Source organism: Elephas maximus, chromosome X (genome assembly GCF_024166365.1).
Source record: "Elephas maximus indicus isolate mEleMax1 chromosome X, mEleMax1 primary haplotype, whole genome shotgun sequence".
Classification (NCBI taxonomy): Eukaryota; Metazoa; Chordata; class Mammalia; order Proboscidea; family Elephantidae; genus Elephas; species Elephas maximus.
This window is the reverse complement of record NC_064846.1, coordinates 98246717-98390895: the sequence shown is the minus strand read 5'-3', so window position 1 is coordinate 98390895 and position 144179 is coordinate 98246717. Positions and strand designations below refer to the sequence as shown.

Here is a 144179-nt window from a genome sequence, read left to right as displayed (position 1 = left end):
CATTAATTACATTTACAATGTTGTACAACCATCACCACTATCTATTTCCAAAAATTTTTCATCATCCCAAACAGAAACTCTGTACCCATTACACAATAGCTCCTCTTTCCTCTTTCCACTTAGCTCCCGGTAACCTCTAACTTTTTGTCTTTGTGAATTTACCTAGCCTAGATATTTCATATAAGTATTTGTCCTTCTGTGTCTCACTTATTTCATTTAGCATAGTGTCTTCAAGGTTCATGCATGTCATAGCATATATCAGAACTTTATTTCTCTTTATGGCTGAATAATTCCATTGTGTGTGTGTGTGTGTGTGTGTGTGCATGTGTATATACATATATGTATATCACATTTTGTTTATCCATTCATCTATTGATGTGCACTTGGTTTATTTCAACCTTTTGGCTATTGTGAGTAATGTATATAACTTCTTTGGAGGCGTGTCTATTCAAGTCATTGGCCCATTTTAAAATTTGGTTGTTTATCTTTTTGTTGTTGAGTTGTATGAGTTCTTTATATATTATACATACTAGTACTTTGCTGCATATGTGCTTTGCAAATGTTTTGTCCCGGTCTGTAGCTTGTCTTTTCATTCTTTCAACAATATCTTTCACAGAGCAAGTTTTTAATTGTGTTGAGGTATAATTTCTTATTTTTTTTTCATTTATGAATCGTGTTTCTGATGCCAAGTCTAAGAGATCTTTGCCTAATCTTAGGTCATAGTTTCTTCTGAAATTTTTATAGCTTTATGTTTTACGTTTAGATCCATCATCAATTTTTAGTTAAATTTTTTATAAGGAGTGAGGTTTAGGTTGAGGTCCTTTTTTTTGTCATATATATGGATGTCCAATTGTTCCAAAGCCATTTATTTTTAAGTTGGGAAAGGAAGTTTTTTTCCCTTTTTAAAAAATAATTTGTTGTTGTTGAGAATATATGCAGCAATATATACATCAATTCAAGTTTCTACATGTACAATTCAGTAACATTGATTGCGTTCTTCAAGTTGTGCAACTATTCTCACCCTCCTTTTCTGTGCTGTTCCTCCTCCATTAACATAAACTTACTGCCCCTTAGGTTTCCTAAGTAATCTTTTGAGTTGCTGTTGCCAATCTGATCCCATATAGATAGATCTTGAAAGAGCACAATGCTCAAGGCTGACATTCTTGTTAAACTATTGTTTGGTTTTAAGAAGACTTCAGGGGGTATTTTTGGCTTAAGATTTAAAGATTATCTCAGGGCAATAGTTTCAGGAGTTCACCCCACCTTCATGGCTCCAGAGTGTCTGGATTCCATGAGAGTTTGAAATTCTATTCTCCATTTTCCTCCTTTTGATCAGGATTTTGCTGTAGAACCTTTGGTCAAATTGTTCAGTAATAGTAATCAGGCACCATCCAGTTCTTCTGGCCTCATGGCAAAGGAAGCAGTTGTTCTTTTGTTTTTACATATATTGAGATGATTCTATTTTGCTTTTAATCTCTTAATATATGATTATACAGAGTGATATTCGTTTGTCATAGCCTCAAAGGCGAATTTTTTTTTTTATGTGCAAGTTTGAAAACAACACTGAAGAGTAAAACAATGATGCTTTGGTCTATAAAACTGGCAAAAATTTAAAGTCAACCATGTCCGGTACAGATGAGTGTATGGGATAATAGCAGAACTTCAAACCAGTTTGTTCCAGTTTGATCCCCTGCTGAGAATTTACATTTCTAACAATTTCCCCGGAAGTTATACATAAAAATCACCTGGGGATCTTGTTAAAATGTACGTTCTGATTCAGTATATCTGGGGTGGAAATGCAAATCCTCGGCAGGTAACTTGTTAAGAATTCAAATTCTCAGACCTGGATAGTAGGTGCTCTCACGTATATGTTGGTTTGATTATAAATTGATCCAACCTTTTTCAATGGCAGTTTGGTAATGTCTATAAAAAACACTCTAACAACCTGCGATATGCAGATGGTACAACCTTACTTGCTGAAAACGAAGAGGACTTGAAGCACTTAATGATGAAGATCAAAGACTACAGCCTTCAGTAAATTACACCTCAATATAAAGAAAAAAAAGTCCTCACAACTGGACCAATAAGCAACATCATGATAAATGTAGAAAAGATTGAAGTTGTCAAGTATTTCATTTTACTTGGATCAACAATCAATGCCCATGGAAGCAGCAGTCAAGAAATGAAATGACACATTGCATTGAGCAAATCTGCTGCAAAAGACCTCTTTCAAGCGTTCAAAAGCAAAGATGTCACCTTGAAGACTAAGATGCACCTGAGCCAAGCCACGGTGTTTTCAGTCGCCTCGTATGCATGTGGAAGCTGGGCAATGAATAAGGAAGACCAAAGAAGAATTGATGCCTTTGAATTAAGGTGTTGGCGAAGGATATTGAATATACCATGGACTGCCAAAAGAGCAGATAAATCTGTCTTGGAAGAAGTACAGCCAGATGTTCATTAGAAGTGACGTACTCTCACTTTGGACATGTTATTAGGAGGGAGTAGTGCCCAGAGAAGGACATCATGCTTGGTAAAGTAAAGGGTCAGCAAAAAAGAGGAAGACCCTCAAGAGACGGATTAACACAGTGGGTACAACAGCGGGCTCAAGCATAGCAATGATCATGGGGATGGTGAAGGACTGGGCAGTGTTTCGGTCTGTTGTACATAGGGTTGCTATGAGCTGGAACTGACTCAACAGCACCTAACAACAACAACAATAAACAATTTAAATGTGTGTTTCCTTAGTAGTTACAGTTTTATGAGTCTGTGATATAGAAATACACACATATACTTGGGATATGTGTACATGTATGTTACTGCAAAATATTGAGACCTACCTAAATTTATATGAACAGCATTCAGTTAAATAAATTATTATGATTCATAGTGGAATACTTTGTAGGTATTAATAATAAGAAAGATATATATGTTCTGATATGGAATGTTGTTTAATATATTATTTTTCAGTGAAAAAGGCAAGGGATAGAAAGGTGAATAAATTATGCCATCTTTTGTGTTTATGAAAAAGGTATGTATGTGTGTTTGTATTTGCAGAAAATAGCTCTGAAAGTATACACAAGAAATAGTTAAATGGGGTTACCTGTTGTTATGGATTGAATTGTGTCCCCCCAAAATGTGTATCAACTTGGCTAGGCCATGATTACCATTATTGTGTGATCTGATATGGTTATCCTATGTGTTATAAATCCTAACCTTATGATGTTAATGAGACAGAATTAGAGGCAGTTATGTTAAAGAGGCAGGACTTAATCTACAGGATTAGGTTGTATCTTGAGTCAGTCTCTTTTGAGATATAAAAGAGAGAAGCAAACAGAGAAGAGAGGGACCTCACAGCACCAAGAAAGAAGCCCCAGGAGCAGAGCGTATCCTTTGGGCCTGAGAACCCTGCACTGAGAAGCTTCTAGACCAGGCGAAGATTGATGACAAGGACTTTCCCCCAGAGCTGACAGAGAGAGAAAGCCGTCCCCTGGAGCTGGTGCCCTGAATTCAGACATCTTGCCCCCTAAAGTGTGCGGGAATAGATTTCTGTTTATTAAAGTCATCTACTTGTAGTATTTCTGTTATTGCAGCACTAGGTAACTAAGACACCTGCGTTAAGGGAAACTAGAGAATTATGGATGGGGCAGGAAGGGGACTTATTTTTTACTGTTTTCTCTTTCCTGCACATTGAATTTTTCCATACGCATGCATTTTGGATTTTATAAAATCTGTTATTATAGTTGAACTAGATCAATAGTCTTTTAATGCAAAAATATTTCTTACATTACTAGGTTAAATTCTATTTGGTCATCTTGCTGCATATGATTTAGTAATATAGGGCAACTGCATTTCATGAGAGGCACCCTTCCCTAAAAACCTCAAATAATTCAAAATGGATATAATTCACAGCCAATTTTTCCACAGGAATAAATGTAAAGTAGGGGGCATATGTTCTTGGGGTGCATAAATATGTAAGTGTTATAACTTTTTTTTTTTCTTTAGAGATTCTTTTTAGTTTTTTTAACATTATCTTTACAGGGTCCCTAGATAGTGCCAATGGTTTGGCTCGACTGCAAACCTAAAGGTTGGCGATTTGGCGTCATCCAGCAGCATTGAGGACGGAAAGCCCTGGCCCTCCACTTCCGTTAAGGTTACAGCCAAGAAAACCTGGGGAGCAGTTGTGCTCTGTAACACGTGGGGTCACCATGAGTTGAAATTTACTCGATGGCGACTAGCAGCGGCATTGTCCTCCCTGTCTTAAGGAGCCCTTTCCCCAGGTCAGCAGCGTCCGCTAGGGCGTGACGGTAGTCTTCGGGCTGTATTCACGGAGGCCAGTGACATCTAATGTTCAAGCCAAAGTTCGGGCTGCAGGAAGCGCTGTTTAGTGCTAGCCCCGCCCCTAATGAAAGGCTGGGTGGGCGTCTTTATAGGATGTTTAAAATGGTTTAAAGCATAATTGTAGGAAATTTTATAAGACCATGATCACCAAAATCACTTGTAAAAGTTCAAATACAGGTAAACAACGCAGTTCTCTGAATATTGAAGAAGAATCGTGCGTATAGCCACTAACCAGTTAATGTGGTGCTGCCATGGTGACAGAGATAAACGGTTCGCCCCCGCATCGGTGTGGCCCACTGGTTCTGAATTGTGGTGTTGGCGAAGAATATTCAATATACGCATGGACTGCCAAATATCCCACGGACTGCCAAAAGAATGAACAAACCTGCCCTGGAAGAAGTACAACCGGAATGCTCCTTAGAAGCAAGGATGGTGAGACTGCGTCTCACATACTTTGGACATGTTATCAGGAGAGACCTGTCCCTGGAAGACATCGTGCTTGGTAAAGGAGAGGGTCAGCAAAAAAGAGGAAGACCCTCGATGAGACGAATGGACACAGTGGCTGCAACAATGGGCTCAAGCATAACAACAGTTGTGAGGATGGCACAAAACCAGGCAGTGTTTCACTCTGTTGTACATAGGCTGGCTATGAAGCACAAGCAACTCCAGGGCACCTAACAACAAGTGGTTTTGAAATTATGATTTCTGACTAAATTTTTCAATGTGGGTGATTTGTGTTTTATGCATAAAAGAGACTTTAACATAAAAAGTGTTTATTTTACTATTTAAAAATCACACAATTCAAATTTTCATAAAATGTAACTTAACTATATATATGTATTAACAGGAAATGGATTGCCAGGCCTTTTCTTTCCCCTTTGGACACAACTGAATTTGGTCTATTAGGTTTACAATTTTTTTTTTTTTTAGATGTTAATCCTTTTCAGGGTTAACTAGCAAGTATAGAATGAAGACACTTACCTTTTTCTATGTTCAGCAACATTTCAATTCAAGTACAATCTAGGACTGGTGGCTTTGGATGTGAGGAAGGGTGAAGGAGAAACATAGAGTTTTTATTACCTTTGCAATTTCTTTTTCCTTTTTTTATTGTGCTTTAAGTGACAGTTTACAGCTAAAGTTAATTTCTCATACAAAAATTTATACACTATATTGTTTTGTGACATTAGTTGCAATACTTTTGAAATTTCTTAAATGATGTTGATAGGTTCAGATTTTCTATATTTTCTTGGATCATTTTGGTAATTTACATCTCCCTATAACTCATCTGTTTTATTCAGACTTTTTAAATTTACTGGTATTAAATTAATCATACTTTTACCTTATGTTACGGATTGAATTGTGTCCCCTCAAAACGTGTGTTGACTTGGCTAGGCCATGATTCCCAGTATTGTGTGATTGTCTACCATTTTGTCATCTGTGTAATTTTCCTACCTCTAAAAAAATTTTTTTTTAATTCTTTTTTTATGATGTTAATTAGACAGGATTAGAGGCAGTTATGTTAATGACACAATACTCAATCTTCAAGATTAGATGTTATCTTGAGTCAATCTCTTTTAAGATATAAAGGAGAGAAGGGAAGAGAGAGGACAGGGAGCTCCTACCACCAAGAATGAAGAACTGGGAGGGAAGCGCATCCTTTATACACTGGGTCTCTGTGCTGAGAAACTCCTAGACCAGGGGAAGATTGATGACAAGGACATTCCCCCAGAACCCACAGGGAGAGAAAGCATTTCCCTGGAGCTGGCACCCTAAATTTGGACTTTTAGCCTCCTAGACCATGAGGCAATGAATTTCTGTTTGTTAAAGCTATCCACTGTGGTATTTCTGTTATAGCAGCACTAGATAACTAAGACACCTTATAATAATAATAAAAAAAATCCCTGTATCTGTAGTTATACATTCCTGTATGCAATGTTATTCATTTGTGTTGCTCCTCCTGCCTCAGTGGTTTAAGGTGCCAGGTGTTTGTTTTATTGTTTGGGGGATTTTCCGCCAAATGACCAACTCTTGATTTTAATTATAAAATCTATTTTTCCCTATTTCTATCAATTTCTGCTTTCATTCATTCATTCAACAAATTTTATTTGATTTTATTGTGCTTATTACCTTTTCTCTTGCTTTTCTAGTTGACTTTCATTTATTTTCAGTCTTTCATGCATGTTTTCTAATGCATTTAGGGTAGCAAAATTTATATGAAGGGTTCTTATTGTCATTCATTTTTAAATAGCTTGTAATTTTAATTTCGATTCCTTTAATTCAGGCATTATGAAGAAGAATGATTTAAATTTACAAATGGTTAGATAAGGGAAGGGGGTATCCTTTCTTTTTAAAATCTCTATGTTTATTGCATTGTGGACAAAGAATGTGGCTGGTATTCTTTTACTCCTTGCTACTGTTTACTTAATATTTTCTTTGTAAACCAATACATGATCAATTTTTTAAGTGTTCTTTGGCCTTTGAGAAGAATGTGTAATTTATTTTGGGGTACACAGTTCTACAAAAATGACTAAGTCAAACTGGTTATTTGTAGCATTCAAATTTTCTGTATCCTAATTTATATCAATAAATGCACACATACAAAAAGAAGAAAGAGCCAAAATCAGAGAACTGTCCCTACAACTTGAACAAATAGAAAGTGAGCAACAAAAGAATCCATCAGGCACCAGAAGAAAACAAATAATAAAAATTAGAGCTGAACTAAATGAATTAGAGAACAGAAAAACAATTGAAAGAATTAACAAAGCCAAAAGCTGGTTCTTTGAAAAAAAATAACAAAATTGATAAACCATTGGCCAGACTGACTAAGGAAATACAGGAAAGGAAACAAATAACCCGAATAAGAAACGAGAAGGGCCATATCACAACAGACCCAACTGAAATTAAAAAAATCATATCAGATTATTACGAAAAATTGTACTCTAACAAATTTGCAAACCTAGAAGAAATGGATGAATTCCCAGAAAAACACTACCTACCTAAACTAACACAATCAGAAGTAGAACAACTAAATAGACCCATAACAAAAAAAGAGATTCAAAAGGTAATAAAAAAACTCCCAACAAAAAAAAGCCCTGGCCCGGGCGGCTTTACTGGAGGGTTTTACCAAACTTTCAGAGAAGAGTTAACACCACTACTACTAAAGGTATTTCAAAGCATAGAAAATGACGCAATACTACCTAACTCATTCTATGAAGCCACCATATCCCTGATTCCAAAACCAGGTAAAGACATCACAAAAAAAGAAAATTACAGACCTATATCCCTCATGAACATAGATGCAAAAATCCTCAACAAAATTCTAGCCAATAGAATTCAACAACATATCAAAGAAATAATCCACCACGACCGAGTGGGATTTATACTAGGCATGCAAGGCTGGTTTAATATTAGAAAAAGCATTCATGTAATCCACCATATAAATAAAACAAAAGACAAAAACCACATGATCTTATCAATTGATGCAGAAAAGGCATTTGACAAAGCCCAACACTCATTTATGATAAAAACTCTCAGCAAAGTAGGAATTGAAGGAAAGTTCCTCAACATAATAGAGGGCATCTATACAAAGCCAACAGCCAACATCACTCTAAATGGAGAGAGCCTGAAAGCATTTCCCTTGAGAACAGGAACCAGACAAGGATGCCCTTTATCACTGCTCTTATTCAACATTCTGCTAGAGGTCCTAGCCAGAGCAGTTAGGCTAGACAAAGAAATAAAGGGCATCCGGATTGGCAAGGAGGAAGTAAAATTATCTCTATTTGCAGATGACATGATCTTATACGCAGAAAACCCTAAGGAATCCTCCAGAAAACTACTGAAACTAATAGAAGAGTTTGGCAGAGTCTCAGGTTATAAGATAAACATACAAAAATCACTTGGATTCCTCTACATCAAGAAAAAGAACATTGAAGAGGAAATCACCAAATCAATACCATTCACAGTAGCCCCCAAGAAGATAAAATACTTAGGAATAAATCTTACCAAAGATGGGAAAGACCTATACAAAGAAAACTACAAAGTACTACTGCAAGAAACTAAAAAGGACCTACTTAAGTGGAAAAACATACCTTGCTCATGGATAGGAAGACTTAACATAGTAAAAATGTCTATTCTACCAAAAGCCATCTATACATACAATGCACTTCCGATCCAAATTCCAATGACATTTTTTAAAGTGATGGAGAAACAAATCACCCACTTCATATGGAAGGGAAAGAAGCCTCGGATAAGTAAAGCATTACTGAAAAAGAGGAACAAAGTGGGAGGCCTCACTCTACCTGATTTTAGAACATGTTATACAGCCACAGTAGTCAAAACAGACTGGTATTGGTTCAACAACAGACACATAGACCAATGGAACAGAACTGAGAACCCAGATATAAATCCATCCACATATGAGCAGCTGATATTTGACAAAGGCCCAGTGTCAGTTAATTGGGGAAAAGATAGTCTTTTTAACAAATGGTGCTGGCATAACTGGATATCCATTTGCAAAAAAAAAGAAACAGGACCCATACCTCACACCATGCACAAAAACGAACTCCAAGTGGATCAAAGACCTAAACATAAAGACTAAAACGATAAAGATCATGGAAGAAAAAATAGGGACAACGTTAGGAGCCCTAATACAAGGCATAAACAGAATACAAAACATTACCAAAACTGACGAAGAGAAACCAGATAACTGGGAGGTCCTAAAAATCAAACACCTATGCTCATCTAAAGACTTCACCAAAAGAGTAAAAAGACCACCTACAGACTGGGAAAGAATTTTCAGCTATGACATCTCCAACCAGTGCCTGATCTCTAAAATCTATATGATTCTGTTAAAACTCAACCACAAAAAGACAAACAACCCAATCAAGAAGTGGGCAAAGTATATGAACACGCACTTCACTAAAGATATTCAGGCAGCTAACAGATACATGAGAAAATGCTCTCGATCATTAGCCATTAGAGAAATGCAAATTAAAACTACGATGAGATTCCATCTGACTCCAACAAGGCTGGCATTAATCCAAAAAACACAAAATAATAAATGTTGGAGAGGCTGTGGAGAGATTGGAACTCTTATACACTGCTGGTGGGAATGTAAAATGGTACAACCACTTTGGAAATCTATCTGGCGTTTTCTTAAAAAGTCAGAAATAGAACTACCATACAACCCAGAAATCCCACTCCTCGGAATATGCCCTAGAGAAATAAGAGCCTTCACACGAACAGGTATATGCACACCCATGTTTATTGCAGGACTGTTTACAATAGCAAAAAGATGGAAGCAACCAAGGTGTCCATTAATGGAAGAATGGTTAAATAAATTGTGGTATATTCACACAATGGAATACTACGCATCGATAAAGAACAGTGAGGAATCTGTGAAACATTTCATAACATGGAGGAACCTGGAAGGCATTATGCTGAGTGAAATTAGTCAGAGGCAAAAGGACAAATATTGTATAAGACCACTATTATAAGATCTTGAGAAATACTATAAACTGAGAAGAACTCATACTTTTGTGGTTATGCGGCGGGGGGGAGGGAGGGAGGGTGGGAGAAGGTTATTTACTGATTAGTTAGTAGATAAGAACTACTTTAGGTGAAGGGAAGGACAATACTCAATACACGGAAGGTCAGCTCAACTGGACTGGACCAAAAGCAGTTTCTGGGATAAACTGAATATTTCAAAGGTCAGCGGAGCAAGGGCCGGGGTTTGGGGACTATGGCTTAAGGGGACTTCTAAGTCAATTGGCAAAATAATTCTGTTATGAAAACATTCTGCATCCCACTTTGAAATGTGGCGTCTGGGGTCTTAAATGCTAACAAGCGGCCATCTAAGATGCATCAATTAGTCTCAACCCACCTGGATCAAAGGAGAATGAAGAACACCAAGGTCACACGATAACTATGAGCCCAAGAGACAGAAAGGGCCACATGAACCAGAGACTTACATCATCCTGAGACCAGAAGAACTAGATGGTGCCCGGCCACAACTGATGACTGCCCTGACAGGGAGCACAACAGAGAACCCCTGAGGGAGCAGGAGAACAGTGGGATGCAGACCCCAAATTCTCAGAAAAAGACCAGACTTAATGGTCTGACTGAGACTAGAGGAATCCCGGCGGTCATGGTCCCCAAACCTTCTGTTGGCCCAGGACAGGAACCATTCCCGAGGACAACTCATCAGAAATGGAAGGGACTGGACAATGGGTTGGAGAGAGATGCTGACGAAGAGTGAGCTACTTGTATGAGGTGGACACTTGAGACTGTGTTGGCATCTCCTGTCTGGAGGGGAGATAGGAGGGTAGAGAGGGTTAGAAACTGGCAAAATTGTCACGAAAGGAGTGACTGGAAGGAGGGAGCTGGCTTACTCATTAGGGGGAGAGTAAGTGGGAGTATGGAGTATGGAGTAAGGTGTATATAAGCTTATATGTGACAGACTGACTTGATTTGTAAACGTTCACTTCAAGCTCAATAAAAATTATTAAAAAAATTTTTTCTGTATCCTTACCTGATTTGAGTCTTCAGGTCTTTCAGCCTGAGAATGGTTAGTCTCCTAGCGCAATTTTGTCTTTGTTATATTCTAATAATTTTTGCTTTATATAGTACACTACGTGTTCCATATGAAAAGGCTAATGACAGGTATATCATCCTTCTGGGTTAATGGTACCCTTTGCCAATTAAAAAAAAAAAAAAGGTACCCTTCTTGTACCATTTAACATTTTTTGCCTAGATTCCTATTTTAATTTGATGTTAATATTGCCATTCCTGCTTTTTTTTTTTTTTAAGACACATATAACTGCTGTGTCTTTACCTATCACGTCACTTTCAACATTTCTGTGTCATTTTGCTTTAGGCTGGCCTTGTGTAAACAATATGTAACTGGATTTTTAAAAAATTTAGTGTTTAGAGTCTTTTTCTTTTCTTTTTTTTATTGTACTTTAGATGAAGGTTTACAGAACAAACTAGCTTCTCATTAAACAGTTAGTACACATATCGTTTTATGACATTGGTTAACAACCCTACTACATGTTAACACCCCTCCTTCTCAAACTTGGGTTCCCTATTACCAGCTTTCCTGTTCCCTCCTGCCTTCTAGTCCTTGCCCCTGGGCTGGTGTGCTCCTTCAGTCTCGTTTTATTTTATGAGCCTGTCCAATCTTTGGCTGAAAGTTGAACCTCAGGAGTGACTGCATTACTGAGCTGAAAGGGTGTCTGGGGCCCATATTCTCAGGTTTCCCAAGCCTCTGTCAGGCCAGCAAGTTTGGTCTTTCTTTCTGAGTTAGAATTTTGTTCCATTTTTTCTCCAGCTCTGTCTGGGACCCTCTGTTGTGATCCCTGTCAGAGCAGTTGGTAGTGGTAGCCGCGCACCATCTAGGTGTGCTGGACTCAGTCTGGTGGAGGCTGTGGTAGATGCAGTCCATTAGTCCTTTGGACTAATCTTTCCCTTGTGTCTTTAGTTTTCTTCATTCTTCCTTGCTCCCGAAGGGATGAAACCAGTGGAATATCCTAGATGGCTGCTCACAGGCTTTTAAGACCCCAGATGCTACTCACCAAAGTAGAATATAGAACATATTCTTTATAAACTCTGTTATGCCAATTGAGCTAGATGTTCCCTGAGACCATGGTCCCCACAGCCCTCAGCCCAGCAATTCAGTTCCCCAGGGAGTTTGGATGTGTCTATGGAGCTTCCATGACCTTGCCTTGTACAAGTTGTGCTGGCTTCCCCGTATCGTGTACTGTCTTGCCCTTCACCAAAGTTACCACTTGTCTATTGTCTATTTAGTGTTTTTCCATCCACACCCCTGCCTTCCCTTGTAACCATCAAAGATTGTTTCTTTTTGTGTTTAAACCTTTTCATGAGTTTTACAGTAGTCTCATACAATGTTTGTCCTTTTGTGACTGACTTATTTCACTCAGCATAATGCCCTCCAGATTCATCCATGCTATGAGATTCTTCATAGATTCATCGTTGTTCTTTATGGTTGTGTAATACTCCATTGTGTGTATGCACCACAGTTTGTTTATCCATTCCTCTGTTGATGGGCATCTGGGTTGTTTCCATCTTTTTGCTGTTGTGAACAATGCTGCAGTGAATATGGGTGTGCATATGTCTATTAGTGTGATGACTCTTATTTCTCTAGGATATATTCCTAGGAGTGGGATTGCTGGGTCATATGGTGTTTCTATTTCTAGCTTTCTAAGGAAGCATCGTATTGTTTTCCAATATGGTTGTATCATTTTGCATTTCCACCAGAAGTGCATAAGAGTTCCGATCTCCCAGAAACCTCTCCTACATTTGTTATTTCCTGTTTTTTGATTCCCACCAGTAATGCTGGGGTGAGATGGTATCTCATTGTGGTTTTGATTTGTATTTCTCTAATGGCTTTTTTTTTTTTTAATGGCTAGTGATCGGGAGCATTTCCTCATGTGTCTGTTGGCCGCTTGAATGTCCTTTTTGGTGAAGTGTTCATATTCATTTCTTTTGCCCATTTTTAATTGGATTATTTGTCTTTTTGTTGTACAGGTATTGCGTTTTCTTGTAGATTTTAGAGATTAGACCTTTGATTTGTCATAGCCAAATTTTTTTTTTCCCAGTCTGTAGGTTCTCTTTTTACTCTTTTGGTGAAGTATTTTTTTTTAATATTTTTTTATTAACTTTTATTGAGCTTCAAGTGAACGTTTACAAATCAAGTCAGTCTGTCACATATAAGTTTACATACATCTTACTCCATACTCCCACTTGCTCTCCCCCTAATGAGTCAGCCCTTCCAGTCTCTCCTTTCCTGACAATTTTGCCAGCTTCCCACTCTCTCTATCCTCCCATCACCCCTCCAGACAGGAGATGCCAACACAATCTCAACTGTCCACCTGGTATAATTAGCTCACTCTTCATCAGCATCTCTCTCCCACCCACTGTCCAGTCCCTTTCATGTCTGATGAGTTGTCTTCGGGAGTGGTTCCTGTCCTGGGCCAACAGAAGGTCTGGGGACCATGGCCGCCGGGATCCCTCTTGTCTCAGTCAGACCATTAAGTCTGGTCTTTTTATGAGAATTTGGGGTCTGCATCCCACTGTTCTCCTGCTCCCTCAGGGGTTCTCTGTTGTGCTCCCTGTCAGGGCAGTCATCGATTGTGGCCGGGCACCAACTAGTTCTTCTGGTCTCAGGATTGGTGAAGTCTTTTGATGAGCATAAGTATTTAATTTTTAGACGATCCCAGTTATCTAGCTTATTTTCTAGAGTTTGTGTGTTGCTGGTTGTGGTTTGTATCCTGTTAATGCCATGTATTAGGGCCGCTAGTGTTGATCTTCTTTTTCTTCTAAGAACTTCATAGTTTTGGGCTTTATATTTAGGTCTTTGATCCATTTTGAGTTAGTTTTTATATTTGGTGTGAGGTATGGGTCCTGTTTCATTTTTTTGCAGATGGACATCCAATTTTGCCAGCACTATTTGTTAAAAAGACTGTCTTCCCCATTTGATGGACGTTGGGCCCTTGTCAAAGATCAGGTGACCATAAAGGTGGATGTATTTATATCTTGGTTCTCAATTCTGTTCCACTGGTCAGTGTATCTGTCGTTGTACCAGTACCAGGCTATTTTGACTACCGTAGCTGTATAGTAGGTTCTGAAGTCATGTAGTGCAAGTCCTCCTACTTTATTTTTCTTCTTCAACAGTGCTTTTCTTATCCGGGGCTTCTTCCCTTTCCATATAAAGTTAATGATAAGTTTTTTCCATTTCTTTAAAGAATGTTGTTGGCATTTGGATAGGGATTTCATTGTATTTGTAAATTGCTTTGGGTAGAGTTGTCATTTTCACAATGTTGAGTCTACCTATGAGCATGGTATGTTTTTCCATTTATGTAGATTTCTTTTGGTTTCTCACAGTAGTGTTTTGTAGTTTTCTTTGTATAGGTCCTTTACATCCCTGTTTAGTTTTATTCTGAGGTATTTTCTTTTTTAGGGGCTATTATAAATGGTTTTTTTTTTTTTTTTATTATAAATGGTATTGTTTTCCTGATTTCCTTTTCATTGGTCTCTTTATTGGTATATAGGAATCCAACTGATTTTTGTATGTTTATCTTGTATCCTGCTAATCTGCTGAATCTTTCTATTAGTTCCAGTAGTTTTCTCATGGAGTCTTTTGGGTGTTCTATGTATAGTATTCATAGCAATCCTATAGGACAGAGTAGAACTGCCCCATAGAGTTTCCAAGGAGTGCCTGGCAGATTTGAACTGCTGACCCTTTGGTTAGCAGCTGTAGCACTTAACCACTATGCCACCAGGGTTTCCTATGAGTCGGAATCGACTCGATGGCACTGTGTTTGGTTTTGGTTTATGTCTAGTACCATCTGCAAATAGGGACAGTTTAACTTCTTCCTTACAAATTTGGATGCCCTTTTTTCTTTTTCTTGCCTTATTGCTCTAGCTAGAACTTCCAGCACAATGTTAAATAGGAGTGCTGGTAAAGGGATCCTTGTCTTGTTCCTGTTCTCAAGGGGAATGTTTTCAGCCTCTCTCAGTTAAGAATGATGTTGGCCATTGGCTTTGCATAGATGTTCTTTATTATGTTGAGGAATTTCCCTTCTATACCCATTTTATTGAGAGTTTTTATCAGAAATGGGTGTTGGACTTTGTCGAATGCCTTTTCTGCATCTATTGAGATGATCCTGTGATTCTTTTCTTTCCTTTTATTTATGTGGTGGATTACGTCGATTGATTTTCTAATGTTGAAACATCCTTGCATACCTTGTATGAATCCTACTTGGTTGTGGTGCATTATTTTTTTGATATGATGCTGAATTCTACTGGCTAGAATTTTGTTGAGAATTTTTGCATCTATGTTCAGGAGAGATATTGGTCTGTAATTTTCTTTTTTTGTGGTATCTTTGCCTGGCTTTGGCATCAGGGTTATGCTGTCTTCATAGAATGGATTCAGTAGACTCTTATTAAATGGAGGAATTCTCATTTATTGTGATCACTAATATCTTAGGTTTTATTCTGCTATCTTATTTCACGTTTTCTATGTATGGAACTTTCTTGTTTCTTTTATTTTTACCTTCTGACTTCTTTTGACTGATCAAATTGTCATTGTTCGTTTTTCCCGTCTAGTTCTAGATCTTATTTCTAGTCAACTAGTAGTTAACCTTATTTTTTTAAGACATGAATTTAAACTTATACTTTTTGTGTATATAACAATAATTTTTCAATGTCTGTAATCATTGTATTTCCCAGATAAGACTTTTACTTGCTTTTACTTTTCCTGTCTTGTTCTCATGCACATCCATTGTTTTTGTAATATTATTTGAAAATTTGCTTCTAGACTTATTAAAATTCTTGGATTCATTATACCTCTTTCATTTTACAAATTCTTTCTTAAGTGTACAAAAGTCACAGCCACATTATCAGAAAACACCTATTTAATTTAAAAATAGTTTTTTATTTAGCCCCCCTTTTGCCCTTTATTTATTTATTTGACATTTAAACCATTTAAATTTCACTGTGGTGAAAAGATATACACCAAAACATTCACCAGTACAAAAACTTCCACATTTACAATTTAATAACATTGATCACATTTTTCATGTTGTTCCACCATTATCTCTATCCTTTTCCAATTTTCATAAATGCCCTTTTTTATATTGAGGAATTTCCTCCCATTCCTATCTTATTGAGTGTTTTTATCATGAGCGTGTGTTGAATTTTGTCAAGTGCCTTTTTTGCATCAATTGAGATGATCACGTAGCTCTTTTTCTTTATTCTATTAATGTTGTATATTATGTTGGTTGATTTTCTAATGTTGAACCACCCTTGCATTGCTGGGATAAATCCCACTTGATCATGACTATAATCCCTTTAATATGTTTTTTAATTCAATTTGCTAGTATTTTGTTAAGTACTTTTGCATGTATGTTCATTAGGGATATTTGTTTGTAGTTTTCTTTTGGTGTCTTTGTCTGGCTTTGGTATCAGGGTAATGCTGGCTTTGTAGAATGAGTTAGGACGTGTTCTTTCCTCTTCTATGTTTTGGGAAGAGTTTAAGAAGGATGGAAATTGCGTCTTTAAATGTTTGGTAGAATTCTCCTGTGTAGCCATCTGGTCCAGGATTCTTTTTGTTCAGAGGTTTTTGAGTACTGATTCAATCTCTTCACTCGTTGGTCTGTTGAGAATTTCTATTTCTTCTTGAGTCAATTCTGGTAGTTTATGTGTTTTTAGGATTTTTCCATTTCCTGGAAGTTATATAATTTGTTGGTGTACAATTGTTCATATTATTCTCATATGATCTTTTTTATTTCTGTAAGGTTGGCAGTAATGCCCCTACTTTTATCTGATTTTAGTTATTTGCATCTTCTTTTTTTGCTCAATCTTGTGAATGTTTTGTCAATTTTATTGATCTTTTCAAAGAAGCAAATTCTGGTTTCATTGATTCTACTGTTTTTCTATTCTCTGTTTCATTTGTTTCTGCTGATCTTTGTTATTTCCTTCTTCTGGTACTTTTGGGGTTAGTTTTCTTTTCTTTTTGTAGTTCCTCAAGTTGTAAAGTTTGGTTATTGATTTGAGATCTTCTTTCTTAATGTTGGTGTTTACTGCTATAAATTTCCCTCTGGGCACTACCTTCACTGCACCCCATAAGTTTTGGTCTGCTGTGCTTTCATTTTCATTCAGCTCTAATTTTTAAAAAATTTTTCTCTTGCTTTCTTCCTTGCCCCATTGGTTGTTTAATAGTGTGTGATTTAATTTACATATATTTGTGACATTTCCAGTTTTCCTTTTGTTACTGAATTCTAGTTTCATTCCATTGTGGTTGGAGAAGATACTCGTATGATTTCAGTCTTTTAAAATTTATTGAGATTTATTTTGTGACCTTAACATATGGTCTATCCTGGGAAATGATTCATGTATACTAGAGAAGAATATGTATTCTGCTGTTATGCATTGGAATGTTCTATATATGTCTGTTAGGTTTAGTTGGTTTATAGTGTTATTCAAATCCTCTACTAACTTATTTATTTTTACTTACTGAATATTTGTATGGTTTCCAAAATTTCAAAAGGCATAAGAGTACATACAATAGAAAGTCTCCCTTCACTCTTGTCCCCAAACGACTCAGTTCTCCTCCTAAGAAATAACTCATATTATCGGTTTCTTGTGTATCTTATCAGAGATATTCTATGCATATACAAGCAAATATTTCCATAAAATCTTCCTTTGCGTGTTTTTCTTATACAAATGCTAAGCATACCATTCACATTGTTACGAACCTTACTTTTGTCTCAATAATATATCTTGGAGATGGTTTTAACCTATGCATTTTTAAACCTTTTATTATGGAAATTATAAAACATATACAAAAGTAGAGATAACAGAGTAATGAACCCCTTGTACCTATCACCCAGTTAAATAATCATCAACACCCTGCTATTCTTGTTTTATCTATTTCTCCCACTTAGTATTATTATTTTGTTGGAGTATTTCAAAGCAAACCCCAGATATCATATTATTTCACTTATAAATATTGTTTGTGTCTTTAAAAAGATACTTAAAAAATACAATCACGATACCATTATCACACCCAATAAAATTTATAATTTCTTAATATCACATAATACCCAGATAACTAATTCACATCATTGATTCAACTATCACCTTTGCTGATGACTCTAAAATCTTTATCTCCAGCCTAGGCCTCTCACCCAAACTCTAGTTCTCTAACTGCCTGCAAAACACTTCTGCATGAAATTCCCATCATAAACTTAGAGTGAAAAATGTCTAAAATTGAACTTACTATCTTTTTCCCGAGAACAACTCTCTTAACTTCCTCATTTCTTATTATGGCAACTTAAGTCTCCCTGTTCTTAAGCTTGAAATCCTAGTTATTTCTAAAATGTAGTTCTCTTTTATTCCCTTTATCCAGTTAGCTACCAAGTTCTGTTGATTCTTCCTTTGGGGTTTCTCTAACTTTAGTCTCTTCTCCATCCAATCTTATTCCCTGAAACCTAATCATAGACTCTCATAGGTAACATAGCAACCATTTAACATTATGCTGGAAGTCTCAACCAATGCAATGAAATGAGAAATCAAAATAAAATGTATAAATATTGGCAAGGGAAAGGCAAAACTATCATTATTTGCAGTTTGTGTGGAAATCCAAGAGAATCAACTTACAAATAATTAAACAAAAAAGAGATGTTTAATATGCAAGATGGCCATTTATAAAATATAATAATCAAAAGCAATAACTTTCTTAAATATAAGCAATAACTGAAAAGAATATATTTTAGAAAAGAAATTCCACTTAAAACAGTAACAAAAGTTACAAATATATAAAAATATAGGCAAAAAATTCCTTATACAAGACAGTACCAAAAAAAAAAGCATTAATTATAAAAGAAAAATTTGATTGAACCTCATCAAAACTAAAAATTTCTGCTATTTTGTGTAAGAAAATGAAAGGCAAGCCACAGACTGGAAGAAAATGTTCACAATACATATATCTGACAACAGACTTGTATCCAGAACATATAAAGAACTTTTACAACTCAAAATAAGAAAACAATCTAATAACAAAATGGTCAAAAGATTTCAACAGACACTTCACAAAGGAAGATATTCTGATAGCCAATAAGCAAATGAAAATTTTCTCAACATCATTAGTTATCAGGGAAATACAAATAAAAACCAAAGTGAAATACCACTACACACCCATTGGAATTTCTAAAATTAAAAAGACTGACAATAATAAATTATTGTGAAGATGTGGAACCACTGAAACTTTAATACATTAAAGTGTACAGTGATACAACCACTTTGGAGTTTCTTATAAAGTTTAATATACAAGGTTGCACATACACCTATCCAATGACCCAACAATTCCACTCCTAGGTATTTACTGAAGAGAAATTAAAACATAATGTCCACAAGACTTCAACACAAATATGCATAGCAGCTTTGTCCATAATGGCCAAAAAGTGGAAACAAATTGTTATATATCCTTGCAATGGAATATTGTGTGTCATCGAGTCAATGGTGACTATACTGACCTGTATGACACAGTAGAACTGCCTCATAGGGTTTCCTAGGCTGTAATCTTTATGGGAGCAGATTGCCAGGTCTTTTCTCCCATAGAGCCGCTGATGGATTTGAACCACCAATCTTTTAGTTAGCAGCCAAGCACTTAACCATTGCACCACCAACCCCCAAACCAAAACCGTTGCCATCAAGTTGATTCCAACTCACAGCAACCCTGTAGGACAGAGTAGAGCTGCCGCGTAGGGTTTCCAAGGGGCAGCTGGTGGATTTGAACTGCTGACCTTTTGGTTAGCAGCCTGAGCACTTAGCCACTGTGCCACCAGCGCTCCTTAATGGAATATTATAAGCTCTAAAAATGAATGAACTACTGATATGCACAACAACATAAATGAATTTCAGAAACATGTTGAGCAAAAGATGTAGACAGAAAAGAGTATATGCTGTATGATTTCATTTATATGAAATTCTAGAAAGGCTTAGCTAATATTCAGTGACAGAAAGCAGGTCAGTGGTCATCTGGGATTAGGGGAGAAACGGATTGATTGCAAAGAGGCACGAGGGAACTGTCTTAGTTATCTAGTGCTACTACAACAGAAATATCAAAAGTGGATGGCTTTAACAAGCAGATTTACTCTCTCATAGTCTAGGATGCTAGAAGTCCAAATTCAGGGCACCAGCTCCAGGTGAAGGCTTTCTTTCTTGGTTCTGGGGAAGGTCCCTGTCATCAATCTTCCCCGGATCTGAGAGCATTTCAGTGCAGGGACCCCAGGTCCTAAGGAAGTGATTCACTCCTGGCTCTGCTTTCTTGGTAGTGGGAGGTCCCCCGTCTCTCTGCTTGATCCTACCTTTTATATCTCAGAAGATATTGACTCAAGATACAACCTAATCTTGTAGATCGAGTCCTGCCTCATTAACATCATACCCAAACACAAAAGACCACGTGTTATATGGTCTCTCTCTCTCTCTCATACCCAGAAAAAACCCAGTGCCATCGAGTCGATTCCGACTCATAGCGACCCTATAGGACAGAGTAGAACTGCCCCACACAGTTTCCAAGGAGCGCCTGGCAGAGATATATATATATATTTATTTATTTATTTATTTATGCTTCACTGGTATTGCTTCCTTAGAGAACCCAACCTAAGACAAACAGATAGGAAAATAGAAAACAATTAGCCAGATGATAGACTCGAACTTAACCATATCAACAATCACATTAATGTAAATGGTATAAATACCTCAAACAAAGGGCAGAGATTATCAGATTGAATGAAAAAGCAAGACCCAACCATATGCTGCCTACAGGAAACGTTCTTTAAATATAAAGACACAAATTGGTTAAAAGTAAAAGGATGTAAGATGAAATTCCATGCTAAAACTAGCCAAAAGAATGCTGGAGTGACTATATCAATATCAGGCAAAATATATATCAGAGCAAAGATACCAGGGATACAGAGGTAATTTCATAATGCTAAAGGGGTCAACCAATGAAGAGGACATAACAATCCTAAATGTTTATACACCTAGTAAAAGAGCTTCAAATTAAATGAAGTAAAAACTGATAAAACAGCAAGAAATATACAAATCAACAATTCTAGTCAGAGATTTCCATACCCCTGTCTTAATAGAACAAGTAGGCATAAAATCAGCAAGGATATGGAAGATGTGAACAATGTGAACAACACTATCAGTCAAATTGAGCTGGTTGACATTTATAGAACACTACCCAATAACAGCAAAATACACATTCCTTTCAAGTGCACATGCAGTGTTTTCCAAAACCAAACCAGTTGCCATTGAGTTGATTCTGACTCATGGCATTTCCACATGTATCAGAGTAGAATTGTGCTCCATAGGGTTTTTAATTGCTGATTTTTTGGAAGTGGATCACCAGGCATTTCTTCCTTGGCACTTCTGGGTGGATTTGAACCTTCGATTACCAAGGTAGACAATACTCTGTGCCACAAAGCAAGTCTTGATAAATTCAAAAGGAGTCAAGCCTTACAAAATATTTTCTCTGAAAAAAAAAATACATATGTTCTCTGCGCACAATGGAATTAAATTAGAAACCAGTAACAGAAAGATTTCTGGAAATTGTCCCAAATATTTGGAAACTAATCTACTACTAACTAACTGATGAGTCAAAGAAGAAATCAAAACGGAAGTTAAAAAATACTTTTGCTTGAATGAAAATGAACATACAAATATCATATTTTATGAGATGCTGCTAAAGCAGTATTTTGGGGTAATTCAAAGCACTAAATTCTTATATTAGAACAGAAGGGTCTCATATCAATGCAATGACCTATATTTAGTTTCACTTCAGTAAACAAAAAAAGAAAGAAAATAAAACTCAAAGTAAGTGTAAAAACATCCCAACGTTACTGGCACAAATAAAAAAAACCAGAAAATAACAAATGTTGGAGAGGCTGTGGGAAGATTGGGACTCTTATGCACTGTTGGTGGGTATGCAAAATGGTTCAACTACTTTGGAGAACGATATGGTGCTTCCTTAAAAAGCTAGAAATAGAAATACCATATGATCCAGCAATTCCACTCCTAGGAATATGTCCTAGAGAAAAAAGAGTTGTCACACAAATAGACATATGCACACCCATATTCATTGCAGCATTATTCACAGTATCAGAAAGATGGAAACACCCTAGGTGCCCGTCAACAGATGAATGGATAAACAAACTATGGTACAGACACACAATGGAATACTACACAACAATAAAGGACAATGATGAATCTGCAAAACATCTCACAACAGGGATGAATCTGGAGGGCATTATGCTGAGTGAAATAAGTCAATCACAAAAGGACAAATACTGTATGAGACCGTTATTATAAAAACTCATGAAAAGGTTGACACACAGAAAGAAACAATCTTTGATGGTTGCAAGGTGGGGGAAGGGTGAGGAGGAAAAAATACTACCTAGACAATAGATAAGTGCTAACTGTGGTGAAGGGTAAGACAGTTCACAATACTGGCGAACTCAATACAACCTGACCAAGGCAAGGTCATGGAAGCTCCATAGACATATCCAAACTCCCTGAGGGACTGAATTAATGGGCTGAGGGCTGGAGACCACGGTCTCGGGGGACATCTAGCTCAATTGGCATAACATAGTTTATAAAGAAAATGTTTTACATCCTACTTTGGTGAGTAGACTCTGGGGTCTTAAAAGCTTGGGAGTGACCATCAAAGATACTCCACTGGTCCCACCCTGTCTGGAGCAAGGGAGAATGAAGAAAACCAAAGACATAAGGGAAAGATTAGTCCAAAAGACTAATGGACCACAACTACCACAGCCTCTACCAGACTGAGTCCAGCACATCTAGATGGTGCCTGGCTACCACCACTGACTGCTCTGACAGAGATCACAATAGAGGGTCCCAGTCAGAGCTGGAGAAAAATGTAGAACAAAATTGAAACTCACAAAAAAAGACCGGACTTGCTGGTCTGGCAGACACAGGAAAAATCCTGAGAGTATGGCCCCTGGACACCCTTTTAACTCAGTACTGAACTCACTCCTGAGGTTCACCCTTCAGCCAAAGATCAGACAGGCCCATAAAACAAACAATAATACACGTAGCTAGCTCAACCACGTATTCAAGGCTAAGTTGGCACACAAGCCCAGGGGCAAGAAAGGGAAGGGAGGAGAGGACAGGAAATCTGGACAAATGGAAATGGGAACCCAAGGCTGAGAATGCGAGAGTGTTGACATGTCATGGGGTTGGCAACAAATGTCACAAAACAATATGTGTATTAACTGATTATTGAGAAACTAATTTGCTCTATAAATATTCATTAAAGCGCAATAATAATAACAAAAAACCTCAAAGTATAAAAACAAATAATAAAAAACAAACTGGAAATCAGTGAAATGGAAACAGGAAAACAATAGAGAAAATCAATGAAACCAAAGTTTGTTCTTTGAGAAGATCAACACAATTGACTCTAGCCATTCTGATTAGGAAAAAAGAGAAAACACACAAATTACAAATATTAGGGAAGAGAGAAGTGACATCATTACAGATTCTGCATATATTAAAGGGATAATTAGGAAATATGAAAAACTTCATGTCAATAAATTTGACAACTTAGATGAAATGGACAAATGCCTTGAAATACCCAAACTACAAAAGCTCACCTGAGAAGAAACAGGTAATGTGATTACCCCATCTCTATTAATGAAATAGAATTTATAATTAAAAACATACCCACAAAGGAAACTTCTGGCCTAGATGGCTTCACTGGTGAACTCTACCTAACATTTATTTAAGGAGGAAATATTGCCACTTCTACACTAACTCTCCCCCGCAAATTGAAGTGGAGGGAATACTTTCCAACTTATTCTGTGAATCCAGCATTGCACTCATAACCAAAACCAGATTGCCACCCTTTCTGTTAAATTTCCAAGTACAGATAATCTCTCCTGACTACGAGTTAGGAAGTGTTCATGTGGCTTCCTTAACTCACAAGTGGAGTATCCTTTGTTCATCTCGAACCAAAGAAGTCAGTTTTAAATGTGAAAAGCTTCTCCGATTTAGTAGGTAGCTAAGTTGCAGAGAGTAGTAAATAAGAAGGGGGGCCTTCTGTGGACCTGCTGATTGTTTAGGTTTCAGAAATTTACAGAGAGTGAATTCAAGTGAATGTAGACTCAAACTTGTGGGGAAGGGTAGGACTTAGAGGAGACTATGTTAGAAACAGTAATACTTTGCACTGCGTTCTCACCTTGACTGTTGTTGGGTCTTTTATATTGTGTTCAGCCTCAGAGAAGATTGACTACCATGCAGTGTACATACAGAGAAGGATGCTTTGTCAGATGAGATTGGAACACTTACAAGAAACTGTAATTCCAGGGTTACAAGTGAATGACTGAAGTGGAAAGGGAAGGAGGAAGCCTTCTGGGGTCTCTGTAGCTCCAGGCATCTCCCAAATTCCAGTTCTATGTTGCTGCTGTTAGGTGCTGTTGAGTCGGTTCTGACTCATAGCGACCCTATGTACAACAGAATGAAACACTGCCTGGTCTTGCGCCAACCTCACAATCCTTGCTATGCTTGAGTGCATTATTGTAGCCACTGTGTCAATCCATCTCGTTGAGGGCATTCCTCTTTTTTGCTGACCCTCTTCTTTACCAAGCATAATGTCCTTCTCCCGGGACTGATCCCTCCTGATAACATGTCCAAAGTATGTGAGACGTAGTCTTGCCATCCTTGCTTCTCAGGAGCATTCTGGCTGTACTTCTTCCAAGATGATTTTTTTTTGTTCTTTTGGCAGTCCATGGTATATTCAATATCCTTTGCCAACACCACAATTCCAAGGCATCAATTCTTCGATCTTCCTTATTAATTGTCCAACTTTGACATGCACATGAGGCAATTGAAAACACCATGGCTTGGGTCAGGTGCACCATAGTCGTCAAGGTGACATCTTTGTTTTTGAACACTTTGAAGAGGTCATATGCAGCCGATTTGCCCAATGCAACGGATCTTTTGATTTCTTGGCTGCTGCTTCCATGGGTGTTGATTGTGGATCCAAGGAAAATGAAATCCTTGACAACCTCAATCTTTTCTCCATTTATCATAATGTTGCTTCTTGGTCCGGTTGTGAGGATTTTTGTATTCTTTATGTTGAGATGTAATCCACACTTAAAGCTGTAGTCTTTGATCTTCATCAGTAAGTGCTTCAAGCCCTCTTCAGTTTCAGCAAGCAAGGCTGGGTCATCTGCAAATCGCAGGTTGTTAATGAGCCTCCCCTCCAATCCCGATGCCACAGTCTTCTTCATATAGTCCGGCTTCTTGGATTAATGCTCAGCATACAGATTGAATAAGTGTGATGAAAGGATACAACCCTGACATACACCTTTGCTGACTTGAAACCATGCAGTACCCCCTAGTTCTGTTCAATGACTGCCTCTTGCTTGGTCTTTGCACAGGTTCCTCATGAGCACAAAGAAGTGTTCTGGAATTCTTATTCCTTGCAATGTTATCCAAATTTGTTATGATCCACACAGTCAAATACCTTTGCATAGTCAATAAAACACAAGTAAACATTTTTCTGGTATTCTCTGCTTCCAGCCATAATCCATCTGACATCAGCAATGGTATTCCTGGTTCCACATCCTCTTCTGAATCCTGCTCAAATTTCTGGTAGTTCCTGTTGCAACTGCTTTTGAATGATCTTCAGAAAAATTTTATTTGTGTGTGATATTAATGATATTGTTTGATAATTTCCACATTTGGTTGGATCACCTTTCTTTGGAACAGGCATAGATATGGATCTCTTCCAGTTGATTGGCCAGGTAGCTGTCTTCCAAATTTCTTGGCATAGATGAGTGAGCACCTCCAGTGCTGCATCTATTTGTTGAAACATCTCAATTGGTATTCCATCAATTCCTGGAGCTTTGTTTTTCACTAATGCTTTCAGTGAAGCTTGGACCTCTTGCTTCCGTATCGTCGGTTCCTGATCATATGCTACTTCCTGAAATGGTTGAACATCCACCAATTCTTTTTGGTATAGTGACTCTATGTGTTCCTTCTATCTTCTTCTGACGTTTCCTGCATCATTTAGTATTTTTCCCGTAGAATTCTTCAGTATTGCAACTCGAGGCTTGAATTTTTTCTTCAGTTCTTTCAGCTTCAGAAATGCTGAGCTTGCTCTTCCCTTTAGGTTTTCTAACTCCAGGTCTTTGCACATGTCATTATAATACTTTGTCGTCTCAAGCCAGCCTTTGAAATCTTCTGTTCAGCCCTTTTACTTCATCATTTCTTTCGTTTGCTTTAGCTAATTGATGTTCAAGAGCAACTTTAACTTTCTTCTCACATCCATTTTGGTCTTTTCTTTCCTGTCTTTTTAATGACCTTTTACTTTCTTCATGTATGATATCCTTGATGTCATTCCACAACTTGTCTAGTCTTCAGTCATTAGTGCTAAATGAGTCAGATCTGTTCTTGAGATGGCCTCTAAATTCAGGTGGGATATACTCAAGGTCATACTTTGGCTCTTGTGGACTTGTTCTAATTTTCTTCAGCTTCAACTTGAACTTGCATATGAGCAATTGATGGTCTGTTCCACAGTCAGCCCCTGGCCTTGTTCTGACTGATGATATTGAGCTTTTCCATCATCTCTTTCCACAGATGGAGTCAATTTGATTCCTGTATATTCCATCTGGTGAGATCCACATGTATAGTTGCCGTTTACGTTGTTGAAAAAGGTATTTGCAATGAAGAAGTTGCTGGTCTTGCAAAGTTCTATCATGCAATCTCCAGCATTGTTTCTATCACCACAGCCACATGGGGGTCCAGTTGCTATAATATCTACTTCACAGCGTCTATTGCGAGGTTTAAATAAGATAAACAAATAACGAAATGAACAAACAAAAAAACCCAAAACAGAAAAGAAAAACCAAACCCTTTGCTGTCGAGTAGATTCTGACTCAGAGCAACCCTATAGGACAGAGTAGAACTGCACCATAGGGTTTCCAAGGCTGTAATCTTTATGGAAGCAGACTGCCATATCTTTCTATCAAGTAGCGGCTGGTGGGTTTGAATCACCTACTTTTTGATTAGCAGCTGAGCTCTTAAGCACTGCACCACGAGGGTTCCTTTAGATAGGATAAGGTACGTGAAAGCACATAGCACAATACCTATAATAGGCTGTCAATATTTAGTTTCTCTTTGCTTCCCTCTGAGCCACTGTGATGGTTAATGTTTTCTGCCAACTTGGCTAGGCTGTGATTCTCAGTGTTTGGCAGACACTGTGTAATCACCTCCCATTTTGTGGTCTGATATGAGCAGCCAGTTAGTTGGAAGAAGAGTTTCCTTGGGGGTGTGGCTTGCATGCATGATATAAACAGATGTTCTGGTAAAGCTCTCTATCCTGCGTTCGGCTTGTCAACCTCTGACCTCCAGTTCTTGGGACTTGAGAAGCCTTCAGCCTGCTGCCTGACCTGCATATTTTGGATTCACCAGCTCCCACAATGCCCTGAGCCAGCAGCTTGGTGCCTGGCCTACAGATTTTGGATTCACCAGTTCCTACAATCCCCTGAACCAGCAGCCTGCTGCCTGACCTGCAGATTTGGGGTTCGTCAGCCCCACCAGCCATGTGAGTCAGGAGAAACCTCCCAGCCTGCCGACTGACCCACGGATTTGGGACTTGCCAGCCTCCACAATTGTGTGAGCCATTTCCTTGAAATAAATCTCTCTCTGTATTTATATATATATTCTTCACTGGTTTTTCTCCTCTGAGAATCCAGCCTAAGACAGTTGGTACCAAGAAGGGGGGGGGGGTGTTGCTATAACAAATACCTAAAATATGGAAGTGGTTTTGGAATTGGGTAATGGGTAGAGGCTGGAAGAGTTTTTTTTAATAGTAAAAGCCTAGATTGCCTTGAAGAGACAGTTGATAGAATTATAGCTGTTGAAGGCAATTCTGGTGAGGGCTCAGAAGGAAGTGAGGAGAGTCATAGAGAAAGTCTCTACCGTCTTAGAGAATACATATGGCACCGTCAATAGAATGCTGCTAGAAATGTGTATGTTAAATATGCTTCTGGTGAGGCTTTAAAAGGAGATCAGACATGGATTACCCAATAAGCAAGGTACAGACAGGCTTACCTGTGTTTACTTACTATTCTGTAGTGCAAAATTTCACAAGTGCACTACAGTTGTGCAGTATAGATTATTAAGTAAATAAGTAAGCACAAGTAAGCCCATGTGTACCTTGATTATTGTAAGCCTGTGTGTACCTTGCTTACTGGTTAATCCACCCCTGGGAATAATGAACATGTGATTAAACAATGGAGAAAGGGCAATGCTTTTTATGCAATGGCACAGAACTTGTCTGAATTATGTTCAAATGTTTGGTAGAAAGTAGAACTTGTAAGTGAAGAATCTAGGTATTTGGCAGAGGGGATTTCTAAGCAAGATCTTGAAGGGGCTGTGTGATTTCTCTTTGTTCCTTGTACTAAATTGTGAGAGGAAAGGTGGACTTAAAAATAAATGGTGCAAAACCAAAACAAAACGGAAAGATTTGGAATATTCTGTTGTATAATCTAAGGACACATGTTCTAGAATTTTCACCAAGGGCATAGCTACACAACCTTTCGTTAAAGAGATTAAGCCTGTGACTGATGCATCTAACCAACTACCACAGCAGAAAGCCCATCGGCTTAGGCTGAAGAGTACAGAAATAGGACAAAAGGAAGGAAAGCTCTTTGCCTCTTGGAATTCTACAGGCAGGAAACAGGCCAAAGGAGCTACATCTCTTGTCCTCCAAGAAAAGAAAAAGACCATCTGTAGAGCAGCTCATAGATCAGCAGAACTATTGAAAGGAGCTTGGGAAGTGGGTCTGCCACTGTTTCAAAGGGTGGAGACAAAGAGTCAGATCTCCACCAACTCTGTTCTGGAGTGTGGGCCTGCCACGCCCAGTGGCCAAAAGGATAGGACCTCCACCCAAAGTAGAGGGGTGGAGCTGCCATGCCCAAGGCGCAGGAGAACAGGAGACTGCCAGGGCTGAGGAAGTGGGGTCACTACTCAGATGGACTAGGAGAATGGAACCACCCGAAGTGGAGAGAGCTGATTTGCTGTCTCAGTGGGCCTTGGAAGGTGGGGCTGAAGCTCAGGGCTGAGGGACTTCCACCCAGAATTCAGAGGGCGTGGCCAATGCCCAGAGTCTGGAGGGTGGAGTCATTGCCCGGATTGTTCAGGAGAACAGAGGATTGTTTTCAAACCTTGGGAACCAATGTAATTTGTTCTGCTGAGTTTTGGACTTGCTTGGTACCTGTTATCCTTTCTTTCCCTCCAATTTCTCGCATTTGTAATAGAAATGTCTACCTTGTGCCTGTTCCACCATTGTACTTTGGAAGCAAATAACTTGTATTCTGAATTTCACAGGTTCACCAATAAAGAAGAATTTTGACCCAGGATGGAATATGTCTTAAGTTTCACCCAGATTTGATTTAGATGATTCGGAAGATGAAATTTTGGACTTCAAGTTGATTTAAGACTTTTGGGATGATGCGATGGGGTTAATGTGTTTTGCATTTGGGAAGGACATGAATTTTGGGGGGCCAAAGTGTGGAATGTTATGGATTGAATTGTGTTCCCCAAATGTATGTGTTGTAAATCCTAACCCTTGTAGAGGTTATAATCCTATTTGGGCATGGGTTTTCTTTGTTATACTAACGAGGCAGTGTTAGTGTAGGGTGTGTCTTAAATCAATCTCTTTTGAGATGTAAAAGAGTTTAAACAAACAAGCAAAAGAAGCAGAGATGGGGAAGATAGATGCCACACCATATGAAGATCACCAAGGAGCAAGGACCTTCCCCCAGAGCTGACAGAGAGAGAAAGCCTTCCCCTAGAGCCAACGCCTTGAATTCAGACTTCTAGCCTCCTAAACTGTAAGAAAATAAATTCCTGTTTGTTAAAGCTACCCACTTGTGGTATTTCTATTATAGCAGCACTAGATAACTACGATGGAAATCCTGGTGCTGCAGTGGTTAAGAGGTACGGCTGCTAACCAAAAGTTTGGCAGTTCAAATCCACCAGGTGCTCCTTGGAAACTCTATGGGGCAGCTCTGCTCTGTCCTATCGGGTTGCTTTGAGTTGGAATCGACTCAACAGCAACGGGTTTTTTAGATAACTAAGACAGCCACTCATTACCGTGTATTATTGTTTGCCTTTTTTATATAGGTCCTCCCTTTGCCAAAAGACTATAAGCTTCTAGGATTCAGGGACACTTTTTTACCCTTTTTTGAAGGCCACCTAAAAGTGCATTGGAGGAGCCCTGTGGCAAAGTGGTGAAGCACTCGGCTGCTAACCGAAAGGTCAGCAGTTCGAAACCACCAGTGCTCTACATGAGACAGATGTGGCAGTCTGCTTCTGTAAGGATTTACAGCCTTGGAAACCATATGGGGCAGTTCTACTCTCTCCTATAAGGTCGCTATGAGTTGGAATAGACTCTGTTGGCAACGAGTTTGGGTTCTTTTTTTTTTTTTTAGCAATGCATTGCACCGAGTGCTATCTGGGTGTGGATCATGGTGATAATGATGAGGGGAAAGCATCATGTTAGATCCTCCAACTGAGATAAACAAGCTTTTCTAATATAGATGATGTACAGCCTACAATAATTGCCTTTCCCTTGTAATTCCTAACCTTCTCTCAGAGCCCTCAACACTTTTAAAAAGCATTTTTTTATTTTTAAACTTTTAAATTTCAGACACACACAAGTAAAGAGAATAGTATAATCAACATGTTGACTGAACAAATGAGTGAACTGTAGAAAGCAGCCCCCCCCAAAATACCTGAAACTTTTGCTGAACTCTCCCCTTTATAGGCTGTTTGCTATGAGTTGGGGGGTTTATGTAGGATATTGAGACTGCTTTGGGTTTTGTTTCAGAGCTGGGATGTTCTAGCTGTATTTCATCCTCTAGGCCCTTAGCCATCAGTGTAATTTTAGTGCCCACTGTCTGCAGATCATATATACCAGGGTTATTGGTAGATATGAACAAGTAGAAATTAGTGAAGATGCCTTTTCCTAGTTATAGAAATGAGGAGCTGAGCTTGGAGTGCAAAGCGGTCCTTGTGCCTGAGAGTTTTGCTGTGGTTCAGCAACCCCCTGAGCTGCACTATTGTCCTGAAAGCAGTCACTTTGAGCAGACATATTGAACATTGAATGGTACCTAGAGAAGGCTGGGAAGATGAGCTGCATAGGCAGTAATTGCTCTGGGAATTCAGAGGAGAAAGAAATTAATCCAGACTGGGAAAGTCAAGGAAGACTATTCTCAAGGAATGTGGTGGTAACTTTGTCCTGTTCCCATTTACCTCGTGTGTTTAATCTTTACACCTATATGGAAAAAGACAGAGTTGATTGTCAGTGAATACCCTGGGGTGGTTTGCCTGCCAGAGACAAATTAAGCTCTGGGCTTCTTTTAGATGTGAGGCTTGTTGCTAAAAGAAGGCTTCTAGTTGGAATGCCTTGCTGGTCAGAATTGGCTGTGTGTGGGGAGACAGCTACCCCTAGTGGGCCTGTGTGAACCATACTCGGAAACGCAACTCTTCTTTACCTTTACCCAAAATGAGGCAGGTTACTTTATTATTATTATTATTATTGCCTATGACATGGGCCTAATGTAGACCTTAGCTAATAAAACAACAGAATGGGGGATGTATCTATTTCCTCAAATTCCCAAAGTGAAAAATTGATTCTCATTTTTTTCTTGTAACCTCTATATATATAAAACTATTTATCCTCTTTCCTGTATGCTCTGACACTTGAAAAAGTTAATGCTTTAAGGATCAGGTCTGAAATTAGGGCTGTAATTGATTGATAATTTAAAAATGGAGGGCTTGGAGCCTAAATTGAGGGTAGAGCATTGACAGCATATTAATACGGGAGTAAAAACATGGGCGCTCATAGTAAACATGCTTCATGGATAACATCTATGCCATACCATTAACTCTCAAATACTTGATTAACGAAAAAATGGATGAGAGTATGGTGGTGTGATGACCTGTGATTTTATTCAGATAAGGTGGGAAGGGGATGAGACGCCTGGTTTGTCTAGCATTGTAACCACATTACAGATTTTTTGCCTTTGCTGGTAGTAGAATAGTAGAATACTTATTATGAAATCAGAGTAGCTTCTAATTTAATGAGTACTTCTTATGTGGCAGGGACTAATAAACGCTACACATACATTCACTCATCTAACCATCAGGTTAAAAACATGCCCAAGTTCACAAAGGTTAGGAAAAAGTAAAACTGGGTTTTGAACTTAGGCAATCTGATTTCAGAACCTAGGCTCTTAACCACTTCTCTATATGTTTGAGTCTGACTGGTCTAACTTTCTCTCCAGTATCATAATGTCACTGTTTTTCAGGAATGGAGGTTCCTTTGCTGAGCATATAGCCACAGATCAAAAGTAAAAACCAGATTTCTTTTGTTTCAACCTTGGGAACCTTGTTTCTATATGAATGGTTTTTAATCTTTTTGGGCTCACAGCCTTTTTCAGAATCTGTTGAAAGCTTTGGGTCTTCTTTCCAGAAAAATTCACCTATGTGTTACCGGAATAAGGTTCTTGCCTCTCACTGCTCAAGAATGAGCAGGTAAGGCACGTAGAGTTTTCCACACGAGCAACGCTTTATCGAAGAGGAGGCTCGCAAGCAGAGACGAGGAGGGCCTAAGCAACGCATACCCCTGTCTCACAGAACAAGGACTTGCCTGGATTTTTAAAAAGTTCTTGGGGGAGGGGAAGATTCATGTTTACTCATAGGCATAGGCAGGGATATGTAAACTATAGTGCGTGTGCAGCAGCTTTCTAAGATGGCTCCTGTCCTGGAGGCCTCTGGGATTCATAGCAGGACTTGTGGGGTGTCGTGCCTGCGCAGTCTCTTGCTCCCCAAGTTCGATTCCCAGCTGCTGTTGCTGCCCCTCACTGCCCCGGTGGAAGGTCACACAGAGGTCACAGGTGGATGTTCTGCACAAGTCCCTGGAGCTGGTTTTATCCAGCTGCTTCTGTAAGACAACTTTAAAGAAGTTTGCGGGCTATTTTCTGATACCCTGCCCCATTGTTCTGGGCAATGGCTTTGTTTCTGTGCCCTGGCCCATTTCCTGTTACTTTGCAGATTTGGGGGCTCCTCTGTTCACTGTTTATATATGCACATACACATAATATTGCACACAACTTCAGAGGTGGCTTCTTGGACCTACTGAAGCCTATCCTCCAGCAGTCCATGGATCCAGGGTAAGAACTCTTGCCTTATATAACCTTTCCCAGCTGACTCTTCTATGGCATTGAGGCAACAGGGAGTAGAGGTCTTACTCCTTTTCTTTCTCTGGAGAGAAATGTTTATAAAGCATAAATCCATTGCCTTCAAATCGAGTCTGACTCGTAGTGACCCTATAGGACAGAGCAGAACTGCCTCATAAGGGTTTCCAAGGAGTGGCTGGTGGATTTGAACTGCCGACCTTTTGGTTAGCAGCTGAGCTCTTAACCACTGCACGACCAGGGCTCCTTATAAAGCACAGGCTTCCTAAATTAATCAAGTATCTCAGAATTTTCCTTCTTGACATAGGATTCCAAGGGAAGAATGCAGATGATCAAATGTATGGTTGTAGGAGATGGTGCTGTATGTAAATACCTGCCTCCTCATCAGATTTTTACACAACAAATGCCTTTCCTGAGGAGTATATCCCCACTGTCTTTGACAACTATAGTGCCCAGACATCTGTGGATGGCCAAATAGTCAGCCTGAACTTATGGGACACAGGTGGCCAGGAGGAATATGACCGATTGAGAACACTCTCCTACCCCCAAGAGCAATATCTTTGTCATTTGTTTTTCCATTGGCAACCCATCATCTCATGCCAATGTGAGGCATAAGTGGCACTCAGAGGTCCCCCATCATTGTCCCTACATACCTGTTCTGCTGGTGGGCACCAAGAGGGACCTGCGGAGTAACCTTGAAACTGTGAAGAAGCTGAAAGAGCAGAGCCTAGTGCCCACAATTCCTCATCAAGGCACTTCCCTGGCTAAGCTGGTGGGTGCTGTGCAAGTATCTGGAATGTTCAGCCCTGATGCAGGATGGGGTTCAGGAACTATTTTCAGAAGTTGCCTGGGTTGTGCTTTACCTGGTCACAAAGAAGTGGGTCCTCTTATAGCTCTGAGGGTGCTACTTGGGGACTGCATCCAGGGACAGTAAGAGTGGATTCCTCTGACAGCTTTTTACAGTGCCAGTATGAGCCATTTCTCTCTTCCCTTAGAAATGTTAGACTCAAGTTATTTTGCTTTTGGAGGAATGAAGACAAGCTAGTTGGTACACAGCTGCTTTGAAGTTTGGTCTGAATCTTTTAGAGGAAGTTTGTGTGTGCGTGTGTGTGTCCCCATCAAAGCAGTTAAGAGGAGACTCTACTGAGTGCTTTTATTTCTCTCCTGGTCAGGCCATGACTAACCAGAGCAGCCTAGTACTGTTCTTTGTAGGCTTTTGCTTATCTCCCTTTAAGTCTAATTTCAGCCTTCCTTGTTGTATTATTATTGAGCAACTGCCTCACAGAAGGACAAGGTTCCCCAGTTTTTAAATTGTGCCTTAAACTTTCTGTGTACTAATTTTTGAAAACCATTTTATGTGTGATTCCTGAGTGTTCCCAATTTTAACATGTTCCTCCCATTCTTTAGATGAGACATTTTTGCAAAAGAGGTTAAGCAGCATTTTCCAAAGTTCTGTAGGATGGCAATAAAAACCAAAACAAAACCAAAATCCGTTGTTCCCAGTCAATTCCAACTCATAGCAACCCTGTAGAATAGAGTAGAACTGCACCATAGGGCTTCCAAGGCTGTAATCTTTATGGAAGCAGATTGCTGCATCTTCCTCCCAGGGAGTGTCTGGTGGGTTCAATCCACTGACCTTTTGGTTAGCAGCTGAGTGCTTAACTACTGCACCACCAGGGGTCTTTAAGATGGTAACATGTTCCTTAAAAGGGTCTGTGGTCAAATAAGCTTGGGAACCAGTGATTTAAATAAAATTCAACAGGTTCCTTTACTGCGGGATTGTATAACTTAATATGTATGCAACATTTCCCAAACTTATTTCACTATGGTCATTTTTTTTTTTTGTGGCCCCATATTAACAGCTCTGTTAACACAGTTTGAGAGATGCAGGGTTAATAAAAAACCAAACCAAACCCACTGCCATCTAGTCAATTCCGACTCAGCGACCCTATAGGACCCTATAGGACATAGGAGAACTGCCCCATAGGGTTTCCAAGGAGCACCTGGTGGATTTGAACTGCGGACCTCTTGGTTAGCAGCCATAGCACTTAACCACTAGGCCACCAGGGTTTCCGCTGGGTTAATACCCAGACCCAGTGCCGTCGAGTCGATTCCGACTCATAGCAACCCTATAGGACAGAATAGAACTGCCCCGTAGAGTTTCCAAGGTGCGCCTGGTGGATATGAACTGCCGACCCTTGGGCTAGCAGCTATAGCACTTAACCACTACGCCACCAGAGTTTCCACTGGGTTAATGGAGACTAGGAATTTCCAAGAGGAAGGCTGTGAAAAAACAAAAAGCATAATGTCATCCTGTTCTTTTTGATGTTTCCCTCTTCGTGCCTTTGAGACAAATGTTTATCATCCCGTGGACTTGTTTCCTTGAAATCTTGTTGGTTCCCCTACTTCAGGAGATGGGTTTGGCACCTAATCATGATGGTGGGTCGGATGTGGGATCTGATAGCACTATGGGCCTGGCGATTTGGGATCATCAGCTCCATCCACCTCCCCTGAAAAGCTGTGTCCCACTGAGATGTTCATATGGCCCTTTTTTCTCCCTGTCACTTTCTGCTTTAGGAAACAAAACTTACGGTTAACTCCCTAAATAAAACCAAATGGACAAAGTTTCCTGCTATTCATTTTCAGGGAATTGTTTTTCCCTCTGAGATTTCTCTTTTGCCTTCATTCCCTGGGCTTAGCTGTTCTGAGTAACTCTAAAGGCTGCCTTGCTCTCTCCTTTCGCTCCCTCCTCATGGAACTTCCTGTGTTTGTGTTTGTTCAGCTGTGTTTTTTTTTTTTTTTTGGAGGTTTTTTTAGTAAGGGCTTTGAACCTATTCTTTCTGGTTTGAACCCCTGCTGAGAATTTGCATTTCTACCCCAGGTATACTGAGCGAGAATCTACATTTTAACAAGATCCCTAGGTGATTTTTTAGGTGATTTTTATGTAAAATTTTTGAGAACTGCTGCTCTACCAGTGGTTCTCAGAATTAGTCCCTAACCAGCAGCATTAGCATTGCCTGGGAACTTCTTAGAAATGCAAATTATCAGCAGGGGTTTGAATCAGAACGAACCAGTTCAGGGATCTGCGGTTTAGTTGCTCCGGTTTAGTTGCTCCGATGGAGTTAAAGTATGTTGGATCCTTATCTCCAGACCAAGGGGCTGTTCTCTTTATGGCTATATAGGACTTCAGGTTTTGTTGGAGTCACTCAGCTTGCCCTTGGGGCAGTAAGAAGTTAGATTCCACATTCCAGTGGGCCAGCTTCTCCTCCTGCCTCATATTTTTTTACCTTCTTCATCTAGCTCCACTGTGTGCACACACACTCCCACTCTGCCAGAATATTTTGCATTGGGTTTTTGAGAGTTTGGGAAATGGAGCTGAAGGGATCTCGTAGCTCTCTCTGCAGTGGGTCATGTGTATGTGCTTTGCTTTGTAGCAGTCTTGTTGTTGTTTTTTGACAAGATATGGTCAGAACAGTTTCAGGTTAACTGGACCTTTTGGATAGGTTTCCAGACAAAATACAAAATGCCCCAATAAATTTGAATTTCAAATAACAATGTTTTAGTACAAACGTGTCCCATGCAATACTTGGGATATACTTATACCTATTATTTGCTGTCTATCTGAAATTCAAATTTAACGGGACATCCTGTATTTTTATTTGCTAAATCTGGCAACTCTACTCCTGGAGAATCTGGCAGGGATTCTGTATGAGCAGTAGGTTAACTTGAAGAGGGTGAGCGTGGCCCTCCTCAACTAAGGCCCAGTAGTACTTTGCAAAGTGGGGCTGCTACTATAGTAGTGTGGTGACTGTTGGAATCAACCAGCCTATGGGCCTGTGTGCCCAATTCTCTTGTAGAGTCATGGCGTTTTTCCACAGGCAACCAAATGAAAGTGCTTATTGCTCAAGTGTATTCCAGTTTCAGGATGTTCTGAATGACGCAGCCTAGGATGCTCACAGGACTTCTTTGTTGAAAGGGGCTATAATCATGGCTGTCACTTGTGCACCTGCCTCTGGGAACTTTCCATTTAACTACTAAAATACTTTTAAGTGGTTTTTAATTTTTTTAAGTAATTTAATGTGAAAATCACGTGGCAGAGGCATCTGACCTCCTCTAACTTCACAAAGTGGGAGAACCAAGGTTGATTCCTATGAGACAGAGGTCAGACACATCTCGTCTCTCCAACCTTTTTACCAGTTCTGACACCAGCCATCCCTCCCACGGCACTTTATACTTTTCTGCTGTGTTTGATAGTTCATTGCAATGGCCACACAGAACTCACAGGCCATACTCACAGTAATAGGGCTTATTAGAGATGTAACAGGTTACAATTTAGGATCAGGACTGACTCAGGATACAGTTCTTCCATCAGGACAGCCTCTTCTCAGCTCTGCCCACAGGCAGGCCTCTCTCTGGCCCTTGGCCCCTCTGCTTGGCCTCTGCCCTCCTTGGGCAAGTGTTACAAAGCTCTTTAGCTTCACCAATAAGTGCCTGGGGACACCCCACTCTGCCAGCGAGCCTCAGCCTGAAGGCGCTCAGCTCTCTCCCTCCACCAGGTCAGCACACCCACTGTAACCACCTTACTCTGTGGGCCAGGAAGCTCGCTGCGCTGTCTCGTGCCGGTCTCCTAGTTTTGCTGCTGCCACTTCTCTGACAGTGCTTCTTACCATCTTGCCTCATCTCTGATGTTACCTGTCTCCTGGGTCTAAAATGTTCTCAGTGCAGGGACCCCAGTTCCAAAGGTTGTGTTCTGCTGTTGTCTCTTCTTCTTGGTGGTAGTCAGGTCCCCCCTTACTCTAGCATGGCTCATTTTAAGCCTAGCAGGATGGCAAAACTGCCCAATCCCCTCGTTAGGGTTCCATACACCTTATTTGCATGGTCCCACACCCATAAGGGTGCCATGCACCTTATTTGTATTACTAGCAAGTTGTCCAATCCCCTTGGTAGGCCACAAGCACCTTATTTGCATAGTCTCAACCAGTCATTTGGTAGGAGTTTCAAGACCATGGTGAGAAAGCATATAAAAGTGATCTATTTTACCACATTTATTTTTTGTTGTTGAGAATATATACAGCAAAACATACACAATTCAACAGTTTCTACATGTACAATTCAGTGACATTGATTACGTTCTTCAAGTTGTGCAACCATTCTCACCCTCCCTTTCCAGAGTTGTTCCTCCCCCATTAACGTAAGCTCACTGCCCCCAAGGTTCCTATCTAACCTTTCGTGTTGCTGTTGTCAGTTTGATCCCATATAGATAGATCTTAAAAGAGCCTAATGCTCAAGGCAGATATTCTTTACTAGTTAAGCTAAACTTGGTTTTAAGAAGACTTCAGGGGATATTTTTGGTTTAAGGTTTAAAGATTATCTCAGGGCAATAGTTTCAGGGGTTCATCCAGCCTCCATTGCTCCAGAAAATCTGGACTCTGTGAGAATTTGAGATTCTGTTCTGTATATTCCCCCTTTTGATCAGGATTCTTCTATAGAATCTTTGATCAAAATGTCCAGTAATGATAGCCAGGCACCATCCAGTTCTTCTGGTTCCATGGCAAAGTAGGCAGTTGTTCATGGAGGCAATAATCCACACGTTTCATTTCCTCCTATTCCTGACTCTCCTTCCTCTGTTGCTCTAGGCGAATACAGACCAATCGTTGTGCCTTGGATGGCCCACTTGCAAGCTTTTAAGACCCAAGACAGTACCTAACTAGGAAGTAGAACAGAAGTACTAAACACATTATTAGCTAATTAACTGGGATGTCCCATGAAACCGTGACCCTAAATCTCCAAACCAAGGAACCAAATCCAATGAGGTGTTTGGTTATACATAAAGCCTCAGCAGCTACTATTTTTTTGTCATGTTGTAAATATATCACTCAACTTTTGCCAGTTCAACTTTTTACAGGTGTACAACTTATTGACAGAATTCACAAAAATTGGCTATGCAACTGTACCCTCAATCAATGTGATTTTTTCCATCGCTGTAAGCCGAAACTCAGTACTCCATAAGCAATAACCCCCCCCCCATTCCACCACTGATAACTACTAATAAACTTTGGTCTCTATACATTTGCCTGTCTAGTTAAGTAAGGTCATACAGTATTTGTCCTTTTGTGATTTTACTCAGCATAATGTCTTCTTTTGGCTTTTAATAGTGCCTCCTGCTCTCCTTTTGCCTGCAAAATCCATATATGTAAGCCTGGGTTTTGTTTGGGCAAACTGGTTTCCCCTAACAAATGGAGGTGTGACTCCCAAGTTTGAGAGACTGGGAGTCCTGTCTGTATTGGGTTGATTTGATGATCCTGAGCATACACTGACATCCTGATTTTTATACGAAGATTAACATGCCAGTATTACTTTTATTCATAATTGAATGGTAATAAAAACTTTTCTGATTTTACTGTTGCTTTCTAAAAAAGCAATTCCACCTCACCCTTTGAGTGGTTTCTAAATGTTCTTCAACTTGCAAAGGATGAAATAACTATAATTGTTGTACTGCAGGTTGTACCTATGCATAACTGTACTAGTTTTTCTGAAGCAGACAATCAGGGTAGGGAACTGTCTGCCCTAGCACCAATTCTCTAGGTCCTGCCCCCATCTATCACCTCCAGGATTTGGCTTCATTTCTGGTTTTTCATTAACAACAGGTCAGTTAGTACCCTGTAGGCACATTTTCTCATTATAGTATATTGGAGCCCTGGTGGTGCAGTGGTTAAGAGCTTAGCTTCTAACCAAAAGGTTGGCAGTTCAAGTCCACCAGCTGCTCCCTGGATGCAGTTCTACTCTGTCCTATATGGCCACTTTGAAGGCTTTGAGTTGGAATCCACTCAACAGCAAGGGCTTTATGCGTCTGTTTGTTCGGTACTTTTATACTACATTTTGTGTAAGCTTCCTACTATGTTATAGGCATTACTGTACTAGGGGCTAGTGTTGTAAAGATAAGATACATCATTTAATATCCTTTGCTGCTTCTACTTACCTCAGGAACTAGAGATTTGTTTGTTACAAACAATTCTTTTGTTACAAAAATTAACAAATCCTGTCTGGTAATCTTCTGTAGTGCTACTATACTAGGAAGGAAGAGCAAAACCATAGTACTTAAAAAACAGCTTTATTGAGGTATAATTTACAGACCATAAAATTCACCCACTTAAAGTATACAATGATTTTTAGTAAAATGCTGAGTTGTGCAACCATCAGCAAAATCCAGCTTTAGAACATTTCCATCACCCCAAAGAGCTCCCTCATGTTAATCTCTGTTCCTACCCCTAGCCCTAGGCAACCACTGATCTACTGTCTTTTATAGATTTTTCTTTTTGGACATTTCATATAATTGGGATCATACAATGTGTGGTCTTTTATAACTGGCCTTTTTCACTTAACATACATAATGTTTTCAAGGTCTACCCATGTTGTAGCCTGTATCAGAACTTCACTTTTCTTTATGGCCGACAAGTAGTCCATTGTATGTATATCACATTTTGTTTATCCACTCATCTGTTGACGGACACTTGAGTTGTTCCCACCTTTTGGCTATGGTGAACAATGTTGCAATGAACATTGGTGTACAAGTATCTGTCTGAGTCCCTGCTTTCAAGTCTTTTAGACTAGGAATGGAATTGCTGGGTCATATGGTAAATTTGGAAACCCTGGTGGCGTAGTGGCTAAGTGCTATGGCTGTTAACCAAGAGGACAGCAGTTCACATTCGCCAGGTGCTCCTTGGAAACTCTTACAGGGTAGTTCTACTCTGTCCTATAAGGGTTGCTATGAGTAGGAATCGGCTCGATGGCAGCGGGTTTTTTGGCAGTGGGTATGGTAAATTTATATAAAACCATGTTTTGAGTTAAGAACGGTATCCTTAATATTGATAGTATTTAATATTGATATTCCCTTCCACATTCTACAAGCCATCTACCTCTCATTGAATCTGCTTTTCCTCAAGCACAAACATCTAAGAGGCAGTAAATAACTGTTACAAGGTACATTAAAAAACATTTCATTTTGCTGCCTTTTTTGTTTTAAATATGAGTATAGCAATAGTATTATAACTTCATTACCAAAACGCAGCATTTCAGTTACTATGCAGGTTTAGACGGACTGTTGCGGTCTGGTCTAGAAGTTTAGCTACTATTAAAACATTCCATGGGACATCCATACAATGAAATATTAAGCAGCCATAAAGAATGAGGAAGAGGAGAAGAGCTCTGAACTGGTACAGTGTGATTTACAGGCCATATTATTAAGTGAAAAAAGCAAGGTGAAAAGAGTGAATATAGTCTGTTACCTTTTGGGTAAATAAAAAGGTGAAATAAGAATACATACACTTGTTTGCTTATTTTTGCAAAAAGAAACGAAGGCTATCCATAGGGAGTGGGTGGGAGTGAGCAGAGGGCACAGGCATGGGAACAAGACATCTCTTGGAATAGCTTTTTATATGAAGGTTTACATGTTCAAAAAATTATATAAAAAAGATAATAAAAGCAAATCCTAAATTTGAGCACAAACAAAATAAATGATTTTAAATGTACGTAAGATTGATAATTCCAGAGGAAAAAAATTCAAGTAACTTTTGAACACAGTACTCTGTATATCTTTAGTAGGATATATTTTAATGACAAAAAACTGCAAAGAACTTCTGAACTTCACTTAGGGTTATAGTTGGTAGTGGTATGGGTGTTGTAATTCTGAAAAGAGTAAATATACTGATGTTGGAAACCAGGGTTTTCACTGTGAGAGAAGGTGAGGAAGAACCCTGTGGTTTGAGTTGGAAGTATAAGTCCTTCCTCTCTCCCTTCCTTAGCTCTGTCCACTGAAAGGGCCTACGACCAGTGATACCCAGATCTTGGTTTCTTAACACCATACCCCAGTAAAAAAAACCAGGGCTCTTTTGAGAAATGGCTGATATCAGGTCTGGGACAGGAAAGGTAGAGAGTAAGTCTGGAACATGTTGTGCCAAAAAACAAGGAGCTCCTTAAAGTTACGTCGAAGTTTTGCCAAAAGAACGTAAGAGTCAGAATGAAGCAGTTCCCTTTGCACAAGTTTGGAACAACTTGAGCATCAAAAATAATAATGATGGTGTAAAATAAAGAAAAATACGAGACTTAACAATGGTTTTTTAGAAGGGAGAAAGGAGATAGCAAAAGGGAAAGCTCTTTACCGAATAATTCCAGCTAGTAAATGTAGAAGGAATTTGAAAACTAGAAAAATCCCCTTTTGCACTCTCCCAATATAACTGATTCAGGTAAGCTATCATCAATGGAGGAAACCCTGGTGGCACAGTGGTTAAGTGCTACGGCTGCTAACCAAAAGGTCGGCAGTTTGAATCCGCCAGGCGCTCCTTGGAAACTCTATGGGGTAGTTCTACTCTGTCCTATAGGGTCACTATGGGTCGGAATCGGCGGCACCGGGTTTGGGTTTTGGTTTATCATCAATGGATGTTAAACCACTGCGTGCAAGGATGATGGGGAACAGAACATTCACACAGTCTCAAAGTATCACCACACGGATTATTTACTAATTACAAATGGAAAAAACGTATCTCTGTGGAGAGATCTGGCCATCACCACTTCAACCAAGTTACAAATTTAGCATCACCAATACTGGGATAACCTGATATTGCACAAGCCTTCTGATGGCAGGCAAAATATTTAACCTGAATCGATTTGAAGAAACAATCTGACAAATTCAGAGTATAGAATTATTTTGAAGACAACATGCCTAGATTCTTAAAAAAAATTAATGTCACGAAAAACAATGAATTCGAAATTAAGAGACTAAAGGGAGCTAACCAAATGCAATGCGTGAAACCTGAATGGCGCTTGGATTGAAAAAAATATAAAATACCCCAATTAGGACAATTGGGGAAATTGGGACTATGCATGACATTAAATTATTGTTAATTTTAAAAATGTGATGATGCGATTGTGCTTAAAGAGTAAGATGTACATTTTTAGGGGTGAGGAATCATTTCTGTACCTCACTTTCAAATGGTTCAGGAAAAAAAAACCTGGCAAAATGTTAACAATAGTGAATCTAGGTGAAGGGTTATCTGTTCTTGTTATTAATCTTTCACTTTCAAATTTCCCAAAATAAAACGTTGAGAAAATAAAGCAAAAATCCATTTCTATGGAGAAACGTCAATTCGAAGCAACTAACTTACAAATGAACCTTCTGGACAGAGCGGCAAAGCCGCAAACACCACAGAGGAGAAACACGCGTTATGATCTTTACTTCCTCGTAGCGTGGCCTAGGGACTCTGGCAGCTCCTTCTGATTGGAGGAAGAATAGTTGCTCTCAGCCGCAGAAAGACCACTCATGCGCAGATGAGTAGAAGGGGCGGGACTGAACATCTTCTGTGACCAACCGCTTTTCACAGGCTCAGCCTCCTGATCGCATAGGTTCGAATGAAAAGCCGTTAGTAAAGTAGTGACACCTATTCTCCTTTTTCGTAGGACCGCCGGTTTTTCCGGTTAATTTTCCTTTATTCCGCTTCCGGTAGGGGCTGATAGGGTCAAGTCGCTCCGTGTGTCACTTCTGGGCGACTGATGTCTTTATTTCCGGTCCATGGGACCCGCCTGGAATTTACTGTGGCCAGCAGTCGCTGCTGGTGCTGCAGCCGCCATCATGTCAGACTCGGACAGCGACGAAGAGTCGGCTGGAGGCGGTCCATTTTCTTTAACTGGTTTCCTTTTTGGCAACATCAATGGAGCCGGGCAGCTGGAGGGGGAAAGCGTCTTGGATGATGTGAGGGGGTGGGCGTGGGGATAGGGATGCGGGTGGTACTGCTCAGGCGAGTAGGTAGGATGAGGGGCCTAGAGAATGGATACGAGAGGTGGGCATATTGCGGCCTGCTTTGAAAGGGCGCAATTAACCTAAAAGAAGAGGAAACGAGAAGAGGAACGGGGTGCTATCTTAGTAAATTTTGGAAAAATGCGTTAGAGTCAGGGAGCTCCCTTTTGGGCGTGGGCAGGAAGAGGAGTGGAGCGTGATTGGCGAGACACCGCGGATTCCCTGTAGATCAGGGGCGCGGGTGTGGGTTACTTTGGAGATAACTTTTCACCTGACCAGACACTTAGAAAAAGCAATATTTTAACCTAGTGAAATTGCTTTCAAATCGTTACTGTGGGAACCTTCTTGGGGATTCTTGAAAACCTTGCCTGCATTTCTGACATCACTGACGTGAGGTGCCCCAAGAGGACTGGACAGAGAAGCTGGAAGAAATCATTTGGTTCAGGCCCCAACCGCTAGAACAGTGAATGTTCAAAGCATCCGGGGCAGATCTTTTTTCTGGTCCTAGTATGATTTTTACATAGTTTTCCCAGTGTTCCTTGACACGGTGAAATTATTTTCTGTGTCCGACTGAAACTCACCTACTTTCATTCACGTTCGTTTTCTCAAGGAGTAAAACTGCTAACGTTTTCCCTACCCTGCAACACACGCAGAAAATGGCAAAAAAGTCATCACCTTGCCTTCTGTAATCCAAATGACCTCAGTTGCCTTAACCTTTATTCAGAGAACACTATTCCATTCTTTTGGTCGTGGGGGTGGTGCTTTGAAAAATCTTTTCTTACAATATAAGTTTAGAGAGTGGTGACTGAAATTGGACATGGTATTTTAAAATTTGATTAATGTGGAGTTTAGTGGTAAATTTACTTTACAGCTCTTGAATGTCGTGCTCCTTTTAGCACACTACAGAGTCATTTTTCATACGGATTTATGGCTTTGTCATGGACCAGGGAAATGAGCCTTGTGGTGTGGGAAACTTAGGTTTCGTTGTTATCTTCGACTTCTGGTGCTGTCCCTTTTTCAGGAGTGTAAGAAGCACTTGGCAGGCTTGGGGGCTTTGGGTCTGGGCACCCTGATCACTGAACTCACCGCAAATGAAGAATTGACTGGGATTGACGGTGCCCTGGTAAATGATGAAGGTGAAGCCTGGGTCATGGGGTGTAAGGTGGGGGAGGAGGCTAGCCACTTATTGTACATGTATTTTTACGTGGGAATTATCTGAGGGAGTGAGAGTTACTTTCTCTATGTTGAGAGCCCCCCCCCCTTTTATTTTTTACGTACAGGGTGGATTAAGAGCACAGAAGATGCTGTGGACTATTCAGATATCAATGAGGTAGCAGAAGATGAAAGCCGAAGATATCAGCAGACAATGGGGAGCTTGCAGCCCCTTTGCCACTCAGGTGATTCTTCGGTGTCAATGATAGAGCATTCCAGGGCATTTTCCTGCTTATGTAGTTCAGTTTTGACTCTGATTTTCGTAATTTTTGCCGTTGTTCCTATATGCCTTTTCTTTAATTCTGTTCCTTTGTTAGCTTAGTTCCAAGTGGCTCCTGTCCTCTTGTGTTCTGGAGCAGTCTCACCATACTCAGGCTTTTTTATTTCTCATACTGTTCAGTACCAAGTTCTTGGGGAATGCCAAGTAAGGATGATAATGCTTTCCTCCTTGTCACCTGGTGTTTGAATACCTATAGGGTCGCTATGAGTCGGAATCGACTCGAAGGTAACAGGTCTGCTTTTTGTTTTGTTTTTTTTATCAGGGTTCATGGGACTGTTCTAAATACTGTTGAAAGTTAGACTGAAACAAACTCAGTCTTTGCTCTCAAGGAATTTATAGCCCAAGAAGGATTAAGTATACAGTGTTGCATGTAAATGATACATGTATCTATCAGCTGAAATTCTGTTACTCATTCAGCCACCTATATGCTGATACAATGTATTTAATTCTTGCTTTCAAATTTTTCTCCCTGGTGTAAGGTGCTACATTTTGGAATCACTGTCAGAGCTGGAAGGGATCTTAACGATTATTCTTAACCTCCTCACAAATACGGAAATCCTGAGTAATTCAACAACTTTGGTTCGTTAGACATTGATTGAACACCAGTTATGTGCTGTAAACTGTGGTAGACACTATGGAACAAAGATAATGAAATTCATTATCTGATTTTGAGGAGCTCAGGGTTTAGAAACCTAGAGCAACTGGTCATAATTCCTTGTGGTGTAGTGGCTGAAGGCTTGGCTGCTAACCAGAAGATTGGCGGTTCAAATCTACCAGCCACTTCTTGGAAACCCTGTGGGGCAGTTACACTCTGTTCTGTAGGATTGCTGTGAGTTGGAACCAACTGTACGGCACCTAACAACAACAGCACTACCCTACACTACCTCTGACTGCTTGAAATTTTGTTATGAGTTGCTTATTGCTTATTCATTGCCCACCTTTTCTTTGCATTAGATTTCAGTTGCTGAAAAATGTAGATAAAACCTCAGTAAATACTTCAGTCTGTTCAAGGTCAGTTAATGGAGTTGAGTGCTTTTCATGTAAAGAGAATTAACTGCACCATATACACAAGAAGTAACCCAAGAAAAATAGAAGATATAGGCCCTACCTTCAAGGATTTTTTATTGTTTGGGGGAGATAGGGTAAGCAAATAAAAAACAATTATCTATAATAAGAAGGCATAAATCAACTTGCAAGCTCATGTTTCTGTGTAGAATGTTATATTTAGTGTCGAGGGGCTTCCAGAATAATTAAATAGTATAGTTGATATTTTTGAGCACTAATATTTTGACTGAGGCTAAGGGGGATGGTGATGGCAGCTCTAATTTTCAGTGGAAGCTGTAATTTTCAGGTATGGGTTTATTGTCTTGACTGGGGATGGTAAGGAAGAGGATGGGTTGGGGGGTTTCTAGTTGGGTTTTATGAGCCAACTTCCTGGAAAACGGGAATGCTGCGTTTGGTAGTCTCAGTACTGTGGGATGCTCATTCCAGGCTCTCTTGCCCTCTAGGGGTGCCTTCACCTATGCCCTTAGCTTACCCCTTCCCTAACATTGGCCCCTTTGCACGGCTTAATTTACAAGGGCACTTCTTTAGAAGTGAATGGAGATAATTATGGAAGGTTTCATGGAGGTAAAATTTGAACAAAATTTTCAAAAAGACGTGAGACAAGGTTTGGTGGAGAGGAAGCAAGCAGCAAGGCAGGTCCTGCTTTGGAAACATGGCTAGTCTAAAGGCTTGGAAATAAAAATAAGCAAAGGAGTGTGGGGGGAATTGTCCAGTAGGTTTGCTTGAAAGGAATGGAATGCATACTGCCAAATAGCAATTACCAGGGATACTTAGATGTTGGGAGCAATTTGACAGCACCTTTATGTATGCATTACTTGGAGTTTGATGCCATGAAGAATTGCAAATCAATATAGATTGTTAAGTAGAGGCAGAGTGGTATAATGAAAAGAAAGTGGGCTTTGAAGTCAGAATATCTTAGGTTCAGAATGTCCTAGATTCAGATACCAAGTCTATATTTAGTGTGACCCTGGACAAGTAGCTTAATCTCAGAAGCTTGGATTTCTGACTTGTAATAACCCGTTAGTTTTCTTGCCTGCAATAAAGGTGATAATACCTACCTCATTAGTTGGGCTTTCGTAAGAATTTAAGTTCATTATCACATGATGTGAAAGCATCTCTCTAGTACAGTGCCAGAGTCGTACAGGTGCTCGGTAGATGGTAGTTACCTTTTCCTAAATGATACTTCAGAAAAGTGCTACTTGTTGCTTTGGGGTTTTGAGTAGAAAAGGGAGAAGTGGCAGACTAAATTGGAGACTATTCTAGCAGGCTTGATGTAAATTATCAAGGTCTGGAATGATGTGACAAATGTGGAAAATGATAGGAAGGGTCAAACTTGAGAGTTGCTGAAAAAACATCAGTGGGACTTCGTGAGGTTGTGTTCTGGAAAGAGTATAAACTTTGTCATTAAAACAGGTTTGAAGTCTGATTTTGTCACTTAAAGCTGTGTTACCCTGAGTAAGTGATATAAGTTCTGTGTCTCAGAATAATCTCTACTTCACAGCATTGTTGGGAGAATTATAAATAAAATTACTACGAATGTCTAGCACATAATGGGTGTGCAGTAAATGGAAGTTGATATAATTACTGTTATTGATGATTAGGAGTCCCTGGGTGGTGCAAATGGTTAAGTGCTCGACTGCTGGCTGAAACGTTGGCTGATAGAACATACCCAGGGGTGGCTCAGAAGCCAGGCCTGGTGATCTGCTTCCAAAAGGTGTCAAAGTCTTGAAAACCCTATGGAGCAGTTACATGCTGCACACACGTGGTTGCCACGAGTCAGAATCACTGGACGGTAACTAACAACAGTATTAATAATTAATTAGAAAAGGGGTGTTGGGGGTTAAGAGATTGATGAAGGAAATAGGATTAAAGTCACAAACTGGGAAAGTGAGGATAGAGGTGGTATTGGTAGTAACAAAAGAGAATTTAAACAACGTAGAGGTTATTTCAGCGTGATATAAGATAAACCTCTTGCTATCGAGTTGATTTCAACTGATGACGACCTCATGTATAACAAAGGAGAACTGCAGCATAGGGTTTTCTTGGCTGTTATCTTTTCAGAAGCGTATCGTCAGGCCATTTTTCCGTGGGTGGGTTTGAACTGCCAACCTTTAGGTTAGTCAAACCAAAAAACCAAACCCATTGCCATCTAGTCGATTCTGGCTCATAGTGACCTTATAGGACAGAGTAGACCTGCCCCATAGAGTTTCCAAGGCTGTAATCTTTACAGAAGCAGACTGCCACATCTTTCTTACACGGGGTGGCTGGTGGGCTTGACCACTGACCTTTCGGTTATCCGTCGAGTGCTTAACCACTAGACTACCAGGTTAGTAGAGGAGCGCAAATCGTTTGTGCCACCCAGGGACCTCATGATATAAGAGTTGTTGAATATCCGAGTGGAAAGGTTTTTTAGGCAGCAGAAGATGCAGTGGAATTGTAAAGGTTGAGAAGTTAGGGCAAGATATATAGATTTGGGTTTAATCTGGATAAAGGGAGTGGTGAGTGTGTAGGGGGATAAGAGCAGAGTGTTCAGGGCCACGTATTGAGTGATGCCAATGGTTAAAAAGGCAGTGGAAAGAATTAACAAGCTGCAAAAGGTAGACAGAAAAAGTGGAGAAGAAAGTCCAGTCTTAGAGGAAACTGACAGGAAAAAGAATGTTAAATTCAGTTTATGAGATTGAGTGGGGTGAAAATGAAAAACAAAACAGGATTTGATTAGGAGGAGGAGCCAGAGGTTTCCAATAGCTCTTGTGAGCTCCCTACATCCCTATATTAGATCCTATACATAGTGTTACGACATTTGTGTGTGCCATGATGTCTTCCGTTTCTGGAGGCAGAAGCTGCATCTCCTGTGAATTCTTAAGTGCTTCATGTGGTATTTTAAATTCTTGAGTGATAGGGAGCTCAAGGCTATTGTCTAACTTTCTGGATCCTAAGGAGATCATCTTGATTTTAATAGATTATGATGAAGATGATTATGATGCTGATTGTGAAGACATTGATTGCAAATTGATGCCGCCCCCACCCCCACCTCCAATACCAATAAAGAAGGATAAGGACCAGGATACTATTGCTGGTGGTAAGTAGAGACTGCCTGCTTTTTGTCTAAGGAGCTAATTTCCATTCGTTAGTCTAGACATTGGCACACACATAAGGGGTTATTAAAATCGAGCTGCTAGGGAAGGATAAAACTTCTAGAAATGATTCATTCATGTGATCTTTAAATTTTAGCATTAAAAGAAAGCTTTACTTTTTAAAAACATTTTAACAACAATGTCTTCACCTGCATTCAAGAAAATGAGGTTTTCAAGTCTGGCTACCCTTCAGAATTATCTTAAGTCTTTAAATAGTGATTTTTGACTCCCACCCCTGAAAAGTCTGATTCAGAAGATTTAGGGTAGAGGCCAGGAATTTTAAAGAATTGCCTCCAAATGATTTCTCATGCAGATGATCTACATATGGGTATGTGGAAACTACCTTTTCAGGTGGCTCTTTTTAAAAAGAAATAGTTAAATGGGAATGGCACCCTAGAATATGCGTAAATCATACAGAACCAACTATCAGAAATTCAGAGATTTCAGAGGCTGATAGTCTTCAGTGATCATCTCCCCTGTCCCTGTGCATCCGAGAGTAACATAGGCTAGAAGATTGGGGAAGAGCAGTGTCTTTGGTCTTCTGTATTTATGGACTTATGTTAACCTAAATTCCTCCTATTGCTGTTTTAAGCCATTTCCTTTTTAGTCTGCAGGCTAAATATTACCTGTTAACTTTGTGTGATAGGTCTTATTTTATGCTAAACAAATTTCATTGTCGTGGGCTTTAAAAAATTTTCTAGTACATGGATCCCTGAACTGGACATGATAGGGCCTGACTGTGTAAATTATTTGCTATTGGTCACATTCCTTTAACCGCATATATTTACAGAAAGTAGTAAATGTAGTAATAGTGTTTGTTTTTTCTCATCACAACCATAGGGTACCAGGTATAAGGTGAGTTGGGGATGGTGGGAGATACTGAGTTGGAATGAATTTTCTGGGCTGCGTACTAGTAATACTGGGTGCTTGGGACTATAACCCCTGCCATTGAGTTGTGTGTGCATAGCCCAGAGTGGGTGTTGGCTGAATTTGAGGAAATATGCTCACAGTTACATGCCACAGGGGTTTCTCTTCCTTGTTGCAGTGTCTGAAGATGGAGAAGGCATCATCTTGCCCTCCATCATTGCCCCTTCCTCTTTGGCCTCAGAGAAAGTGGACTTCAGTAGTTCCTCTGACTCAGAATCTGAGATGGGACTTCAGGAAGCAACACAGGCAGAATCTGAGGATGGAAAGCTGACCCTACCATTGGCCGGGATTATGCAGCATGATGCCACCAAGCTGTTGCCGAGTGTCACGGAACTTTTCCCAGAATTTCGGCCTGGCAAGGTACTTTCTATGGAAAACACCTACATTGCAAACCACTGACCTCTTCCAAACACTCAGTTCTGTTTTGAGATGATAAATACAGAATGGATAAGATCTAAGGGTTTCCTTATTCAGTAACGTGTTGCCTGTAGGAGCTCTTTGTATTATACTAAGTCTTTTTTTGAAGTCGTGTACCTTGATGGTAAATGTGATTTATGCTGTTCTCATCAGAAACTGCCGTGTTGTCTTAAAAGAGCTAGTCCAAATTGTTGAGGGACACTTTACTAACTTGGTAGATGTTATAAATCTGAGGGCAGGATCCCTTATCCTTCCCTCACAGTTGAGTAGACCTTCAGGGGAGTTTCCAGGTTCAGGTACTGCTGTTTTCCTATCTGGCATTGAGTCTGTGACATAGTAACTTGTTCTGTTTTAGGTATTACGCTTTCTACGTCTTTTTGGACCAGGGAAGAATGTCCCATCTGTTTGGCGGAGTGCTCGCAGAAAGAGGAAAAAGAAGCACCGCGAGCTCACACAGGAAGAGCAGATCCAGGAGGTGGAGTGCTCAGCAGAATCAGAAGTCAACCAGAAGTCTTTGTGGGACTATGACTATGCTCCACCACCACCTCCAGAGCAGTGTCTCTCTGATGATGAAGTAGGCAGAATAAAGACCTGGGGTTAAGGCCTTCAGGGGGAACAAATGAGTTCTCCTTAGCTTATGTCTACTTTAGAAGTAATGCCTTAGCAGGCAAAGTCCTGTGCTGATTATCAATGAGTAATCATGAGTTCAATTCTGGTGGCTCCCCCTTCCCTATTGTAGTAGGAAGTATGGGGGTGGGGACGGTGGGAAGGAGTAGATGGTAATACATATACTGGTGAATAGGAAGGTTGGATTGCTAGGTAGAGTGTGCCATGATATAGTTCCATTGCTTACATTCTAACTCCAGGTAAAGATTCCTGTTTTAAGAATCTTCCTGTGGCTTCTCTAAGTTCCCCTCCTGACTATTAACTTTCTGTGCTTCTAGGACATACGGGATCGAGAAATCTCTCCCCTTCTACTTTTTTCCTCTGTTACAGATCACAATGATGGCTCCAGTGGAGTCTAAGTTTTCTCAATCAACTGGCGATATAGATAAAGTAACAGATACCAAACCAAGAGTGGCTGAGTGGCGTTATGGGCCTGCCCGACTGTGGTACGATATGCTAGGTGTCCCTGAAGATGGCAGTGGGTTTGACTATGGCTTCAAACTGAGAAAGACAGAACATGAACCTGTGACAAAATGTAGACTGATGGAGGTGAGCAACACTGGGATGTAAGAAAGGAATCAGTATGCTCAGGGCTTATCAATTTTACTAACTTCCCAGCTGGGGAAATACTCGGTAGGGTTTCTTCGGTGGAGGATTTAGATGTCTGATGCTTTTGCTTGGTGTGGTATACCACCCAGGCAACCAGAGTCCCGTGGCAAGGATTCTGTTTGTGAAATGAGTGATGGGCCATAGTAGGAATGGGAGGAGGCAGATATTTCTCCATTATCAGGTGGTTCTTCTCAAGGACCACTTAGGATGTATCTCTGATGTGGGATTAGAAGTGGGAACTGTGACCAGTCAGTGATTTGTTGTTCCTTCCCTTTTTTTCCAGGACTTTAGGAAGCTTGAGGAAAGCAGTGGCACTGATCTTCTGGCTGATGAAAACTTCCTGATGGTGACACAGCTGCACTGGGAGGATGATATCATTTGGGATGGGGAGGATGTCAAACACAAAGGGACAAAACCTCAGCGTGCAAGCCTGGCAGGCTGGCTTCCTTCCAGTATGACTAGGAATGCCATGGCTTACAATGTTCAACAAGGTGTGCTTCCATGCCAGCTGAGTCCAGCCCACTATCTTCCAACTCAGTCATCTTAAGCAGGCTTAGCTATGATATTTTGGGCTGCTGAGGGACAGTGGAATGTTTTGAATCTGAACCCTAATTGTAGTCTGATAAATTTTTTTCTATCCTATTAATGAGTTAGGATGGACTCTGGATTCTCATTAGAAAAATTTGAAAGCCACTTTGAAGTTAAAGATTTTTCTGAACTATAACAATGCTTTACAGTCAACTTTTGTTCCCAAAGTCTGTTTGTTTTTATCATTCTAGCATTTGCTTTTTCTCTCTTTAAATAGGTTAAAAGAAAGGGTAAGCCATGCTTAGTGTAGAAAACTTTGAAAATACAGTACAGCGTACCCCCCTGAAGAAAAAGCACTAGTAGTTTCACTATCCAGAGATTATCAAGTGTTTACAGTGTATTTCCTTGCAGTCTTTCTTCTGTCGTTTGTGTGTGTGTAGTTGAGCTTATTTCCATATAAACAGTTTTTTGTATACTGTGCTTTTCACTTAAGAAATATTTTTCTATGTCATTCAGTGTTCTTCATAAAAATGTTTAATGACATGTAAAAACTCATTTTCAATGGGAAAAAACAGGCTATGAAATGGCATATTTGATACTCCAGTTGTTTAAATGAAAAAAAGCACACTATATAAACAGACTAAAAGGAAATATACTAAGGGTTCACAGTGGTTATTTCTGATCTGTAAGATTACAGGCAGCTTCAATTTTCTTCTTTATACCTTTCTGTATTTTCTAAATTTTTTTCAATTAACTGGGATTACTTTTTATAATTAGGAAAAACAAAACTGTATGTAATTTTCTTTAAGAAAAGGTGTTTTTCCTTTCCATTTTTCTAAGCACTTTATTGGTTGATTAATATGTGGATGTTTCATGATTTATTTACGAGTAATTATATTTGTTAATATATTTTACTGCCATTTATTGTTTCTGTATTTTCCATAACATTTATTACTATAATTTACTTAATCAGTCCTTTACTGTTAAATATTGAGACTGTTTAAATGTTGACTACTATAAAAGATATTACAAAGAACGTATTTGTCTGCTACATTTTTTTAAAGTGAGAAATACATTGTTTTGTAGGTTCCTTTTCAGTAGCCACGAGTGACTCTACTAAAATTTGCTCCTTTTCTCTTCCCTACAATCATGCTTGGAATGGACATAAATGTTTTGTCTGTTATTTAGGGTTTCCTCCTTCTGCTCTGACTAGGTTTTACAGCTGCCCTGGATGATGACAAACCTTGGTACTCCATTTTTCCCATTGACAATGAGGAGCTGGTATATGGACGTTGGGAGGACAATATCATTTGGGATGCTCAGTCCATGCCCCGGCTGTTGGAGCCTCCTGTTCTGACACTTGATCCCAATGATGAAAACCTCATTTTGGGTATGGCACTGTCAGAGGCCGATGTTCCTTCTCCATCTTTGACAACTTGGCTGCTAATGTCAAGGGGCAGGAGGAAATCAAAAGAGTTGGAGAAGGTCAATACCAGAAGCTACCAGGTAGCAATTTGAGAGAACATAGTTGTGGCTGTCAGTTTCTAGTATTTGTAGATTGTTTAGGGAAAACACACACACATAGGAATGTTGAAAAGTAACACCTTTGAGATTTGTCGGGAGCGTAGTTTGGTTAGAGTGAATCATGGAATAAAAGCGATCTCAAGCAGGATGAGAGATCCAGTTAGGAACTACAAAGCTATCAGTAGGAAAGGTGAATCTTTAGGGATAGCCACTCCAAAGTGACTTATTTCATTCTCAGAAATTCCTGATGAAAAGGAAGAGGCTACCTCTAACTCCCCCTCCAAGGAGAGTAAAAAGGAATCATCGCTGAAGAAGAGTCGAATTCTCCTAGGAAAAACAGGAGTCATCAAGGAGGAACCACAGCAGGTCTGTGAAGGGAGAGGGGACTTGGTGTTTAGAAGAACCAAGAATGGTAATGGAGAAAGATAGTCTAATAAGATTTACTGTATTTGGTGATCTGTCATTAGAACATGTCTCAGCCAGAAGTGAAAGATCCATGGAATCTCTCCAATGATGAGTATTACTACCCCAAGCAACAGGGTCTTCGAGGCACCTTTGGAGGGAATATTATCCAGGTAAAAGTAGCATCTTTTCTGTGGTGGGTGGGAACTCATTGCTTCTGATGAAGGATGTGGTTAATTTTGCCTAGGCTGGGAGTAGTATTTAATCTGAACCTTTATATTTCCTGTTTTTAGCATTCCATTCCTGCTGTGGAATTGCGGCAGCCCTTCTTTCCCACTCACATGGGGCCCATCAAACTTCGGCAGTTCCATCGCCCACCTCTGAAAAAGTATTCCTTTGGGACGCTATCTCAGCCAGGTCCCCACTCAGTCCAACCTTTGTTAAAACACATCAAAAAAAAGGCCAAGGTATGAGTGAATCCTGGTATGGAAAGAAAAATGTCTATAAAAAGATAGTGGGGTACAAATTGGGGAAATGGACTGAGTATTAGATAATATTAGGAAATTATTGTTTATTTTTTTAAATACTATATAACGTAGTTTAGGAGAATGTCCTTACTGTTAAAAAGATGTATGAGAAAATACTTAGGGGTAAAGTATTATGACCACAGCTTTCGAAAATGGTCTAGCAAGATCTATAAACTGGCAAAATATAAATGAAAAAGTTGTTTTTAGGTATTGGCTTAATAGGTGTTCGTAGTACTAGTCTTTCAGCTCTGTGTTTGAAAATTTTCATAATGAAATTGAAAAACAAGGAAGAAGCTTTTTTTTGGTGTGTTTCCCTTAGAATGGATGGCCATCAGTGAGTGTAATTATTGCCCTGTCATGAACTGAACTGTGTTCTTGTTCTGGACAGATGAGAGAACAAGAGAGGCAAGCTTCAGGTGGTGGAGAGATGTTTTTTATGCGCACACCTCAGGACCTCACGGGCAAAGATGGAGATCTTATTCTTGCAGAATACAGTGAGGAAAATGGACCCTTAATGATGCAGGTCGGCATGGCAACCAAGATAAAAAACTACTATAAACGGGTGAGTCTCTCCTCAGAAAGTCTTCGTTATTGATGTAGTTAGATACCCAGTGATATCAGTGTGAGTATGTACTTTTTTCTATACTATGAATTTCTTGGGAGAAAAATATTTTTTGGTAGTCATACTAGTAAAGTGCCATGCTCATGGAATATTTTGTGTAGGCTTATTAATTATATTCTGTGATAGTAACTGGGTCTTGCTGTCCTCTTCATAGAAACCTGGGAAGGATCCTGGAGCTCCAGATTGCAAATATGGGGAAACCGTTTACTGCCATACATCTCCTTTCCTGGGCTCCCTCCATCCTGGCCAATTACTGCAGGTGAGGAATTCTTTCTTGTTAAAACTCTTTCCTAATGAAATTGACAGATAAGGAGCTCTGCTCAGTACAGAAAGAACCAGTTGAATGAGATAGTGGACATACATCAAATATGGGGGAAATCAGTATAATCCAAAAATGATAACTGTATTTGAAATGTTTTAAAATAATCTTTTTTCTTAAAATTGGCTTTTAATTGTGTTATTCTTAGGCTAAATTTAAAATAGCTTTTTGAGATGCTCACTGGTAAGAAGCCCAGAAATACATGGGTGACATAAGGAAGTCAACCTGGAATTAATTATTTTCTGTAGTTAATTTCTGAATGACTATACTTTGTTCATGTGTAAAATTGCAAAGTTGTGGTCATTTTTGAGTATTGATCCACACCTGCAGTGTGCCATCTCCAGTCCCTAACCATAGTGTAATGCTCTTTGTTTCTCCTTTGTTCTGATGGGTATAAAGGGGTATATAGGGTAACTTGGCTTTTATGTATTTTTGCCAAGGAAAGTACAGATATCCATCAGTGATAACAGGGCAATCTCTAGCACTCTTCCTGCTTTGTCTTTTGTCCATTTTATTTTTCTTGACAATCTTAACCATTTTCCTACTCTCATACTTGGTTTATTCCACTCTTGTTTATTTTCCTAAAGTATCTGCAAAACCTTTTTTTGGGGAGAGGTGGCACACACGGTTAAGCGCTAAGCTACTAACTGAATTGTTGATGGTTTGAATCCACCCAGAGGCACTTCAGAAGAAAGGCCTGGCAATCTGCTTCTGAAAGGTCACCGCCTTGAGAAACTTACGGAGTGCAGTTCTCTGAAAACATGGGGTTGCCATGAGTTGGCAACTGGTTTGATTTGGGTTTTAAATCTACAGTCTATTTCCCACGATTTTGAGCATCATCTTTATACTGTTCCTCGCATTTCCTCTCCGTGTAACTTTCTGTTGAGGTTTTCTATCAATCCATCCGCTTGTTTTATGGCTACTTTGGTAGTCTCCTGAAGTTCTTTTTCTATCTTCTGTAGTTCTTTTTCTTACATGTTTTACATTTAGAACTTCCTTTCCGCACCCATGCAGTGAAGATCCTCCCTTCTTCTGTCTACTCTTTTGTTCTGAGAAGACTTACTGTCACAGGCTTCTTGTTGATCCCCATCTGGCTGCTACTTCAACTAACTCAAATGTTTCTGTCCTGCCCTCTCTAGTCTTTTCTCTCTAGCATACATCCTACCTCATTGCTTTCTGTTTTTATTTATTTTTTAATTAATTCACATATTTATTATTTTTTAATTTTTACTGTGCTTTAAGTGAGAGTTTACAAATCAAGTTGGGCTCTCATGGAAAAATTTACAAACATCTTAATTGTATGCTCCTAATTGCTCTCCCCCTAATGAGACAGCACACTCCTTGCCTCTACTCTCTCTTTTCGTGTCCATTTGGCCAGCTTCTGACCCCCTTTGCCCTCTCATCTCTCCTTCAGACAGGAGATGCCAACATAGTCTCATGTGTCTACTAGATTTAAGAAGCTCATTCTTCCTCAGTATCATTTTTTTTTATTAACTTTTATTAAGCTTCAAGTGAACGTTTACAAATCCAATCAGTCTGTCACATGTAAGTTTACATACATCTCACTCCCTACTCCCACTTGCTCTCCCCCTCTTGAGTCAGCCCTTTCAGTCTCTCCTTTCGTGACAATTTTGCCAGCTTCCCTCTCTCTCTATCCTCCCATCCCCCTCCAGACAAAAGTTGCGAACACAATCTCAAGTGTCCACCTGATATAATTAGCTCACTCTTCATCAGCGTCTCTTTCCCACCCGCTGACCAGTCCCTTTCATGTCTGATGAGTTGTCTTCAGGGATGGTTCCTGTCCTGTGCCAACAGAAGGTCTGGGGACCATGGCCGCTGGGATTCCTCTAGTCTCAGTCAGACCATTAAGTTTGGTCTTTTTATGAGAATTTGGGGTCTGTATCCCACTGATCTCCTGCTCCCTCAGGGGTCCTCTGCTGTGCTCCCTGTCAGGGCAGTCATCGATTGTGGCCGGGCACCAACTAGTTCTTCTGGTCTCAGGATGATGTAGGTCTCTGGTTCATGTGGCCCTTTCTGTCTCTTGGGCTCTTAGTTGTCGTGTGGCCTTGGTGTTCTTCATTTTCCTTTGCTCCAGGTGGGTTGAGACCAATTGCTGCATCTTAGATGGCCGCTTGTTAGCATTTAAGACCCCAGACGCCACATTTCAAAGTGGGCTCAGTATCATTTTTTATCCCATAGTCCAGTCCAGTCCCTATGAAGAGTTGGCTTTGGGAATGCTTCCTGTCTTGGGCTAACAGAAGATCTGGGGACCATGACCTCCGGGGTCCTTCTAGTCTCAGTCAGACCATTAAGTCTGGTCTTCTTAAGAGAATTTGGAGTCTGCATCCGACTGCTCTCCTGCTCCCTCGGGTTCTCTGTTGTATTCCCTGTCAGGGCAGTCATCGGTTGTGACCAGGCACCATCTAATTCTTCTGGTCTCAGGCTAATGAGGCCCTTTCGGCCTCTTGGGCTCATAATTACCTTGTGTCTTTGGTGTTCATTCTCCTTTGCTTCAGGTGGGTTGAGAGTAATTGGTCCATCTGAGATGGCCGCTTGCTAGCGTTTAAGACCCCAGATGCCCCTCTCCAAAGTGGGATGCAGAATGTTTTCTTCATAGATTTTATTATGCCCATTGACTTAGATGTCCCCTGAAACCATGGTCCCCAAACCCCTGCCCCCCCATGCTGGCCTTTGAAGTGTTTAGTTTATTCAGGAAACTTCTTTGCTTTTGATTTAGTCCAGTTATGCTGACCTCTTCTGTATTGTGTTGTCTTCCCCTTCACCTAAAATAGTTCTCATCTGCTATCTAATTAGTGAATACCCCTCTCCTTTGCTCACTCCCTCCCCCCTCTCGTAACCATCAAAGAATATTTTCTTCTCTGTTTAAACTTTCTAGAGTTTTTATAATAGCGGTCTTATACAATATTTGTCCTCCTGCAACTGACTAATTTCACTCAGCATAATGCCTTCCAGATTCCTGTATGTTACGAAATGTTTCACGTTCTTTATCAGTGCTTAATACCATAATTTATTTATCCATTCATCCATTAATGGGCATCTGGGTTGCTTTCGTCTTTTTGCTGTAGTACACAGTGCTGCAGTGAACATGGGTGTGCATATATATGTTCCGGTAAAGGCTCTTATTTCTCTAGGATATATTCCAAGGAATGGGATCGTATGGTAGTTCTAGTTCTAGTTTTTTAAGGAAGCGCCAAATCTATTTCCAGAGTGGTTTGTACCATTTTACATTCCCACCATCAGTGTAGAAGTGTTCCAGTCTCTCCACAGCCTCTCCAACATTTCTTATTTTTTGTGTTTTGGATTAATGCCAGCCTTGTTGGCGTGACATGGAATCTCATTGTAGTTTTGATTTGCATTTCTCTAATGGCTAATGATCGTTAGCATTTCCTCACGTATCTGTTAGCTACCTGAATGTCTTCTTCGGTGAAGTGTCTGTCTATATCCTTTGCCTAGTTTTTATTTGGGTTATTTGTCTTTTTGTGGTTGAGATTTTGCAGTATCATGTAGATTTTAGAGATCAGGCGCTCATCGGAAATGCCATAGCTAAAAACTTTTTCCCGGTCTGTAGGTAATGTTTTTACTCTGTTGGTGAAGTCTTTGGATGAGCATAGGTGTTTGATTTTTAGGAGCTCCCAGTTACCTGGTTTCTCTTCTGCATTGTTAGTAATGTTTTGTATACTGTTTATGCCATGTATTAGGGCTCCTAGCGTTGTCCCTATTTTTTCTTCCATGATTTTTTATTGTTTTAGATTTTATATTTAGGTCTTTGATCCATTTTGAGTTAGTTTTTATGCATGGCGTGAGGTATGGGTCTTGTTTCATGTTTTTGCAGATGGATATCCAGTTATGCCAGCACCATTTGTTGAAAAGACTGTCTTTCCCCCCATTTAACTGACTTTGGGCCTTTGTCAAATATCAGCTGCTCATATGTGGATGGATTTATGTCTGGATTCTCAATTCTGTTCCATTGGTCTATATATCTGTTGTTGTACCAATACCAGCCTGTTTTAACCACTGTGGCGGTATAATAGGTTCTAAAATCAGGTACGATGAGGCCTCCCACTTTGTTCTTCTTTTTCAGTAATGCTTTCTTATCCGGGGCTTCTTGCCCTTCCATATGAAGTTGGACTTTGGATCGGAATTGCATTGTATCTATAGATGGATTTTGGTAGAATAGACATTTTTACAATGTGAAGTCTTCCTATCCATGAGCAAGGTATGTTTTTCCACTTATGTAGGTCTCTTTTGGTTTCTTGCAGTAGTATTTTGTAGTTTTCTATGTGTAGGTCTTTTACATCTTCGGTAAGATTTATTTCTAAGTATTATATCTTCTTGGGGGCTACTGTAAATGGTATTGAATTGATTTCCTCTTCGATGTTCTTTTTGTTGGCATAGACGAATCCAACTAATTTTTGTATGTTTATCTTGTATTCTGATACTCTGCTGAACTTTTCTGTTAGTTTCAGTAGTTTTCTTGAGGATTCTTTAGAGTTTTCTGTGTCTAAAACCATGTCATCTGGAAATAAAGATACTTTTATTTCTTCCTTACCAATCTGGATGCCTTTTATTTCTTTAACTAGCCTAATTGCACTGGCTAGGACCTCCAGCACAGTGTTGAGTAAGAGTGGTGATAAAGGGCATCCTTGTCTGGTTCCCAATCTCAAGGGGAATGCCTTCAGACTCTCTCTATTTAGGATGATGTTGGCTGTTGGCTTTGTATAAATGCCCTTTATTATGCTGAGGAATTTTCCTTCTATTTCTGTTTTGCCGAGAGTTTTTATCATGAATGGACGTTGAGCTTTGTCAGATCCCTTTTCTGCATCAATTGATAAAATCATGTAGTTCCTGTATGTTGTTTTATTTATATGATGGATTACATTAATTGTTTTTCTGATGTTGAACGATCCCTGCATACCTGGTCATGGTGAATTATTTTTTTTTTGATAAACCAAAACCACACCCACTGCCGTCGAGTCGATTCCGACTCATAGCGACCCTATAGGACAGAGTAGAACTGCCCCATAGAGTTTCCAAGGAGCGCCTGGCGGATTCGAACTGCCGACCTTTTGGTTAGCAGCCCTAGCACTTAACCACTGTGCCACCAGGGTTTCCATTTTTTTTTTTGATATGTTGTTGAATTCCGTTGGCTAGGATTTTCTTGAGGATTTTTGCATCTAAGTTCATGCGAGATATAGGTCTGTAATTTTTTTTTTTTGTGGTGTCTTTACCTGGGTTTGGTATCAGGGATATGCTGGCTTCATAGAATGGGTTTGAGAGTATTCCATCCTTTCCTATGCTTTGAAATAGCTTTAGTAGTAGTGGTGTTAATGCTTCTCTGAAGGTTTGGTAGAACTCTCCAGTGAGGCCATCAGGGCCAGGGTTTTTTTTTTTGTTGGGAGTTTTTTGATTACCTTTTCAATCTCCTCTTTTGTTATGGGTCTATTTAGTTGTTCTACCTCTGTTTGTGTTAGTTCAGGTAGGTAGTGTGTTTCTAGGAATTCATCCATTTCTTCTAGGTTTTCAAATTTGTTAGAGTACGATTTTTCGTAGTAACCTGTTACGATTCTTTTAGTTTCAGTTGGGTCTGTTGTAATATCGCCCATCTCATTTCTTATTTGGATTATTTGCTTCCTCTCCTGCTTTTCTTTTGTCAGTCCTGTTTTTCTTCTGTCAGTTTGGCCTGTGGTATATCAATTTTGTTAATTTTTTCAGAGAACCAGCTTTTGGTCTTGTTAACTCTTTCAGTTTTTCTGTTCCATTTAGTTCTGCTCTAATTTTTATTGTTTCCATTTTTCTAGTGCGTGAGGGTTTCTTTTGTTGCTCTTTTTCTCTTTGTGTAAGTCGTAGGGATAATTCTTTGATTTGGGCCCTTCTTTTTGTATGTGTGCATTTATTGAAATTAATTGACCACTGAACACTGCTTTTGCTGTGTCCCAAAAGTTCTGATAGGAAGTGTTTTCATTCTCATTGGATTCTGTGAATTTCTTTATTCCATCCTTCATGTCTTCTATAATCCAGTCTTTTTTGAGCAGGGTATTTTTCAGTTTCCAAGTGTTTGATTTCTTTTCCCTGCTTTTTCTGTTACTGATTTCTACGTCTATGGCCTTATTGCCAGAGAAGATTCTTTGTAATATTTTGATGTTTTGGATTCTGCTAAGGTTTGCTTTATGACCTAATATGTGGTCTATTCTAGAGAATGTTCCGTGTGCACTAGAAAAAAAGTATACTTGGCTGCTGTTGGGTGGAGTGTTCTGTATATGTCTGTAAGGTCGAGTTGTTTGATTGACATTTAGATCTTCTGTGTCTTTATTGAGCTTCTTTCTGGATGTTCTGTCCTTCACCGAAAGTGGCGTGTTGAAGTCTTCTACTATAATTGTGGAGCTGTCTATCTCACTCTTCAGTGCTGTTAGAGTTCGTTTTATGTATCTTGCAGCCCTGTCATTGGGTGCATAAGTATTTACTATATTCTCCTGGTATAAAAAAAATATTGTCCCTTTAATCATTATATACTGTCCTTCCTTATTCTTTGTGGTAGATTTAACTTTAAAGCCTATTTTGTCCAAAATTAATATTGCTATTCCTGCTCTTTTTTGATTGTTGTTTGCTGGGTATGTTTTTTTCCATCCTTTAAGGTTTAGTTTGTTTGAATTCACTTACTTAACAAATGTTTTGATCTCACCTCTACTGCATTCGCTGGAAAAAGGCATCCTGTTTTAATAGAGTGCCAGTGAAAATGAGGGAAACCCTCAATGAGATGGATTGACAAAATAGGTACAACAGTGGTCTCAAATATACCAATGAGCATGAAGATGGTACAGAAGCAGACAGTTCTGTTTTTTACATGGGGTCCCAATGAGTTGAAGCCAACCCAACAGCAACTAACACCACCAGTAAATCGTGTGTCAGGGGCTATGTAGGGGTCTGTGGTAATAGTTTAGTATTTGTTAGTTTATAAAGTGATTTTCATATATAATTTTCATAACAGTCCTGTGACGTATACCATTTTAAACATCTCCATTTTATAGACGGGGAAAATTAAGCTCAGAGACGTTAAATTACTTGTTTGATGTCATACATTGAGTGGCAGAGCTGGTGTCAGCGCATTACGAATCCTGTAGTTTCTCCATTACTGACTCTTAGGTAGGAGTTGTCTTTCTAACCCTGTTTTCTGTTCCATATTATAATTTATTTATGTTACTGCCTAGGTCATACGAGGAGGGAGAGCAAACAAGCTTGATTGTCCTTTCTCTTCAGAGACTGAATTTCCTAGGGCTTCTTCATATATAATTTTTACGTGTTTTTACTCTCGTTAGGCATTTGAGAACAACCTTTTCCGTGCCCCAATTTATCTTCATAAGATGCCGGAAAGTGACTTCCTGATCATTCGGACAAGACAGGGTTACTATATTCGGGAACTAGTGGATATTTTTGTGGTTGGCCAGCAGTGTCCCTTGTTTGAGGTTCCTGGGCCCAACTCCAAAAGAGCCAATACACACATTCGAGACTTTCTGCAGGTAAGGATGGATGGGTAGGGAGGGAGTCAGGGTGCACATAAAAGGGTATGTGAATTTGGGGGCACAACAGGAACGATCACAGCACATTGTGGCTTAGAAGAAGGGGCCCTGGTGTAGACCTTTATCCTTTGCCAAATGAAATGCATTTGGTTTGTTGCGCAGGTTTTTATTTACCGCCTCTTCTGGAAGAGTAAAGATCGGCCACGGCGGATTCGAATGGAAGATATTAAAAAAGCCTTTCCATCCCATTCAGAAAGCAGCATCCGGAAGAGGCTAAAGCTCTGCGCTGACTTCAAACGCACAGGTTATCAGTTGTGTCTGGTTATTTGTCCTCTCTCTTTGCAAGAAAAAAATTATGTTGGCTTTAAGTAAAGGATAAGCATACGGCTAATAAAACGAATAGATGATCATTGAAAGGAGAAAGTAATGAATCTTCTAATTATGGAGGCCATGATTGCTTTTTTGATTTTGGCTGCCAGGAAATTCAGTGTGGTTGTTGGAAAGGAAGTCCTATACCAGATTTTCTCATGGTAAACCAAGTTTTTCCTAATGCTGAATTCTAAGAGAGATGTCTTACGTGAGATGTAGGAAGCCTAGTAGCAGGGGCTGTCTTGGCCAGACAGTCATGTAACTATGGCTAGGCCTGTTCTCTTCTAGGGCATCGCCTGGTTCAGTCTTGGTTTGTTATCTCTTTTGCTGTCAATGAGTGTTAGGACCGTAGAACAATTTCATTTTCCCTTCCTGTATCTTTTCCAGGGATGGACTCAAACTGGTGGGTGTTGAAGTCTGATTTTCGTTTACCAACTGAAGAGGAGATCAGAGCTATGGTGTCTCCAGAGCAGTGCTGTGCTTATTATAGTATGATAGCTGCAGAACAGCGACTGAAGGTGAACACCCTCCACTTAGCCACTGCCTATGCCAATGAGACACGGGAGAGAAGAGTCTCCTCACTGACTTAACAGATGATGGCTACTGGATTATTACCAGTTATTAAAAAATTCAAACAGTGTGAGGTATTCTCTGTGTACATCAGTTCTGGAAAATGACAGCGTAATCAAGTATCAGTGGGAAGATTTAATGAGGGAGTTGGGGCATATTGTTTTACTTTGAAAATGATTGCTCATCCATCTGGGTGGGGATTTTAGTTTTTCTTCTCTGTAAGACATACACGTAAGCAGGGTACGTGTTTGTCAGTTCCCACGTCCTCCTAGGTGGACAGAGAAGATGATGTTGGAAGTGTGATTTAGAGAAGTATGGTACCCTTATCAGGCCAAAATAGGACTGGTCCAGCTAGAGTAGGACAGTATAGGACTGTCCCACTGAGTTAATGAGTCTGAATTATTAAGTATCTCTTTTTAGCTTTCTTATGGGCCCTCATTATCCATCTATCAGCTAGTATCTTCTAATAGCCTAAGAGATGACTTTAGAGATTCATTATGCAGAATATGCTTTGATATTCTGTACTTGGTACACAGTAAAACTTATGCTTTTCGATTGATTTATGGATGGGTTTTTTTTTTTTTTTGTCTTCTCCCAGGATGCTGGCTATGGTGAGAAGTCCTTTTTTGCCCCAGAAGAAGAAAATGAGGAAGATTTTCAGATGAAGATAGATGATGAGGTAAGGCTTACACTAATTTTTTATAAGCATACCCCATTTATCCTTTTTTTTAAAAAACAGCCTTATTAAGATATGATTGACATACAATAAGCTGTGCATATTTAAAGTGTATTATTTGCTATTTTTGACAGGCGTATATATTTGTGAAACCCTGACAACACGATAATGAGCATATCCATCACCCCCAAAAGTATCTTAGTTTATTTGTAAATGTCGCAATTTCACCCATCATATTTGAGAGACAGTTTTGCTAGATATATAATTCTAAGCTGGCAACTTTTTTTCCCTCTTGGCTTTATGTATGTCATCCTATTGCCTTCTTGCCTGCATGTTTTTTGAGGAGTAGTCCAATTTTAGCCTTATTGAGTGTCCTTTTGTAGTTGACTTTTCTTTTATCCCTAGGTGCTCTTAAAATTCTTTTTATCTTTGGTAAGTTTCATTATATGTCTTGGTGACTTTCATTTGGGATCTGCCTTGTGGGGGTTCGATGAACATCTTGAATAGATATTGTCTCATCTTTCACAGTATCAGGGAATTTTTCTGCCAACAAATCTCTAACAATTCTCTGTGTGTTTTCTGTTATCCTCCCCGTTCTGGTAGTGCAATCACTCATAGGTTGTTACTCTTGATAGAGTCCCACATAATTCTTAGAGTTTCTTTGCTTATTAAATTCTTTTATTTGAATTTTCCTTAAATATATTGTTGTCAAGTGCTTTATCTTCATTCTCACTAATTCTGACTTCCATTTCTTCAATTCTGTTCCTATGACTTTCTATTGAGTTGTGAAATTCTGAAAGTTTATTGTTAATCTTTTGGATTTCTGTTTGGTGTTTCTCTGTGGATTCTTGCAGCCTATTAAATTTGTCATTATGCTCTTCTTACATTTCTCTAATGTTTTTGCTGTGTGTTCCTTGGTGTTTTCTTTATTTTGCCTGATTTCCTTCCTGATCTTTTGAAGAGTTCTGTATATTAATCTTTTGTATTGTGTCTCTGGTAATTCCAAGAAATTATCTTAATCAGGAAGATTTCTTGAATCTTTGTTTTGGGAGCTTGCTGAAACCATCATGATATGCCTCTTTATGTGATTTGATATTAACCGTTGTCTTGGAGCCATCAATAAGTTCTTGTATTTATTTTGTGCGTGCTTACTGTGTCTTCTCTTCTCGTTTTGTTTTCGTATGCCCTAATAGGCTGTATGAATGAGCTAGTTTGATTATTGGTGCCTTTGAAGTTCAAACATCCTGTCAACAGGTGGTTAGAGCTGTTACTAGGTATGTGAACCCAGGAGTCCTTTTACTTTTTTTGTATGGATTCAGCTCAGGTGTCCAGGTAGTCACTCATCAAGTGTATGGTACAGGCTCTCACCTACAGTCTTAGACAAGCAGGGGCGATTGCTGTTGGCACAAGTATCTGGCTGTAGTAGGGGTTCACACGCTGAGCAAGGTAGGGAACTGACAAGCACCCCTGAGTGTCGGGGAGGAAATCGTGTCCCTGTTCTCTATGGGCATCCAGTGCTGTTGGTTGTAAGGACTGGGAGGAATCACTTACTCTTTGACCCCTGTCTCAGGTGGCTAGGTAGTGTGGGTGGAACCACTAGTCTTCAGGCCCCTGATGTGGGTAAGTGAGGACCCTGCGTAATAGGCAGAGCGGTGTCAGGTATCACGAATCTGCCTCTCCACCACATAGCCAAAACAGTTGAAGTTAGACTTCAGATATATTCCCTGCTGTACTGTGCTATGAGGGCGTATGCTGTTGAAATGGGCCCGCACAGGTCTGTGTAGTGGTGAAAGGCATTCAGAATCCGTGGACCCTTTATGCCTGTGCATAGGCAAAGGTGCTGTTTCTGCCCTGTGTTCCCAGCTTAGGGGAACTGGCAGATTGTTTTTTCCCTGTTTGTTAATTTCCTCTCCAAGGCTAAAATGGCCCTGGGACTGTGGTACTCACTGAAACCGGTTCAGACCCAGTGCAGAGTAGGAAGGGGGCAGGTAAGTGGGAGCGAGAATTTTTCCAAAGGTATGTTTTTTTATCCACACAGTAGGTTAGACGCATGTACTTATATTTTGCCAACTGAGCACCGCTTTTCACTGATTGCGGACATGAGTAGGGTCTTCGCTGCTTGATCTCTCCTGATGTGGAAAACACGTCCTGAATGCCTCTGCTTGTGTCACCGCTGGCGCCAGCGAATCCTGGCCTGCAGGGTGCCAATTCCTGCTGGCTCAGGTCTGGCAACATCTTGCTACTCCTGTACTGTCTCTCCTTCCCCCGCCACTCAGTCCGATTCCTCAGCTTTGCCTTTGTTGTTCAGGACTCAATTGTCATATGTAATCGATTGATTTGTGTTTTTAGGTCTTTATTGTAAGAGGGACCAGAGGAAGTCTCTGACATATCCCGCCATCTTGGCCCTGCCTCCTTGCCATATTTCTTTTAGCTCTTTGTGTATGTTTTTCTTCAAGCCTTTTAATTATGTTTAACGTTGTATCATATTTTCCCATTTTTTTTTATTATTTGATCTTCCCTAGATGCATTTTCACTCCTTTTGTCATGTTTATTTGGATGGGCCATCGTTTCTCTTTCTTTTGTATATGTCATGATGTTTTGTAGGGGCATTAGAATTTTCAAGGGTGTTAACTTTCTCAATTTTCCCCCGTATTTGATGTTTTTGCCCGCATTGCTTTCTGCAAAAAACTCTTAGGGAGGCAGAGCCTTAGGTGTTTGCTTACCTTTCCTATTTCTCTCTGGAATAGCTCCTTCTCCCTTCCTGCTTTAAATTAGGATTGGAAAGTTCCAGGTCTCGGTTTTCAAACTTCATTGTCTCTCAAAGACACCAGGGGGCGCAGTCCTTTTTCTCTCTGCTTATTACTCCTGTCCCTTTTTTGTTTCTGCAGCCACGTTTTTAGTTGTTAAACCCACACTTAGATAGATCCTTTCGGGGCTGGGTATTACCCTCTGGGTTTTCCCGAGGCTTTCTTCCTCACTCCGTGGGGGCTGCTTGTATCTGAGCTGGCATTCAGGAGAAGCACAGGTAGACTTTCTTCTGTTTCAGGAGGAGGAGGTGCTGCCTCTCCCCAGAAGTACCTCCAAGATATCTGTCCTGTTGGTTTCAGAAGCCCTAGCAGCCCTGTGGTGGTTGTGGGACCAGTCTCTACTTAGGTGACCTGCCTCCTAGCTCCACTGTAGGTAACCTTCTGTAGATGCTCATAGTAGTCCAGCAGCCAGCAGTTACTGGGTGGAGGAAGGGTTGTTCATGCTCCAAACAAACCCCTGGGGAGGTCTGCCTTGTTGATACGTCTGCCTTGTAATATATAGGTTGTTGGTATAGTCTTTACTCAAGATGCCTGCTCAGTAGCACACAGCAGCCTTGGTCAACAGTCTTCAGCACTGACCAGAAGGTGGAGCAGACAGACCCAAACTGACCCCCCAGGGAGGTCTGTCCTCTTGGTTTCAGAGGCCTGAGGTATGGGGTGCACAGAGAGGCAGGTAGAGTGTTGATGATGGGAACAGACTCCACTGTGGGGGCCTTTTTTTACAGTTTGCAACAGTCTGGCAACCAGCAGTTAACCTGTTGGGAGAGGGGTGTCATGCTCTGGTCAGATCCCCGTAGAGGTCTGCCTTTTTGTTATCAGAGAAACCCAAGTAGATGTTGGCTGTGAAGGTAGCCTTCGCTCAAGATTCCTGCTTTCTAGCACACAGCAGCCTCAGTCAGCAGTCCTTCATGGTAACCAGAAATGGGGGCAGACTAACCCAAATTGACCCTCAGGGAGGTTTGACCCTCAGAGGCTTGAACTATGGAGTACACGGGAGGCATGTAGAATGCTGACTTTGGAAACAGACTCCACTGCAGGGGCCTCCTGTAGCAATTCACAGCAGTCTTGCAGGTAACAGTGTCTGGGTAGGGAAAGGGTTGTCACACTCTGAACCGATCCCCAGGGAGGTCTGCCTTGTTGCTGTGACAGCCCCCCTCCCCACCCTGTAGTATGTCGGCAGTGGGTGTAGCCTCCACTCAAGATGCCTGCTTTCTGAACACATCAGCCTCAGCGAGCAGTCCTCAGCACTGACCAGGACGGGGAGCCAACAGACCCAAACTGTTTCCCTGCGAGGTTTGCCCTTTTGGTTTCAGAGGCTTGAGCTATAGGGTTCGCAGGGAGTCAGGTAGAATGTTGACTATGGGAGCAGACTCCACTGTAGGGGCCTTAGTAATTCATAGTAGGCTTGCAACCGGCAGTGTTGCAAGTGGTAGTTAGGGAAGCAGTGTTTTTTTTTTGTGTGTGTTGGGGCCACTTCCCCAGTTCACAGCAGCTGGTGGGCTGTGTCGCTAGGGGAAGGGCAGGGACAGCGGGAGAAGTGAATTTTCCTACTGTGTGCAACTTCTTGTTGATTTGTTGATTTTTAGCCTGTCTGCAGTTTCCCACTGCTTTCCTCTGCTTCCTGATTCAGAGTCCCTCAAAGTCAAGCACCATTTCCTTATTGTGTATATGGGGAAGGGTTGGAATGATGGTCTGTTTATGCCATCTTTCCCAAATCCTCCCCCAGGCTATAATCTTTATCAGCAGATCGCCAGGTCTTTCCTGCTGCAGAGCTGCGGGTGGATTTGAACGACCAGCTTCTCAGTTAGTAGCGAAATGCTTAACCATTGCACTACCAGGGCTCCTTTGACCAAACTAGTGGCAGAGGTGTAATGGACTTTGGTTTAGTGCTGCCGGGGTTGGAACCAGTGATTTGAAAGCATGCATATTATCTGTTATGAGAGCATGTAGGTCATTTTAAAGAAACCATTTGAGCAATTGGACAGTCATATACAGTCATCAGACTAACTTATCTCTTGACCATTGTTAGAGTGGGAACAACATTGCCTTTGAGAATTCCTAGTGAAGCCCAAGGTGTATGGGCCTGAAAAGTACCATTGGTCCACATCTTCCTTCTTGCCTGGTTGGCTGAGCTCTTGACCCTTATTTAACACCATGATATAAGTAACATAGAAGAGAGCAGCAAGCTGAGTACTGGGCAACTTTATGTAGCCGGTTTAAGAAAGCATTAAATTGTACATTATTTTAATTGTTCTGCCCTTGTGGGTAATGGCTAGACATACAACAAATGTTTCCTGTAGCCCTAAGAATCCTTTTCTGTACTTCAGGTTCGAACTGCTCCTTGGAATACCACAAGGGCTTTCATTGCTGCCATGAAGGGGAAGTGTCTCCTGGAGGTGACTGGAGTGGCAGATCCTACAGGTTGTGGTGAAGGTTTCTCCTATGTGAAGATTCCAAACAAGCCAACACAGCAGAAGGTGAGATTGGCTATGAATTTCTAGAAGGAGAAAATCAAGGGAGGAGGAAATGGGGGCTAGGGAGAAGGACTGGGGAACCCGGAAAGTGATTAGGTTGGCAGGATGACTAAGGTGCCTGCCATAAAGAGTGCAGCTTATTAAGATTCTCACATGTTTTTGTTTGAGGCAGGATGATAAGGAGCCTCAGCCAGTGAAGAAGACAGTGACAGGAACAGATGCAGACCTCCGTCGCCTTTCTCTGAAAAATGCCAAGCAGCTTCTACGTAAATTTGGTGTGCCTGAGGAAGAGGTGGGTGTAGAAGAGAAAAATTTAGAGGCTCTTAGAGGCTTTGCATACAGAGGGAAAGGCTAGTTGAGAGAAGTGTGAAACCATTGGAGAATTTTGTAAGTTAGGTTGTAGTAGACTGGGTCTTAGATACTTTTTTTAGGAGTTAGCTTTCTGAAAGCTCTCTGTTTAACCTGCTTTGAGGTGATTTTTTTTTTTTTTTTGGTTTAGATGTCTAATGCTGTGCTTTTTTCGTCTTTCAAAATCCCTGAGTGAGTTGTGAATATGTGTACGTATCTGTCTTGTAGATTAAAAAATTGTCCCGCTGGGAAGTAATTGATGTGGTACGCACAATGTCAACAGAACAGGCCCGCTCTGGAGAGGGGCCCATGAGTAAATTTGCCCGGGGATCAAGGTTTTCTGTGGCTGAGCATCAAGAGCGTTACAAAGAGGAATGTCAGCGCATCTTTGACCTACAGAACAAGTGTGTTGTTTTAGTGCTTCAGAAAATCCAGGCTAAAAAGGGGAGGGGTACAGATGCTTGTATAGTGAAAAGGAGGTTACCTAAAAATGTGATTAGATGGTCAGGTATCTTGAGAGTTCAGGGTGGTATCTGTTCATCATAATACTGCTACAGTACCACTGTCTTCAGAGCAGCTTGGCAAAGGTTTTGAAAGGTAAGAGAGGCCAGGCCTAGGTTCCATGGCAACTCTTGTGGCCAGCAGGAACAGTAGTGACAGATAGGGTTTTTCTGACAGCTTAGTGGTGGGAGGATGATAATGTACTATTAAAAGTGACCAGTGTGCTGACCAGGAATTATGAAGTAGTTGCTGCAGTTTTTCAAACTTGTTGACTGAATATTGAGAAAAACTTTATAGAGTTTTTCTGTTAAGGATTCCATGTCTCAGTAGTTTCTGTGTATTCTTTTTTCTAAAAAAAAAATTCACTGACGTGAGATTCATGTAGCAAAATTAACCATTAGAACAATTCAGTAGTATTTAGTACATTCACAGTGTTGTACAGCCAGCCCCCTCTAGCTAGTTCCAAAGCATTTCTGTCACTCTAAAGTAAATGGGTATTTCTCTTAAGATTGATTTCCCAATTTCCTACTGTTGCCTGCGACCATATTTATTTAGCTCATAGTACACTTTTTATAATAAATTTTCCCTGATTTCAACATTGGTGTTTCTCTTTAGGGTTTTGTCATCAACCGAAGTCTTATCAACTGACACAGATAGCAGCTCAGCTGAAGACAGTGACTTTGAAGAAATGGGAAAGAACATCGAGAACATGTTGCAGAACAAGAAAACCAGTTCTCAGCTGTCACGTGAACGGGAGGAACAGGAGCGGAAGGAACTGCAGCGGATGCTACTGGGTGAGGGTAGTGGCTTGTCAGACAAACAAGAAAGAGGAGGATCGAAAAAGGAATGTGAAAATAATTGCATACTATGGAGGCAAAGCTGGAAAGAGCAGAAGTAGGGAATGAGTATAGAGAAACCCGTAGATAAGATAGATTTTTGCAAATTGAAGTCTGGCTTTGTCTGGGAGGGCAAATTGAAGACATGCTGCCAATCTACTACTGCCTCTAGTTTGTATCTGGTGCCTGGCCAGGCCAGGGCTATCAGTGCTGTACTTAAATAAGCTTTCTGGTTATTCATCCTAGAAGGTAAGGGTTTTTAATGTGGAATCCATAAATGAATTTGAGGGTTTGTCCTTGAACCCCCTAAATTACATGTGAAATTCTGTGCAAATGTGCATTTTCATGGCTTCCAGAGATTTTCAAAGGAATCTTAGACCCTAAAAATAATTAAAAATTACTAACTAAAAACTGCCAAAGTTTGGGGTAGGGATGATGATGAAGGTCTGAACTGGGCTGTGATATAGACATTAGGAGTGAGAAAAGAGGGAAAATCAAGGTGACCTTAAGATTTTACTTCGATGTTACTAGAAATGTGGCTGTACCATTAATTATTAAAGCAGGAAATTTTAAAGAAGCAGGTTTAAGAAGGGAACATGTAATATGTGGAGTTTGAGACATGTTGAGTTTGAGGTCCCCATGACAATTCCGAGTATAGATGTCAAGCAGGTAGTTGAAATTTTGGGTATAGATACTGAGAGAGTGGATAAGGGATTAAGATGGAGATTCACGTGACTATGCTCCTTCACAGTAGTTTTTCCTGTGTTTTCCCTTCTCCATAAAAGCTTTATGTAATTTTGTTGTTCTGACTACTTCGTAAAAATATTGTGATGTAGCCCTTCCACCAATATGGTCTTCTAAGTCCTTGCCATTCCAAGTGTGGTCCTGGGCCAGCAGCAGTATCTGTGTCTCCTGGGAGCTTGTTAGAAATGCAGGATCTCAGGCCTCACCCAAGACGTACTAAATTAGATTGTGCCTTTTAACAGGATCCCGAGGTGATTCCTACTCGTGTTAAAGTTTGAGACGCATGTTGTTGTTAGGTGCCGTCAGGTCGGTTCCGACTCATAGCGACCCTATGCACAACAGACCAAAACACTGCCCTGTCCTGCGCCATCCTTACAGTCATTGTTATGCTTGAGCTCATTGCTGTAGCCACTGTGTCAGTCCACCTCGCTGAGGGTCTTTCTCTTTTCTGCTGACCCTGTACTCTGCCAAGCATGATGTCCTTCTCCAGAGACTGATCCCTCCTGACAACATGTCCAAAGTATGTAAGACACAGTCTCGCCATCCTTGCCTCTAAGGAGCATTCTGGCTGCACTTTTTCCGAGACAGATTTGTTCGTTCTTTTGGCAGTCCGTGGTATATTCAATATTCTTCACCAACACCACAATTCAAAGGCGTCAACTCTTCTTCGGTCTTCCTTATTCATTGTCCAGCTTTCACAAGCATATGATGTGATTGAAAATACCATGGCTTGGGTCAGGCGCACCTTAGTCTTCAGGGTGACATCTTTGCACTTCAACACTTTGAAGAGGTCTTTTGCAGCAGATTTGCCTAATGCAATGCATCTTTCGATTTCTTGACTGCTGTTTCCACAGCTGTTGATTGTGGATCCAAGTAAAATGAAATCCTTGACAACTTCAGTCTTTTCTCCATTTATCATGATGTTGCTCATTGGTCCAGTTGTGAGGATTTTTGTTTTCTTTATGTTGAGGTGCAATCCATACTGAAGGCTGTGGTCTTTAATCTTCATTAATAAGTGCTTCAAGTCCTCTGCATTTTCAGCAAGCAAGGTTGTGTCATCTGCATAACGCAGGTTGTTAATGCCCTCCAATCCTGATGCCCCATTCTTCTTCTTATAGTCCACCTTCTTGGATTATCTGTTCAGCATACAGATTTTATTTTCCAATTTTGGGTAATATAGATTTTATTATCCAATTATATTGAGAAGCATACTCTAGACCTTGGGATCCTAGACTTGTTTCCATGGTGTCATTTTTTCCCCCCTGGGTGCTTGGGTGCTTTTCTTTAATGTGATCATCAACTACTTCCTGCTTGGGCTTTTTTCTTGCATGTTGTCCAGGGGAATCAGAATATAGCTACTTTCTCTTTTATCCCCTATAGCAAACATGTATCTCTTTGAGGTTCTTTCATAACTTTTTGTACTTGTAAAAACAAGAAAATTGGCAGGGAAATTGAAGTCAGGAAAGGACAGCTAAGTGCACTTTTGGAGCTGGTGGGTGACTCGTGCTTTCTGTAGACCCATAGTTTTGTTGAATACTGAGCTGTGAGATCTCCACTCAACCCCAAGAAAATGGCCATTTGGGAGGGTAGAGGGTATGTTTGGAAATCTTCTGCCTTGCAGCAGCAGGCTCAGCAGCATCAGGAAACAATCACAGAGATGATGACACAGCTTCTGTGACTAGCCTTAACTCTTCTGCCACTGGCCGCTGTCTCAAGATTTATCGCACATTTCGAGATGAGGAGGGGAAAGAGTATGTTCGATGTGAGACTGTCCGAAAGCCAGCTGTCATCGATGCCTACGTGCGCATACGGACCACAAAAGATGAAGAATTCATGTGAGTATTGGTTGTGCTTTGGCTCCCCCTTTTCCAGTGTAATAAGGAGAATGATAGTGATGGTGGGGAATGTTGGTGGGGGTGGGTGCTTGAATTTTGGTAACAGGATTCTATAGTTTCCCTAGAAGTCTGCCTTAATTGAGAACCATCTTGCTTTTTTAGAGCTTTGGGTTTGAACAGAACCAGATCACAGGGAGAATTCTAAATTCACCACAAAATAAAGGCATGATTTTAGTTCCATGGATCCTGTGCATTGTAGTTGGTTGGTTTACAAAAATCTTTGGGATTACTTGAGGAGCTCTTATTCTGAGAGAGGCACCTCTTGGTTATGGGAATGGCAAGCAGCCCCTTTTATTTCAGCCTGAGTGGATTACTTCAGCTCTGAGATGTTAGCTGTCAGGACAGTCTTCTTGGTTTAGGTTTGCTTATGCTCCTGTGATTTTTTTTTCCTGTTATTCAGTCGAAAATTTGCCCTTTTTGATGAACAGCATCGAGAAGAGATGCGAAAAGAGCGACGGAGGATTCAAGAGCAGTTGAGGCGGCTTAAGAGGAACCAGGAAAAGGAGAAGCTTAAGGGTCCTCCTGAGAAGAAGCCAAAAAAGATGAAGGAGCGTCCTGACCTAAAAGTAAGTATAACGTGTTGTGATCACAACTAACAGAAAAGGAAGAAAGCAATGCCTTTTTACTTAGCTTTTGGCATACTCCCTTACTGTGAATGAGGGCAATGTTGTAGAAGGTCATTTGAATTGATGTGGTTACTTGCATGTTACCAGTACTAGTTACCAGGCCCAGTTTGGTACCATTCTTGTTGGATGTCATTTTACACTTTATCCATTTGAGATGTTTTCTAGGAGTTGAGGTAGGTTTTTTTAAAAAACGTGCTTTCATATATTTTTATAAATATATACATCTTGTTTTAAAATTGTACGTATTAACAAAAGGAGAAACAAAAATAAAACAAGTTGCTTTGCATAACTTGGGGATTCCGCATGTTACTGTGTATTGTGACTGTAATGTGCACTATAATTTGAGGCAACTGTGATATAGTGGGAAAAGCAGTGGAGTTGGAGACAGAAGATCTGGATTCATGTTCTACTTAATAGCTCTCTGATGTTAACCTCTCCAATCCTGTCTCACAGTGTTGTTGTATTAAATGATATAATGCTTGGGAAAGTACTTCATAAACTGTGTTCAACAAATGTAAAGTGGTGTTACTAATAGGTACTGAAGTCATTAAGTATTTCAGTGTTGTTTTCTGGCATGTATTATGATACAGTATTGACCCCACTTCACAGGTAAACCTGAGGCTTAAGATACCATAGCCACCCAGTTGCAAAACTGAGATGGAGACTTGGTGGCGTTGAGCCTTTTTCTTGTTTTGACTGTAGACTGGGAGTACACCCATGCTGGCCAACTGTGCTGTCGAGTGCAGACTTGGGCTTCAACAGCCTTTCTCCTCCTGCCTGTTGAATATTTTCATGGTTCACAACTTAAATTGGGGGTGGAAATCATCCTCTCCCTTTTTTCCTTGCTTTATTTGTAAAAAAGTGTTCAGTCTGTGGATTTCATTTAGTTTTTAATGTGGCTTCTGATTGTTAGGTACATAATAATTCTATTAGAGCAAAAGTTCTGAGACTGCCCTTGTTTCTCTCCTGCCTTGTATGTATGTCTTAAAGCTAACATCGTGCAGCCTACTTAACTCTGACATGTTGACACTTTTCCTTTTGCAGCTGAAATGTGGGGCATGTGGCGCCATTGGGCACATGAGGACAAACAAATTCTGTCCCCTTTATTATCAAACAAATGCTCCACCCTCCAACCCTGTTGCCATGACAGAGGAGCAAGAGGAGGAGTTGGAAAAGACAGTCATTCATAATGATAATGAAGAACTCATCAAGGTCGAAGGGACCAAGATAGTCTTGGGGAAACAGCTAATTGAGAGGTAAGGGATAGCAGTCAGGAAGTACCGCGGGGAGAGATCTGTTAGAGCTTGGTGATGTTGATGGGTGGCAGGGGTAGGGGTAGGTAATAAGGGTGCATGTGTTCTCTCAAAGGGTACCAGGAACTTGGATGGATTTTCCTCAGTAATCCTTGCCAGTAATGAAAATGACCAAGGGCATGCTACCTAACTTTCCTTATTTACAAAATGGGAATACAGCCACTCTTATTAGAACAGTTATGATGCTAAAACGAGAGAGAGTATATGAAGCGTGTAGTACAGCGCGTGGCATATAGTAGGTGCTCAGTAAATACTAAATCTCTTCCTATTCTACTTCCACTTGTAATATTTCTAAGACTCCTAGCCTCAGAGCATTCTGATAATGGATCATCCAAAAAGCTTAAGGAGACATACAGACCATAAGCGTATGTGTCCGTTGTCCTCAGAGAGTTATTAATAGATAATCAAATGAAGTTTTTAATTAAAAAAAATTTTTCCCTATCTTTTCTGTTTGAAAATTAAAAACCTGCAGAAAAGTTGAAAGAATAATACAATGTACTGTTCTTCTAAGTTCACCATTTTTTAACATTTTGCCACATTTGCATTATACATGTAAAACTTTTTTTTCTTCCCCAAACCATTTGAAAGTAAAATGAAGGCATCATGACATCTCACTCCTAAACTCTCTAGCACACATCTCCTAAGATTAAGGACATAGTAAGATGGCATTGTTAGCATACCTAAGAAAATTAACATTAATTCAATAATATCTAATATTTAGTCCTTATTCAGATTTCCCCACTTGTCTCAATAATGTCTATTGTCGTCTCCTAATTGAGGTTCCAGTCTCAGTTCAAACATTAGATTTGGTTAAATTTTTTTGTCTCTCTTAATCTAGAACTGTCCTCCCCACCCTTTTTTTTTTTTTTTTTGGACAACATTGACTTTTTTTTAAGAGTCCAGGCCAGCTGTCTCATAAAATATCTCACAGTCTGGATTTATCTGATTGTTTTTTATCCATGAGATTCAGATTAAATGTTTCTGGTAACACTACTTACATAGGTGATTTTATGTACTTTCTGTATTACATTAAGAAGCATATAATGTCAGGTTGTCCCACTATTTTGATCATCTCGTTACAGTGGTGGTCCCCCGATCCTTCTGTAAATAAAGGCACGTTTTTCCCTTTCTAGTTAATATGTGGGGTGGTAGCTATAAATATCCTGTTCTCTAACAGTCTTTCTCTCAGCAGTTTTAGCATCCATTGACGATCATTGCCTAACTTAAGTTATTACATTGGGAGTTGCAAAACATTAATTTTTCTAATTCTAGTAATCCTACATTAGTTGGCATTCTTCTATAAAGAAGAGTTTCCCCTTCTTTTTTTGTTTGGATGATGTTACGGATTTTGAAATTGTTTCTTTTGTAAATTTAATGTATCATAATCCATTAACATCATTATTCTTTTCGATGCTCATATTGTCTGAAATTTGACCCCTTCAAGCCAGATCCTGTGTTCTTTTCAAATAGCTCTTAATATAGTCTTTTGAGAACTTCTTGCCTTCTGGCATGAGATGTCCAAAGCTCTCCTTGAACTTTCCCTGTCCCAGACTTAGAATCAGCCATTCCTTCATGGAGCCCTGATTCCTTTAATTGGGAAATAGTGTTTAGAAACCGAGGTCTGGGTAATAGGTATGCTCATGGCTACTGAGATGTCATTGTTCTAGGCTCTTTTAGTGGACAAAACTGGGAGGTGTACATACATTTAAAATCATGAGTTCTTTAGCGATACCTTTCAATTCGAATTGTACCTGCACGTTCTTGCTCATCTTCCCCCATTTCTTTATCTGATTTTATTCATTTGCTTTGTTCTATGGCATGCACCGAATAGCTTCAGAATTACTAGACCAGTACTATTAGCAGCAACACACCTATGAAGTTCTAGATATTTTTTGTAGTTTATTGTCCTCGGACTATATGCCACTGAAGTTGTACGGTCGGGACTATACTTAAAAAATATTTGGATTAATTATTTTTTGTGTGTAATTATTTTATCAACTTGATACAGAGTTAGATTCATTTGTTTCAGTTTGTATTCAGTTTTGGGTTCTTTTTTCTATTGTTATTGATGTAATATATCGATGTCTGTAACAGTCATTTTAAAATTTTTATTGTGGTGAAATACATATCACAAAACACTTGCCCTTTCAACCATTTTTACATGTACAATTCAGTGACATTACATTCTCCGTATTGTGCACGTATCATCCACTATCCGTTTCTGGATTTTTTCATCACCCTTAATGGAAACTCAGTACCCCTTAAGCAATAGTCATTATATTTTGAAGCAAATCAGAGAGGGGAAATGTGACCATCTTGATCCCTTACAATACAAGGGAAGAAGGTGAACGGGCTTTAATGACTCAGGGAAACCCAAACTAGTTTGTTTTTTTCAGACCAGGTTGTAATTTCTTCCTTTTTTTCTGTTCTTGAGTGAGTTAAGTTTCATAGCCTTTTAACCCTAAGATAGAGTGTTAAGAGATGGAAGGTTTCTTGAAACTCCTTTAGCCTAGTTACCTTATTTTCCAGTTAGGAAACTGAGGTGAAGTTGTGACTTTGCCTAGTTCTTTATTAGTCTGGAGATCCTGTAATGCCTTGCCTGCTGAGCCTTAGAAGGTGGGTGTCTGGCCTTTGGTTTGGCTTTTTCCCCCCCAGGCTCATACTCAGGTACTTTGGAGTTTTTCATTGTAGTTGCTTTTTTGGTGGCGGGGGGTGGGGGAGGACTACAAATTGTGACCGTGTGTTACGAAAGTGTTAATTGATTGCAGTGCGGATGAGGTTCGCAGAAAATCTCTGGTTCTCAAGTTCCCTAAACAGCAACTTCCTCCCAAGAAGAAACGGCGAGTCGGAACCACTGTTCACTGTGACTATTTAAATGTAAGTATCTGCATTGCTTCTTTCTGACCAGATGGTGGTCTCATTCATTACTCTCAGTCTTCTAAGCCATGAGTCTGACACAGCCTTAGATTTTATTTTGGTCTTGTCCTGAGAATTATGTATACTGTTCATTACCAGATTTCCAAAATATATTTGTCTAGCTAGGAAATGTTGGCTTTTTGCCTAAAGGAGCATTCTGATTTTTTGGTTTTTTTTGACTCCTTAGAGGCCTCATAAGTCTATCCACCGTCGCCGGACAGACCCCATGGTGACACTGTCATCCATCTTGGAGTCTATCATCAATGACATGAGAGATCTACCGAATGTGAGTTCATTGTATCAGATATCTATGCTAGTGATGGCAAGGCCCTTTGGTTTGTCTGATTTCAGACAGAGGGTGGTAGTGTATAGACATAGGTACTGGAAACTCCTAATTCTTTTTTTTTTGGTATTTTTTTATTGTGCTTTAGATTAAAGTTTACAGAGCAAATTAGTTTTTCATTAAACAGTTAATACACATATTATTTTGTGGCATTGGTTTCCAACCCCACGACATGTCAACGCTCTCCCCTTCTCAACGTTGGATTCTCTGTTACTAGCTTTCTTTTCTCTCCTGCCTTCTCGTCCTTGCCCCTGGGCTGGTGTGCCCATTTAGTCTCATTTCGTTTTATGGGCCTGTCTAATCTTCGGCTGAAGGGCAAACTTCAGGAGTGACTTCAGTACTGAGTTAAAAGGGTGTCCAGGGGCAATACTCCTGAGGTTTCTCCAGTCTCTCTCAGACCAGTAAGTCTGGTCTTTTTTTGTGAGTTAGAATTTTGTTCTACGTTTGTCTCCAGCTCTGTCCAGGAGGAAACTCATAATTCTTTGGGAAATAGTTTTTTTTTTTAATAGTTTAGCAGAGGACGCAGTTAGACCTGCTCCATCTAGAAAGATTCCTTTGAGAGTTGATTCCTTTGAGATTAAGATTTGAGAGAATCTCTAGGAGTTGGCTCTGGCAAGTGTTTTTTGCTCATGGATGGTGCTGGCTCTTGTTTGCACAGACATACCCTTTTCACACTCCAGTTAATGCAAAGGTTGTGAAGGACTATTACAAAATCATCACTCGACCAATGGACCTACAAACGCTCCGTGAAAATGTGCGAAAACGCCTCTACCCATCTCGAGAAGAGTTTAGAGAGCATTTGGAGCTAATTGTGAAAAACAGTGCAACCTACAATGGTAAGAATCACCTGTTTCTTGACTGCAAAGGTCACTTTTCAGATCCTAATTTACCGCTTTGTTTCTGTTGTTGTTAGTTGCTTTTGAGTTGATTCTGACACATGGCAACCCCGGGCATGCAGAGTAGAACTGCTCCATAGGGTTTTCAAGGCTGTGACCTCTTGAAAGCAGATGGTCAGGCCTGTCTTCTGAGATGCCTCTGGGTTGGCAGTTCAAACTGCCAACTTTTTGTTTGTGCCACCCAGGGACTCCTAATTTATGCCTTAAACAAAACAAAAACCCAGTGCCGTTGATATGCCTTACTGGTCCTAAATGCAGATTAGATTGGACTGATTTAAAGGGCCTAAAATGTATTTGAGCATTTGGGGGTCTGAAAATGAAGTAGTATACATTTTCAGTCATTTAATAAGTATTGCTTCTTTTTTCTATTCTTGCTAAATGTATCCCCTGGAGAATTTGGATTTAATTTGTTAAAATAAAACAGTTGCATGGGGCGGAGTTGGAGGAAGTAATCCTAGGTAAATAGGCATTCACTATTGATGGAACCTGTGCAGAGTATGTGTTTATGACCATATTTGCTGCGTGTGAATCTTTGACTTGGTCTACAAATCTGTTTAAATAAAAAAAAAAAAAACCAAACCCATTGCCGTCGAGTCAATTCTGACTCATAGCAACCCTATAGGACAGAGTACAACTGCCCCAAGGAGCACCTGGTGGATTCAAACTGCTGACCTTTTGGTTAGCAGCCGTGGCACTTAACCACTATGCCACCAGGGTTTCCAGATCTGTTTTAGGGGCTATCATATGTCCACTTTGCTCAAAAGCTGGAAAGGCAAGGAGAAAGAAATGAATTCTGTTTTTTGAGTCTTGAACGGGGGAAAATAATACAACTTTTGCATGTAAAGGATAAAATTTTCTGGTTTCCAGTTGTATCCCTGAGCACAGATTCATAAATAGTAAGTGTAGAGATTAAGATTACAGGTAGACTGTTCATCATGTCTTAGCTACTTACTAATTGAGTTACCTTGGACAAGTTATTTAACTTCTTTAGCCTCAGTTTTCTCATCTGTAAAAATGGAACAGTACTGGTAACTAGAGATTTTTTTTTTATATTTCATAAGGAAAAAAATGAGGGAGTTTAAAAGGTCAGAAGGAATTCTTTTGTCATTTTTTAAATTTTATTGTGAAAATATACACAGCAAAACGTACCAATTCAACAATTTCTACATATGTAGTTCAGTGACATTGAGTATATTCTTTGTTATACAACTGTTATTGTTATCCTTTTCCAAATTGTTACACCAGCATCAGCATAAACTCAACTGCACCCTAAGCAAAAACTCCCCTTTTCCCCTTCCCTTGCACCCCTGGTAAACATTAATAATCTTTATATACAGTATTGACTTATTTCATATAAGTGAGTTCATATGGGATTCATCCTTTTGCCACTGACATATATTGCTCAGCATAGTGTTTTTGTTAGGTTCATCCGTGGTATGGCATGCATTTTACAGCTGCGTAAATATTGCATTATATGTATAGTACCACATTTTTTAAACCCATTTATCTGTTGAGTCCCCATGCGTCTGTCAGTTTGTTATACCATGGGGGCTTTCGTGTTGCTGTGATGCTGGAAGCTATGCCACCGATATTCAAATACCAGCAGGATCACCCATGGCAGACAGGTTTCAGCTGAGCTTCCAGACTAAGACAGACTAGGAAGAAGGACTTGGTGGTCTACTTCTGAAAAGAATTAGCCAGTGAAAACCTTATGAATTGCAGTGGAACATTGTCTGATACAGTGCCAGAAGATGAGCCCCTCAGGTTGGAAGACCCTCAAAATGTGAGTGGGGAAGAGCTGCCTCCTCAAAGTAGGGTTGACCTTAATGACATGGATGTAGTCGAGCTTTCAGGACCTTTATCTGCTGATGTGGCACAACTCAAAATTAGACAAAACAGCTGTAAACATCCATTAATATTCAGAACGTGGAATGTACTAAGTACTAATCTGAGAAAATTGGAAATTGTCAGAAAGGGAATGGAACGCATAAACTTCGACATCCTAGGCATTAGTGAGCTGAAGTGGACTGGTATTAGCCATTTCAAATCGGACAGTCAAATGGTCTACTGTGGTGGAAATAACTTGGAGAGGAATGATGTTGCATTCATCGTCAAAAAGATCTATCCTGAAGTATAATGCTGTCAGTGACAGGATAATATCCCTGTGTCTACAAGGAGGAGCAGTTAATATGACTCTTATTCAAATTTACGTACCAACTACTAAGGCCAAAGATGAAAAAAATTGAAGATTTTTACCAGCTTCCACAGTCTGAAATTGATCAAGCATGCAGTCAAGATGCATTGATAATTAGTGGCAGTTGGAATGTAAAAGTTGGAAACAAAGAAGGATTGGTAGTTGGAAAATATGGCCTTGATGATAGAAATGGCACCAGAGATCACATGATAAGAATCTTGCAAGACCAATGACTTCTTCATTGCAAATACCTTTTTTCAACAGCATAAACAAGCGACTATATACCTGGAGGAAACCCTGGTAGCATAGTGGTTAAGTGCTACAACTGGTAACCAAAAAGGTCGGCAGTTCGAATCCACCAGGCACTCCTTGGAAACCCTATGGGGCAGTTGTACTCTGTCCTGTAGGGCCGCTATGAGTCAGAATTTACTCGACGGCAATGGGTTTGGTTTTTGGTTATATACCTGGACCTCACCAGATGGAATATGCAGGAATCAGATCAACTACATCTGTGGAAAGAGATGATGGAAAAGCTCAATCTGATCAGTCAGAGCAAGGCCAGGAGCTGACTGCGGAAGACCATCAGTTGCTCCTATGCAAGTTCAGGTTGAAGCTGAAGAAAATTAGAACAAGTCCACGGAAGCCAAAGTACAACTTTGTGTATATCCCACCTGAGTTTAGAGACCGTCTCAGGAATAGATGTGACATGTTGAACACTAATGACTGAAGACCAGATGAGTTGTGGAATGACATCAAGGACATCATCCATGAAGAAAGCAAGAGGTCATTAAAAAGACAAGAAATAAAAGACCAAAATGGATGTCACAGAAGACACTGAAACTTGCTCTCGAATGTCGAGTAGCTAAAGTGAAAGGAAGAAATGAAGTAAAAGAGCTGAACAGAAGATTTCATAGGGCAGCTCGAGAAGACAAACTAAAATATTAAAATGACATGCAAAGATGTGGAGACAGAAACCAGAAGGGAAGAACATCCTTTGGCATTTCTCAAGTTGAAAAAACTGAAGAAAAAATTCAAACCTCAAGTTGCAGTATTGAAGGATTCTATGGGAAAAATATTAAATGACGCAGGAGGCATCAAAGGCAGATGGAAGGAATACCCAGAGTCACTAGACCAAAAAGGATTTGGTGGATGTTCAACCATTTCAGGAGGTAGCATAGGATCAGGAACCGATGGTACTGAAGGAGGAGGTCCAAGCTGCACTGAAGCCATTGGCAAAAAACAAGGTATTGATGGAATACCAATTGAGATGTTTCAACAAACAGATGCAGCACTGAAGGTGCTCACTTGTCTATGCCAAGAAATTTGGAAGACAGCTATCTGGTCAACCAACTGAAAGAGATTCATATTTATGCCTATTCCCAGGAAAGGTGATCCATCCAAATGTGAAAATTATTAATACCACACGCAATCTTGGATCAAGTAGACACATGAGACTATGTTGGCATCTCATGTCTGGAGGGGAGATGAGAGGGCAGAGGGGGCCAGAAGCTGCCCGAATGGATACTAGGAGACAGAGTGGAGGGGAAGGACTGTGCTATCTCATTAGGGGGAGGGCACTTAGGAGTGTATAGCAAGGTGTATGTAAATTTTTGTATGAGAGACTGACCTTCTTTATAAACTTCCACTTAAAGCAAAATAAAAATTAAAAAAAAAGAAAGCAAAAAAAAATCACATGCAAGTAAAATTTCGTTTAAAATAGTTCAAAAGTGGCTGCAGCAGTATATTGACAGGGAACTGCCAGAAATTCAAGCAGGATTCAGAAGAGGACGTGGAACGAGGGATATCATTGCTGATGTCAGATGGGTCCTGGCTGAAAGAGAATACCAGAAGGATGTTTATCTGTGTTTTACTGACTATGCAAAGGCGTTCGACTGTGTGGATCATAACAAATTACGGACAGCATTGCAAAGAATGGGAACCTGTACGTAGATCAAGAGGCAGTTGTTGGAACAGAACAAGGGGATACTGCGTGGTTTAGAGTCAGGAAAGGTGCATGTCAGGGTTGTGTCCTTTCACCATACTAATTCAGTCTTTATGCTGAGCAAATAATCTGAGAAGCTGGACTATATGAAGAAGAACAGGGCATCAGGATTGGAGGAAGCCTTACTAACCTGCATTATGCAGATGACACAACCTTGCTTGCTGAAAGTGAGGAGGACTTGAAACACTGATGAAGATCAGAGACCGCACCTTCAGTATGGGCTACACCTCAACATAAAGAAAACCAAATCCTCACACCTGGACCAATAAGCAACATCGTGATAGAGAAAAGATTGAAGTTGTCAAGGATTTCATTTTACTCGGACCCGCAATCAGCACCCATGGAAGCAGCAGTCAAGAAATCAAAAGATGCATTGCATTGGGCAAACCTGCTGCAAAAGGCCTCTTTAAAGTATTAAAAAGCAAAGATGTCATTCTGAAGACCAAGGGTGTGCCTGACCCAAATCATGGTGTTTTCAGTAGCCTCATATACATACATGCCAAAGCTGGACGATGAATAAGGAAGACCAAAGAAGAATTGAAGCCTTTGAATTGTGGTATTGGCAAAGAATATTGAATATACCATGGATTGCCAAAAGAATAACAGATCTGTTTTGGAAGACATACAGCCAGAATGCTCCTTAGAAGCAAGGATGGTGAGACTACGTCTCACGTACTTTGGACATGTTATCAGGAGGGGCCGGTCCTGGAGAAGGACATCATGCTTGGTAGAGGGTCGCTGAAGAAGACAACCGTCAACGACATGGATTCACACAGTGGCTGTGACAGTGGGCGCAAGCATAGCAACGATTGTAAGGATGGTGCAGGACTGGGCAGTGTCTCGTGTTGTACGTAAGGTCGCTGTGAGTCGGAACCTACTCGAGGGCACCTAACAACAACAGCAGCGGTCAGTTGTTTCTACCTTTTGGTTACTGTGAAAAGTCCTACAATGAACATTGGTGTACAAGTTTCTGTTTGCGTTTCTGCTTTCATTTCTTCTGGATATATACCTAGGACTGGGATTGCTGGGTCATGGGGTAGGTAGCTCTTTGTTCAACTTTTTGGGGGAATCGACAAACTGTTTTCCATTGTGGCTGTACCGTTTTACATTCCCACCAGCAATGGATGAGGGTTCCTGTTTCTCCACAACCTCACCAACACCTGTTAAACTTTTTTTTTTTTCATCATTGCCATTCTGATGGGGGTGAGGTGTGGTATCTCATTGTGGTTTTGAGTAGCATCTGCCTACTGGCTAATGACGAGGAGCATTTTTCCATGTGCTTGTTGACCATCTAAATATCCTCATGGGTGAAATGTCTTTTCAAGTCCTTTGCCCATTTTTTGATTGGGTTGTTTGTCTATTTGTTGTTCATTTGTAGAAGTATTTTATGTATTTTGAATATGAGGCTCTTATCAGATGTCTGGTTTCCAATTTTCTCCCAAACTTTAGGTTGTCTTTTCACTCTTGATAAAGTTCTTTGATGAACACAAGTATTTAATTTTCATGAGGTTCCATTTACCTGCTCTTCCTTATGCTGCTTGTGTTCTGATAGCTCATTGTGAAACAGGAGATCTGATAACTTTGTCCATACGTTTTTTTCTGAGAATTTTATGGTTTTAGTTTTCACGTTTAGGTCCTTGATCCATTTTGAATTGGTTTTTATGTATGGTATGAGGCTAGGATCCTGATTCATCCTTCTGTGGGTGGAAATCTTATTTTCCTGTTACCATTGTTTATTTTATTGTATTTTAGGCAGACATTTACAATGGAAATTAGTTTTTCATTCAAAAATTTATGCACAAATTATTTGTGATACTGGTTGCAATCTTCTGATTGTGTCAGCAATCTTCTCATTGTGTCAGCACTCTCCCCTTTTCCACTCCAGCTTCCCCGTGTCCATTCGTCCAGCTTTCCTGTTCCTTCCTGACTTCTCATCTTTGCTTTTGGGCAGGTGTTGCCCATTTGGTCACATATTTACTTGATTGAACTTAGAAGTACGTCTATTATGTGTGTTGTTGTTGTTTAGTTTCATAGGCCTAATCTTTGGCTGAAGGGCAGACTTCAGGAGTGGCTTCAGTTCTGAGTTAGCAGGGTGTCCAGGGACCATAGTCTCAGGGGTTCCTCCAGACTCTGTCAGACCAGTAAGTCATTTGTGTGTGTGTGTGAATTTGAATTTTTTGTAAATTTTTCACCTGCTTTGTCTGGGACCCTCTGTTGTGATCCCTGTCAGAGCGGCTGGTGGTGGTAGCTGGGTACCATCTAGTTCTTCTGGGCTCAGGCTGCTGGAGACTGGGGTTCATGTGGTCCCTTAGTCCTTTGGACTAATATTTTCCTTGTGTCTTTGGTTTTCTTCATTCTCCTTTGCTGTGGATGGGATGGAACCAATAGATGTACCTTAGATGGCTGCTTGCAAGCTTTTAAGACTTCAGAGGCTATTCACCAAAGTAGGATGTAGATTATTTTCTTTATGAACTATGTTATGCCAGCTGACCTAGATGTCCCCTGAGACCATGGTCCCCAGCTCTCAGCCTCAGTGATGTGGTCCTTCAGGTCCCTTCAGGCCCCTGGATGTGTCCGGGAAGCTTCTATGACTTTGCTTTGTTCAAGTTGTGCTCACTTCCCCTATATTGTATGTTGTCGTTCCCTTCACCAAAGTTAACACTTATCTACTACCTAGTTAGCGATTTCCCTTCTCCAGTCCTCCCGTCCCTTGTAATCATCAAAGATTGTGTTTTTGTGTGTATAAACTTTTTCTTGGTTTTTTATAATAGTGGTCTCATACAATATTTGTCCTTTTGTGATTGACTTATTTCACTCAGCATAATGCCCTCTAGGTTCATCCATGTTATGAGATGTTTCATAGATTTATCATTGTTTTTTATCATTGCATGGCATTCCATTGTGTGTATGTACCCTAATTTATCCCTTCATCTATTGATGGGCACTTAGGTTGTTTCCATCTTTTTGCTGTTCTGAATAATACTGCAGTGAACATGGGTGTGAATATGTCTATTCATGTGATGGCTCTTATTTCTCTAGAATATATTCGTAGGAGTGGGAATGCTTGATTGTATGGTATTTCTATTTCTAGCTTTTTAAGCAGGTGCCGTATCATTTTCTATAGTGGTTGTACCATTTTACTCTCTCACCAGCCATGCAAAAGAGTTCCAATCTCACAACTTCTCCAACATTTTTTTTTAACTTTATTAGTGCCAGTAATGTCAGGGTGAGATGGTATCTCATTGTAATTTTTTTTTCCTTCAATCAGGTGGGTATTTTTATTAAAGTGTCTGGTTAGAAGTGGAAGTACTTGCTTTGGTTTTTTTTTTTTTTATTGTGCTTTAAGTGAAAGTTTACAAATCATGACAGTTTCTCATACAAAAATTAATATATGCCTTGCTTTACATTCCTAATTGCCCTCCCCCTAATGAGACAGCACACTCCTTCCCTCCACTCTCTCTCCTCGTGTCCATTCGGCCAGCTTCTGACCCCCTCTACCCTCTCATCTCCCCTTCAAACAGGAGATACCAACATAGTCTCATGTGTCTACTTGATCCGAGAAGCTTGTTCTTCACCAGTATCATTTTCCATCCCATAGTTCAGTCCCATCCCTGTCTGAAGAGTTAGCTTTGGGAATGGTTCCCATCTTGGGCTAAGAGAAGGTCTGGGGACGATGACCTCTGGGGTCCTTCTAGTCTCAGTTTGACCATTAAGTCTGGTGTTTTTATGAGAATTTGGGGTCTGCATCTCACTGTTCTCCTGCTCCCTCAGGGGTTCTCTGTTGTGTTCCCTGTCAGGGGAGTCATCGGTTGTGACCAGGCACCATCTAGTTTTTCTGGTCTCAGGCTGATGTAGTCTGTGGTTTATGTGGTCCTTTCTGTCTTCCCATTTTCAGGGGGAATGCTTTCAGCATTCGGAATGATGTTGGTGTTTGTTTTGTATAAATGTATTATTGTGTTGAGGAATTTCATTTCTCATCCTATCTTATTGAGAGTGTTTATCAGGAATGGGTGTCAGACTTTATCAAATGCCTGTTTTGCATTGATTGAGATGATCATGTGATTCTTTTCTATTTACGAGGTAGATTTACCTTGATTGATTTTCTAATGTTGAACTGTCCTTACATACCTGGTATGAATTCTACTTGGTTGTGGTGTAGTATTTTTTTTGATATGATGCCGAATTCTGTGGGCTAGAATTATGTTGAGAATTTTGCATCTATATTCATGAAACATACTGGTCTGTAATTCTCTTTTTTTGTGTTGTCTTTGCCTGGCTTTGGTATCAGGGTTATGCGGGCTTCATAGAATGAAATTGGGAATATTCTTTTTCTGTGCTCTGAAATAGTTTGAGTAGTACTGGTGTGAGCTCTTCTCTGAATGGTAGAATTTTCCAGTGAAGCCATCTGGGCCAGAGCTTTTTTTTGTTGGGAGTTTTTTAGAATTACCATTCAGGCCAGGGCTTTTCTTTGTTGGGAGTTTTTTAATTACTTCTTTCATCTCTTGTTTATGGGTCTGTTCAGATTTTCTTTCTCAGTTTGTGTTTGTTTAGGTAGGTAGCATGTTTCTCAAAATTTGTCCATTTCCTCCGGGTTCTCAAATTTGTCACAGTACACTTGTTTATAGTGTTCTGTTAGGATTCTTTCTGTTTGTCTGCTGTGTCTGTGATACTAAGCTATTATTTTATTTATTGATTGTATGTTCATTTTTTTGGTCCTTTTTTTTTATTTGATATGTCAGGGCAGGCCAGGCATGCTTCACTGCTTGCTTGTCTGTGGGCACAGTAGCGCTGACCACCTTGTCCGGGTGGGCGGGGTAGTTGCAGGAAGGGTGAGCCCGCTTCACTGTTCACTGGTTTAGCAAGGTGGCTGAGGGTGAACTGGGCAGGCACTGTCTGCCTCCTGATGTTGGCTGAGCAGTGTGGGAGCATTCACAACCACTTGCCAGATGGGTGTAGGTGTCGGACGGGGAGTGGTATGGGCTTGCTTTGCAGCTGCTTGAGTGGTAGGAGGGGAAGGGCGATGCAGACCCATTGTGTCAGCAGGCCTGAGCACTGGGGTCCTTCTATCCGTAGCAGTGCAGGGGAGTCAGTAGGAGGTGTGGGAGATGGTATATGGGGCTAAGTGAGAGGGAGAAAGAAAAGAGGGAAAAAAGCAGGGACAGTATGATGGTGGGTGGTGGTGGGGTGGACCGGGGGTCTGACGGGAAGGGGAAGGATGTGGCATGTGGGGCAGAAGGGTGAGTGGTGGGAAAGTGTATTTCTCCAGTTACTGGGTGCTCTGTCTCCTGTTGGGAGCTCTGTGAAGTTGCCTCCCCGTAGTCCATGTCCAGGGTTGCTGCTGGCTGTTTTCTAAGATGGCAGTGCTGTACCACGTGTTAGTTGGCAGGGGGCCTCTACTCTGTATCTTTCCTCCTCTGTGTTCCGTCAGTTTCTTCTTCCATTCAGTGTTTGATCTAGTTCTTTATCCCTTCATTTGATGCTTAGAATTCCAGTATTGATGTTTGTATATGTTTTACTTAGTTTTTCAAGTCTTTACTGAGAGGGAGGCATGGTACAACTGTCTAGGGTGCCATGTTGGCCCCTATCACCATTAAAAAAACATATTATTGTGTTAAGTGAGGGTTTACACAGCAGTTTAGGTTCCCATTCAGTAATTTCTACACAAATTGTTCAGTGACGTTGGTTACATTCTTCATAATGCATAAAGATTCTCATTATTTCTGTTCTGGTTGTTCCATTTCCATTAATCCAGCTTCCCTGCCTCCTGCATTCTCATCTTTGTTTTAAAGTAATTGTCTGGTCTCATATAGGTGGTTTTTTAAAGGAGCACAGTGCTTACAGGCGATATTCATTGTTTTGTGAGCCAGTCTGTTATTTTTAGCTACAAGGTGGCCTTGGGTTTGTTTCCATTAAGTTTTGAAGAGTATCTCAGGGTAGTAGTCTTAGGGAGTCCTCCAGTTTCAACAAAAACCTGATTTTTGTTTTTTAGAAATTTGAGGTTCTGTTCCACATTTTTCTCACGTTCTTTCAGGGTCTATCTATTGTGGCCCTGATGAGAACAGTTTGTAGTGGTACCTGGGCACTGCCTAATTTATCTTATCTCAGAGTTGGTGAGAGGCTGTGGGTGGTGTAGACTATTTGTCCTGTAGAGTAGTTTCCTCATTGAGTCTTTGGTTTCCTACATTCTCTTTTGCTCTGGACAAGTAGAGACCAATAGTTGTATCTTCGGTGGCTGCTTGCAAGCTTTTAAGACCCCAGGCATTACTCATCAAACTAGGATGTAGAACATCCCTTTATGAACTATATCCAGCACCTTTTGAAGAGACCCTTCCTTCGCCTTTGAAAGAACTTAACACCCTTGTCTAAGATCAGTTGACCGTAGATGTGTGGATTTATTTCTGGACTCTCCATTCTATTCTACTGGCTTTCTGTCTGTTACTATATCAGTACTAGGCTGTTTTAATTACTGTGGCTTTATAGTATGTTTTGAAATCAGGACGTGTGAGTCCTCCTACCTTACTCTTCTTCAAGATTGCTTTAGCTATTCAGGGTCCTTACTCCTTCCATATAAATTTGAGACTTGACTTTTCTATTTCTGTGAAGAATGCTGTTGGAATTTTGATGGGTTGTTTCAATTTTGCATTGAAAGTCACTAGATTTTAAGACCTTTCCCAGGCAGGCTATATCCCGTTTTCTAGTCTCATCTCTAATGAGTGACCCCCCCCTCCCCGATCCATATCCACATATATACTCCTGCTGTACTGACCATTATATTTCACTAAATAGCCCATGCTATTTCTTCATGTCTTTACCTTCTGCCTGGAATGTCCTTTCTTCCTTTTCAGTAGTGAATTTCCATTCATATTTCCAAGGTGAATTCATAATCATCTCTTCAGAAACCCCGGCGACATAGTAGTTAAGAGCTATGGCTGCTAACCAAAAGGTTAGCAGTTTCAGTCCACCAGGCACTCCTTGGAAACCATATGGGGCAGTTCTACTCTGTTCTGTAGGGTTGCTGTGAGTCAGAATCAACTTGACGGCAACGGGTTTGGTTTGGTTTGGTTTTTCTTCATGAAGACTTACTCAAATTGCCCATAATGTCTATTTCTCCATCCTTCGTGCTTCCCAGCACAATTAATCAACTTTTATAGCTCTTACTGTATTATGCCATAGTTACTTACATATTTGACTCTCCCACCACTGTGACCTCCTAGGCAGACTTGTGTTATTCATCTTTGTATTCCCAAGGCCTAGCAGAACACCAGACACAAAAGGGATCTAAAGAATAAATTTATGTTAGTTCCAGCTGTCATTCAGGTTGACAGATAATTACTTAAACAAAAATTAAATGGGAAGGTAAGAGTTGAATTTTAAAGTATATAGCTTGAAATACCTATGGGATGCAGGTGGAGATGTTAGTAAAAAAAATAGAAATTTAAAAATTATAACCTCCACCTGGCCTTGTACCCCGCTATGGCTAACTCTTCTCTCTTCCTCGTATGCCAATGCTGGTAATAGTAGTAGTAGTATCACCAGCAGTACCAAGTACTTTACTTGCATTATCTTTTTTATTTCACCATAAGAAATCTCTAAAATGGGTACTATTATAGTCCTCATTTTACAGATGAATAGATGGGCCTATAGTGTTCAAATAACGTAACCAAGGAGGTCATAACTAAAAAGTGTCAGAGTAGACATGTGAATCTAGGTGTGTCTAATGCCATAGCCTGTGCTTTTAGCCACCATGCTCCATACACTCCTCTCCACTTCTTCACGTCCCTTTCACTCCTTAGAGCACTGCAGTTGCCTTATACTAAAGTACTAGAAACCTCCTAACTGTTGAATCAGTTGCTACATTTTAGAAATACTTTTTATTTAAATAAGTTTATTGAGATGTAATTCATATACCATAGAGTTCACCTATTTAAAGTGTACAATTCAGTATTTTTAGTATATTCACACAGTTGTACAACCACCACAATCTAATTTTAGAACATGTTTATTTCCAGTAAAAGAAACCTTGTACCCTGTTAGGAGTTAATCCCCATTCCTCCTCTACCCTCCACATCACCCCTGGGTAACTACTAATCTTTCTGTCTGTAAATTTGCCTATTCTGGACATATCATATAAATAAAATCATAGAGTATGTGTTCTTTTGTGTGTGAGTTCTTTCACTTATCATGTTTTCAAGGGTCATCCGTGTTGTGACATGTATCAATTCTTTATTGTTTTTTATTGCCACATAATATTTCATTTTATGGATATACCACATTTTGTTCATCCGTTCTTCAGTTGATGGACACCTGGGTTGTTTGTACTTTTTGGATAATATAAATAATGACTGCTGTGAACATGTCATGTACAAACTTGTGTGTGGACTTTTGCTTCTTTTTTTTTTTGGGAGGTATGTACCTAGGTGTGAAATTGCTAGGTCATATGGTTAACTGTATGTTTAACTTTTTGAGGAACTGCCAAACTGTTACCAAAGCAACTGCACCATTTTACTTTCCCACCAGTAGTGTATGAGAGTTAGTTTTTTTCATGTCTTTGCCAATATTTGTTATTGCCCATCTTTATTATAGCCATCCTAGTAGCCACGGAATGGTATCTCATTGTGGTTTTTGATTTACGTCTCCCTAATGACTAAAATGATGTTGAACATCTTTTCATGCGCTTAGAAATATCTTTCTTGAACTTCAGTATATTTGGCACTATTAATCACTTTTTCTTAATACTCCTTTCCCTTTCCCAGGAGTACTTTTTTAAATCGCTTCCTACTCTTCTTATTCTGCTAAGTCTCCTCTTCTGGTTCTTCCTCTTCATACCGCTCTTCTCATTCTGTATTGTTCCTTGGATGATTTTCTTTTTTTCATTTTTATGGCTTCAGCTACCATAAGTATACGGATATCCCTAATCTCTAGCCCAAATCCCTCTTCTGAACTCTGTACACATGTTTTCAGTTGCCTGCCAGACATGTCCATTTTTCAGTGCCCTAGTGGCAACTCATTGCCTGATCACCTATTTAGGTAATGGCACTACCACCTATCTGTCTAGTTCTACAACCTAGAAATCTTTTTTTTTTAATAATTTTTATTGTGCTTTAAGTGAAAGTTTACAAATCAAGTCAGTCTCTCACACAAAAACCCATCTACACCTTGCTACACACTCCCAATTACTCTTTTTTTTTTTAATGAGACAGCCCGCTCTCTCCCTCCACTCTCTCTTTTCGTGTCCTTTTTGCGGGCTTCTAACCCCCTCCACCCTCTCATCTCCCCTCCAGGCAGGAGACGCCAACCTAGTCTCAAGTGTCCACCTGATCCAAGAAGCTCACTCCTCACCAGCATCCCTCTCCAACCCATTGTCCAGTCCAATCCCTGTCTGAAGAGTTGGCTTCGGGAATGGTTCCTGTCCTGGGGCAACAGAAGGTCTGGGGCCATGACCACCAGGGCCCTTCCAGTCTCAGTCAGACCATTAAGTCTGGTCTTATGAGAATTTGGGGTCTGCATCCCACTGCTCTCCTGCTCCCTCAGGGGTTCTCTGTTGTGTTCCCTGTCAGGGCAGTCGACAACCTAGAAATCTTAACATTTATTTCTCCCTCTTCCCCACTCTTAAAAATCACCAAGTCCCATAGATTTTATCTTCTAAATTTTGCTTGAACCATTCCCTTTCCTCTTTCTCTCTGTCTCTGTCGCTTCTGTCTTAGTTGAAGTCCTTGTCATCTCTTGTTTGACCTCTTGCAGCAGTTTGCAGACTTGCCCTCTGCTTTTCACCTTAATTCCTGACATTGTTGACAGGATGTTTTTGTAAAACACAAATTTGAAAAATGGCTTTCTGTTGGCTGCGAGAACTTTGTAATATGGTCCCTCTTGCCTTTCCAAGTTCATTTCCTGTCCTTCCTCCACACACACTTTTATTCTAGTTGTAACGAACTTCTTGTGGTTCCTAGTGTGAAATGTGCTATTTGATGTTTTCATGAATTTGCTTACTTCTGTGTGTTTGCATACTTTTTCCTCCCTCAGGAATGTCTTTCCCTATTTTCTACCCGATGAACTTCTACACTTCATTATTGACTCTGCTCAAATGTCAGTCACAACAAGCCTTGCCATTCCTCTCCAATAAGCAGATTTAATTGTAATGTCCTTATCTCACAGCAACTGTTAAATTTGTCCGTTTGCATTTATACTCAGTTTTTTAAAACTTTACTATGGAAGTTGTCAAAACATGTATACAAAATGAGAGAGAAGAGTATAATAAATGTGTGGAAGGATTATGAATCACGTATTGATCTCTTCCGCCATCCATAAGCGAATTGTCATTCCCCATCCATGGTATCATTTTTAAAGTATTAAAGGCAGTAGTTTCAGCAGTAGGCATACAAAAAGAAGCGTTAAAAATTAGTTCATCCATCCATATTGTGTACCTACTATGTGTTCACCACTAAGAAATGGAGATAAGACTGGTGTCTGTCTAAACCAGCAGCTAGGCTGGTGTCCAGCACATACTAGGTGCTTAAGTAAACATGGAGTCCCTGGGTGGTGCAAATGGTTAACACTCTTGGCTGCTACCCAAAAAATTGGAAGTTCAGGTCCACTGAGAGGCACTTCAGAAGAAAGGCCAGGCAATCTACTTCTGAAAAATCAACTACTAAAAACCATATGGAGCAGAGTTCTACTGTGACACACATGGAGTTACCGTAAGTCAGAATCAACTTGATCGCATCTGGTTTTAACTAAACATATTGAAAGGATGGAGGGATGGTGGCAGCTCTTGCCTCCTGTTTTTAATGGTCCCATCTCTTATTGTTCCTGTATAATTTAGGGCCAAAGCACTCACTGACCCAGATCTCTCAATCCATGCTGGATCTCTGTGACGAAAAACTCAAAGAGGTAAGACATGTAAGACATTAAGAATGAGAGAAAGAAAGGCAGTGGAATTTGAAGGTGAAGGGTACAGAGTTGAGAATGTAACAAAAGGAAGAGTAATATGGGGAGTAGCAGGTCTTTAGTATGTGAGGGCTGGAAGGGACTTTAGAAATCATATAGTACATTCCCTTCCTTTTGGAGATGGGAAAATTGAGATCTGTAGAAGGAAATTTCTTGTCTTGGGCATCTTGACTATTAAATAGTAGAGCTAAGATTAAGATCTAGAACTTAACTCTTGAAAAGATCAAGGAAAATAACTTCATAGGAAGTCAGCTGGAGTACCAAAAAAATATTGTGGCAGCTTAAAAGCTTACAAAAACACAATATGATTATATTAATATTGAAGTAGACATTTCACAAAAGAGTATAACCAAATGGCCAATAAATGAGAAAAGATTCTCAGCTTGATTATCATTGGGGAAATGCAAATTTAAACCACCATTGTTGTTGTTGTTAGGTACCGCCTAGTCGGTTCACACTCAGTGCGACCCTGCGTATAAATAACAGAGTGAAACATTGCCTGGTCCTGCGCCATCTTCACAGTCATTGCTATGTTTGAGCTCATTGTTGAAGCTACTGTGTCAATTCATCTCATTGAGGGTCTGCTTTAACCACCGTTAAATACCACTATGTACCCATGAGAAAGACTAAAATTAAAAACATAATAGTAAGTATTGGCAAGGATATGGAGCAACTTGAACACACATTTTTTACTAGTACAGCATCTGAAATGAATTTATTGGATTAAGTCCCCTTACACAAAAGTCACTAAACAACAGTAATGCGCAGTATTTTTAGCAATAGTTTTACAGCAAAAACTGAGAATATGATAATAAAAGCCAACTTGGTGAAGATGTTTCTGTTGTGAGAGCTGTTTTTGATGCCCAGAGGTGTATATTTTTGGTATCTACAAGAATAGAACACAGAATACCTAAAGGAATAGTTGGCACATCCCTTTTGACTCTTCTCACTGTAACAATCATTTCTCTTATCTGGACTTTTTGCCTGGAACTGAATAGTAGACAATTTGAAGTTAAACTTTCTGGGATAAGTACAGTAGACAGCTGAACCTTAAATTATCCTTAACTTTTCTGTGGTGATTACACTTCAAGGAAACCTCTGCCATTGCTTTGCTTTCTTTTACTTCAGAAAGAAGACAAATTGGCTCGTTTGGAGAAAGCTATCAACCCCTTGCTGGATGATGATGACCAAGTGGCATTTTCTTTCATTCTGGACAACATTGTCACCCAAAAAATGATGGCAGTTCCAGATGTAAGTGATCTCTGTGCTAAATATTGTGAGGATAATACAGGGGAAAGGGAAGGACTATAAGGCATGCATGTATATGTATGTTGGGGAGTCTGGGGGTGGTCTATGTTAGTTCAAACTGGTATATAATTTAAAAATATTTACCGTTTTGCTGCCTGTGGCTATAGAGAGCTTCTTCACTTCCTGCTGACTTTCGGTGTTTGAATATTTCTTTAATAACCCTGGAGAGAATTTAGGATGCCAGCTAATGGGAGGCTTTTGATTTCAAGGTGATTTTTGACAAATGACAATAATGATAATTACTTAGTGTTTGTTGTCTTTTGTTTTACTTTTTTGTCTTTTACAACTTCATGGCAGCGCTACCGTGTTGACTCTGTGGGTCATTTGTTGTAATGATCCTCCACAGGAATTCTGAACTGAGGTTTCTTTTTTGCTGTACCATTTGCCATTGAATCAGTTTCAGCTTATGGCAACTCCAAGTGTTTCAGAGTAAAGCTATGTTCCGTAGGATTTTCAGTGGTTGCTTTTTCGGAAGAAGATCACCAGGCTTTTCTTGTGAGGCACTTCTGGGTGCACTGAAGCTTCCAATCTTTTCATTAGCAGCTGAGTGTGTTAACTGTTTGCACCATGATAGGCATGTGATAATGCGTAATACTTTGAAGCTTCTGGATGAGACTGGGGAATAAGGAATTTTAATTTTAAGTATAGAGCAGAGGTTTTTACTGTATCAGGCTATAGGAGTCCCCTGAAGGAATCTGTGAACTCCTTAAATTATATACAAAGGTTTATATGATTGTGTGTTTTTCTGGGAAAAGGGTCCATAGCTTTTGTCAGAGTCTTTGGGATATTTGTGCCCTGACCAAGTTTGAGAATTTCTAGTACAAACAGTAGTTTCCATTTAATTTCTCATGCTCTTTTTAAAATTAGTCCTGGCCATTTCATCACCCAGTCAATAAGAAGTTTGTTCCAGATTATTACAAAGTGATTGTCAACCCAATGGATTTAGAGACTATACGTAAGGTAGGTGATTTGATCTAAAATCCCTTTTTGGAATCAAGTGACTTTTATGTGTATCTGAGTGCCTGATTCTTTTAACTACAGAACATCTCCAAGCACAAGTATCAGAGTCGGGACAGCTTTCTAGATGACGTAAACCTTATTTTGGCCAACAGTGTTAAGTACAATGGTGGGTATTTCTCCATTTTTTCCCTCCTTCTCTTTCATCCATCAATCTAACCATCCTTAATCCATCCAGCATTAGTTACTGTTATTAAAATTTAATTATACAAAGCAGGCTTGAGCAGTGGTAGTCAGAAGAGTCAATCAGGTGATTTATTATTGTTTTTATTTAAAGCAGGCACTTATTTTTAATGAGTATATTACATTCTGCACAGCCTGCTATTAACTTTATTTTATTGTGGTAAAAACATTCATAACAAAACATATACCCTCTCAAAATTTTTACAGTAACATTGATTACATTCAAGTCGTGCAGTCATTCTCACTATCCTTTTCCAAATTGCTGTTAACTTTTAATAATGAAAAAATAATACACCCTTACTTTTTGAAATTTTGGAAAGCACAGAAAAGTGAGATGAGAATAAAAGTCAAATGGACATTACTTTGGACTTTGAACCATTACTACTTTTCCTTGAGATGTAAAAACTCACCTGTGTCCCAGGCCCTTAAGACAGAGCTTAGGGAAATACGTGACAATAAACTATAGAGAGCTTCCTTGGAGCGTGGAGTTTTGCTCACTATGTGAACTGATTGAATAATATGTGCTAGGCTCTGTGCTAGCTACTTAATTCACTAAAAAGAAAGACGTCACTATCCTCAAGTAATTCACAATCCATTTGAAGGAGAGAGTAAAAATACAGCTTGACAAGAGCCGTAATAGAAGGATTTACAAAGTAAAACTAGAGGACAGGAAAGAGTATCTTAACCTGAGGGTTAGGGAAGGCTTCACAAAGAAGTTAATAAAGATTAGTTTTGAATAAGTCACTTGTAAAGCAAACATTTACTGAGACCATTAATATGTGCTGCCACTGATAAAGTCAAATTAGATATGGTCCCTGTTCCCAGATTGGCTATAGTTTAATTGGAGAAATAGAAAAGAAAGATTAAAATGCTGTATTATAAATATTATGCTAGAAGTATGCACAGAGTAGTACTGCAGGAACACAGAAATGGAATATCTAAATCAGAGTGAGTTAGAGGAAGTTTTCTGGAAGAGGGTTTTTTTTTTCTCTTAAACTAAGTTCTGAAAGACAAATAGAGCTGGCTAAGCAAACAGTATAGAGGAGAGAATGTTCTAGGCAGAGAGAACAGCAATATATAAAGGCACAGAGACCTGAAATGACACGGTAGGTTTGAGAAACAAGTTTGTCGGGGTTGCAGTTACGTGTACATGTTGGCGAGTTGACTGTGTGTTTAGAGAGGTAGGCAGGAGTCAAATCATAAAGGGCTTTATGTGCCAAACTTAACAGTTTTTTATCCTAAGTGGGAAGGTATTGAAGGAATTAAGCAGGGAAATGACAATCAGATGTGCATTTCAGAAAAATTATCTTAATAACAGTGTAGAGAATAGATTAGAGGGGGAGAAATGTGAGACGCAGGGAGACCAGTTAGGCTCGTTCAGTGATGAGGTAGAAATAATTTTAGAGCCTGAATAAAGAAGAGACGAACTCCAAAGATACGTAGGAGGTTAGAATTTCTAGGAATTGAATAAGATAAAGGAATGGCAAGGATAAGACCAAAGTTTTTGGCTTAGATGCTAGTTTGAGAATATGGGGGTGGGGATAGAATATAAAGATTTGAGAGGAAAGGGGAGGAGCTTGGTTTTGGATATGTTGTGTTTGAGTAGGGATGTTCAGGAGTTCAAAAGATGGGTCTGGCCTCGATAGAGATTTGAAGGTCATGGGAAGAGAACAGGATCATCTAAGGCATCATATGTAGAGTTAGAAGAACAGTAGAGGGCAGAGTCCTAGAGAACACTGGTGTTTTAGGGGATAGGCAGAAGAGAAGCAGCTGTCGAAGGATGTGGAGAAGGAAGTGGAGGAAGGAAAGTAAGAGAGAATGCTGTCACAGATTTCAAGAGGGAGATAATGTCAAGGAAGGGAGTGAACAACATTGCTGAAAAAAAGTCAGGTAAGATAGACAGTAAAATGAGAAAGCCCCCTTAACTAACAATATGGAGTTCGTTGACCAGAACTCAATGGAGTGGGAGAACAGAGGTCAGATTGTAGTTGTTTCGGTAGTGAATGGAAAGGGAGAAAGTAGAGACTACTCTTTCAAGAAACCTAGCTGTGATGGGGAGCCCTGGTGGAACAGTGGTTAAGAGTTCAAGCTGATAACCAAAAGGTCAGCAGTTCAAATCCACCATCCACTCCTTGGAAACCGTCTAGGGCAGCTCTACTCTGTCCTGTAGGGTTGCTATGAGTCAGAATCGACTCCACAGCAACAGGTAACAGGTAGCTGTGACGGAGAGTAGAGCTATAGGATGGTCACTAGAGGGGGATGTGGGGTACCTTAGGGTTAGAGTATATTAGCCTGTTAATAGATACGGGGATTGTCTAGCATGAAGAGAGCTAATAGTGGAAGAAGTAGATGTGAGAGAGAGAAGGGATAATTAATGGAGTAGAGGTCCTTGAGTTGAGAGAAGCTGGAATACAGAGCATGGGCAAAATGATTGGCTTTAGATGGGAGGAAGGAGACTTATTTTACTGAGACAAGAAGGAAAGGAAAGGATGAATGTGGATAAAACAAGTTTTATGTATTGGGGAAAAAGTTTGAGGGTGTTCATGCCCTGTGTTTTTTAATTTTTTGAACTAGAAAGCAAGGAGAATGTTGAGGACCGTGTTTAGAGGGAGAGGTCTGGGGAGATAGATATGCCAATGGAGTAATTCTTTAAGAAAAGCAGAAGAGGGAGCTAAGTGCATTTGAGAGAATTGCCTAGCATACTGAGGTCTCACCTAAGAATCCATGGGATTATATGACTTCTCTCCCGCAATATTTAGCAGCTTATCCAAGTAGTGTGGCTGTAAATTTGCCAGGATAGTAGAGACAGAGAATTAGAGGTAGGGGACAACCAGAAAGATAGATTAGGAAATGGGCATTCTAGGCAGAGAACAGAATATTCAGTATCATGAAGGAATGAAGGAACAGGGCAAGTTCAGGGAACTAGACTTGAACATATGTATTCCATTGAGGACAGTGGTAGAAGATGAGCCTTCCATTTTTTGTTCCTTCTGGGTTGGGTTGAAAAAAATCTACTTTCTTCATGTTCTTTTTACATTGCTCACTGGAAATTAGAGTGGAAATGCCCTTTGTGAGCTTAATTATCTCTTCAGTATTATCTCCTGAAAATACGTAAAAATACGTAAAACTACTCAATCAGAATTCTGGTAGTAGAAGTGTGGATGGGCTCACAGATGTCTAAAAAACTTTTATAACAAATAATAAGCAAAAAAGGAGCTACAGAAAGGCTATTTGGCCTGGTGATAGCTGGCTTAAGACATAGGGTAGATTTTTGAGGAACGTATCTAAACCTAGATGATGGTAATAGAAAAAATAAGCAGAGGGCATATAGACAAATCACAGAAGACAAAAATTAAATAGCTAGTAGACATGAATATTCAATGCAAATTGAAACAAAGAGATACGATTTTTTCACCTATTAGATAAGCTAAAAACATTTTTTAATGGAAGTACTCAATGGTAGTGAGGGTATGGTGAGGCAGGTGTTCTCACATATTGCTGTTGGCAGTATAAAATATTAAGACATTTCTGGAAACTATTTGACCACATTGATAGCCTTAAAAATAGTTATGCAAACAGACTTGTAAGTCAGCTAGACTTGGATTTGAATATTGACCCCAACAAATAATAGCAGTATGACTTTGAGCACATAACTTAGCCTCTGCTTTCTTATCTGTAAAATGGGAATAATAATAACCTTCTCAGAAGGTTGTTGTGAGGGTTAATAAAATATGTAAGTGCTTAGCACATGGTAAGATTATAATCTATCCTGATCAGAGATGTAGATAAAAATGTTCATAATAATTTATTAATGAGAAGTTATGAACAACCTGAATGGTTAAAGGGAATGATCAGTTATAATGCCGTCTATGTGATGGATTGTATGTGATCATTAAAAGGTCTTTGAAAACTAATGACCAAAAATGCTCACCTTGTTAAGTGAGAAAAGCAGAACACAAAAGTGTACATTTTATATCTCCATTATACTTTTTTAATTAAAGGTGTATATACATAAAAAAGACTGGAAGGGAAACAGACTAACGTAATAATAGTGGTTATTTCTGGGATTAGAATTCGTTTTCATCTTTTACATGCTTTCCAAGTTTTTTTTTTTTTTTTTACTGGTGTGGGAGGTAGGAAAGCCTTCCTCCTAGAGGCAGTGACTTCTGAGTTGAATTTTGAAGGATGACGACTAATAGCTAACTTTTATAGAGGACCTACTGTGCCAAGCAGATAGCCAAGTGGAGAAGGGTGAGGAAGAAATGCCAAGCAGAGAACACAAATGCAAAAGTAGATCAAAGTACCTTGGACAAGGAAGTGCAAATAATTGAGTGGGCACAGAGTAGGAGCTGAATTGGGTGGTAAGAAATGAAGTTTTAAAGGTAGATGGGCCAAATCGTGAAGGGCCTGTTAGGTCACACTAAGCCTTTAAAAGGAGAGAGGGACATATCAGGTGTTTTAGTAAGGACATTCTGGAAGTAGACTGAGGAATGAATTGGAAGAGAGTGAGATATGGAGGCCATTAGTTAGAAATACTGAGGTGTAAGTAGCAGTAAGAATGGAAAAACGGGGATAGATTCTAGAGATACTGAGGAGGTAGCATTGATATTTTCATAAATGGTTGTAAGTGGGGAGTATGGGTAAAGGATAAGGAGAATTGAAAATGATGCCAAGCACTCTTATGCTCTGGGAGGAAACAGAAATTTCTGCCAACTCTCTAAACAAAAAACCCCGCTGCTGTTGAGTTGATTCCAACTCACAGTGACCCTTTAGGACAGAGTAGAACTGCCTCATAGGGTTTCCAAGGCTGTAATCTTTATGGAAGCAGACTGCCACATCTTTCTCCCATGGAGCGGCTGATGGGTTTGAACCTCTGACCTTTCACGTTAAGTACTGTGCCACCAGGGTGCCTTACAGACTCTTTAGAGGACTGTGATGTTCATTCCCTTTAATTAAGCAAATTCACTTCTAGGGAATACTGCAAAAGCTTGCCAAGGCATATGTACAAATGTTCTTTGCGGCATTGTTTGTAATTGTAAAAACACGGGCATTCTACATATCCAGCAATAGGAAATTGGTTAAATAAATTAGGTTACACCTATATGGTGGAACACTATTTAATTATCAAAATAGAAGATTTAGCTACCAAATAATATACATTTCTATATGCTAGTATCAAAAGGTATCCAAGATGTATTGTTGAAAACTAAGGTTACTCAACAGTGTATTTACAAAGGATCACAAATCAAATCCTATAGAGAGGCCAGACAGGTAATGTAAATGAATGAAATAGGTAAAGTGGGGACTGATGAACTAGAGATACGTACCCCATCTAAAGGGATCAGTCACTATTTAGGTCAATTGTTGCCATAAAGTATTTCCAGTTCTTATTTTTCAGGAGAAACTGGACATATGATTATATGTCAAAAAATTTTGTCTAATCTCTTAATTTTTAAATGTTGGCATCTAATATAAATTTGATAAGAATGCTGTGTATCAAACAAAACCTGCCCCTCTACAGGCCAGATCTGGCCACGGGGCTGCTAGTTTGTGATCTCTGATGATCTTATTTATGTTTTTTAAATAACTGTATATTTCCATGTATACATATTAAAAGGCTGGAAGTACAGATACCAAACTGGTAACAGTGGTTATCTTTGGAAAGTAAAATTACTGAAGGGAGCTTTAGAGGGTAATTTTCACTTTGTACTTGTTTGCACTTAAAAATGTATTTGAATTTTTTAAAAGTGAGTATGTAATACTTTGATAATTAAAATTTTTTTATTTTTGGAAGGGTAACTAAATCAGATGACATCCAAAATTCTGGCTTGGGTACTTGGGTGAATGGTGGTGTCATTGTCTAATATAGGAAATGTAGGAGAAGCAGTTCTGAAGAAAAGGTGGTAGAGTTCAGTTTGGGTTATGCTGTGTTGAAGAGTCCCTGGGTGGTGCACACAGTTAAGCACTGGACTACTAACTGAAAGTCTTAACAGTTCATACCTATTCAGAGGCACCTTGGAAGAAAGGCCTGACAACCTGCTTTTGAAAGGTCACAGCCTTGAAAACCCTATGAAGTGCAGCTGGTTTTGTTTTTTTGTTTGTTTGGTTTTTATATTGAGGTAGGACAGCCAAGTGAAGATTTTTAGTAGGCAGTCAGCTATATACAGGTCCAAAGATCAGAAAAGAAGCCTGTACTGTAAATATGGATTTTTTCCTCAAATATCATCATATAAAGGTGCAAATACGGAGCACAATAGGGAGTAGGTATATTCCTTGAACCCTCTGATACTGTATGTAAAATATGGTTATCCAATAACATCTGCAGCCTGTCTCCATGAGTTTTTTGAGGACCAACTTCCTGGTGGCCTCAAGAGATTACAACTCTAGAAACTTGAATTTAAGTCTTCCTATCACTCAAACTTTTTTTTTTTTTAATCACTCAAACTAGGAGTCCTGGTGGTTTAGTGGTTAAGTGCTACGACTGCTAACCAAAAGGGCAGCAGTTAGAATCCACCAGCCGCTCCTTGCAAACCCTGTGGGGCAGTTCTACTCTTCCTGTAGGGTCGCTATGAGTCAGAATCTACTCATAGTATCACTCAAATTATTCTTTATTGTGAGGCACCTCTGGCTGTCTTTATTTGTATCCTAAATATCTTTAGAACTGATGTAGTTTTCTTTTTAGTTTGTATGTGTTTGGCACAGGCAGCTTGTGTAAGGCCACAATTTTATTTTAAATCTTTTAAAGAATAGATTGCCTATACTTGTGAGAGGTTTTTACCTAAAAGAGACTTCTTTGTTAATATAAAAGCTTGTAGGTATGGCATGGAAGCTTCACATGTACTTTTTTTTTTTTAAATCCTGATAAACAGTGGATTCAATTTCTCTACGAAGCTTTTCCTAATTTCTCTTGCCCTCCCAGGATTGGTCACTTCCTCCTTTGTGCTTTTTCTGAACCCCGTATGTATTTTTTACTGCATTTTATTCCCCTTACTTGTTTATATATCTGTCTCACTGTACTAGATTGTAAACTTCCTGAGTATATGGTCCATATCTTATTCTTTTCCTTATATAATTCCTGGCACATAGAAGGCACTCAAAAATGTTTTATGAATGAATGAACAGGTATAGTGAAGACTGTGAGAAAGCATTTAAGGCAGGGATTGAAAACTGAACTTGTCTTCAGGGTCCAGGCATAAATGAATTAAGCAGGCCTGTTAGGAACTATGGCAGCCTGGGGAGCACATGTCTTACCTGAAAACTTTTTATTGAGGTATAATTTACATATAGGAAAGTCTATATATCATGGGTGTACAACTAAATCCATTTTCACAGTCTGAACTGGATTTTTTTAATGTGGTCCAAACAAAACTGGATCGACCTAAAGGCCACCAGGTTGCAACTTAACAACTACGGCTGTGCGGAGAACTGTACATAGGTGAAAGATTGACTTGTATTTGAATTCTAGTTTGAAGACATCAAATGTAAAAGAACATTTGTGAAACAATTGGGGTTCATTTGCATATTGACTGGATATTTAATATTAGGGAATTATTGTTAATTATTTTTGATCTGATATTTTCTAAAAGAGTCCTTAGAGACACATACCGAACAATTTATGGACAGAATGATATGATGCTGAAATTTGCTTCAAAATAATTTGGGGGAATATGGAAAATAGATGAAGTATAAATAAAACAAGATTGGCCATATGTTGATAATTATTGAAGCTGGCTAGTGTGCACTTGGGGATCATTATATAATTCTAGTTTCGTATATGTTTGACATTTTCCACCCCCAAAAGTAGAGCAAGAGTCCAAGTTAAAGCTTTATATGATTTTCTGGGCCTGGGATAATGGGACCCTACTGCTAGTGACAAAATATAAAATTCTACAACTGTGAAGACTAAAGGTAATGGCATTTTCTTTTCTCATTTATAGGGCCTGACAGTCAGTATACTAAGACTGCTCAGGAGATTGTGAATGTCTGTTACCAGACATTGACTGAGGTAGGTGGTAAAATACTATGTCCTTACTTTGATTATCTATATCTTGCCACTAGAATATAAGTTCATGAAGGACAGGGATTTTTTTACGGGGGCAGGGGGGCCTGTTTTGTTTACTTTTGTATCCCCAGTGCCCAAAACACTTGTTGAATGCGTTGTATGAATTCGTAAATTATTTTGAATCAATAATTGATTATAAATTATATATTCATAATGAATTAATGAATTCATTGATTTCCTTATTTCTCAGTATGATGAACATTTGACTCAACTTGAGAAGGATATTTGTACAGCTAAAGAAGCAGCGTTGGAGGAAGCAGAATTAGAAAGCCTGGACCCAATGACTCCAGGGCCCTACACACCTCAGGTTAGTCTGAGGACTAGGAACTTCCTCTTACAGTTTTCTTATTGGTTTGGGAAATTGGGAGCATGTTAACAGATCTACTTACTGAGATACCCTTCTTCTCTGTCCTTCCTCTTCATATGCCTTTCGTGTGCTTTCTTGTCTTCTCAAAGGCTAAGGTGAGTGAGGGCCATGGGTCTCGGTGGCCTTGTTGAATTCAGAAGAGGCAGTTGTGGGTGAATGAGTGGGATGGGGGGTTTTAGTTGTTTAAGCAGGAATTTGGAAATACCAAATTCCTGACTGCTGTGGCCAGAGGCATCCTTTGAGTCTCCAGAGCTCTCTTGTTCATGAATTGGGGCTCTAGGACATCCCTAGAGTATGGACTTCTCAGTTACAGACACGGGCCACATTATTCCCATGCCATATAAAAAAACCCATTGCCGTCGAGTTGATTCTGACTCCTAGTGACCCTATAGGACAGAGTAGAACTACCCTGTAGAGTTTCCGAGGAGCACCTGGTGGATTCGAACTGCTGACACTTTGGTTAGCAGCCATAGCTCTTAACCACTATGCCACCAGGGTTTCTGCTAAGCCCTGTAAAAAAAAAAAAAAAGCCTGGTAGATCCTGGTTATTCATTCCCTCAGAGGTATTTCATATAGCCTAGATATCATCCGTTTTCTTGGATTGACTCCCTCTTCTGGTGAATGAAGACAGGTAATTATAATATTCTTAAATTTGCAAGTCAGAGGACTAGGGAGCAGGATGAATAAGATATTTTTAGCCTTTCTGACTGAATCTCTGATTTATATTTCATATATACTCTTGGAAGGCTGGGATATTTGAAGAATAGAAATTAGCAGAATATAACTGGTGTTTAGTTTCTGTATTGGAGGCACTATGATAGAGTGAAAAGTGCATGAGCTTTGGCATAAAACGAATCTGGGCTTTAGTCTTAGCTCTGTTACTGTTAGCTTTGTGATCTTTGGAAGTTAAATTAACCTCTCTAATTCAGGTTCTTTTTTTTCCTAAAATCTGCTTTTGAAGGTTGTTGTAAACATAAATAGGTTCACGTGCCTGGCACATGGTAGACATTCAGTAAATGTTGTTTTCCTTCACTGTGTGAAAGTTGTCTATAAACCTTCCAGAAGCCCTTTCAAATTTAGCCAAATGTTTTAATGCTAAATTCTCCCAGTATCCACAGGCATTTTTTTTTCATTCTACCCAGGTTTCACTCTGAACTGATAATGCAACCTATGTGATCTCTCCCTATCTATCTCTCTTTTACTTTTTCTTTTACCCCAAAACCTAGGTTACTGAGGGGCCAGGTACAAAGAACCCTCAGATACTTCTTCCAGGCCCAGAACAAGGAAAGGCTCTTGGAGTGTGTGGGCAGATTGGGTCAAGGGGTCTTGGGTGAGTGATGTTGCCCAGGAAGGCCCTATTTGCTAATAGGCCCACAGCTTTCACAAGGCCCTTTCTGGTAAGTTAAAGCCTGGGTATTAGCCATCATTCCCCCAAGAGAATCTAGCTACTAAGTGGCAAATGGTTTGCTCTAGTCTAGAAGCCTAAGCCTAGTTGTTTGGTAAGTCAAAGCCTTGGACCCAAAAGTCATCTTTTTCCTTTCTTCCCTACCCCTCATACCTTACCCGAAATAGCTGAGGAAAATCTGGCAGCTGTTCTACCTCCTGAGCGGTAGCTATTGTTTAGTGTAGTTAAAGGGTCCCCTATGAAGAGTAGTTTAGTGGAGTGTTAAACTCGTTGCCATCGAGTCGATTCCAAATCATAGTGACCCTATAGGACAGAGTAGAACTGCCCCACAGAGTTTCCAAGGAGCAGCAGTGATGGATTCGAACTGCTGACCTTTTGGTTAGCAGCCATAACTTTTAAGTACTGCACCACTATGGCGCCTCCATAGTAGAATGTGCTGCTTCGTTATTCCAGTTCACCCCTTCACCATTCTTTTCACTCATACATATACAATTTGAGGTAGTAAGCCCAACTCATGACCTCTTAATTTGAGGAAGATGGCTCATGAGTGACTGTCCTTACTCATTACTGTTCTCAAACCCAGATGTTATTAGAGAGTGTTTGTGTAAGTTTAACTGGTGTATACACTTCTGGTGTATACAAACATGATAGGAATCATACATTACTTCCAAATTCTAAATGGTGGTAGTTAGTCATGTATTTTCAGTCAACTATTCCAGCCTACCTTGCATTGCATCATACATTTAGCTTAACAGTTTATCTAAAACTGCTTGCTTTGCAGTTCGCACACAAGCATTCCTTATATTCCATACTACAGTACAAGATTTTGCAGAATTTCATTCCCTGATTTTCCCTTCTCTTCCACAGCTGTTTTATCTGTTCTGTAATGCTTTGAATTCTGTTTTCCTGCTCTTTATTCAAAGCCCTCTTCTCAGCTTTCCCTGCTTGTATGTTTGCTTTATTAAAAAAGTAGCATATATGGGTTTTCTGTTGATAAAAGTAACAAGTTCATTGTGAAAAATTAGAAAATACGAAGAAGAAAACAAGACACCTGTAATCAGTTCCACCACTCAGAAAGAACCAACCACTGTGAACATTTTGATGTATTTCTTTCTAATCTGTGTTGTGTATGTGAGTGTACATTTATAGACACTTTCAAAATGAAATTGGTCAAGATGGTTTTGTGTCCTGTTCTTTTCCCTTTACGTTATGGGCATTTTATCATTTCACTAAATAGTCTTTGAAGACATGATTTTTTTAATAGCTACATAATATTTCTACCCTCAGCCAGGTTTTTTAGTTAACTCTTTCCTAGCCTCCTCTTTATTAGTCCTCCCTGCCCTCCTATCACTGAATGGTCCATTTGCTAATTCTTTGTCATTTTCAGGGGAGGGAAAAGAGAAGTTATTATTGAGTAACAGGCATTGGGTAAGGAGCTTACACATACATCTTAATTCTCACAACAACCCTGGAAGGTAGACATTATCATCCATGTTTTATCATTGAGGAAACCAAGGATTAGAGAGATGAAGTAATTTGTTAAAGTTACTCAGCTAGTAGGTGGTGGAGCCAGGGCTCAAATCCAGGGCAGTTTACTCCAAAGCCTGTGGTTTTTCACCACACCATTTTGCCTCATGGTATCCTCTAACAAGCTCATAGCTGTCAAACCATTACATGCTTTTGTCAGAATTGAAAGTCCTTTACCTCATTTCCTCTTAAATGTCTCTAAATCAAAATATAACACTGGTCATAAAAGGTGGGCCTATAGACATTAAGACAAGGCTTAGAACAAGCTAGATTATTGACCAGAAAGGTTTTAGGACATAGGCTTGTCCCATAGCTTTAATGTGCTTCTGTTTCAGGCTTCTGATCAGATATATCAGATGCCTCTCTGCTAGAGATTCCCATTTGTAAGATTCCCAAAAACCTGTCCTGAAACTGTGCCAAACTGTTTTCTCTTTAACTGGATTGCTCTGCATGACCTTTCTCTGCAGTGAATGCTCTAAAGGGAGTTCTCTGCATTTCTTCCTCAATTCCCTAAACAAAAAAGCTAAATTGTACGTTTTGTGCCACAGCCTCCTGATTTGTATGATACCAACACATCCCTCAGTATGTCTCGAGATGCCTCTGTATTTCAAGATGAGAGCAATATGTCTGTCCTAGATATTCCCACTACCACTCTGGAAAAGCAGGTAACACAGGTACGATGTTCTTTTTCTTTTAGTGAGATTGGTAGTATGCTTGGGGAATGGAGGGTAGAGGTGCAGTGGTGGTGGTGGTATATGGCATACATCAGGATGACTGGGCCCTTTGGCCCTGGGAATGAAGGCTTAGAAATGTGATTTCAAGGTGAGATGGTGGCGGGTCACATGACTGGCATTGTCTTCTGTCTGTTCCCATGGGCAGAATCAGGCACAGCAGAACTTCAGGGACATCACAAGTGTGGAAAGTATAAGAGGCATCAGAGCAACCTGACAGGTGACTAGAAAGACCAACTGCGTTCAAAGACAGAGTTCAAAATAATTGCTCTGCTGCTTTACTGTATGCATGTTATAATCTAAATTAAAATGATTTGTTAAACTAAATAAAAAATAATTGGCCTGTTCTAGAGGTGCCAGAAGAAACTCCTGATGTGAAAATTCTATCAGCTGTTCTCAGTCAGGTTCCACAGAAGAGTATAAAACTTAGGAGGGTTTTTCTATCCCAGAGAGTCCAACACAAGCTAAGAAAGCTTGGGTTAGAAAGGAAGAGTCTCCTTTTGATGATACAGTAAGAGTAGACCAAAGACCTTCCTGTTCTTTGGGTTTTTACCCTACCTCTTATTTCCAAAGAATCAGTGGGGGAAAATGCACATGCCTTGAGCTGTGTAAACAGCCCCCACTAGCAGTGGGATTGGCTGGGATATTAGGGAGGAACATCAATCCTGGGTGAGAACCCTTTGTTAACTCCTCCTACACGCACGTCCCTCAATGATGTGCTATTTGTGTTCCTTACTCAGATGCACCAGGGCCGAGGTAGGCTGGGCGAGGAAGACTCTGATGTAGATATTGAAGGGTATGATGAGGAGGAGGAGGATGGGAAACCTAAGACTCCAGGCCCAGTGAGTATGCTTACAGAAAGCTTATGGTTACATTATACCCTTATATGATAGGAGCCCCCAAAGTACGGGACAGGCCAAATCCCGCGGTGATATTAGAAGGTCTCCATAGTGAGTCCCCAGTATGACTTTAATACTTGGAACCAGCTAAACAAGTTTATCTACAAAAATTCTTGTGAGGCAGCAAGGGTGGCTGGTGGTGGCTTCTGGTCAGTTGATGGGACTCTTACCCTCAATTGGTCTCATTCAGGAAGGTGAAGATGGAGATGGTGATCTTGCAGATGAAGAGGAAGGAACTGTGCAACAACCTCAAGCCAGTGTCCTGTATGAGGATTTGCTTATGTCTGAAGGAGAGGATGATGACGATGATGCTGGGAGTGATGAAGAAGGAGATAATCCCTTTTCTGGTAAGTCTAGCTCCTTTGTTTTTATTCTTGTATAGCTCACCATAGATAGCATCCTTAGGACAAGGAAGCTCTTGGCCACACATGTTGTTTTCAGATGCTGATTCTTACTGAAGTCCCATTAATAGACCTGAGAGTACTAAGCACTCACTCATAGGATGATCATACTGTATAGTCTCAGAGGAAGTGAAGAAATACAGTACAGGAGGTAAAAAGATGGTAGGGGAAAAGGCAATGCCTAAGTAGCAGCTTTGATTTAAATACTTGCTGAAGATGAGAAAGAAGTGTGAGGTGTGGCAACAGGGAAGAAAAATGAAGAAAAAACATTCTGATTTGGAATATCCCAGGAAAAAGTATAGGAGGAGATGGTAGGGGGAAAAAAAAGATAGGTTGGATTGAGATGGAAAAAGTAAATGATTGTTTGAATTCATTTCCCAACTACAGATTTTGCCATTGTTGTGACCCTTCACAGTTAAAAGAGAGGCCTCTGAGGGGAGGAGTAAGTACAGGCAAGATGCCTGTGTAGATTTGTGGGAGTGAGTGGTTTTGGAAGACCAAGCTAAAGATGTCAATTACGTCAAGTTTATCACTTGATGAAGCAGATTCGATCTCTTTTTACAGCTATCCAGCTAAGCGAAAGTGGAAGTGACTCTGATGTGGGGTCCGGTGGGATTAGACCCAAACAGCCCCGCATGCTTCCGGAGAACACAAGGATGGGCATGGAAAATGAAGAGAGCATGATGTCTTATGAGGGAGACGGTGGGGAGGCTTCCCATGGTTTGGAGGATAGCAACATCAGGTAACCGGCAGCAACTACAGGGCTGTGGCATCAGTGCCCAGCTATGATGTCAGAGGGCTCAGCATCAGATTACTTTCATCCATCAAACATTTCCTGAGCACCTACTAGGGCCAGGCACTGTGCTAGGCCCCGGGGGACACAGAGGAGCAAGACATATCCTGCCCTTGAGGATCTCACAGTCTAGTGGAAGAGACTGACACAAACAAATAATTACTAATACAATGTGATAAGTGCTATCGCATAAGTAAGCTCTAAGTGTCAAGGTACCACTGAAGAAGGGAGTGTCTTACTCTGCTTGGAGTAATCAGGGAAAGTTTCACAGACGAGGGAACATTTGAACCGGGCCTTAAAGGATGAATAGGAGTCTACTAAGTAGATATGGTGGCAGCAGGTGGGGAGATCTTTATAGATGGAACAATATATTCAAAGGCACAGAAATACAAGATAACATAAAGTATGTTGCAGAGCTAAAGGAGGTTGTTGGGAGTTGAGACGCTGGAAATACTAGCAAGGGATTATATTGTGGAAGACCTTAAATGACATGTTAAGACATTTGGATTTTATCCTACAGATAATGGGAATTGTCACTCTAAGGAAAACGAAGTAACTTAAAAATTGTGTATTAAATAACTCTTAGGGCAACATGAGACAGACGATGAGGATCTGTCAGGAGCAGGGGGAGAATGAAGGAACATATTCCAGAGCTATTTAGAAGGTAGATCAATTGGGTTTAGGAGATAAGGAAGTCAGATGAATAATGAATCTGAGAATGTCATTGTGATAGGAAAGAGGAAGAACAGGTATTAGATGGGGTGGGAAAAGAGGAAAAAATGAATTTGGCTTTGGGCATCCAGCAAGCAGTTAGGGTCTTATCTATTCATTCAGCAAGCATTTATCACCAGTACAAAAATAACTAAAATGTGATGCCTTCCTTTCAGGAATTCAGTCTACTGGGAGGCCTGCAATTGGTAAACAGGCAATCACAATATAACGTGATATATGCTGTGATAGGCAACCACAGGATTTTTCCGGAGCTTGGGTAGGGGTTGGGAGAGGGAAGCTGGTTAGAGAAGAAAACTGAGCTGAATACAAATAGGAATTAGCTAGATGAAGAAGAAAGCAAAGGGCATTCCAGAGAACAAGGATACTACATGTATGAAGACACAGAGGCATGAAACACTTTTAGAGAACACAAGTAGCTCAGTGTGGCTGGAGCTTTTGATTGATCAATGTAAGAGTGATCAGAGATGATTTAGATACAGGTAAGGGCCAACTCATGAAGGACCTGAAAGTTTTGAGCAGGCATGAATGAGTGTAGTATGATCAGATTTACATTGTAGAAAGATTGTTCTGCCCCAGAAGAAAAGTGGGCAAAAGACATGAGCTAATAATTTACAAAAGAAATGCAAATAGCCAATACATATATGATATTATATATTCTTTAATAATCAGAGATGAGCAGTAAAACAATGAGATACAATTTTTTGCCTATCAGATTGACAAAGATTAAAATGAGTAGCAATGCCCAGTGTTGGAGAGGGTGTGAGAAGAAAAGAATATTCTACTGGTGGTGATGTAAATTGATACTTTCTGGAAGTATAACAATTTATAAATCAAAAACTTAAAAATATGTACATCCTCTTTGGCCCAGTATTCCATGTTTAGGAAATTATTCTACGGGAGTAATAGAACACCATCAAGATGTTTGTTCAATGATGTTATCACAGCACTGTTTCTAATAGTGGAAAAATTGGAGATAGCTTCAGTGTCCTAGTGAGAGACTTAAAAAAATCATGTTACAGCCATAAGTGGAATACCGCGCAGCTCTTAAAATGCTATAGATGTATGTTTATTGACATGGAAAGGTGTTCATTATCATTAGTGAAAAAAGCAGATTCCTAAAGAGTATGTAGAGTATCCCAATATTGTAAATTAAAAAAAAAAATGTTTAAGCATATAACTGCATAGAAGAAAATTTGGAAGGTCATCATATACCAAGAGTATCTCTGAGTGGTGGTGTTATTGGTGACTTTTTTTCTGGTGTGTATGTTCTAATTTTTTACCAATGAACGTGCTTTACTTGTGTGATTTTTTTTTAAGTAAAATTAAGAATAAACAAACAAACAAAAAATAAAGAGCACTCTGGCAGAAGTGTGAAGACTGAATATGAATGAATTGGAGGAGAGCAAGACTGGAGGCATGAAGATACTATTTCAGTAGTGTAGCCCAGAGATCACAGTGGACTAAGTAAGTGAAGGCAGTCAGGGTAGGGATGGAAAGGAGGGGTTAGAGACAAGATATATTGAAGAGGTAGAATCTTTATGACTGTTGTAACTGGATATGTAGGTGAGTGAGGCTGTAAGTGGTAGATGAAACCATGAGGCTTGGAGCATTTATGGTCATGTGCTGGCAGTGTGTGTTGTCCAGGTGTAGGGGAGTTTCTTTCATTCAGGTTCTTGTGTTTATGAATGAGGTTGGCAAGTTGATGTTTCTGAACAGGATTATTTTTCTCTCTGGGATCTGTAGAACAGTCTAGAACCAGTCATTTTAGTGTTCAGGGGAGGTGAGATGGGCTGATCCCTTGGTAACGCTGAGAATGGGACTGGTCAGCTTGAGGATGGTGCCCGAGCTTGAGAGATGACATATTTCTCTTCTCAGTTATGGGAGCTATGAGGAGCCTGATCCCAAGTCGAACACCCAAGACACAAGCTTCAGCAGCATCGGTGGGTATGAGGTATCAGAGGAGGAAGAAGATGAGGAGGAAGAGCAGCGCTCTGGGCCGAGTGTACTAAGCCAGGTCCACCTGTCAGAGGACGAGGAGGACAGTGAGGATTTCCACTCCATTGCTGGGGACAGTGACTTGGACTCTGATGAATGAGGCTTCTTTTGGGCCTCCTTGGTCAGCCTTCGCTGTTCTCTAGCCTAGGTGGTTCACCTTGCCCTGATTTGTTTATATTTGTACAGTGTCTGATCCTGAAATCACCAGATTAACTAACACCTTAGCATTTAAAAAAGTAGTAAATGATAATAAATCACCTCTTCTGATCTTCCTGGGACATTGTCACCCTTTGATTTAAAGCAAAGCAACCCCCTCGCCCCACCACTACCAAACAGAAGAGAGAGAGAGATGAGTGCTCCTTCTTCTCCAGTACCTTCCTTTAACTCCATTTATTGCTCTTGGTATTGTTTTTCCCTGGGAAGGGAAGAGAAATTATGAAAGGACTAATAACTTTATGTCCTCTTGATGTATTAGAAATTTTCCAAGCATGGTATCATCTCAGTTTTCTTATTTGCAGGCTGGAACAGGTGACAGCACCCCTGCTGGGACAGAGAATTGAATTCTGATAGATTGTACCACACTATACTTAAAAACAAACCTATCAGACAAACTGCCAGTTATTTATATTATTTATTTGATTATGCAGTGCCTTGTTCCTAAATGGATTTGAGGCAGATAACTGTAAATCTTTGGAACAGCCTGTATGTCAGAAATGATATGTTGCCATGTAAATGTATTCTGTCCCTCTGCTCCCAGGGGAAATGGTAGGGAAATGGTAAGTTCCTTAGGGCAAAGACTGTGTCTTCTGTTTCTTTTCATGCTTAGGATATGGTTCTGTGCATAGTGGGTACTCAGAAAATGTTTCTAGAATCATAAACTCCTCAACGAGTAATGTTACTGAGCATCTGCTCCATGACAAGCACTCTATCAGATCCTTGGGATGCAAAGGTAAATAAGACACATCTCTTTTACCCAAAGAGCTCACCGTCAACTTGGGGGAGGGAGGGTGGTATTCAAAATATGTTCATAAATCATTACAGAACTATGAGAAAAAGTGCAATTAAGAAGCTAGATATAAAGTATAGGGGATAATAGAGAAGTGATCATGTCTGAAAAAGTTAGGGAAGTCTTGCTAGAGATAATTTTTAAGCTGATTGTTGAAGAATGAGTAGGAGTTTGCCAGATGGAAAAGTCTAGGCAGTGTAACATGAAGTGAAAAAGGCCAAAGTCTAGAAATGGCAGAGTGTGTTCCTAGTTTGTTTGTTTGTTTGTTTGTACCTGCCTTGTTCCAGAAAGGATTTACGGTGATTTAAATCCTTTAATGCTGGAGTGGCTAGAGATGAGACAAAGATGGGAAGGAAGCATGTCATCAAGAGCTTTACATTTGATACTAATGAGTGTGAATTTTATATTATGGCAAATGAAGAGCTAGAAAGGAGTGATATAATCAGATTTATGTTTTAGAAATTTTCTGTATATTGAATGAAGAAAGAAACTGAAAAATCATGTATAATGTGAACCCATTTTTGTAAAAGACAACCGTGTGTGTATTTATATGTATTTATATGTACTTGTGTATGCAAAGGAAAAGGTCTGAAAGAGGGTATATGCTAAACTGTTCACAACGATAACCTCTGGGTAATGGGATTGGAGGGGAGGAGGTTAGACGGTTGTGTGTATACTAAGTGGGATATTGTGCTTTTATTTCTGTATTGTTTACATTTTTATAAGTATGTATTATTTTTGTAATAAAAACTAAAAAAAATTTCAGTGGCAGTGTGGAGAATGGTTTGGAGGGGAGCAAATCTAGTTCAAGTAAGGGGAAATGGGGCCTGAACTAGGGCTGTGCAATTGTGATGGGAAGGAGGGGGATGGATTTGAGAAATAATAGAATCAACAGGATTTGATGACCAGTTGACATTTGGGGGTGCAGGGGGAAAAGGTAGCTTCCAGAATTTTAGGTGACAGGGTGGGTATATGGTATTAATTCATTCGACATTTATAAAGTCCCCTATTTTGGGGGGGGGGAGTTCAGGCATGGTTATTTTTTTATTGTGGTAAAAATACATATAAAAAAGCCAATGAGGAGGCGGGACCAAGATGGCAAACTAGCCGGAAGCTTCTGCTGAGCCCTCTTACAACAAAGACCAAAAAAATCAAGTGAATCGATTATATGTATGACAAGCTAGAAACCCTGAGCATGAAAGGCAAAATTAAGGAATCCGTCTGAGCGACAGGGGAAGGAGAGACCGTGCAGAAGCAGTGACAACTTGCCGAGCCTGCGCAGCGCCTCAGCTCCGATTCCTTGGCGCCGTTCTTTGATGCGACTGTGGCGGGACTGATGGTAGTTCCCTGAGACACGGCAGCTTCAGCGAAAGAAGGCAAGCAGAGTGGCGCACCCCTGACCCTGTGGCATATCTACAGTGGGGCTGGCCGCGGAGTTTAGAAAGCAGCTGCTTCAGCGAGAGAAAGCAACTGAAGTGCCGGCACCCCTACCCCCTGGTGTGACGGCCAGGGTGGCGGGGGGGAGACGGGGGACTGGCTGTGGAGTTTAGGACACAGCTGCTTCAGCAAAAGAAGGCAAACACGGGATGCAGCCCTGACCCCATGGGGCAATCTTGGTGGGGACCCAGTCAGCACACAGGCTACACACATCTCTGAAATCTGAAATAAAACAGCGCTCTCGACACAAGTGATTTTTGTTTAATTTACCACGCATGGATCTAATAGCCCCTCCTTTTGAAAGAACTCGCTGCTATTTATCTGATCCCTCCCCCTCTCTGCCCCAGCCAGCTTTATTAACAGTTGATTTCCCTGGGCCTGAGATAGAACCTGCTGCGCTCCCTGAGCCATTTTCTTGGCTTGGGAGAAGGAACAAATTAACAGGGGATAAAATACTCTGCAGACTCCCCTAATCTGGAAGCTCAGAGCAGAAGCAGCTCCAGTCCAGGCATAAGCGATCCACACACTTTGTCACCCCTACGTGGATCCAGGTGGCTGTTATATTGCAAAGGCAAGTCTGTTTCTGTAACTGTAACTGTTGCAGCTGTGCGGTAGAGAGGCAGGTTTTGGAGATACCTCTCTGCCTATTAAACAGGGCCGCCACCTACCCACCCACAAAAGGGTAGTGGTGCCTACCAGTCCTTACAGGTACAAGCATTGGGTGCCTAAGGTACAGCTGCAGAGCCTACCCACCAGAGCACTCTAAAGAACAGAGACGCTCCTTCCTCACTGACACTTGGGGGAAGGCTGTCAGCCCCCTGCCTTCCTCAGACTGTGACCCCTGCCGCTACCAGAAAGCAGTGCATACACGCATTACCACGGCTCCTCTGAGATAGTAGATGAGAGCCTACACCACACACTAGGTGACTATCAGGATACCTGAGCTGAATGTATACAAGAATAGTGAATGGACTCCTAGGCTCATATACCTGGTAACAGTTCTAGCCATCTGGTTACAGAACATTAGTGCTTCAAAGGTTCCAGTAACCAAGTTAGCTCACTGTAGTAGTCTATTTGGTTATATCGAAACAAAACAAAGCAAGAAACTAGGACACACTGAGCAAACATAAAATAAATGTATACAATAATTTATAGATGGCTCTGAGACAACGGTTGATATCAAATCACACAAAGAAGCAGGTCATGAGTGCATCAACAAACTCCCAAAACAGAGAGGGACTCTGCCGGATGAAGATGTATTCCTGGAATTACCAGATGTAGAATACAAAAAATTAATATACAGAACTCTTCAAGACATGAGGAATGAGATCAGGCAACAAACAGAAAAAGCCAAGGAACACACAGATAAAGCAGTTGAAATTAAAAAGGTTACTCAATAACATAATGAAAAATTTAATGAACTGCAAGAATCCATAGAGAGCACTCAGAAATTCAGAAGATTAACAATAAAATTACAGAGTTAGACAACTCGATAGAGGCTCAGATTGAGGAACAGGAATGCAGAATTGGTGAGACGGAAGATAAATTACTTGGCACCAATATATTTGAAGAAACATCAGATAAAAGAAAAAAACAATGAAGAAACCCTGAGAATCATGTGGGCCTCTATCAAGAAGAATAACTTGTGAGTGATTGGAATACCAGAACAGGGAGGAATAACACAATACAGAGAGAATTGTTGAAGATTTGTTGGCAGAAAACTACCCTGATATTGTGAAAGATGAAAGGATCTGTATCCACGATGCTCATCAAACCCCATACAAGGTAGATCCCAAAAGAAAGTCACCAAGACATTATCATCAAACTTGCCATAACCAAAGATAGAGAAAATTTTAAGAGGAGCCAGGGATAAGCGAAAAGTCACCTACAAAGGAGAATCAATAAGAATTTCAGACCACTCGGCAGAAGCCATGCAGGCAAGAAGGCAATGGGATGATATATTTAAAGCATTGAAGGAGAAAAATTCCCAGCCAAGAATCATATATCCAGCAAAACCATCTCTCAAATATGAAGGAGAAATTAAGATATTTACAGATAAACAGAAGCTTAGGGAGTTTGCAAAAACCAAACCAAAACTACAAGAAATACTAAAGGGAATTCTCTGGATAGAAAACCAGTAATATCAGATATCAACCCAACACTAGAACACAGAACAGAGCAACCAGATATCAACTCAGATAGGGAAATCACAAAAATAAATCAAGATTTTTTTTAAAAAAGCTCAAAAGAGGGAATCAGTGATGTTGTTATGTAAAAGATGACAAAAATCAATAAAGAGGGACTAAATAAAGTAGGCATAGATCTTGCATAGGGAAAGGAAATCAAGGCAATATAGGGAGATACAAGTTAGGTTTAAACTTAGGAAGATGGGTAAATATCAAGGTAACCACAAAGAAGACTAACAATCCTACACTTCAAAACAAAAAACAAAATAATCATAAGGACTCAGCAAGAACAAATTCAACCACAATGAAAAAGAGGAACACACAATTCACAAGGAAAACTTCTCAGCACAAAAAAGTAAGTGGAAAAATGAAACTCAACAACACACAAAAAAGCATCAAAATGACAGCACTAAACTCATCTATAATCATGCTGAATGTAAAAGGGCTAAATGCACCAATAAAGAGAGTTGCAGAATGGATTAAAAAACATATCTGGCTATATGCTGCCTACAAGAGACGCACCTTAGACTTAAAGACACAAACTAAAACTCAAAGGATGGAAAAAAATAAACATCAAAGAAGAGCAGGAGCGACTATACTAATTTCTGACAAAACAGACCTCAAACTTAAATCTACCACAAAGGATAAGGAAGGACACTATATAATGATGAAAGGGACAATATACCAGGAGGATATTACCATATTAAATGTTTATGCACCCAACAACAGGGCTTCAAGATACAGAAACTTTAACAGCATTGAAAAGTGAGGTAGACAGCTCCACAATAATAGTAGCAGACTTCAACACACCACTTTCAGTGAAGGACAGAATATCCGGAAAGATGCTCAATAAAGACACGGGAGAGCTAAATGCCACAATTAACCAACTTGACCTCATAGACATATACAGAACACTCCACCCAAAAGCATGCAAGTATACTTTCTTTTCCAGTGCACATGGAACATTCTCTAGACTAGACCACGTGTTAGGCCATAAAGCAAGCCTTAACATAATCCAAAACATTGAAATATTACAAAGCATCTTCTCTGACCATAAGGCCATAAAAGTAGAAGTCAATAACAGAAGAAGCAGGGAAAAGAAACACTTGGGAACTGAACAATACCCTGCTCAAAAACAACTGGGTTATAGAAGACATGAAGGATGGAATAAAGAAATTCATAGAATCCAATGAGAATGTAAATTCCTATCAGAACCTTTGGGACACAGCGAAAGCAGTGCTCAGAGGTCAATTTATATCAATAAATGCACACATCCAAAAAGAAGAAAGGGCCAAAATCAAAGAATTATCCCTACGACTTGAACAAATAGAGAGAGAGCAACAAAAGTAACCGTGAGGCACCAGAAGAAAGCAAATAAAATAAGAGCAGAATTAAATGAAATAGAAAACAGAAAAACAATTGAAACAGTTAAGACCAACAGCTGGCTCTTTGAAAAGATTAATAAAATCAATAAACCACTGGCCAAACTGACAAAAGAAAAACAGGAGACGAAGCAAATAACCCGAATAAGAAATGAGATGGGCAGTATCAGAACAGACCCAACTGAAGTTAAAAGAATCATAACAGAGTACTAGGAAAAGTTGTACTCTAACAAATTAGAAAACCGAGAGGAAATGGACAAATTTCTAAAAACACACCACCTACCTAAACTAACACAAACAGAGAACAACTAAATAAACCTATACCAAAAGAAGAGATTGAAAAAGCAATCAAACTCCCAAAGAAGAAAATCCCTGGCCCTGACGGCTTCACTGGAGAATTCTACCAAACTTTCTGGGAAGAGTTAACACCACTACTACTAAAGGTATTTCAAAGCATAGAAAAGGATGGAGTACTCCCACACATCCTATGAAGCAGCATAACCCTGATACCAAAACCAGGTGAAGACTCCACAAAAAAAGAAAATTACAGGCCAGTATCCCTCATGTACTTAGTTGCAAAAATCCTCAATAAAATTCAACAACATATCAAAAATATAATTCACCATGACCAAGTGAGATTCATACCAGGTATGCAGGGATGGTTCAGCGTTAGAAAAACAATGTAATCCATCACATAAATAAAAGATAAGAATCACATGATTTTATCAGTTGATGCAGAAAAGACATTCATGATAAAAACTCTCAGCAAAATACAAATAGAAGGAAATTTCCTAAACATTATAAAGGGCATTTATGCAAAGTCAACAGCCAACATCACCCTAAATGGAGATAGATTGAAACCATTCCCACTGAGAACAGGAACCAGACAAGGATGCCCTTTCTCACCACTCTTATTTAACATTGTGCTGGAGGTCCTAGCCAGAGCTATAAAGCTAGATAAAGAAAGGGCATCCAGATTGGCAAAGAAGTATCTCTGTTTGCAGATGACATGATCTTATACACAGAAAAACCTAAAGAATCCTGAAGAAAACTACTGAAACTAATAGTTCAGCAGAGTTTCAGGATACAAGATATACATAAATCAGTTGGATTCCTCTACATCAACAAAGAGCGACGAAGAGGAAATCACCAAATCAATACTATTTACAACAGCCCCGAACAAGATACTTAGGAGTAAATCTAACCAGGGGCGTAAAAGACCTATACAAAGAAAACTACAAGACATTACTGCAAGAAACCAAAAGAGACCTTCATAAGTGGAACAACATACCTTGCTCACGGATAGGAAGACTCAACCTTGTAAAAGTCTATTCTGCCCAAAGTGATCTATAGATACAATCCGGATCCAAATACCAGTGACATTTTTTAATGAGATAGAGAAACAAATCACCAACTTCATATGGAGGGGAAAGAGGCCCCGGATAAGTAAAGCATTACTGAAAAAGAACAAAGTGGGAGGCCTCACGCTACCTGACTTTAGAACATGCTGTACCGCCTGGTACTGGTACAACAACAAATACGTAGACTAATGGAACAGAATTGAGAATCCAGACATAAATCCATTCACATATGAGCAGCTGATATTTGACAAAGGTCCAAAGTCAGTTAAATGGGGAAAAGACAGTCTCTTTAATAAATGGTGCTGGCATAACTGGATGTCCATCTGCAAAAAAAATGAAACAGGACCCATACTTCACACCATGCACTCGAACCAACTTAAAATGGATCAAAGACCTAAATATAAAATCTAAAATGATAAAGTTCATGGAAGAAAAAATAGATACAACACTAGGAGCCCTAATACATGGCATTAACAGTATACAAGACATTACTGAAACTACTAGAACTGCAAAAACAGCAAAAGAGAAATTAGATAACTGGGAGCTCCTAAAAGTCAAACACCTATGCTCATCCAAAGACTTCACCAAAAAGAGTAAAAAGATTACCTACAGACTGGGAAAAAGTTATTAGCTATGACATCTCCGATCAGCAGCTGATCTCTAAAATCTACTTGTTACTGCAAAAACAACAAAAAGACAACCCAATTAAAAAATGGGCAAAGGGTATGAACAGGCACTTCACTAAAGAAGACATTCGGGTAGCTAACAGATACATGAGGAAATGCTCACAATCATTAGCCATTAGAGAAATGCAAATTAAAAGTACAATGAGATTCCATCTCCCTCCATCAAGGGTAGCATTAATCCAAAAAACACAGAATAATTTATTGGAGAGGTTGTGGAGAGACTAGAACACTTATATTCGGCTGGTGGGAATGTAAAATGGTACAGTCACTTTGGAAAATCAATTAGGTGCTTCCTTAAAAAGCTAGAAATAGAACTACCATATGATCCAGCAATCCCACTCCTTAGAATATATCCTAGAGAAGAGCCTTTACATGAACAGATATATGCACACCCATGTTTATTGCAGCACTGTTTACAATACCAAAAGATGGAGGCAACCAAGGTGCCCATCAACAGATGAATGGATAAATAAATTATGGTATATTCACACAATGGAATACTATGCATCAATAAAGAACAATGATGTGAAAAATTTCATAACATGGAGGAACCTGGAAAGCATTATGCTGAGTGAAATCGTCAGTTGCAAAAGGATAAATATTGTATGATACCAGTATTATAGGAACTCAAGAAATAGTTTAAACAGAGAAGAAAATATTCTTTGATGGTGACAAGAAGGAGGAGGGAGGGAAAAAGGAAGAGGGGGATTCACTAATTAGATAGCAGACAAGAACTAATTTAGGTGAAGGGATGGACAACACACAATACAGGAGAGGTCAGCAGAACTGGACTATACCAAAAGCAAAAAAGTTTCCTGAATAAACTGAGTGCTTCGAAGGCCAGCGTAGCAGGGCCGGGGGTTTGGGGTCCATGGTTTCAGGGGACATCTAGGTCAATTGGCATAATAAAAACTATTAAGAAAACATCCTGCATCCCACTTTGGAGAGTGGTGTCTGGGCTCTTAAACGCTAGCAAGCGGCCATCTAAGATGCAACAGTTGGTCTCAACCCACCTGGAGCAAAGGAGAATGAAGAATACCAAAGATGCAAGGTAAGTATGAGCCCCAGAGTCAGAATGAGCCACATAAGTCAAAGACTACATCAGCTTGAGACCAGAAGAACTAGATGGTGCCCGGTTACGACCAATGACTGCCCTGACAGGGAGCACAACAGAGAATCCCTGAGGGAGCAGGAGAGCAGTGGGATGCACACCCCAAATTCTCATAAAAAGACCAGACTTAACGGTCTGACTGAGACCAGAGGGACCCTGGAAGACATGGTCCCCAGACCTTCTGTTAGCCCAAGACAGGAACCATTCTCAAAGACAACTCTTCAGACAGGGATTGGACTGGACTACAAGATAGAAAATAATACTGGTGAGGAATGGGCTTCTTGTATCAAGTAGACACATGAGACTGTCTGGGCAACTCCTGTCTGGAGGGGAGATGTGAACGCCGAGGGAGACAGAAGCTGGCTGAATGGACACAGAAACACAGGATGGAGAGAAGGAACGTGCTGTCTCATTAGGGGGAGAGCAACTAGGCGTATATAGCAAGGTGTATATAAGGTTTTGTATGAGAGACTGACTTGATTTGTAAACTTTCACTTAAAGCACAATAAAAATTAAAAGAAAAAGCAGGACCAGAAAAAAAAAAAACCAACAATTTTTATTAAGCAGTCTGCTAGATACTGACACAGAAGTAAGGTAAAGTTTCTGATTTCAAGGAACTTTAGGTCTAGAATGAGAGGTAGACATGCAAATAAATTAATTAAAAAGTGTTCATTTCCAGTAAGTAGTTTTTTTATAAGGTACTGTGGTGAGACAAAAGACTTACTAACTGCTTGTGGAGTAAGGAAGGGAAAGCTTCACAGAGGAGACCCTTGAGATAAATCATGAAAAGTGAGTTTGCCAGACAGGAGGAATGGGAGGGCATTCTAGGCAGAAGGAACAGAGTGCTTAGAGGAATGAAAGGGCATGTTCATGGAACTACTGGTAGTTTATATGGCTGGAATATAAGGAACATGTAGGAATTACAAGCTCAGAATCAAATGTTCATTTTAGAGAGATCAATCTGACACTAATGTGAAAGTGGATGGAGTGGAGAGGGATGAGGCTGAAGGCAGAGAAATGATGCCAACGAGAGATGTTGGAGAGCTAAACCGTGAGTGAGGCATTGGCAGTAGGATAGAATGAGAAGTTTATCTTGGTGACTATAATGGAGAGGAAAAGAGAGTGGAACCTAGGTTTCTGACTTAGGGTGAATTGTGATGCCATTCACTGAGCAGGCTGAGGGTGGAAGGTAGGAGAAACAGCTGAATTCATTTTGAAGCATGTTAAGTTTGAAGTGCAACCTTAGGAGTAGGTGAGATCAGCAGAAAGCATGTGTAGAGTCAGAAGAGCGTGAAGGACAGAATTCCAGTGAAGACCAACATTTAGGGGTGGGCAGAAATAGAAGGAAAACCTGAAGAGTGATACTTCTGAAGCCAAGAGAAGAATTTTAAGGGGGGAAAAAAGACAGCGTGTATACCACAGAGAGGTAAAGTAAAATGAGATGATCTTGGTTTCAGCAAAGTAGTAGCATTGGAAGCCAACTAGCAGCAGGTTGAGGAACAAATGGCAGATGAAGACTTGACAATAGAGATCAAAGACTTTTTCAAGAAACTAGGCCATGAGGACTAAAAGAGTCTTAAGATGGAAGATACATAGCATGCTTACATAGGCTTAGGAGAAGAAAACAATAGAGATGAAGGGGTTGAAAAAGCAAGAGAGGGCAATTATTGGAAAGACATCTCTGTAAAAACGGGAAGAGATGTTACTAGCATAGGTAGGGAAGGTTGCATTGGGAGAAGAGATCTTGAGAGAAAAGTTAGAGACTAGTGTGTAGATAAGGATTAAGACCCACCCTATTCCAGTATGATGATGTTAACTGATAACATCTGCAAAGAAAAACTCATTTCCCCAAACAAGGTCATATTCCCAGGTACAGGGGTTAGGACTTCAACATATCTTTGGGTGTGCAGGGACACAATTCAGTCCATAAGTAGGTGCCGGACATTATTCTAGATGCTCTCAGTACAGCAGTGAATAAAACAAAGTCCCTTCAAATAGCTTAGAATTTAGTGAGGGAGGTAGACAATAAGAGAGAGAAGGGCTGTGAAGAAAATAAAACAGTGAGAGTGTGTGTAGGGTGACCTGCTAATTTTTTTTTTTATGGGTAGGGTGAGCTGCTAATTTAATGGTCAGGAAAGGCGTTGCTGAGTAGTTTTCATATAAATGTGTATGTATTGCTTTGATAAAATTAAAACTTTTTTAATTTGAAAAGATAAAGAAGGAAAGAACCAAAAAAGATACTTTAAAAGACTGGCCAGAGAAGTATGAAGAAACCAGGATACACTGTTGTCAGGGAAGCCAAAGGAGGAGAGTTTTTCAAAGGATGGAGTGATCAACAATGTCCAGTATTTGCAGTATTTGCAGAAAGGTCAATTAAATAAGGACTGAATTTTGTCATTTGGATTTGGTGGTTGGTGAGCCTGGTGAGAGCAGTTCCTTTGGAATGGTGGATGCAGAAATCAGATGGGAAGTGCATTGAAGAGTTGAATGTGAGGAGCTTGATTTGATTAAATAGTAGCTATCCTTCATTTTTTTTTTTATCCTTCATTGTTTCTGCCTCGCATAGAGCTCTACTTATCTGGCCTCATTTAATCTCAGACCATCTTCAAGATAGGTATTATTATTACCATTTTGCAGATGAGGAAATTTGTTCAAGATCCCACAGGTAGAGGGGTTAGGCTTGGACTGGAGTGTAGAGGATCACCTTTAATTAAGACTAGCAAGGTAGGTATTGAATATCCATAAGCAATAGGAAGGGAGAAACCATGCCCCTGGGTATTGTACCGTCTATTAAGGAGTCTGGTCTTTATCCTCAAAGTGGTAGGAAACTTTTCAAAGGCAGTGGTGTGGGGCCTGGGAAGCTAAACTCAGATTTGTGTTTCCAAAATGTCAGTTCCATATCCGTGTAAAAATAGCAAAGGTTTTTTCCCATTAGTAGTTGAAGCTTGTTTTGTAATTCTAGGATCTTAAGAATTACAGTACAATATTTGCCTAAATAATCTAACAGTGGTTCCCAACTTTAAAAATAAACAATTAGTGTGCTTGTTAAAAACAGTGATTCCTAGACTCCAACTCAGCTTTGAGTCAGAATGTCTAGGGGAGAAGACAGGTAATCTGTATATTTTATAGATTGGCCAGGTGATTTTTATTTGGGAAGGTTAGGAAACCCTGATCTAGCAACCATCATTCCCAAACTTAACTTTATCCTTTATGTCAGCTATTCTTAAAACTAGTATGCATCAGGATGGGGGATTGCTTACTCTAAATTTCAATTCCTGGACCTGGAATGTGCATTTGTAATATGTAGACTGGGTAATTCTGATACCGATGGTCCTTAAAATAATAACAGTAACAATATTAATAATCCTTCAGCAAACATAAGTACTTTAGAAGAAATAGAATCACAACTTTTTTAGTTTTTTTTTTTTTGCAAATTTTTGCTTGCTTTTTTGTTCCTAATAACTTGGCAGTCAAGGTTTTTAAAAATAATTGCCCTTAATATTTTATATTTCATCTATTTATAAATGTCATGCATAAACTATGGCAATTCAAATTACATATTAATTATAAATTCTGCAAGTTTAAATGGTTTAAATGGAGGTAAAGCTTTCAAAATCATTTCTTTTCAATTTTGCTTAATAGGTTTGGATTTTCCACGTTTTGGGGACTCGGAATCCAGTGTTTTCAGTCAACTCCATATTACAGTTTTTCAACTTTTTAAAATACCCATTCATCCTTATTTACAATAAAATAAAATGTGCTTATATCCCATGTTTGTGACTCTATCACTAATCAAGTACAAATAAGGCCTTTTATAAAAAATTTGATTCGGTTGTCTATGTAGGAAGTGGTCAAATAACAATGTAAGCAGAATTAAATTGCGTTTTCATAGGTGGAGGCATGTCCTATCAATAATCACAAAATTATTCACTGTCTTCCTGTGTTTCGTTCTTCCTATGGAATCAGAAAAGGCAATATTAGAAAATTGGAAGCAGCTTAAATGATCAAAACTAGAAGATTAGAGAAACAGTTAAATACTTAGAAAGGAAAAAGGATTTATATATGGGAAATGAATATAATTGTTGCTAGGGTGCCAAAAATAAGTCTCCCAAATGTAAGTATATACGATGACAGCATATCAAAAAAAAATTTTTTTTATTAAATATATCAGAAGTAGTTTTATTTTTAGACAATCCTCTTCCTAATTTCTTTATCCTAGCTTTTGACATTCTACTTATCTTTTAAAATATTAGCATAGTCCCAGACACATATTATCACCCTGTAGGCAAGAGTTTGCTTCTTATTCAGCACACCTGGGGAGTTGAGATTGGCTTTCATCAGTAATAGAAAGGGGAGGGGTTACCCCTTAGATGTGTGGTGGTGGGAAAACACATCAGAAGCTGGTAGGAGGATTTTTTTTAAAGCCTCCCAACTGATAGCAAGGCCTGCCTTTCCTCACCCCTCCCCAATACCTGATTTAGGCAATTTGGCGAAGTTTCTTCAATATCACAAAAATTCTTAGGTCTCAATAGTTTGCCTCAAAATGAATTGATTGCTTATGAACAAGGAATTTTCAGCCTATTTGGTAAAATATTGTGATAAAACAAAAAAAATTCCATTTTAGCCATTTTTAAGTGTACAATTCAGTGACATTAATCACGTTCACTATGTTGTGCACCCATCGCCACTATCCATTTCCAAAAGTTTTGCATCATCCGAAATAGAAATTCATTACTCTTTAAACAGTAATTCTCCATCCCCCTTCCCCATCCCTTGGTAACCATTAATAAACTTCTGTGTCTATTCATTTGAATGGCTGGTGTCATCAAGCTGTGATAACCTCATGTACCCATCTTCTCTGTCTGGGTGGATTTGATATCAGAGCATCTCCCCCATCCCTGATGATACTGGTGAATATTGATGAATTTGGCTTCTACTCTGGACTCTCATACCTGGTGACTTGCAGACTGTCCTTATTCTTTTACCACATTTCATCAAATGGAGCTCAGTGCAATGGTTAAAATAAAAGCTTTTTACCTTCTGGCACAATCCACCCTGTACTTAACCCAGATCAGCTCAATTGAAATTGGAGTGTCAAATATCTCATAGATGCTTTCCACAGATGACGTATATTTTAGGTCCCTTACATTTTTTCCTTTCTTGTTTTTTTAAATTATGAAATAGTTCATGCATACTAAAGAATATATGATGGATATTTAGGTAAAATAATAAAACCATAAAGTGTGTACCTACCAATTAGCTTAAGAAATTACATTTTCCTTCAATAGTTTTATTTTGAATAATTTTAGATTTACAGAAGAGTTGGAAAGATAGTACAGAGTTCCTGTATACTCTTCACCTGGCTTCACCTAACATTAACTTGGTACTTACCATAGTACTTTTTATCAAAACTAAGAAATTAGCATTGGTACAATTCTATTAACTAAACTAATAGACTTCATTCAAATATTAATAGTTGTTCCACTAATGACCTTCTTCTGTTCCAGGATCTAATCCAGGATACCACATTGAATTTAGTTGTCGCGACTCTTTAACCTCTCATCTGTGACAGTTTCTCTGTCTCTCCTTGTCTTTCACGACCCTGATGCTTTTCTTAAAGAGTACCGTTCAAATATTTTGTAGCATGTCCCTCAGTTTGGGTTTGTTTGATGTTTTTCTCATTAGTAGACTGGGGTTATGCATTTTGGGGGAAGAATACCACAGAGGTGAATACCTTCTCACATCAGATAGTACATGATTACCAACATCACTCATTGCTGGTGATGTTTACCTTACTCACTTGATTAAGAAGGTGTCTGCCAGGTTTCTCCACTATAAAGTTACTATTTTTCCTTTCCCATACTCTGTTCTTTAGAGGCAAGTCACTAAGTCCAGCTCACACTCAAGAGGAGGGGAAGTTAAGGTTCACTACTGGAGGAAGGAGTATCAAAGATGTTGGGGACACTCTGAGAGTATGGCCCCTGGACAACCTTTTAACTCAGTACAAAGTCACTCCTTCAGCCAAAAATTAGACAGGCCTATAAAACAAAACAATTAACACATGTAGTTCAACTATGTATACAAGACTAAATGGGCACAGCAGGCCAGGGGCAAGGACGAGAAGGCAGGAGGGGTCAGGAAAGCTGGACAAATGGAAATGGGGAACCCAAGATCGAGAAGGGGAGAGTGTTGACGTGTGGTGGGGTTGGCAACCAATGTCACAAAACAAGTTGTGTATTAATTGTTGAATGAGAAGCTAATTTGCTTAGTAAACTTTGACCTAAACCTGTTGCCGTCCAGTTGATTTCGACTCATAGTGACCCTATAGGACAGAGTAGAACTGCCCCATAGGGTTTCTGAGGAGCACCTGGTAGATTCGAACTGCTGACTTTTTGGTTTGAAGCCAAACTCTTAACCACTAAGCCACCAGGGTTTCTAAAGCACGATTAAAAAAAAAAAGTGGCAGGAAAAATTAAAAAAAAAAAGTTGGGGACATGTTAAAACCACCAGTAATTAATAAACATTTTTATAAGCCCCTTACATTTTGACTCTTCTAATTTCACCATCATTACCAATATTGCCTTTACTATTTATCATCCACCTCAAATTTCCTCATCCATGGGCCTATTAGGAGAGAGTTTATCATTGCCTTCTTGAAAGCCATGGAATATGTGTATAACAGTTTCCCGAACTTGTCTAATTATCATCATCATCTGAGGTACTTGTTTAATAATAGGTTTCCAGGTCCTTTTTCTGGAATCCAGTTCAGTATCTGGAGTGTAAGCTTGGAAACTAGTTTAAAAGCCAGATGAACAGAAGATGGTGGAGCAGGCAGCTCTAAGTGCCTGTTTCCCCACAGAAACATCAAAAACAGATGCAAAAACTGTCAGAACCAACTTTGCTAGAATTATGGAAAAGTTAAAAGGTTATAGAACCAAGTGAATGCTGAATCAGGAAAAAGGCAACATGAAAACAGTATGAAAGCTCTGTGGCTTTTTTACTTGCCTCTTCCCCACCCACTCCCTAGCTCAGTAGCCATCTTGGAGACAGCAGCATGTGTTCCCAGTGTGAGACCCTAAGGGAGCAGAGCAGACCCTATTCACAAATTTTTGAGTTTGTTCTAACCTTTCTGTAGACTATCTGAAAGACTGATGCAAGGCACTTGTCATTCATCTGTCTTGGAACTCACTCAGGGCAAAAAAAGCAGCAGGCATTTCTTGAGAACACTGTAAGGTGAACAATCAACCCGAAGCCACCTGGTGCGAAAGAGTTATGATGCAGATTACAACAGACCACCTAAAACCTGGATGGAAAAGTTGGGGAGAAAGTTTCTTAGGGAAATTAGGGCATTCAAAGCACCCAAGAATATCAGAGAATTTAGAAAGCCATGCCATACCCAGGGCAATACACATGCTCAGAAAAGAGCTGAGAAAACTATAAGCTTGCACCTCGGGCTGATCTCTAGGCTCAGTGTAAGCCTGGTTAAGTGTTGAAAGAGTGCACAAGCACAGAGGCAATCTGCAAAGACTGCAAGAGGTGATGTTTTGGTTTTGCTTTGCTGTTTTTTATTTTGCTTTGCTCCTGGTTTTGAAGCAAATCTGACAAAACACTATCTGAGCACAAGCTAAAAGAACAGAGACTTCAGAGACCACACATGACAAGGAATACAGTCTTTGTACAAAGAAATAAAAGAAGGCATAAGACAAACCCTGGGGAAGGGGGAGAATCTGACTTCCAGAGTTAGCACATTATAATATTCAAATATCCAATTTTCAACAAAAAAATCACAAGAAACACAGTGGCTTAGTCAAAGGAACAAAATAAAGTCACAAAAACCATCCCTGAGGAAGCCCAGACATTGTCTTTACTAGACGAAGACTTTAAAACAATTGTCTTAAATATTCTCAAAGGGCTTCCATGGTTTCTGATGAAAAATTGGCTGTTAATCTTATTGAGGATCCTCGTATGTGATGAGGTGCTTCTCTCTTGCTACTTTCAAGATTCTCACCTTGGATATACAAATAGTCAATAAGCACATGAAAAGATGCTCAAAATCATTATTAATTGTTGTTGTTAAGTGCCATTGAGCTGGTTCCAACTCATAGTGACCCTACGTACAATCAAACTGCGCCATCCTCACGATGTTTTTATGCTTGAGCCCATCGTTGCAGCCACTGTGTCAATCCATCTCATTGAGTGTCTTTTTTTCGTTGACTCTCTATCAAGCATGATGTCCTTCAGAGAAGTCTCACCATCCTTGCTTCTAAGGAGCATTCTGGTTGTACTTCCAAGACAGCTTTGTTCATTCTTTTGGCAGTCCATGGTATAGTCAATATTCTTCACCAACACCATAGTTCAAAGGCGTCAATTCTTCTTTGGTCTTCTTCATTCATTGTCCCCCTTTTGAGTGCATATGCGGCGATTGAAAATACCATGGCTTGGGTTGGGTGCACCTTAGTCCTTAAAGCGACATCTTTGCTTTTCAAAACTTTAAAGAGGTTTTTTTTTTTTTTAGCAGATTTGCCCAATGCAATGCGTCTTTTGATTTCATGGCTGCTGCTTCCATGGGTGTTGATTGTGGATCCAAGAAAAATGTAACCCTTGACAACTTTAATCATTCATTAGTCATTAGGGAAATGCAAGTCAAAAACCAAAATGAGGTATCATTTCATACCCACTAGGAAGGCTATTATTTTTAAAAATGCAAAATAGCAAGTATTGTAGAGGATGTGGAAAAATTGAAACCCTCATCCATTGCTGATGGGAATGTAAAATATGTAAAATGGTACAGCCACTGTGGAAAAAGTTTGGTGGTTCCTTAAACATAGAACTATCGTATGTAGCTGGGGCTAGGGCCTGGGGGCCATAGTTTCGGGGGCCATAGTTTCAGGGGCCATCCAGGTCAATGGGCATAACAAAGTTTATTGAGAAAATGTTCTATATCCCACTTTGGTGAGAGGTATCTGGGGTCTTAAAAGCTTGTGAGTAGCCACCTAAGATACATCAATTGGTCCCATCCCACTTGGAGCAAAGGAGAATGAAGAAAACCAAAGACACAAGGAAAATACTAGCCTAAAGGACCAAATGAACCAGAGACTCCACCAAGTTGAGACCAGAAGAACTATGTAGTGCCCAGCTACCACTAATGACCGCCCTGACAGGGAACACAACAGAGTCCCAGACAGAGCAGGAAAAAAATGTAGAACAGAACTCAAATTCATGTAAAAAGACTAGACTTAATGGTCTAACGGAGACTGGAGGAACCCCCAAAACTATGGCCCTCAGAAGCACTGTTAACCCAGAACTAAAACCATTCCTGAAGCCCACTTTTCAGACAAAGATTAGACAGGACTATAAACAAAAAATAATACATGTAAAGAATGTGCTTCTTAGTTCAATCAGGTATAGGAGACCAAATGGGCAGCTCCTGTCCAAAAACAGGATGAGAAAGCAGAAAGGGACAGGAATTGATCAAAAGGACACAGAGAACCCAGGGGGGAAGGGGGAAGTGTGCTGTCACATTATGGGGATTGCAACGAATGTCACAAAACAATGTGTATAAATTTTTGTATGAGAAATTAACTAGAGATGTAAACGTTCACCTAAAATGCACTCACACACACACACAAAAGAAAAGAGAATACTTAGAATTATCATATGACTCAACAGTTCCACTCCTAGGCATATACCCAAAAGAATTGAAAGCAGGGACCCAAACAGATACTTGCACAAGATTCTTCATAGGATCATTGCTCATATTATCAAAAGGTGGAAAAATCTGAAGTGTCCATCATCAGATGAATGGGTAATCAAAATATGGAACATACATAAAACATAATATTCAGTCATAAAAAGGAATGAAGTTCTAATACATGCTACAACATTGGATGAACCTTGAAAATATTATGCTAAGTTAAATAAGCTAGACAAAAAAATGACCTATATTGTATGATCCCACTTATATGAAATATCTAGAAAAGGCAAATGCATAGAGGTTACTAGAGGCTGGGAGGAGGGGTAGATCGGGAGTTATTACTTAATAGGTACAGAATTTCTGTTTGGGTTGATAAAGTTTTGGAAATAGCGGTAATGGTGTCACAGGATTATGAATGTGATTAATGGCATTGAATTGTACAGTTTAAAATAGTTAAAATGAAAAAAATTACACATTTTAGCACAAAAATGTTTTTAAAAGAAAGAAAAAATCATCCTAGGTGGTTCTTATTATGAGACCAAATTTGAGAAACACTGTCTTATCGCATTTCTCTGTCTTCTGTTTTCCAATAGCTACACATGGATACAAATTTTATTACTCTATGGGGGGACTCTCCTTATTTCCTTTTTTGAAATTTAGGACATTTGCACATTTCTCAACGTTCACAAAGTAAGGACATTCGAATGTAAACTTTAAAATCTTCCTAACTGCTTATTAACTATAAGCAGAATACTCTTGAAGAAGTATTTCCTGATGGCAAAAGACAGGTGCTTTCCAGCTCTTTCCCCCACAGTTTTGGTCTCATCTCCCCTTTTCTCTTTTAACTTTAGGGCCTCTACTTTTTTTTTTTTAAAGGTTTTCTTTAGGGGTTTATCTCTGCTCATTTCTTCTAAGTTTTGGAGGTTTCAGTAAGGGTGTCATTCATTTCTATTATCCCACTTCCATAATAATGGCATAACAATTTCCATTTTTGTAGGTTAGAATCATTGAATATTTGCAATTTCATATGGTTCAACCTAATACATTATCTCCTTTAATCCTTACAATAACCCTGAGGGTGCGCCCATTTTGCAGATGAGAAAACTGAAAATCAGAAAGATTAAGTGACTTTCCTAAGCTCATATATTTGTAAGTGATAGAGCCAGGATTTAGATACAAAGCTATCTATTTCCAAAACCCAAGTTTTTAAATACAACACGGCTTTAAAGAAAACGTGATGAAGATGTGGTAAAGCAGAGCAGACACTTACACACTGTGCATAGAAGTGTAATTTAGTACTTTTCTGAAAGCTGTGTGGCACTATGTATCAAGAGCCTTAAGAATTTTCATACCCTTGCATCTAGTAACTCCATTTCTAAAAACTTAACCTAAGGAAATAATCAGAGATAAACCTGAAGAGTTATTTAAAATATGGTCATCAAAACATTAAATTTTTAATATTAAAAATTGCATTAAAAATAAAGAGATTAAATCAGGGCTTTGAACCGGTTCATTTCTGGTTTGAACCCCTGCTGAGAATTTGCATTTCTAACAAGTACCCAGGAAGTTATACATAAGACTCACCTGGGGAATCTTGTTAAAATGTAGATTCTGATTCAGTATATCTGGGATGGAAATGCAAATTCTCAGCAGGGAGCTTGTTAGAAACTCAAATTCTCAGCAGGTAACTTGATAGAAACATTCTCAGCAAGGGTTCAAAACTAAATTAAGGTATAGCATAAAACAGAAAAGGGGCAGGGGAAAATGCTCATGATATAATGTTAAATGAGTCAAATAGCATACAAAATGAAGTATGCCCACATCTTTTTTGTTGTTGAAAATAAGTATAGAAAAGGTCTAGAAGGAAATACAGAAAAAATATAATGGTGGTTGCATCTGCATAGTGGGATTAAGAGTGGTTTTCACCTTGGTACCCAAACCAGCCAAAGACACCACACACACAAAAAAATCGCAGACAGATATCTCTCATGCATATAGATGCAAAAATTCTCAACAAAGTTCTAGCCAATAGAATTCAGCGTATCAAAAAATAATACACCATGACCAAGTAGGATTCATATCAGGTACGCAAGGATAGTTCAACATTAGAAAATCAATCAATGTAATCCACCACATAAATAAAAAGAAGGAAAAGAACCACATGATCATCTCAATTGATGCAGAAAAGGCATTCAAAAAGGCCCAACACCCATTCCTGATAAAAACTCTCCATAAACTGGTATAGAAGAAACATTTCTAGCATAATAAAGGGCATATAGGCAAAACCAACAGCCAACATCATTCGTGATGGGAGAGAGGCTGAAAACATTCACCTTGAGAACAGGAACAAGACAAGGATGCCCTTTATCACCACTCCTATTTAACATTGTATTGGAAGTCTTAGCTAGAGCAATAAGGCAAGAAACAGAAATAAAGGGCATCCAAATTGGTGATGCAGAAGTTAAACTCTCCCTATTTGCAGTTGATACAATACTCTACATAGAAAACCCAGAAGACTCCACGAGAAAACTACTGGAACTAATAGATTCAGCAGATTAACAGGATAAAAGATAAACATACAAAAATCAATTGGATTCCTACACACCAATAAAGAGAATGATGAAAAGGAAATCAGGAAAACAATACCATTTATGATGGTCCCTAAAAAAAAACAAAAACTTGGGAATAAATATAACCAGGGATGTAAAAGACCTATACAAAAAAACTGCAAAACACTACTGCAAGAAACCAAAAGAGGTCTACATTAAAGGAAAAACCATGCTCATGGATAGGTAGACTCAACATTGTGAAAATGACAATTCTACCCAAAGTGATTTACAAATACAATGCAATCCCAATCCAAATACCAACAATATTCCTTAAGGACATGGGAAAACATCATTAACTTTATATGGAAAGGGAAGAAGACCCGGGTAAGTAAAGCACCACTGAAGAAGAATAAAGTAGGAGGACTCACAGTACCTGACCTCAGAACCTACTATACAGCTATGGTGGTCAAAACAGCCTGGTACTGGTACAATGACAGATATATTGACCAGTGGGACAGAATTGAGAACCCAGATGTAAATCCATCCACCTATGGTCCCCTGATCTTCAACAAGGGGCCAAAGTCCATCAAATGGGGAAAAGACAGTCTTTTTAACAAATAGTGCTGGCAAAACTGGATGTCCATCTGCAAAAGAATGAAACAGGACCCATACCTCACACCATATACAAAAACTAACTCAAAATGGATCAAAAACTTAAACATAAAGCCAAAAATCATGGAGTTCATAGAAGAAAAAATAGGATCAACGCTAGAAGCCCTAATACACGGCATTAACAGGATACAGACCACAACCAACAACACACAAGCTCCAGAGGATAAGCTAGATAACTGGGATCTTCTAAAAAGTAAACACTTATGCTCATGAAAAGACTTCACCAAAAGAGTAAAAAGAGAACCTACAGACTGGGAAAAAAATTTTGGCTATTACAAATCAGACAAAGGTCTAATCTCTAAAATCTATAAGAAAATCCAACACCTTTACAACAAAAAGACAAATAATCCAATTAAAAAATGGGCAAAGGAAATGAACAGACACTTCACCAAAGAAGGCATTCAAGTGACCAATAGACACATGAGGAAATGCTCACGATTTCTAGCCATTAAAAACCCCGGACAGCCATTAGAGAAATGCAAATCAAAACAACAATGAGATACCATCTCATCCCGGTATTACTGGCACGAATCAATAAAATAGGAAATAACAGATACTGGAGAGGCTGCAGAGAGATCGGAATTCTTATGCACTGCTGGTGGGAATGCAAAATGATAAGCAATTTTGGAAAACGATATGGTGCTTCCTTAGAAAGCTAGGAATAGAAATACCATATGAACCAGCAATCCCACACCTAGGAATATATCCTAGAGAAATAAGAGTTGTCACACGGACAGACACGCACACCCATGTTCATTGCAGCATTGTTCATAGTAGCAAAAAGATGGAAACAACCTAGATGCCCATCAACAGATGAATGGAAAAACAAACTGTGCTAAATACACACAATGGAGTATTAAAGAACAAGGATGAATCTGTGAAGCATATCATAACATGGACATATCTGGAGGACATTATGCTGAGTGAAATAAGTCAATCACAAAAGGACAAATACGAGACCACCACTGTAAATATTCATGAAAAGGTTTACACACAAAAAGAAACAATTTTTGATGGTTACGAGGGAGGGGAGGGGTGGGGATGGAAAAACAATAGACAATAGATAAGTGGAAACTTTGGTGAAGGGTAAGACAGTACACAATACTGGGGAAGCCAGCACAACCTGTACAAGGCAAGGTCATGGAAGCTCCATAGACACATCCAAACTCTTTGAGGGATGGAATTGCTGGACTGAGGGCTGTGGGGACCATAATCTTGGGGGAATATCTAGCTTAATTGAGATAGCATAGTTTATAAAAAATACGTTCTACATTCTACTTTGGTGAGTAGCATCTGAGGTCTTAAAAACCTGTAAGCAGCCATCTAGGATATTCCACTGGTCTCACCCTTCGGAAGGAAGGAAGAATGAAGAAAACTAAAGATACGAGGGAAAGATTAGTCCAAAGAACTAATGGACCACATGTACCACGGCCTCCACCAGACTGAGTCCACTACAACTAGATGGTGCCCAGCTACCACCACTGACTGCTCTGACAGGGATCACAATAGAGGGTCCCGGACAGAGCTGGAGAAAAATGTAGAACAAAATTCTATCTCAAAAAGAAAGTACGAACTTGCTGGCCTGACAGAGACTGGAGAAACCCTGAGAGTATTGCCCCCGGACACCCTTTCAGCTCAGTAATGAGGTCACTCCTGAGGTTCACTATTCAGCCAAAGATTGAACAGGCCCATGGAAGAAAACAAGACTAAAGGGGCGCGCCAGCCCTGGGGCAAAGACTGGAAGGCAGGAGGGAACAGGAAAGCTGGTAATAGGGAACCCAGGGTTGAGAAGCGAGAGTGTTGACATGTCGTGGGTTGTTAACCAATGTCATGGAACAATGTGTGTACTAATTGATGAGAAACTAGTTTGTTCTGTAAACCTTCATCTAAAGTACAATACAAAAAAAGAAAAAAGTGTTTTTCTTTTTTTTTTTAACTTCTATAAAGAATTTTCTACAACAAGCACATATTACTTTGGTCATAAAAATACCAAAAAAGGATATTTTGGTAAAAAAAAAAGTCACCCATAATTCCACTACTCTTATTTTTTTTAATAACTGTTTCCAGTTTTGCATATCACCTCCCAGTCTTCGTTCCTATGATTGCATAATTTTACTTGATAGAAAACATGGCGTACAAAGCTTTTTTTTTTCTTTAAGCTTTTAGAAATTATTGCTCAGTGTAGAAAATTAATCAGTATAGACAAACAAAAAGAAGGCAATATAAACTTGTAATCCTACCACCTAGAGAGAATCACTTTTTTTTGTGTACAACTAGCTTCCAGGCTTGTTCTTACACACTTGTATGTATATAATGGTTTTCAAAATTAGATCATTCTTGCATACATCATTTTATATTATGCTTTCTAAATTTTTTTCTAAATATTATGCTGTAGAACCCATGCCATGTTTCTACATAGTTTATGTAATGGAGCTTTTTTAAAAAATATAATTATACTTTTCATTTATCTTTCCTGAATTTTGTGTTATTACTGTCATATATTTTACTTCGACATGCTGTAAAACCCACAATACATTGATAGCATTGTTGTTTTAAACAGTCAATAGTCGTTTTTTAATCGAGGTTAAATTAATATAACAAAATTAACCATTTTAAAGTGAACAATTTAATGGTATTTAGCATTTAGTACATTCACAATGTGCAATCACCGCTTGTTGTAATGGTCACTGTCATGAATTGAATTGTGTCCCCCCAAAGTATCTGTCAACTTGGTTAGGCCATGATTCCCAGTATTATGTGGTTGCCCTCCATTTTGTGATTATAATTTTATGTTAAAAAGGATTAGGGTGGGCTTGTAACATCCTTACAAGGTCACATCCCTGATCCAAAGTAAAGGGAGTTTCCCTGGGGTGTGACCTGCACCACCTTTTATCTCTCAAGAGATAAAAAGGAAAGGGAAGCAAGCAGAGAGTTGGGGACTCATACCACCAAGAAAGCAGTGCTGGGAGCAGAGTGCTTCCTTTGGACCCTGGGTCCCTGCGCGGAGGAGCTCCTAGTCCGGGGAGGGGGGAGATTGATGAGAAGGCTGACAAAGAGGGAAAGTCTTCCCCTGGAGCTGATGCCCTGAATTTGGACTTTTAGCCTACTTTACTGTGAGGAAACAAATTTCTCTTTGTTAAAGCCATCCACTTGTATTTCTGCTATAGCAGCACTAGATGACTGAGACAGTCACTTATAATGGCTGAATAATAGTTTATTGAATTACTATTATCCTTATTTACTTAACTATTTCCTTATTATTGTGTTATTAGGTGTTCCCAAGATTTCTCAATATTAGATAATGCAATAATGAACTTTTCATGTATATAGCTTTTTAAAAATACTTTATTGTGTTTTCAGTGAAAGTGAACACAGCAAATTAGGTTCCCATTTAACAATTCAGTATATATTGTTCAGTGACATTGGTTACATTTCCTATATTGTGTCAACATTCTCATTATTTCCATTCTGATTGTTCCATTTGCATTAATCTAGCTTCCCAGCCCTCCCCCCACCACCTCCTCATCTTTGCTTTAGGGTAAATGCTGACCGTTTGGTCTCATATAGTTTTTTTTTAAAGAAGCACAGTACTCATGGGGGATATTGTTTATTTTATGATCCAATGAGTTATTTAGCTGAAAGGTGACCTCCAGGAGTAGTTTCAGTTCAAAGTTTAAAGGGTATCTCAGGGCGATAATCTCAGTGGTTCCTCTAATCTCTACCAGTCCAGCAAGTCCGGCCTTTTTTAAGAATTTGAGTTTTGTTCTAAAATTTTCTCCCATTCTATCCAAAACCATCTATTGTGTCCCTGGTCAGAATGGTTGGTAGTGGTAGCCGGGCACCGTCTAGTTTTTCTGGTCTCAGAATAGATGAGACCGTGGTTCATTCATGCATATAGCTTTTGACTTCAGTTCCTGAGTGTGGAATTATTAGCCAAAGGTCAAAAACCATTCTTTAAAATTGTTATCCATATTGACCTAGTTTTTTGACAATGGATTCTTAGACACCAAAAGTGCAAACAACAAAAGACAAAATAGGTAAAATGGACGTCACCAAAATTAAGAACTTTTTTGCAGCAAAGAACTTTACCAAGAAAGTGAAGAGGCAACTTACAGAATGGGAGAAAATATTTGGTAACCATATATCTGAAAAGAGTTTAATATCCAGAATATATAAGGAACTTATGTAACTCAACAACAGAAAGACCATCTTACATTGATTACAGGTAGTGTTGCACAGCCAATTATTGTAATTGCTGTCAATAAGTTGTACACCTGTAAAGAGGTGAATTGACAAAAGTTGTGTGATAGACATTTACAACAATGACAAAAAAAACCAAAACAGCTGCTGAGGCTGCTTATAAAAAAAAAAAATTTTTTTTTTTTTTTTTTGCTTATGTACAACCAAAAATCTCATGGGATTTGATTTCTTAGTTTGGAGGTTTAGGGTCATGGTTTCATGGGACATCCCAATTAATTGGGCTAATAACATATTTAGTACTTCTGTTCTACCTCTTATTTTGTTGCATAGTGCCTGGGGTCTTCAAAGCTTGCAAACAGCAATCCAAGACACAGCAATTGGTCTCTCTTTGCCTGGAGCAACAGAGGAAGAAGGAGAGTCAGGAATAGGAGAATATGGAATGTGTGGCTAATTGCCTGAATGAACAACTTGCCTCTGTTGCCATGAGACCAGAACTGGGTGGTACCCAGCTACCATTACTGAATTTTTTAATCAAAAAGATTCTATAGAAGAATCCTGATCAAAAGGGTGAAAATGAAGAACAGAATTTCAAATTCTCATGGACTCCAGACTTTCTGGAGCCATGAAGGTTGGATGAACCCCTGAAACTATTGCCCTGAGATACTCTTTAACCTTAAACCAAAAATATCCTGTGATATCTTCTTAAAACCAAACAATAGTTTAGCTTAACTGGTAAAAAATGTCTGCCTTGAGAATTATGCTCTTTTAAAAACTATCTATATAGGATCAAATTGACAATAGCAATTCGAAAGATTAGATAGGAACCTTAGGAGGCAGAGAATCTATGTTAACGAAGGAGGAACAACTCAGAAAAGGAGGGTGAGAATGGTTGTACGACTTGAAGAATGTAATCAGTGCCACTAAATGGTAGGTGTAGAAACTGTGGAATTGGTGTATTTTTGTGGCGTATATTCTCATCAACAACAGAAATCAAAAAAAGACAAACAATCCAATTTAAACATGGACAAAGAGATTAAATTGGCATTTCTTCAAAGCAGATCCACAAACAGCCAACAAGCATATGAAAAGATGCTCAATTTCATTAGTCATTAGAGAAATGCAAATAACCACAGCAAATAAAAAACACAGTGAGATATCACTTCACATCAACTTGTTGGGTGCCGTTGAATTGATTTTCACTCATAGAGACCCCATGTGACAGAGCAGAACTGCCCCCCTAGGGTTTTCTCGGCTGTAATCTTTATGGAAGCAGATTTCCAGGTCTTTCTCCTGGGGAGCCGCTGGATGTGTTCAAACCATGAACCATGCAGTTAGCAGCTGGTGGGAATGTAAAATGGCGTAGCCACTGTGGAAAACAGTTTGGCCTTTCCTCAAAAAAAAAAATATATATGTATATATAAACACAGAGCTACCATAAACCCACTGCCCTCAAGTCGATTCCGACTCATAGCGACCCCACAGGACAGATTAGAACTGCCCCGTAGAGTTTCCAAGGAGCGCCTGGCAGATTCGAACTGCTGACCTGTTGGTTAGCAGCCGTAGCACTTAACCACTACACCGCCAGGGTTTCCTCAGAGCTACCATATGACCCAGCAATTGCACTTCTAGGCATATACCCAGAAGACTTCAAACCAAAGATTCAAACAGATACCTGCACACGAATGTTCATACCACAATAGCCAAAAGGTGGAAACAACTCACATGTCCATCAACAGATGAATGGATAAACAAAGTGTGGTATAGACATACATTGGAATATTATTCAGCCATAAAGAGAAGTGAAGTTCTGATACACGCTAGACATGGATGAACCTTGAAATCACTACGCTGAGTGGAATAATTCAGACTCAAAAGGACAATTATAAATTCCACTTATATATGAAATATCTAGAACAGAAAATGCGTGCAGACAAAAGTTTGTTAGTGATTACCAGGATATGGGGGAAGGGGAAATGGGGAGTTATTGCTTAAGGGGTACCGGATTTTGTTTGGGGTGATAAAAGTTGTTTTGAAAATGGGTAGTGGTGACAGATGAATATGATTAATGTTACTGAGTTGTATACTTAAGACTGATTGAAGCAGAAATTTTTTTGTGATATGTATTTTACCATAATAAATTTAAAATGACTGACAAGAAAAAGAAAGGCTTTGAGGAGGGATGTGACATGACCTTGTTTATGTTTAAAAAAGGATCACTTTGGCTTTGTGGTAAATAATGGGGAAGCATGGAGACTAGTTAGTAGGCTATTGTAGTAATCCAGGCAAGAGATGATGGTGGCTAGTATGAAG

General features: G+C 39.7%; 1 protein-coding gene and 1 pseudogene across 12 annotated transcripts; both read left to right on the top strand.

Annotated features, from left to right (window-relative positions):
* The first annotated feature begins 33477 nt into the window (after nt 1–33477).
* LOC126068758 (rho-related GTP-binding protein RhoG-like) lies at nt 33478–34048 on the top strand (annotated as a pseudogene).
* A 9620-nt stretch (nt 34049–43668) lies between these two features.
* TAF1 (TATA-box binding protein associated factor 1) lies at nt 43669–117327 on the top strand. 12 transcript variants are annotated; one of them, XR_007515761.1, is made up of 40 exons: nt 43669–43899; nt 44966–45080; nt 45225–45341; nt 49461–49580; nt 50681–50922; nt 51335–51553; nt 51976–52194; nt 52538–52745; nt 53996–54172; nt 54545–54672; nt 54774–54881; nt 55002–55175; nt 55624–55797; nt 56012–56116; nt 63511–63711; nt 63874–64015; nt 64468–64598; nt 65249–65329; nt 70461–70610; nt 70780–70899; nt 71184–71359; nt 72072–72250; nt 74658–74871; nt 75332–75497; nt 76602–76813; nt 79639–79747; nt 79974–80072; nt 80788–80965; nt 96041–96108; nt 97294–97416; nt 98341–98433; nt 98515–98599; nt 106611–106678; nt 106926–107042; nt 110583–110708; nt 111506–111607; nt 111855–112011; nt 112630–112807; nt 114908–115054; nt 115466–115555. XR_007515761.1 is itself a non-coding variant. In XM_049871595.1 (39 exons), exons 1-39 carry the CDS (start codon nt 43720–43722, stop codon nt 115683–115685), a joined length of 5718 nt encoding a protein of 1905 aa, XP_049727552.1. In that variant the 5' UTR covers nt 43669–43719; the 3' UTR covers nt 115686–117327. The 12 variants fall into 12 exon arrangements, 11 of the variants coding, with proteins under 11 accessions (XP_049727552.1, XP_049727551.1, XP_049727550.1 ...); XM_049871595.1 differs by lacking the exon at nt 114908–115054 and having other exon boundaries at nt 50744–50922; nt 115466–117327; XM_049871594.1 differs by lacking the exon at nt 114908–115054 and having other exon boundaries at nt 74661–74871; nt 115466–117327.
* Nucleotides 117328–144179: the final 26852 nt, after the last annotated feature.

Excerpts from the sequence above, each read along its gene's own strand:
- TAF1 (XM_049871593.1), top strand. The coding sequence starts at position 43,720 with ATGGGACCCGCCTGGAATTTACTGTGGCCAGCAGTCGCTGCTGGTGCT. Across the intron at positions 45,342-49,460 it reads GCAGCCCCTTTGCCACTCAG|ATTATGATGAAGATGATTAT; the intron begins GTGATTCTTCGG and ends TGATTTTAATAG. Across the intron at positions 96,109-97,293 it reads GTGACGAAAAACTCAAAGAG|AAAGAAGACAAATTGGCTCG; the intron begins GTAAGACATGTA and ends CTTTTACTTCAG.